General features: G+C 39.1%; 5 protein-coding genes across 8 annotated transcripts; 3 read left to right on the top strand and 2 right to left on the bottom strand.

Moving 5' to 3' along the window:
• Nucleotides 1–5,624: 5,624 nt before the first annotated feature.
• On the bottom strand, nt 5,625–10,982 carry LOC132086470 (survival of motor neuron protein-like). Of its 4 annotated transcripts, XM_059492170.1 has the most exons (9): nt 10,933–10,982; nt 10,781–10,852; nt 10,568–10,693; nt 10,096–10,296; nt 9,570–9,716; nt 8,447–8,518; nt 7,812–7,925; nt 6,807–6,892; nt 5,625–6,203 (listed from the first exon to the last, which is right to left on the bottom strand). In XM_059492170.1, the coding sequence occupies exons 1-8, from the start codon at nt 10,969–10,971 to the stop codon at nt 6,836–6,838; spliced, it is 828 nt and encodes a 275-aa protein (XP_059348153.1). In that variant the 5' UTR covers nt 10,972–10,982; the 3' UTR covers nt 5,625–6,203; nt 6,807–6,835. The 4 variants fall into 4 exon arrangements, with proteins under 4 accessions (XP_059348153.1, XP_059348152.1, XP_059348154.1 ...); XM_059492169.1 differs by having other exon boundaries at nt 5,625–6,892; XM_059492171.1 differs by having other exon boundaries at nt 5,625–6,892; nt 10,123–10,296.
• A 1,730-nt stretch (nt 10,983–12,712) lies between these two features.
• Nucleotides 12,713–17,191, bottom strand: LOC132086328 (small EDRK-rich factor 1-like). Its single transcript, XM_059491902.1, has 3 exons — nt 17,007–17,191; nt 13,742–13,850; nt 12,713–13,221 (listed from the first exon to the last, which is right to left on the bottom strand). Exons 1-3 carry the CDS (start codon nt 17,011–17,013, stop codon nt 13,149–13,151), a joined length of 189 nt encoding a protein of 62 aa, XP_059347885.1. The 5' UTR covers nt 17,014–17,191; the 3' UTR covers nt 12,713–13,148.
• Nucleotides 17,192–17,434: 243 nt separating this feature from the next.
• LOC132086327 (transcription factor TFIIIB component B'' homolog) lies at nt 17,435–70,127 on the top strand. Its single transcript, XM_059491900.1, has 42 exons — nt 17,435–17,785; nt 21,900–22,452; nt 23,111–23,217; nt 24,158–24,217; nt 24,573–24,713; nt 25,622–25,755; nt 26,735–26,829; nt 27,415–27,469; nt 28,139–28,282; nt 29,940–30,221; nt 30,547–30,721; nt 31,739–31,898; nt 34,743–34,819; nt 36,188–36,332; nt 36,486–36,568; nt 37,151–37,310; nt 37,718–37,800; nt 38,999–39,230; nt 40,307–40,488; nt 41,155–41,368; nt 41,883–42,070; nt 42,613–42,787; nt 44,168–44,283; nt 44,968–45,187; nt 45,730–45,917; nt 48,963–49,152; nt 50,152–50,369; nt 51,306–51,699; nt 53,755–53,868; nt 54,135–54,171; nt 54,600–54,683; nt 55,295–55,526; nt 56,540–56,697; nt 57,359–57,500; nt 58,069–58,255; nt 59,523–59,583; nt 61,136–61,325; nt 62,319–62,532; nt 63,447–63,489; nt 64,346–64,640; nt 65,900–66,134; nt 66,501–70,127. The coding sequence occupies exons 1-42, from the start codon at nt 17,610–17,612 to the stop codon at nt 66,627–66,629; spliced, it is 7,068 nt and encodes a 2,355-aa protein (XP_059347883.1). The 5' UTR covers nt 17,435–17,609; the 3' UTR covers nt 66,630–70,127.
• A 551-nt stretch (nt 70,128–70,678) lies between these two features.
• On the top strand, nt 70,679–107,892 carry MCCC2 (methylcrotonyl-CoA carboxylase subunit 2). The gene is made up of 17 exons (XM_059491926.1): nt 70,679–70,880; nt 74,207–74,273; nt 77,505–77,589; nt 77,852–77,953; nt 78,549–78,676; nt 80,948–81,060; nt 86,012–86,125; nt 91,808–91,872; nt 92,852–92,951; nt 93,865–93,960; nt 95,151–95,223; nt 95,422–95,498; nt 97,520–97,586; nt 97,857–98,013; nt 98,789–98,903; nt 100,133–100,218; nt 107,667–107,892. The coding sequence occupies exons 1-17, from the start codon at nt 70,749–70,751 to the stop codon at nt 107,782–107,784; spliced, it is 1,695 nt and encodes a 564-aa protein (XP_059347909.1). The 5' UTR covers nt 70,679–70,748; the 3' UTR covers nt 107,785–107,892.
• Nucleotides 107,893–114,751: 6,859 nt separating this feature from the next.
• Nucleotides 114,752–115,660, top strand: CARTPT (CART prepropeptide). Its single transcript, XM_059492948.1, has 3 exons — nt 114,752–114,895; nt 114,975–115,058; nt 115,468–115,660. Exons 1-3 carry the CDS (start codon nt 114,752–114,754, stop codon nt 115,573–115,575), a joined length of 336 nt encoding a protein of 111 aa, XP_059348931.1. The 3' UTR covers nt 115,576–115,660.
• The last annotated feature ends 2,126 nt before the right edge of the window (nt 115,661–117,786 follow it).

Here is a 117,786-nt window from a genome sequence, read left to right as displayed (position 1 = left end):
TTGTCTTACCACAATACTAATAATAACCTGACAGAATTGTATGTTTTGCCACCTGTTTTTCCCTTAGTCTAAGCAGAAATTCAAAATGTGCTATCAGCAGTCAGTAATGGCTTTGAGATGGAAGAATTAAGATTGAGAGGTGTATTGGTTCACTGAGGCCACCCTAGGTTTTTAAGCTACAGGCTCAAGTTCTTTGGATCTGCTAATTGCCTGTGTCATCTTGCTCAAATCTCATGTTTCTTCTTTCCCTCCATTTTGGTTGTAACACCTTGTTAGTAGTTGCTATTGTCATTGTAAAGGCACCAGTCAATTTGAGTTCACAGCAATTTCAATTTGGCTAATCAGATTTAATAATACACCTGTTGATACCGTCTCTGCAGTTACCTTATCTCTTCTTACTAAGCTAAAATCAACTTTTTATAACCTGTAGAAATCATGTTATTAAGGAAAGAGATGAATGTTTTCTAAAATATATACATAATATAATTTAGTAGTCTTGCTTTTTCAAAAAATGTCAAAAAAGGTCCTGTAGCAGAGACAAATAATAATTAAACACATGACCTGAATCTTTCTGATTCCCACACGTAGTCTTTGGTTTTCTCAAGTTATGCAAATACATGGAGACAGATTTCCAGGAAGTCCTTGAACAACTGCAGAAGAGTTAAAACCCTACCATAAGAAATGAGTATGATAAAGTCCTTTTTGTCCTATACATCTCATTCATCATGGTCTTTGATAGAAAAGGCAACTGTTGCTTTTTTCATATACCCCTGTTCAGTCAAATGTGCAGTGTTTTTGCTGTGAGTTAGTTTTATTACCATGATGGTTAGATGTACCCCATGTGAACAGCACAAGAAATTCTGTCCCCCTTGTGAATTTGTCCTGGGCAAAAGTTTGGGTAATACTTCCAAAGTATGATGTCCATGTTCAGAAGTTGAAGAACCCAGCAGAGACAATTACAGGTACAGTGTGCAGGACGCAGTCCTTTGAGAGATGGCTGTTGTATGCCAGAGGAGCAAACCCTGATTTCCTTGTCAGAGCTGAGCTTTCTTTACAGGTAATTAAAAGCAAAGCTGGGAGGGATTGTTGATTTATAGAATAGCACAAGTCTACTTAAAGCATTTTAGTGAGTACACATTTTATTTTCATGCATCATTTGTCAATGCACTGTATCCTCCATACATGCTCTCATCCTCATGAGGAAGAGTACATGCAACTCACTTGATCCTCAGGCAAAAACTGTTCTACTTTATCATTCCTGCTGTGTTCCCTGCACCTTTTCTTGTTCTAATGCAGTATTTTTTGAGTTGAGGGGACTTGTTTCAAATGCACTGTTTAAGATGTAGATAAATTGAGGGTTTTTACAGTGACATAATTATATTTTTTCTGCTTATTAGTCTGTAACAGATGCCAGCCTTACAGATACAATGTCTCTTCCTCTACCCCAGAAGTGCAGACTGCTCTTGAAAAATTGGCAATATATTTTCCCCACTGAGTGATAATCGCTTTGATTTTGGATCTACCTTCTGCTATATGCTCTCTCCTTTTCTGATTTAGACAATGGGAATCTCCCTGAATTTGTCTCCAGTAGACATTAATAAAATTATTCCAGAGAGTGTCACTTCAAATCCTCTGCAATTATGTTGTCCCTTTGGAAAGGTTCTTTTACAGCCTGGTTAGCAGATGGCTCTGTAAGCTGTCTTCATGGACTTTTTGTTCCTGCTGTCTGGAAGAAGGTTTAGATTAGTTTAGCGATTTTCATTTTATTTTTTTACCCAGCCTGTCTGACTTTATTTTACCCACTTCAATTGCCAGAGATTTTGAGCCTTTTGTTTTCTTTGTCAAAAAAGATTCAGTTTGTTGAATTATGCTTTATGTCATGGTCAGAATGGGAGCTTCAGAATACCTTTATCAGGGAGACCCTCCCATTGAGATATGAAGTGTAGAAAGGCCCTGCTTACCTTCTAAACTCCTGAGAAAGAAGTTCAGGTGGGGCTGGATCCACCCTCAGCCCCAGATTTTGTTGTTTTCCAGTAAGCCCAAGATGCCGGCAATCCAGTTCCGCTTTTGAGAATGTGATAGCAGGCCAATGCTTTCCTAGCTAATAAAGTATCTTTGATTGCAAAGGCAATCTCACCTTCACCATCTTTGAGGATGGAGGAGTCTGACCAGCCTTTTTTAAAACACTTGGCTTGCAGAAGCCCATGTGGAAGCCACTGCTCTTACTAATGCCAGGTGTTTTACATGAGCTTGACCTGAGCTGGTTAGCTGCATAAACATAGGACAAGTAAAAGATCCACTTTCCAGTGCAGGTGGGACAGAAGTTAGGTGGTACCTAACTAAAATCTTGTCTTGGCTTTCCATTAGGAGCGTAATACAGCTGAAAAATGAGAATGGCTTTTGCAAAAGCTGTGACAAGGAAATTGAAATGAAATTGCCCTAGCCCTTTCTGAGGTGAAAGCCAGAGCAAAGAGTGGCAAGGAGGGTATGTTTTTAGAAAGGAGAAAACATTTATCTGGACACTTACTTGTCTGGTGTCACTAGGAGAGTCACATTGAATCAGGTCTCACAAAGCAGATGTGAGGAAGGGCCTGTGTTCAGTCCTTCTGAGAGGAATGAGCTGAATGAGGTGAATGCCTGTCCTCATCTAGAATCAGAAGTGTTCAGCACCTCAGAAAGCCAAACAGTCCACCTGCAAAAAGCAGGTTAATAGGGAACAGGGGAAGGATGAAATGGATTGCATTTTGAGAAGGGAGGATTACCCTTGGTTTCTGTCCTGTCTCCCCTCCCCTTCCCTTCCTGTGGGTGCCTTGAGTTTGTCAACAGAAAATTCCTTGTATCTCTAAAGTACTCATGAGACCTCTTACATCTTCTCTGGAGATGTAGTTTGCCTTTTGTGTTGATGACCTTTATAAGCTATTGAGTTACAGAATGAACAACAACAGCAGGGGCAGACCTGAGAAAGGAAAGCAGATAGTAACCTATTGCCCAAAATGTAAATTTTAATGGTTTTTTTTGCTTGCATCTGCTGCTGTTACTCCTTGGTGCAATATTCAGGAAATAGATAGTTGTTTAATCTTTAACAGGAAAGGTCATCTTATCTCTGCAGCATAAAATTTTGTTGTTTTTCTTAATCTGAAGGAGCTCATCCTTCCTGCAGGGTAAAAGAATAAAGTCTGCAGCCAAACTGATGGTTTAGCAGTGTCTACATCTGCTGCACCTCAGATGCTTCTCATTTATCCTGTGACTGCAGGATGACAGCCTGTTAAAAGTAGATGAGTTTAAAGGAGAGAATTTCAAATGAAAAAAATGTGTCTGAGTAGAGAGGACATGGCTTCAGAATAAATTAATCTTCTGTTTGTACACAACAATTGCAAATCATCATTTTTAATAGGTATTCTTCCTCCTGTTTGTTCTGTACACAGCCTAAAATATGTCTTGCTTCTCAAAGTGTATTCAGCCTGCTTACATACTAGACTTTGTTGAGACCTCTACTGAAATGCCTTCTTAGTTGCCCTTCTACAAAGCAATGGAAATTACAAGAAAAATAATCAGTGGAAAAATAGTCTGACTTAAAATAGAGCTTCATAACTTTGTTGCTAGTTATATTAGCTTATATGCCCTAGCTATTTTCAAAATGTTTTTCGAATGTAATTCTTTTCTAGTGTGGTCTTAAAACTACCAGGTTATGCATAGACCAGGGAAAATGTTTGGGTTTCTTTTCTGTAAACAAATGCCAAGTCTGTCATATTATCTTCCTTTATTTTTGACATATATTTCAGTATATATAGTGACTTAAATACAGGAGTCACATCTTGTAAGTAGAGTGACCATAAGGGAAGGCTGGAAAGCTCATGTGATGGTACGCAGGCCTGAGAGAGACTATGTTTGGTATCTTGATCTCTGCCGAGTTGATCTGATGTCTGACCTCCAGTGGCTGCACAAAGGGGTGTTTTATTTGCTTTGTTCTCTAAAAGTGGTATCTGAACACTTGTAAACACACTGGTATCTCATTCTACTAGGCACTGATAGGCCTGCTAGATTATCCTTGACCAGATAGTCTCTTCAGTCTGAGTATCACAATGCTCAGTATCACAATGCAGAGTTCAAAGCTCTATTATTTTTTTCAACCTAGCAGCAACAATTTATTTTTAATGCATTATATCTCAGCTTCACTGTTTATTTGTTCATGTTTCATATGGCTTTAGAACATCTTTAAATCCTTATTGATGCTTGTTTGATTTTGCAGTGAAAGTAGCAAACTATGGAGGTTTCCAGAAGCTTGGAAAGCTGTTAGCAAATCACTATGTTACAGAAATTTCTTAAGAATACTTAGTAATGCATCTGCTTTAAAAGAAGTGGCCCTTACCTACATGATCACACATTGGAACACAGCCAGAGCAGCAGTTATGGTAGCTTTTCATCGCTGTTCCTTGATTGTCTGGTCCTGTGACAATAGCAATGGTGGGTTGGCTCCTTGATACATAGGCCCTTAAAATGTCTAGCATTGTGATGAAGGATCCCTAGTGTAGGAGTTTAAAATTACCTTGGCAATGGATTTTGCCCCTTTAACCAATTTTTCAAGCCTAGAAAAGTTTCAGAGTATTAGGGTTTGGGTCTGTCTGTCTTGTGTTATTAACTGTCGTCTTGTGTTATTAACTAAACATTTCCATAGCAAATAAGCACTGTCTTGGTTCCAGCCAGGATAGGGTTAATTTTTCCATCAGCCAGGAGAGGACATGACTAGGAGTCCCAGATCATTCTATACCACCTCACATCTTCGATGGGGATGGGAGAAGGAGCCTTTCCAGGTCACATATCCTGGGAGTGGCCAGCTGTTGTTGGGAGTTCTCAGTGTGGTGAGCACTCATGTGTGAACCATTTGCCTTTCTTGAACACACTTTTGTTAATATCCTATCCATTGTTTTGCTTACAGTTAAATCAGTTACATGAATAATTTGTTTAAAACATAAGCCTCTTCACTGAAGTCAGAACTGCAGTAAAATTGCTGTATGCTAGATTTTACTAGTGTTTAAAACTTATTAAGGCCACATTTTCTAATAATGCCAGACACCAAGACAACTGATTGAAGCAGAGGGCAGTTCTGCCTCTTCAGCAATCTGAAAAGATGATTTAGAACCTTTGCCTCACTGCAATCAGTCTTAATTTACATCACCTAGACAATTAAAAAAAAAAAAAAGCTTTCAAAGTAGCTTAGGTAAAATATGAGTAAGTCTCTTTTTGCTCAATTACTTGTGGGAAAACTGTATTTTTGACATATATGGAAAGACCACAGTAGGAAAAGGAAGTGAATGCAGTTAAGTTCACAGCTGTATTTCACTGAAAAGCAAAGCACTGGCATGAACTAAATTACTGCCTGGTTTTGTGGCTACAGCCTCTACTAGGAGTAGAGGAGAGTAAAATTCAGACCTACCTTGTAAGGGCTGAAACCTATGTCCATACTTACCTCTCCACAGGCTTTCCCTATTTTGCTTTCAGTAATGGTACTCAGAAAAAGGCAACACATCAAGTCTTTCTGCTGTATTTCAGCCACTCATCCCACCAAGAGACGCCTATGGAAGCTCAAAACAAAGAACACCCCAAAACAAAATACATCCCTAAACTCCAAGTTTAAAATGTAGAACTTTATTCACACATTTGAAACAAGACAATAGCCTTCCTGAAAAGAGCTGTCATATTTCATGATTCTAATCAGACCTGTAAGATGTCCCTCCTACTATGACAGTACATTGTTTTCCATGCCAGTGCCACCAGTGGCCATTGTAACACACATTGCCGCCATAGTTCTCTCCTAAGAGGATTCCATAATGAATTGTTCTGGTGCTGCCATTCTGACAGAAAGTCAAAGGAATGCAAAACATGTTGAGAGATATATGAAATCTATCACATGGGGTCAAAGGAGTTAAATCTATCATACAGTAAGACGACTTGAAATTGCCTCAGGGAAGTAAAAAGTATTTTGTTGCTGCAGTACTTTGAAATACATTTACTACAAGTCTTTAAGAAAGAGCTCATTTCAATGCACATTCAATTACTAGTCTGAAGTTATTTATTTGTTAACAGGGACAGCTCAGTGTTACAAAAATGTTATGACTAATTGTCTTGATAAAATTCAGTTCTTTACCATCAACCACCAATGCTTAAGTGATACACACCTCTCAGTGGAAAAGATTTGTACCTGGCTTTAAAAAGAAGCAAAAATTAGTATAAAAGAGTTTTGTTGTTTTAAACACACATAAGAACTACTAAATTACACAGGAATTACATGTGGTCAGAGAAAATCAGAAAACAATTCCCCAGGAGAATATACTTTTGTTTTATAAGTGAACAATACACTGGAGAATTCTGGACAAAGCATTTCAAATAAAAGCATAGGTACTGAAGTACTGAGAACAGAACTGCTCAACATTACCAAATTGAATTTGTCCTGAAAACAAATTTAGCTACAACCTTCCCATCTGTGTAAGGAAACACAGATGAAAAAACTGCATTTCACTTACAACCTTTTGTTCCAAGAACAGCCCACTATGAACCATTAATAATTCAAATAAGCCGCAATGTTAATCGTGATGCTGTAGTTAAAACTCTTATCAGAGCAATGAATACTTTCCTTCATTCTAGCTACAAAAATACAATTCCACAGCTGCAAAGAAGGGATTACTACTGGCAGAAGTAGTCTTTTCAGAGAGCCATAAAAATGGATGGAAGTCCCAAAGCCAAGAGGTTTCAGAAGGGAGTTCAAAACTTGACTGTATCTTCATTTACCACAAAGCTGCAATACTTACAATCCTTCAGAACAATGGTGGGTACGTGGTTACTTTCTATGTGTTTCTCTCTCCAGCGCTGCTTCCATTCGGCTTTGTTTTAAACCCTATAGGATACAATTTAGTAAAATCTTGGTTTGGCCAACATGCAAATAAAAGCTTTAGTTGCAGAACAAAAACATTTCTGGACAATCTTTTTCAGTCCTCAACAAATCACAGTTTTAAACTTTCTTTGGAAATCAAAATGGGCAGTTTAGAAACAGTTTTGAAAGCCCAACTACATGTCCTCTTTATAATCAGAGACTATACAAAATAATTTCAAACATGTTCAACTGAAAGTAAATTAAAGCAATCCACGGTTATATGTAACCTGAAGCACAAAATCTTTCTTTTCCAACTTCCTCAGTACAAACGGTAGTTAATCACATAATTTTCTTTCTTCATAAGTGCACAGATGAAAATATGAGTCAATAATACAAGTCACAGATTTTCACAACTATGTTGACAGTTTCTACTGGACCTCCACAATGCCATGAAACAATTACTGATGAACAATCTCTGCAAAAGTGACAAATCTGATCGTAAGTGTGATACCACCACTCATACTGAAAGAAAATACATAGAAGACTACTGAAAAATAATCGTATTTACTCCATCTGTCTACAAAGACAGAATTGGTTTTTTTTAAACAGCTGTAAAACAGTGGCTATAAAAGTACGTGACAGGACGCCTCCAGTCAAACAAAGTACAAAAACATCAACAAATGTATATATATAAATACATATATACATATATATGTATGTGTATATATATATATATATATATATATATATATATATATGCTGGCTCACATGAATTCTACTCAACTCAGTACTTACACAACACAAAACACCATTAAATGTAGCAACTGTAAATCAGAATAAGAGACCTAAAAAGCAGCCCTCCCTGTATGGCTTCTTGCTGCAAACAGAAGCACCAACAACAGTGCAAAATTACCAAGACACTTCAAACCACAGCAGCACATACCAGGTAATATCCAGTGTGGTAACCACTCATGTACCAGGCTATCAACATGCTCCCCAATGCTTCGTCGTCCTCAGCAGATTCTGGCCTCATGGGTGGTGGAGGAGGAGGAATCAACTAAGGAATCACAAAGGAAACGTCTGTGTTTCAATAGGGTGTTTCCCAGGTTAGAGAGCACCTAATTCTATAAGATTAAAACATAAAGCTGAAAAATAGGAACATATCCTCAGTATGAATAAGAGTCAGAGATTATGTTTCCTGAACACATGTAATTTCCAAAGCCTAGGAAAAACAAGACTCCTGTAGCTCCACAGGAGTACTGTAAACAAAAAGTGTTACTAGGGAAAAATACTATCTTCTTCAGTGAAATGCTGTTAACTTAAAGTGTAGTTTCTTCAAATAATCTACCCCATGGTATTCTGACCAACAGCTTCACTGTCACAGAAATGAGTGCAAATCAGACCTCTTATGTTAGATTATCATAATATTTGGAACTAAATGTGTTAACAAATATATGAAAAATACAGGCAAACAGAACAAATATGTTCTAAAACTAAAGGTAGTTTTAAAGTAAAGCACATTCAGTAAGAAAACCTGAGATCACCAATGCTCATCTTCCCCATCCTTCTGTCACTTACTGGTGGTCCTGGTGGGAAAGGTGGGGGCCAGCATGATAAAAATGAAGGAGGTGCCTTGAATTTTGATCCAGACTACATGGTAAAAACAAAAAAAAGTAGAAGAGTATAAATTAAAAGGGAATTTGGGGTATTAGCATTTTACTTAAGAGAATTATGTGAAACAATTCACGTACCTTGAACAACAGATAACACATTGCAGCAATTTAATGAAAATACAGACATGTATATAATAGTGAAAATAGCTATTTATGAGGCACATTCCACAACTTGAGAAGTGCAGCTTAAGATTACTCATGTCACTGAGGTAAACACAGCTGAAGCAGGGCTCTGTTTAGAAGCATTTTTAAAAGTATTTTCAAAAGGCTTTCCTAAGTGGAAGTCAATGGTCACACTCTCAACAGGAAGAAACAGATCAAATATTCACACAGGAAAACAGATAATTTCTCTGCTCCTGTGCAGAGGGGGCAAAAACTGACTAAATTCCATTGTGCTAGTGAATGTCCTTAAATAAAGATCTAGATACAAATCTACTGACACAGCAGAAAAAAGGAGAAAATAGAACTTTATAAAAAAATCTTGCACAAACAGTAACATTTAGAAAACATAATGCTGTGTTTCAGAAAATAACTGCACTATTATTTAGACTCATACACAATAGGAAAACTGAGGGGTGTATCAATATCCCATCACTCCTAATTCAAGAGAGCAGCTACAGCTGACATGTCTCTGTGACACGTGGGCATCACCTTTACTGCCTTAAATGTCCTGTGAAGTGAAGCATACCAATTGGCTAGAAAATGCAAAATCTTAAAACATCAACAGCACTGTCATTAATCACACCACCAGAATCCAGGGAACAATATCCCTTTTCTAAATTAAAAGGCAATTGGAAGGCAAATGTTAGAAGGTTCTTGTCACAGCAGCACTGCAGAAGGACTACATCGAGGCCAGATAGTTACAAAATGGCTGACCAAGAGATACTGACATGCATATCTGTACATCCATTCTCAAAATGCTGCTAAGTGAATTCTAGACAATGATAAATATCATATTGTCTCAGGATTCACAGTAATACCATACTTAGCAATGGTACATAAATTATTTCAATTAAGGTTGAGCTTACTCTTCCTAGGCCTGGGGCTGGTGGTGGTGGTGTGGGAAATCTCAAGTTTTGAGGGGAAAATCTTGCTTTTGTGCAGTTGCTTTTGTTTCGAGGTGACTGGGAAGATTTTTCACTTTCATCTGTTGAATATGGAGTCTCATTTGCATTCTAGAAGACAAAGACATTTTTATGACATGCACTAAACAGGAGTTTACAAAAGCAATTTTAGTGCAAAAAAGCTTGGAAAGTCTCATTCACATCCCTCCCTCTCCAGCCCTCCCAGTCCTACACAGGAGTAACTTTATCTGCTCATCATTTTAGCTATGCTGTCTTTCACTGGTGAATTTCTTGTTGTCCACTCCCTTTCTTCCATGCTGAGTTCAAGAAGTAAAGGGATGCTTTCATTCCCTCCATCAGCTTGTGTGTGTTTACAACAGAACTGTGCATCACTTCTCACTCTGAACACCAGCAGCATCACTGGACATATTAAAAGAAGTTGATTCTCCCCCTTCCCAACTCCTTACAGAAGAATGAAAAAGTCCCTCACCTCCCCAGGATGCCCCATCCCATTTACTGTTTCATCGCTGGTTGGGGGAAGCAAATCAGATAAGTTCTGCTCCTCCTGATTTCCATATCCTGTGTAGGTGACAACACACGTGCCTCTCTTCTGGTTGATGGAGGCAATAGTTGCTAGATACAAATTGCCATCCTCGGACCAAACAGCACTGCAGCTGTCACCAACTTTCCACTGCAAAAGAAGCAAGAGAAGCATGTAAATACCTACGTGGCTGGGCAGAACGTACCTTTTCCTAAGCTACTTTCTGTCCAGAGAGATGGATACCACCTACAGTGTCTGCTTTGCATTTACTGAAATTCCCCTATGTACCCTAAAGTTTATTACGTCATCACCCCACACCACCATCCTAAAATGTTACTCTCAAGGTGATGAAGCAGCCATTTCTGCGTATGGAAGTACAACATGCAGCACAAGCAACACCGGTATTTACAAATGAGACGACCTGTTTCAAAGCTGCTGTATTGCTCTTGTTCCTATTTCTGTTCTTTTTATGTTTTTTTCTCTTTATCACCAGGCGCTGCTCCTGCGTGTCTGAAGGCTCCGAGCACTCCCCATTTTTTAAGGCATTCTTAAGGAAGAGAAAGGAGAAAACCAATAAATGCCAATCCAGCGGCCTCATCCCCAGCATCCAGCCCCGGCCGCGCCGACCCCTTACCTTGAAGGAGGCCACCGCCTTGTCGTACGCCTTGATGAGGGCCGTGTCGTCCCAGATGTCCGAGTCGTCGCTCTGGGGAGGCCACACACGGTTTAGAGCCATGGCGAGGCCCCGCTCCCGGCCCCGCTCCCGGCCCGCCCCGCCGCTCCCACCTGCCCGGTGCCGCGCCGGAACAGCACCGCGTCCGCCATGGCCGCGCGCCCGCCGCCGCGCACGCGCACGCGCCGAGCGCCGCGCCCGCCCCGCCGCCGGAAGGGGCGCGGCCGAGCCCGGGCCGCCGGGGTCCGCCGGGATCCGCCGCCCTCCGCGTGCTTCCCTGGGCCTGCTCCGCCGGGAAACCCGCCCCGGCGAGCTGCGCTGCGGGAGCCGGGAGCGAGCCAACGACAGGCGAGCGAAGGAATTGGTGCAGCGCTCAGTGCTGGGCTCGTCAGTACAGGAAAGACAAGGAGCTACGGAAAAGGGTCCGGCAAGGGTTCCCAAAGATGATTTGGGGTCTGGAGCATCTCTGTTATGGTCAGAGACTGCAGGAGTCGAGCCTGTTCAGTCCAGACGAAAGACTGAGAGAGGATCTCATCAAAACACACAAATATCTCGAAGGCAGGTGCCCAGAGGAGGGTGCCAGATTCTTTTCGGTGGTGCTCTGCGACAGGACAAGCAGTAAAGACCGTAAAGTGAAACACAAGTTCCACCTCAATAGCCAGAATTTCTTTACATTGAGGGTGGCAGAGCACTGGAACAGGCTGCCCAGGAAGTCATGGAGTCTCCCTCTCTGGAGACATTCAGACCTCACCTGGGCACTTTCCTGTGGCATGTGCTCCAGCAGACCCTGGCTTGGGAGGAGGCTTGGACTGGATGATCTCCACAGGTCCCTTCCACCCCTAACAATTCTGTGAATTTGCTTAACTTCTCAACTACTGCAGGTGTTACATTGCCAGCACCAGCTACATGTTCCTTCCAGCTCTCCTCAAGCTGTGCCAGGGGCCTGTTACCAATGAATGAATACACTTAGATGGAACACAGTTTAAAAATCAAAGGCTTCAAAATCTTTCTCTGGAGACTGGATCAGTTGCTGAGGAACATTCAGTGCAGGCAGCTGGTGAGAGCAAGGCTAGAGGCCAGCCCGCTGCACAACAAAAGGCACAGGGACTTGTGGCACCAGCCCGGGCAACTGAGACACAGCAGGAGCCACACCCAGACCTAGACTGGGAGGGTATAAAAGCCCAGAGGTTCCTTTGTTTAGGGTCCCTCCCAGAGGCACTAAGTGGAGCTGTGACTTTGTTAGTTATTTCATCAAGACTAAATTTTATTGAACATCAGGATGTCTGAGACTGCCACAGGAAACATGGGGTTGTGCTGATAAGGAATCCTGGGCTTAATGTGAGTGTGAGGGGTGTAGCTGTGAAGGGGCTTCATTCCCAGCTCAGGTGGTGTGAATGTGACTGACTGCCAGAGTGGCTCCTGGATGATCGCCAGGGAATTTTCCCCAACAGTTTTCCCCTGGTCAGTACACAGTATACTCAAGCATCCCTGTGAAGCACGGGCTGAATTTTTCCACACTAGCTTACAGTCCTGAGGCAGGTTGAAGCAGTAATTTCAAATCATTTTAGTGGTGTGACAACTTCAAGATCTGCTTCCATTGCAACTCATTAACATCAAGCCTGCAGCTTATTTAAGTTGGTATCAGGACTCGATTGAGTCACTTTTGTACACCAACAAAGTCTGCAAGTCAAGAGGCATTTTTCCTATAGGGCAGATTTAAACTACATGTAAGGGTGCTTATAATATGCATTTCTTATAAACTTTATTTATACTTTATATTACACTTACATTGTTATACTGCATTTCTCCACAAGATGATCCATTCCTTATGTTCTTGGTAACTTCTTGGAAATCAACTGATTATGAAGCATAACCATTTCAGACTAGACAGTATTTCATGCAACATTTTATTGGAAAAATATTTTGAAATTTACAGTTCAGACCTCTGCAAAGTTAAGCACATTTTACAAGTATGTTCCATTCTGAATGTAGCTATACTTTCAAGAATTCAGACAACCAAATCTGGTCTAACTGTAGATTTAGAAATTCTGTTACTGGAACCATTAAGTAAAACTAACAAATGCAGCAAAAGCTAGAATAAAGCTATTGCTTAGTACTTTTATTCACAGACATGCAGAAGAGTGTAGTCAGTTTTGAAAGAGCACTGTAAACATCTAGGCCTATAGTAACCAGAAAATACTCTAACTAATGATAATTGAACAACTCTGCACAATAAATGTTTAATCATTTAATGGCTGGACACTTTTATGAATGATCTTCTAGGTCCTTCTGCTTCATCGGTGCACTCTATCTTCTCCATAGTGGCAGCTCATTTTGCTCCTGCCTGCAGAGACTTCCTTTCATTAGCTGCTTTTTGCTTTTGCTGCATGATTTCAGAGTCCCTGTGAAGAAAAAACAGCTGCATATCAGATACTGGCTCACAATTTTTCTAAGCAGAGTTCCCTCCCTTTAGTAACTCCCACTTGGAAAAAGGAAAAAATAATTTCTCAGTAAGCCACAAGCAGAGTGTTTTATTACCCCGTTTTTTTCAGTGCATGCATTACTCCATGAGGCAGACAATTCACTTGATTAGTACACCTCATATAATTCTTTTGGTTTTAGAAGTAAAAGACAAAATGGATCAAACATCCTAAAGAAAGCATTACACAATCTTTTCCTGTTTGCAGTAGGCAAAAATCTGGTCACAAAAATTAAAAAGCATTACAGGGCATAATAAAAATACATCTTTTTAACAGCAGAGACAGCAAAATTTAATCATCAGTTTATGCTCTGGCAAGTGATTAGCCAATGAATAAAACACAGTATATTTAAATGTTATGTTAACTAAGACACTGGATTCTTTCTGACCCATCTGCCTCTCTTTTTCAGCCTAAACATATACTCAACTTTACTAGATCTTACCTCTGTTTCCTCTGAGAAGCAGACAAGCTATCTTCTTTCCTTTTGCCTTTGTGGATCTCCTGAGTTTTCTTCAGGTTCTTTTGGCGAGCAAGTTCACGCTGGTTCCCACCTGCAAGATAATAAACAGTTAAACAAGTACTACCACTTGTTTTTTCCTCACACAGTGTACCTGTGTAAAAGTCTGTTATAAAGGCAGCACTGTTTGGCACAATGTGTAGAGCTGATATGGTCATACCTGCTATCTCAGTGTACAACAGGAGAAATTAAAGGCTCATAGTTACTTTTTTAATTCTATACGTCATGTTCAAGAGATTACCAAAATTCTAATATTCCTTACAGAAACAAAATGTAGTTTGCCACAAAAGGCTGAAGAAAAACCATCACACCAACAGGCTGGGCAAAATCATGTTAGTAACTCATCCAAAGACAAGCCATCCACTCTCAAACACATTCCAGCATTCGATATAGCTTACAAATTAATTTTAGACTGAAGTAACAGCACTGAAATTGACAGCACTCAAAGACTATTCAAGAGATGACCTGAAAAGGTTTTTTAAATTTGAAATATAGTGCAGAATGTAAGCCTGGGCCTTAGCAACTGGGTGGCATTACTTCAACAAAAGTGAGAAGAGTAACATTACTTCTGTATGTATATAAAGACACAAAAGCACATCACTGCCAGTAGAGAGGACACTTCAGGGAAAACACAGCTTTCCCCACGACTACCAACAAGATAGGAATGCAGTCTCTTTGATCACACAAAGTTCCTGAGGGCACAACATCAAAACTATCTATCTAAATACTCAGGGTCTTCCAGGCAATGGCCAAAGACTGAAAGATCTTCTGCATTAGCTGACAATCTCTCCTCAGTATTCTCTTCCTTAGTTCTATTTTGCTCCAACCTGCCAGACCTGGTTCACTGGCTTGGTACTTCTTGCTCTACTTCTTTTGCACTGACAGTGTTCCAGATATGCTACGCATAATCATTTGTCCTGTTGAACTAACACGATCTTTTATACTCAAAAATGACAATTCCACCTCTCCATAATTTCTGTTGTCTCCCTTTTCAGTCTCTCTCCATTACTAAGACTGTCTATGCCATCTTTCAGTCTCAAAGCCAGATATCTCAGTCTTGAGGTGCCTGTAATTTCTGGTCTACAAAAGCATCTTAGGACTAGGTCACTTTTAAACAACAACCTGCTGGTATGATCCACCACTTTGTACCCACACCATTTCTGAGCACACAAAGGTACCTGCCATGTCAACAAGTAGACAAGATCAACCCTGCAGAAGCAGGGGTTTGTGCATTCTTCACAGCAGCCGATGGACTGCCTGGTAAGAGATGCCAGAAGCTCAAGTGAAAACAGCCCTGTATGACTGCTGCTTCCCAAGAACCACTCTTGTCTTGGAAGATAACTTTTGTCTGTGACAGGACGTAAGTATTACCTTTTGGAAAAGCTAAGAGAACTCTACTCATCATCCTCACTAGCATCCTGTCCCCAGAGTCCATCTAGAAGAAGGGCAGCTGTTTGTTCAGAGACTGAAGCAAACCAGCCGTCTCTGGCAGTACTAGTGTTGATTAGAACTTGATGACTCATGAGCAGATGACACATTCCAGGCCATAAATGGTTCCTGAGTTTTCTGGTACTCAGGAGGCCAGAACGTTATATGAAGGACAGAGCAGCAATGAAAGAGCTCTTCTACTGTGCTTAAAAAAAACCAAAACAAAACAAAAAAACCCACCAAAAACCAGAAGTCTCTTCTTTTATCATGAAGAAAACAGAGAGGAAGTAAAAACGATCTGCTAAAGCCAGAATTACCCTCCACCCCAAACCTCACGTACTTCCTTATGAGCAGTTACTCTCCACCCTTAAATTCCGGTTCTTCCTTGTTTTCCCAGCAGACTCTGCAGACACGGGCTCTGCAGAGTTTTTCCATAGACACGGTAAGGTTTTAAAATTAGGAACAGAACTCAACTGTATCACTGAAAAGCAGCTGGCACAACAAAGCAGAGAAGATAGAAAAGCTGAGCAATACAGAATGCACACAAAGCATAGAATACCAAACAACTCTCTGAAGTAAAACTTACTTCTACCATCAGTGCTTCCACATAAACATTGCCAAGGACTATTTGGTCCCATTACATCCTCTAGGATGCTGAATAAGTGTCCCTACAATCAAGGGAATCACTGGTGTTTTCTTCATTCTGTAATATCAACCTAAATCTTCCATGAAATTGTTCCAACAGAAGACAATTCAGCTTCCTGAAATTCAAGCATGAACTACCACAAAAAGAGCAGTACACTCCTGCTTACACGTTCCTTTATACATTCCTCCTCAAGCATCCCCATCCTGGCCTGCTTATGCAAGACATACACCTCATTTCAACTTGTCTTTGCTCTTTCAACTCCAGGAGAAGAAAAACGCCAACAAAAATCCTAAATGCGCTTCTTTATTATGTTCTGTGCACAAACTGTTTACGTTCCAGGTCTTCAGCTGCACTTCAGCAGCTGTGGGCTCTCAGAACTGTATTTTCCAGATGAATGTAAAAGCACAGCCTCAAAGCTGTGTTTTTTCAAGTGAATGTGAAAGCACGAGCTCAGTGAAACACAAGGAGTTTCTGTACTGCCCGACATAGCAGGCAGAAGGCACAGGAGCCCTCCCAGCAGTCGGGAGCCGGAGCATCCTGGGTCCGGTTCACAGTTCTCCGCCATTTTAGAGCGGGTGTACGAACACTGCTGCTCGCCAGCACTGAACACGGTGACGATTTACAGAGCGCTCCTGCCCTTTCAACAACAGCTTCAACAACCTCAGCTTAAACAGCAGAGTATCCAATGTTCAGCACTGATATAAAAGTCCTTTATTTTCAGTCTTGGTGGCAGCCGGGACTGAAATGAAGGGTGGCTGTTGTTTCAGCCCATCATCACCTTAATTCCTGCCCCCGGTCCCGCCACCACTGATACGCCAGAAGGCGGAGGAGGATGTTTTCGCCTCCAGCTTCGGACGGCGGCAGAACATGGGTAAAAGCCTCCTCCCCATGCACTCATTATAGGCGAGATTTCGCTGGTGGGACGCTAAGTGCGCAAAGAGCCGGACGCGGCAGCGGCCTCACACAGCGGCCGACTCTCAGACCCCGGCCCAGGCATCACCTCCAGCCGGACTGCCCTCGGCGTCGCGCTCATACCTGGAGCCGACCAGGAGATCGGCCCAAGTCCCACCGCCCACTTCACGACCCGACAGGCCCCAAGCAGCCCCCAGTACTCACGGGTCATGGCGAGACGATCAGGCCGCGAAGCACCACTACGGCTCGCACCGCTACCGCTGACCACCTGCCTACAACCACTGGCCGCCGCTGGCACCGCCAGAACCGTCTGAGACGCTGCCTGCTGCCGTTGCCCCTTATGGCACCTCGCTGGTCGCTGACGTCACGGCGCCGCGCGGACTTGGCCCAATCAGCGGGACGCGCGCCGCTGCCTCCCACCCCGTGGGCGGGAGCCCTGCGAGATTGGTACCGTGCGTCTTCCTGGGCTCGGGGGTGAGGGAGAGGGTTGGGGTTTGGTGTAGTAACCTGGGCTCGGAGACGAAACGAGCGCCTGGAGAATTGCTGAGAGCCGGCTGAGGAGCTGCCGGGGCCTTACAGGCGGCTACGGCGCCGTTATTGGTTGCCCCGTAGAGGCTCCGCCTCCTGCCGCTCCTCTCCTGGTCGGCGCACGCTGATGACGTCGCGGGGCGCGCCGCCGGGGCGGCGTGCCGTGAGCCGGCCGGGCTCGCGGCATCAGCAGGCGCACGCCGCCGCGCGCTGCTGACGCCGCCGAGTTCGCGCCTGTCCCGGGAGCGCTCGGCGCGCGCCTCTCCCGGCGCCGCCGCCATGTTCCGGCGGGCCCGTCTCACCGTGCGACCCAATGTGCGGCCCCCGGGCAGGGCCGCCGCCACCGGCGCTGGCGGGGTGGACACGGAGCCGCCGGAACCCCCAGGTTCGGACACCCCGGTGGCGGACGGAGCAGGGACCGCGGCGGAATCGGCGGACGCGCGGCGGGCAGAGAGGTGAGTCCCGCCGAACTTCCCCTGGCGTGTGTCGGGCCGCCGGGGACACTGGGCCGTGGATCCCCGGGAGCGGGATGGGACTGTGCGGAGCAGGAACCCGGCGGATCCCGGGAGGTTGCGGTGGCTCTGCGTAGCGCTGCGTGCCGTGGCCCGTCACTGTCTGGTTGTCAGTGCTGTGAAAGGGCGCTGGCTCGTCCTGCAGACCTCGTGGAAGACGCGTGCGGTCGGTGCCCGGTGACTCCGTGTCCAGGGTTGTCAGAAAAGGACTTGGGGGTGTTCGCAGCCTAAGATGAACCCGCGTTTCTTCACTGCCGTTGTGCATCAGGTCCTGGAATAATATTGCAATTGGCTGCCCCGGGAGGTGGTGGAGTGGTGACTTCCTTGGAGGTGGTTAAGGAAAGTTTGGACGTAGCATTTGGTGCTGTGGTCTGGTTGACAAGGTGGTGTTAGGTCAACGGTTGGACTCGACGATCTCGAGGTGTTTTCCAGCCCAGTTGCTCCTGTGATTCTGTAAGTGAAGACTGCAAAGGAGGGGCCCAGTGTGGTCCGACACTCATTATTTCTGACTCCATGGCACCCAGTAGCTCTGGTTTGTTGTGTGCTGCAAAAATTGTTTGTGCTCTGTAACCAGATGAGTTTGATTTTGTATTCCTACAGCATTTGCTGATTTATGTTCATTTCTTTATGCATTGGCAAGGGAGGACTTTCTCCCTTTTTGCGGGCTTTATTGTCTATTTTTAAAGTTCTTAAAGGGCTTTTTATTGTGATGGAAGCACATGGTAAAGTTGGCCTTAGGACTGGCCCTCCCTGAGGACTTCCCTGTTGTAGGTTAAGCCTGGCTGGTTGCTAAACCCCACCCAGTTTCTTGCTTGCTTCCCCACACCCCTGCCCCTCCCAGCCTTGTGAGATGGGCAGAAAATCAAAACGGCAAAAGTGTGAGAAAAGTTGTGTCAAGATAAAGATAGTTCGGTAGATCCTGTGCACATAAGTGAAGCAGGATTGGGGATTCATTCAGCACTACCTGCAGGTGCTGTATTGTCTCCAGGAAGGAAGGGATCAATCACTCATAACAGGTACTTGGGAAGACAAACGCCATAACTCCAAATGTCCTTTCTTTCTTCTTCCCCTGGGTTTTATTGAGGAGCACAATGTCACATGGTGTGGGGTAGCCCTTCCATCTTCTGAGATCAGCTGTCCTGGCTTCTCCCCTCCCAGCTTCTTGCTGATCCCCAGTGGTCAGCCACGGTGCACTGTGAGCAATGACCCTGTTGCTGCACAATCATTGCTCAGCATTAGCTGAAAACAGGGTGTGCTGTCAGTGCTCTTGTGTTACAATTCTGAAACAGCACCGTGTGAGCTACTGTGAAGGAAGTTAACTCTGTCCCCACCAAAGGCGGTACAGATCACTGTTTCAGGACATCCTCAGTCTGATAATCATTCTTCAGAACAACATTCACACTTCTTTTGTACAGGTGGGTTTGAGTCTTTCATAAATACCTTTATTCTTTCAGTTGAAGCTTGCCCCTTATGACAGCATGATGAAACAGTGTTAGTGTCTTCTGTTTCAGTGGCTGGAAATTCAGGTATCAGACTAGTTGGCATGGCATATCTTTAGGAAACCCTTTTATTCAACTTGTGTCTTACATCTTTACTTGTTTTACATTGTGCTTCAGGATGTAATTTTTATATTACAGCAATCACCTTACTGGATCCTTGGCTATCTGTTGTTTTTTTTTTTTAAATGAAGAAATTTTTACCATTTTTCGCTTAGAGGCTATTATTGCTGTTTCAGGAGATTTGTAGAAGACTTTTGTGTTTGTAATTTAACAGGTGCATCAGTGTAATATAATTTTAAGTTTCAAAACTAGATATTGGTGTGACTCTGAAAAGCACTCCAATCTGTTCTCATGGCCTCAAAACAGGCCTTTGCCATATAGCCTTCTGACAGGGTAGCCCACCTAGCTGACCAGGAAGCCAGTTCATGAAAACTTCTTGGACCTCAGTAGAGCTTTCCATACTGGCTCTCACACTATCCTTCCTTCTGGACAAAACATCCAGCGCACACCTGGATGAACACATCATGTGATGGGTGAGCAACTGGCTCATGGGTTGGGTTACAGTGAATGGGGTGACATCAGACTGGTGACCTGTCACTGGTGGGGTTCCACAGGGCTCCATCTCAGCCCTGAGCTCCTCAACAGCTTCACAAATGACCTGGACACAGATTTCAAAGGTATATTAAGTAAGTTTGCCCGTGATACAAAATGCACATGATACCTGTTGACTCTCTTGAGGACAGGGAGGCCCTGCAAAGAGACCTCAGCAAATTGGAGGGCTGGGCAAACACCAGGCATATGAAGTTCAGAAAGGGAAAGTGCCAGATTCTGCACCTGCGGTGGGGCAGCTATGAGTGTATGGACAGATCGGGGAACAAGAGACTGGAGGAAAATGACCTGAGGGTCCTGGTCAGTGGCAAGTTGAACGTGAGTCAGCAGTGCCTGGCAGGCAGGAGGGTCACCCGTGTGCTGGGGTGCATCAGGCTCAGCATCGCAGCCAGGCAAGGGAGGGGATTGTCCTGCTCTGCTCTGGGGAAGCCTCACCTCCAGTGCTGGGGGCTGTTCTGGGTGCCGCAGTATAAGAAAGACATTGAGCTGTTAAAGAGCATCCAAGGCGGGGGCAACAAAGATGGTGAGGCCTTGAGGTGAAGCTGGATGAGGAGTGGTGAGGTCACTTGTTCTGTTCAGCCTGGAGGAGACTGAGGGGAGACCTCATTGCAATCTACAGCTTCTTCATGAGGGAAAGGCAGACACTTAACTCTTCATTCACAGGTGCTCAAGTCTGTGTCTGTAGCATCAGTCACTTTACATAGTTTTGTTTTCTATATACTGAATAAGTTTTGTTAAATATCAGGGAAATTAAAATTCTGTAAGAGAATTTTAATTTTTTTATACACTTTCTGTTAGATTTTATTTAACTGTTCAGAAATCCAGTGCTGCACTCCAATTAAAAACTCCACATAACATAGATGGTGTGGAGAAGGTGAATGAAGAATTACTCTCCAATGTCTTTGCTGTACAAAGAACAGTGGATGTTGGAACTTGCAAGATCTCATTCAAAACACCTAAATAGGCACCATGTAAGAAGCCCTCTAAACTCTTTGCCCAAGGATTTTCTGTACTAAAATGTGTATGAACTCAGAGTGTGGGACAAATTGATTCAGCCATTTAACAGAGGCTGCTAAATGCAAACACATAATCTGCAGCATATACCTGAATCATCGAAAGTAGCTGGAGAGAATTTTGAAAAGTTTGACTGTGTGTTTATACTTTTTTATATTTCTTGGAAAACATTTACTTCTGACCACCATTTTTAAAATGTGTAAGTGAACCATGGTTGTCCTTACTTACAGAACCAAGGCATAGTTCCAACATAAAATTAAAAAAACTCTCTTTATGACTCAGTTGAGAACACTGGTGGAGTCAGCAGATTTGGGATGATCATAATGGTTGGCAGTTTTACTTGCGCTTTGAAAATCATTTCTATATAAGTGATAGGAAAAGTACTTACATACCAAGTTTTCCAGGGAAGCTAAGAACTATTAATGTGCTAAGTGTGAGCAGCAGTTTGACTGCTGAAGTTTTTGTGGAAGTCACAGGTTATGTATCATCTACTTGCAAATGTGTGAGAGGAATGTTCACTTTTGTTGTAATAAAAGTCATCAAACCACTGTTACATACAGCTTTGTTTTTAATATATCACCTGTGTTATGTAAATATTTTTTTTTTAAGTTATGTAATTTTTAGAAAGCTTTATGGTACTGATATTTTCAGCTGAAAGGAGAGAGCCTCCCAGAAAAAGAGGTGGGGTGTGAGAATGTGTTACTATTGCAAGCTTGTACATCAGTGATTAGTATTAGCAAATAATGACAGCTCCTAGAGCTGATTATTTGATGAGGAAGTACCAGCTACATGTTGGTCCTAGCATGGCTTCTTGTGTATAGCTGCTTTCCTGTAGCCTAATGTTTATACTGGTTGGCCCATAAACACATCTTGAAAGTAAGAGCAACAAATCTATCACTGTAAAGAACTTCAGAATACTTTCTTAAATTTTCCAGTGATGACAAGGCGGACAATACAAGTGGCGCTGGGGAAGCTAGTAAACCTGCAGAGATGCTTACACAGAGAAGAAAACGTATCTCCACCATGCCAAATCTTGTCAAACCCAGAGCTGGACCATCATCTACTCAGCGTTCTGCACCAAAACCACAGAGGCGATCATCACAAACTTCTGATGGCAGTGCTTCACTTCAGAAGGATGCCTCCCCATCAGAAAAGAGTAATGTTGAAAGCTGTGTAAAATCTCCTATGCTTCCTGAGAAGAAAACACCTGTGCCACAAGTGCCACAGTTTTCACCGCTAAAAAAGTCTGCAAACAAAGAGCAAACTGTTGGTGTAGCTGCTCAGAAAAATGATGATAGCTTGCAGAAGAATGTACCATCTCCTCTCAAGGAGAGACCAACACAGGAAAGATCACGAGCACAGGAGGAAAAGCTACCTGTGAAACCTTCTCCTGAGAAAGTAAAACGAACATGTTCTGACCGCGAAAGGATCCTCAAAGCTCGGAAATTAAGAGAAATGCTTAAAGAAGAGCTGAAGAAAGAGCGGATGGTAAGGCCTGTGTTGAGTAATGCTTATCTGTGAAGGGCAAGACGTTTGATTCACCCTGCATACATTATCTCTTTGCAGTAGTGTTTTCTGATGATTGTCAGCTGCTCACTGCTAGTTGTCTGTCACACCTCATAACTCTCTATGTATTTATTCTGTTTATAAGCAGTAACAGCGCTTTGTTCCCTAATAATACAGATTTTACAAAGAATTGCCTAAGTTTTTCTTTGATTTGACCACAAGTCTTTTTGGCATGACACCTGTTATTTTGTAGTCAACATCCCAATTTTGAGAGTTTCACAATACAGCAGGGAAGTGTGCTGCAGGCAGGATGGATTTGGGATATTTTTTCAAACTGGTTATTGTCAGAGTTCTGTAATGTTGAATAACTTTTAACTTATTTGTGCCAGGTATTGAATGCTTCTGAAAGAATAAGTTGCTTAAGGGTCTGTAATGCCCTCACTGAGAAAGGGACACTTTTAAGATAATCTTGTTTTCGTTCTTGGGAGTGGTATGTGTGTGTGTGTGAACAACAAAATTCCATGAATGGGGTACTTCAAAAATAAACAAAAGTAATAATAATTTGTGAACTATAAAATATTTTCAGGGTGAATCTAAGTGCTTATTGTTTTTTTTTCTTTCATTTTGATTTGTATGGAAGAAGTTGAAACACAGGCCTCCAGTAATTGAAGGATGTTCTCCACCAGATCGTTCTAAAATGACCATGAGAGACTTAATATACTATCTGCCAGAAAACAATCCTATGAAGTAAGTATGACTTTTTGTCTCTCTCCTTAGGTTAAGTTACTTTTCAACCTCTATAATACTTAAATATGGAGTATTGGCACAGATACAGAGTTGTTGCAGTGGTAACAAAGGCTTCTAGACTAGCTTCTAGTTTTCACATCTGCTTAATTCTAGTGCAGAAGTGAGAATGGAGCTTAGTGTACTTGTTGAAACACACAAACATGTATCTGTCCCTAGTGTTGATTTATCTCTGCAGAAATACAGACTAGTAGAATTTTTTTTTTCCAACTCCCTGCTGTGAAATTTTTAGTTGTGGCTGTTAGGGATAATTGCCCACCAGACCCAGTGGACTTAGGAAGCTAAGTATTTCTCCTCCTAGGTGCTGAAGTGCAAAATGCACTGCAAGACCCTAGTGGTGTTTACCGTGGATGAATGTAGTTGCTGCTGCTTCACTGACATGTTTCACTAATGCAGCTGGCTGTACAGACTGCCACAAACAGAGCGGAGCAGGGCCTTTTTTCCTGCAACTGCCAAAAGCAATCACATGAATAGAAGTTCAGTTATCTAAGTCCTGTTCTTTCACTAGTAGATGAATTTTCTGGTATCACCTGTTATCACTCGCTTCTTAACATTTGTGTGTTTGTGTGTTTTATTTATCACTTCCCTTATTTTTTCTTTTACACTGAATAGTCCCCTAGGGGTAAAAGGCAAGATGCTTTCATGTTACCTGTATCCATACAATGGATTTCTGCTTGAAGTATATTTTTTGTCCTTGCTTGTACAAAAAAGGGCAAAATTTACTAAGCAGAGGTTGTTTGTAGTTCAATGTAGATGTGATACAAAGAGCTGAAAAAAAAGCTTTGTGTTTTTTTGTCTGTTGTGCACTAAAAGCCAGTTTCCTGGAAGAAAGCAGAAATACATCTGTACAAACAATAATCTCTAGCTTTTTATGACATTCTAGGTCTTCATTGGTAGAAGAAAAGAGAACAGAAAGAAGTTCTGCACCGAGTCAAATGAAAGAGTAAGTCTTGATGGTGAAGTATAGTTGGAAAGTTTTCTGTTGTAAAAAACCCTGCATTTCTGTGATAATGCTAAAAGTGGAGGTATATTTTTTACTGTTCAAATATCACCGTCTAATTTATCAAAATTGCAATTTTGGCTGGTATCATGGTTAAAGAACATTTTGCTTTCAACCTTAAGTTTTACATGTTTCCATTTACAGTAGAATAAAAAGCAGGTTTCAAAGTTCACATATTGACTGATTTCTTGATAATGTTGCATTGCTGGGTGGTTTATCAAATTGTTGAATGTCTGTTGAATGAGCAGCAATTCAAAACACTGAACAGTATTTTTGTGTGCTGTCTTAAAAATTGTAGACAGGAAGAGAAAAGTACTCCTCATCATGAAGAAGAGGAGGAGGAGGAAGAAGAGAATGGGGAAGAGAGTCAGGATGGCCCACTTCTCGTTCCTCGTGTGAAAGTAGCAGAAGATGGTTCCATCATTCTGGATGAAGAAAGGTGACAAATTCTGTGCCTGACTCATGGACAGTATTGCATTGCAGCTCAGTTTGCAAATAGAGGACTACTTTGGACGGGGATGAGATGAGTGCATTTATGTTTGAGAGTTGAGCTACACTGACCTAGGAAACAGTGCAAAGATGTGGCAAAATACGAACAGCAGTAGTCTGCATCTTTGTAGTGGCATACTTTATGAGAAATATTTTTGGGGAAAGAGGTAGAGAGGAAGATGACATATTTTATTACTGTGAATGAACACTGAAGATTTGTCAGACTTCCAGATGTCTTCTTCTGTTTTGCTGACTTTTTTGCTTCTCATAGTTAACATGTATCTGCTTACTGTTATTTGGTTATCAGTATGATTTGCTCCGGCTTTGCGTCTTGCCTGTTGCTGCTTTATTCTCCTGTCAGTGTTTTCAGTAACTTTGCTTATAATATGATGTTTAAAAAGTAGATTATCAAATTTCTGAGTTCCCCAAAGGTATTAACATGAAATTTATGCCAAGGTTTAAGGATAAAGGTGGCCTGGTAAAAGAATTTGAAAGTATTGAAGAAGGATATTGAGAGGTTGTCATGGTTTTACAAAATAGCTTTCTCAAATGTTAAAAAGTCCTTTTTTTTTTTTTTTGAAGCTACTTAATTATTTCTGTCTGTATTACATATATACATATTATTTATATTATATATAAAACAGAGAAAGCAAATTTACTTACAGAGGGTCAATAGGGTTGTGTTTTCTTACTGCATTCTCCCATTAAAGTATGTGTTAGTGTAATAATTAAAATTATTACACAATAGACATGCTCACTTGTGGAAAAAAAATTTGAATAGCTGTCGTATAAACATCTACTATATTTTTTCTTAGTAATATTTTGAGGTGAGTCTTTCTTGTGTGTTTTCTTTCCCAGCTTAACTGTAGAAGTTCTAAGAACAAAAGGTCCATGTGTTGTTGAAGAAAATGATCCCATCTTTGAGCGTGGCTCTACAACTACATATTCTAGCTTCAGGAAAAGTTTTTACACGAAGCCATGGTCAAATAAAGGTGAATTTATTTTTGGTTTCAAGCTTTGAGTCTGCAGAAAAGTTATTGTTTTCATGTATGCTTTATACTTGACAGTTTTCATTCCCAGTGGAGTAAATGGATCTATTTACATGTCATGTCATGTAATCTCAACCCTCCACATTCTTACAACAGGCAGAGCTGGGGTATTTACTGTGAAAACTGACATTTTTTAAAAATCCAGTGCCTTTTAATGTGCAGACTGCCTGTACTTTTTTTCTACCATGGAAGTTTAGATGCTGAGAAAATGCTAGTCTGCTTTACCAAGAGCATAATTTTGGATTCTGGTTTACAGATATTTGAGTTCTATATGGTACTTAAGTAGGTTCTTCCCTCATGGGCAGGAGTAGACTGTATAAGGTATTTCTGTGTGGACTGGTTTCAGTGCAAGTGGACAGCTGTGTTCTTTTGAGTGGGTAGGTTGGGTTCTTCATTACTCCTGTTGTGAATTGACTCTTATCTCTAGGTTTGCAACACTGTGCAAGACATTTTACAATTGGAAATTACTTTTTACTGCTATGGATGGAAAAATTGGCTTCAGAATTCATTGTGGTCTCTTTAGAATGCACTCTTTTCCTTTTGATAATGGAGAGGGTAAATTTACATTATGATTTTCTGATTTCTGTTTGTGTTTATGTTCATAATAAAAATGGATATGGACAATTTCAGGTTGGTTAGCTTTGGTTTACTAGCTTTAGAAAGCACACTTCACATTCTGCAGTTTTCTAATAGTTTAGACAATTCTTTCTGTTGATAGTTCATTCAGCAAATGTTATTAGAGGGACCTAGGTAAAATAACAAACATGTTCCATACACACTCACCTGGACTTGCAGCTACAGTAGACAACCTCAAAGTTACTGATCTTATGAAATTAAGTTTACAAGCTGTTTTTATTTCTGAAGAAGGATGGTTTAGTAAATATTTAAGTGTGTGTAATTTTGTCTTTCTTTTCCCTTACAGAAACAGACATGTTCTTTTTAGCTATCAGTATGGTAGGAACAGACTTCTCCCTGATTGGGCGGCTGTTTCCTCACAGAGCCAGAGCAGAAATTAAGGTAAAAGTTAAAGCACTCAATAAAGAAATTAAACATGTGATTTTACTTTTCTTTTTCTTATTTGCATTCCCATGCTTCCTCTACTAGCGTTCGTTGATAATTTTGGTGCGAATTTTCTTGACTGTAGCGCTTGTTTTCTGATACCTGTTGCAAGAGGTTGTATCTGAAACATTAGAATGCTAGTTGAATTTCAATGACTGTATGTAGTAAATGTAGCGTCCTTAAAAGTACTTTGTTTTAGTTAAAGAATGCTGATAGGCCATTTAGACTGTTTGGTGAGGGCCTTCTGTGTTATCTTTTTTGTTGTACACAGCTGGGAAAGTCTTTGGTATTTCAAACCTTGCTCAGATTAAATGGCAGGAAAAGGTGTAGAAAATAATAAAAAAAGTATTGCTGGTGATAAGCTGTGGTAACAGATTTTATATTTAAAAATTAGTTACAAACTTGTGTTCTGTGGATAGGCATGTGAATTTCAACAACTGTAGTTGGTATGTTGCACTGAAGGCATAGCTTGAGCTGCCATTTTGTGCAACATATTGTTGCATTTCTTGCTTAAGATAAACACAGCTGTGCATTTGCTTTTAGAACAAGTTCAAACGTGAGGAAAAAGCTAATGGATGGAGAATAGACAAAGCTTTCAGTAAGTAAATATTCCCTACCCTACAATGAATCATTAAATGGTAGCCCATCTATTTTGATGGTATTTTCTCTGCTTTGCCTTGTTTGAATTACTTAGAAGAAAGGTTTTGCTCATAGATGAATCCAGAGGCTGTGGCATCTTAGGTTTTCATTATAAGTATAGTTCACAACAATGATCTTTAGGTTTGTTTTCTATTTTTTCTGAATGTCTGGTAAATGAGATTATTATAAACTTTCTCTATATTCAGTTGAAGATAATTCTTTTTATTCATGGGAATTTCTAGCACATTTATTTATTGTGAACTGCTTTGAGACTCCTTAAAGACTTTCTTTGTTAGTTGAATGAGGTACGTATGTTCTACAGCAGTATGTTCATACATTATTTGATACTATGGTATATTTAATGTATTTGTCAGTCCTTACATTTTTTGAACTACTTAGTTTATAATTTGTTTTTTAAAGCCAAGGTACCATATTCCAGTCACCTTTATGTCACCTTCAGCTCCTGCTCAAGTGATACATAAAATACTTTCAAGAACTCTCTGTTTAAATGTATCTGACCTTTGCTTTTTAATATTATGTCATGTATCACTGATTATTTTATAAAGATGAAACTTGAAAAACTAATCAACTTTGAAATCTGTTCTGTTTCTTTGCTTTAATCTGATAGAAGAAAAACGACCCTTTGATTTTGAATTCTTTGCCCAGCTGCTTGAGAAGGTCTTAGCAGATGAGGGAAAGAGGAAGCAAAAGACTGTTAAAAGCCAAAAGCCAAAAGAAAAAAAGTCTCCAAGGCCACAAAAGAAGTCAAAAGGTATTTTAAAAGAGTGTTTGAGATGACATTACAGAGCAGTGATCAGTAATATGTTGCTAGCAGAGGAGAAATCATGTAGGGCATCACATATTCCTTCTCTGTTGTAGACAGGACAAGAAGATTTTAGCTTCATAGTGAAAAGTGAAAAAAAAGCTTCACTTTTTCAGATGTAGTTTACTGATGTACAGGATGGTAATAATTAGTAACAGAGCAGAAACATGATACCATGGTGAAAATGGTGCTGTTCCATCATCCGAAGTGCTGATATTCTAATTTACTGAGTGGTACATATCTCCATGAGTTGCTAATGAATTCACTTCTAGAATTTTTTGGGCCAAAATCGTATTTTTGACAAACTCATCTGTGTTGAAAGTTTTCTTGCATTTAAAAGCCTCTTTTTTTAAGGGTTCTGTTTCTCTTTTGATAGTAGTTGAACTTTGAGTCTGAGCAGTATGATTATTTTCAGAGAATGATGTGAAAGTTGTTTTATCTTTCTGGTTTGTTCAAAATAAAGATTACATTTAATTACTGTTGATCACCACTGTGTTTTACTACCTCAGTACCTGGGAAAGGACCTTTGACAGATGTGCTTTAATTAAAAGCAGGTATATTGATACAGTTTCATACATTTTTTGCTGATTTTGTGGCATTGTTCACTTGTTTCTTCCACAAGGACCTATCATTTTTTAAGTGGTATTGTGAAACAAACAAGTGAACATCTTTTTGAAGAGGATGCTAGCTAGGAATAAAGATCTCTTAAAATGGAAGAAGTTACTACTTTTCTGTACCCTTGGTTTTTGATGTGAGTAAGTAAAATATCTCATGTATTAGGACTTAAAACCATGTGGAGAAATCTTGTTTCTACACTTTAGACTTTAGTGGTAGATTAAAGGTATGTCATGCATAAAACAATGTGACCATGCTTTTCTTCTTCTCATTCATTTTGGAGTTCTTAATTACAGAGAAATTAGTTCATTTAAGATGAATAACAAGGAGAGGAAAGTTCTTGGTGGTTAAATAGAGGATCAACTCAAAATGTCCTTAAAATAGGGGTTTAATTCATTAAACCCAGAAAATAACTTGTTATTTATTAGCTAGATAAAATTTCAGCTTCCTTATGTAAGCTAGAATGATCAACTGTTACACATTGCTTTTTTGTATGTATGGCATATATTGGTATATGGCATATATATATATATATATATATATATATATATATATATATATATATATGGCTTTTGGTATATATGGCATATGAAGTATGGCATATATTTTGTAACCATCGTCACCTATTTCTGCAGACATACAATAACTCTTTGTAGGAGTAGCAATGTCTTTTTTTCACTGAACCCAAATGTGACTGTATAAACTGCAAAAAAGCACAGGCACAATAACATTTACTAAATTGGCTTTGCATCCCATATTGACTTTCCCCTGGTGAAGTGTTGCCCCATGTACAGAATATGTTTTGTACTACATGCTGACACTTTTCTGGCAAGTCAGTGACTGATGTTCCCCAGTCCTGCTCATACACCTGGCATTGTATTGGCAGTGATGCATGAGTACACAAATGTTTTTAGTAGAAATGCCTTTGCTCTTTGTGGCTCCTAGTACTCCACCAGACTGCTGACCAAGAGCCATATTGTTGTCTCAATAGGAAAAGCTGCCAGCACAGAAGCTGCTAATGATCAAGATGAACCTCAGGAAGATGAAATTTCTGATGCAGAAACAGAAGCAGATGGTGTGACAGCTGAGAAAGAAAATGAGGAATCTTTGAGCATTTCTGAACGAGCAGAAGAGGTTGCATTAGAGCCTGCATTAGCAAAAAAGAAGAAAAAGAGGAAGAGAAAAGATGATCTTGAACAAGAAGTGGAGAATATTCCAGAAGAAGTGCCTGTTCCTTCAAAAACTGCTGAAGAAGGGAAGTCCTCTAATAAAAGTAAGAGGCAAAAATGCTCACTTACAAATGTTCAAATAGAAATTTTATAGAAAGTCATGGCAAACTTTAAAGTCAAAATTTGCCTTTGATTTATGTTGCTGATCTGCCTTGTAGGAGATTGTCTTTTAAAATGAGCTTTCATTCTAAATCTAAACATACTTTGTTTTAAATGAGAATAGATCTCTTGAATCTTAATAGTTATATCTTTTCTAGTGGGATTTTAGTCTTACATTAACTCTTCTTCACTGTAGCTAGGATTTGATTACTGAAATTCCAAGACGTTTCCCAGAATGTCCAAACTGATTTAATTCCTATTAATTGTCAGGGAAAAAAGTGATACATGATACAAGCAGTGATGGTGATACTACCTGTGGAGAAGAAGTGGATTGTGCTACTGAAGGAAAGGAAAATGAGACTGCTGTTCTAGAGGAAGAGAGAACAGAGTCCTGTTCACCAGTGAATAAGCAAATGGAGAGCAAAGGTGGAGTCAATTTGTGCAGGTAATGTTTATAATGGAAAGTTTAGGCAAAACAAAAAAATAGCTTAAAGTTTATTATTGTTTTTATTTATTCATGATTGCCACCATTTAACTGGCACAGAATATGCAGGTTTCTGAGAACTGCCCTGGGCTCTAGTAAGCTGTTTATGATTTATATACTCAAAATATTCTCTGCCCTAATGGGCCGCCCTTGCAAAATGAATGTACGTAATTACTAAAGTAATTTCCAAAAGTTATTTCATTTTTAAGAGTGTTTAGGAAGACCATTGTTTATCCTAACTTCTAATATTTCTCTTGAAGCACAGGTTGATGATGTTGCTAAGTTGAGGTACTATATGCTTGGAATTTTTATCTGTAATAAAATTATTCTTGTGGGAAAGGAATGATGCTTAGATTTTATTTATGCAGAATTTGATTGAGATCCAAGCTTTTTGGTTCAGTTTTGGGCATACTTTTATGAAAAAGAAAGTGAATGCTTGATTATTAAACTCGTTATATGTGAAAGTGGTAAATTGAAAAATTCATTATAATACTGTGAGTATTATGCTGCTTCAGAATTTTGTGTGTTAATTTGTTGTATTTAGCTGCGTTGTAATTGTTTGTTATTTTATACATAGTCCCAGAAACTTCCATTTTCTTTAGTAGTTCATTAGAAGTATTTGAGGGGACAGTTATTTGCCTTTGGACTCAACCTAGATTGTTATGAAAGATCAGAGGAAAAAACCATTGGCATGCAGTTGTTTGTATTAAAGTTTATTTTCTTAAAAGCAATCAGTCTAGAATAATCAGATGAGATTTTTACATCATCTTATAATTGCAGTGCAAAAGTACAAAAGATGTTTTAAAGCTCATAGTCTGCAAATATTATTAAAATTTCATGAGATTCTCTGAAACATGGGTAGTTATTTAGTGTCAAAAACTGCATTGTTTTTCTGTGCAACTTCCTCTGTCTGTAAGCAGAAACAACTTTTTTTTCTACAAATACACTAATGTTCCTGTATGCTTTTATTTATTTCAGCCTTGAGGATAGCAATGATGTTATACTAGAATCAGAACCTGCTAAATTGAGAGCCAGAGATATTAGAGATGGAGCATCAGAGGAAAGCCAGATTCCAGAGCTACCAGTTTCAAATATTAGAAGCAAGGAAACAGAATGTGTAGAAACTACAGAATCAAAGGTATGACTATTTTTTTATTTAGTTCATCTCAAGATCTTGCCCTTGATCATTGAAAGTGGTTTGTAAATCAAAGCCATTTTTGGATTGTTTTTGTGATGTTTTCACCATCAAGTGAAAAACAATCAACAGACCTAAGAAAATCATCAAAATTGAAATACTGTCATATCTTGTGGGCTTAATGGGCTGTCCATTAACCTAAATGTATTCAGGGAGTATACTGTGCATGCCTGACTTACCTCATAGGCAGTTTAAACAGCTGAACAGTTTAAGTGTTCAAAAGTGAATGACTGCAATATGAATAGCTAGGCCTTGGAGCAGGATTTTGCTGGCGTGTGCTTACTGGCACAGTAAAACTGCACGGTAAAACACGGTAAAACTGGAAACTGATTTGAGTGGAATGCACATTGGGTTGTTTGTGCTGCTCCTTGAATGATCTAGATAATGGAGCAGAGTGTAACCTCAGCAAATTTACAGATTAAGCAAATCTAGAAGGAATTGCTTCCCAAGGACAGACACGCCCAAAGGTTATATTGGCCTCCAGAGGGACCTGGAGAGGCTGGAGAAGTGGGCTACGGGAACCTCAGGAAGTTCAGCATGGGGAGATGCAAAGTCCTGCACCAGGGCAAGAGCAACCCAAGGCACCACTGCATGCTGCAAGCCACCCGGGTGGAAAGCAGCTTTGCAGAAAAGAGCCCGGCTGTCCTGATGGTCTCTGAGTTAAACGTGAAGCAGGAAAGTGCTGTGGCTGCACAAGCAGGTAATGGTGACCTGGGCTGCAGCAGGAGAAGTGTTACCAGCAGGCCAAGGGAGATGATCCTTGCCCCTTGTCCAGCACTGATGAAGCCACACCTGGAGGACTGACCAGTTCTGGGCTCCCTGGTGGAAGAGACCTGGATGCACTGGAGACAGCCCCTCAAAGGGTCACACCGATGGTAAAGGGCTGGAAGCATCTCTCCTATGACAAAAAGCTGAAGGAGCAGGAACTGTTCAACCTGGAGAGAAGGCTCACGGAGAGCCTTCTCTGAAGGATCTGAAGAGATCCCTCTTCCAACAGTTCCACAAAGACTCAAGGGGAGGCCGCAAACAGGACAGAGCCGGGCTCTTTCTAGGGGTGCCCAGTGATGGGACAAGAGACAATGGGCAAACGCTGCAAGACAGGAGGTTCTTCTGAGCACCAGGAAATCCTGTTTCACTGTTAGGGTTACCAAGCACTGGCACAGGCTGCCCAGAGAGACTGTGGAGTCTCTATCCTTGGCAAGATTGAGAAGCTGTCTGGACACAGTATTGGGCAACCAGCTCCAATTGCTTTGTATTGGTTTTACATGTCCTGCTTTTGGTAGCAAGGCGCTAGAGGGATGGCTTCTGTGAGAAGCTGCTGGAAGCTTCTTCCATGCCCAGTAGAGCCAATCCCTGGTGGCTCTGAAGATGGACATGCCACTGGCCAAGGGACCAATTAGAAATGATGGTAGCACCTCTGTGATGGCATACTTAAGAAGAATTGAAAACAAAAAGTAGTTGCAGAGCTGTAATTGCAACCAGAGAAGAGCAGAGAGAGAACATGTGAGAAGAACAACTCTGCAGGCACCAAGGTCAGTGGAGAAGGAGGGGCAGGAGCTGCTCCAGGCACTGGAGCTGAGATTCCCCTGCAGGCCGTGGTGCAGCCCATGGTGAAGCAGCTGTGCCCCTGCAGCCCATGGGGATTCACAGGGATGCAGAGATCCACACACAGCCCATGGAGGTGCCCATGATGGAGCAGGTGGATGCCTGGAGGGGGCTGTGATCCTTTGGGAGACCTGTGGAGAGAGGGGCCCTTGGAGGACTACACCCCACAGAAGAGTGACCCACACTGCAGCAGTTTGAGAGGGGCTGGTGCCCATGGGATGAGCCACGTCAAAGAAGCTCATGGAGAGCTGTCTCCCATGGGAGGGACCCCAGGTGCAGCAGGAGAATGACTCCTGAGCAGTGGGAGCAGCCTCAGGTGATGAACTGACCATAACTCCCATTCCCTGTTTTCTTGCACTGCTGGAGTGGGAGGTAGAGCTGGAAGGAGGGAGAGGTGAAGGGAAGATATTCTTAAGGATTTCTTTTACTTCTCATTATCCTGCTCTGATTTTGTTAGTAATAAATTCATTTGGTATTTCTAAGTTGAGCCTGTTTTGCCTGTGATGGTATTTAGTGAGTGATCTCTCTCCTGGTCCTTACCTCCAGCTGTGAACCCTGCCTTAAATTTTCTCTTGTCTATCCAGCTGCAGAGAGGAGTGGGTGAACAGGTTTGGTGAGTGCCTGGCATCTGGCCCAGGTTAACCCGTTACACTTAATCAGGAGGGTTGGACCAGAGGATCTCTAGCAGACCCTTCCATTCTCAACTGTCACAGACATCTTTTTATGAAAAATCCTTTCCTTAGGATTTTTTCTCCTGAGAAGCTGAGAGGCCTCAGAAACAAAATGTAAGCAATGATTATCTGCTGCTGTTGAATGCAACAGGTGGATCTGTGATTGATCTCACACGGTTGTTTCTAATTAATGGCAATCACAGTCAGCTGGCTCAGACAGAGAGCCTGAGCCGCAAGCCCTTGTTATCATTCTTTCTTTTTCTATTCTTAACTAGCCTTCTGATGAAATATTTTCTTCTATTCTTTTAGTATAGTTTGGATATATATCATAAAATAATAAATCAAACCTTCTGAAACATGGAGTCAGATCGTCGTCTCTTCCCTCATCCTAAGATCCCTGTGAACACAGTCACACTCAACCACTGTGGAAATCTTGTTTCTGATTTTTGTTACATTACAGTAGAAGATCATCTAAGTTTATTGTTTCTTTCCTACAACATTTCTCCCTCAGAGTGAAGATATGCATCACTCACAAAAACCAGATGGAAAGCAGAGTGCATCAGAATGTGGTTCACAATCTGAAATCATGTACGTATAATTATTTTGCTTTGCGGTGGCACTTGAACTAAACCTGTATCTACTTGATTTGAATATAATTCCAATTGACCATAGCAGATTGAACCAGTCAGGAGATCGTGATGAGTTGTTTTCCATATTCAGTGAAGCTTTTTGGTAGAAATTTTGATTACTCCGTAGTAGTGCATTAGCTAAGATCTAAATAGTAGGTAGGAATAGGGAGAAAGACTTAGCTAAACTTTGAGAAAAAAGCCCTAGCCTTTCTACAGCCAGCAAGAGCAAGAGAATGATGAATTTCTGCCACATTGTGGGTAAAGGTTGTAAAATTTAATTTTTGGTTTTTTAATAGAAGGGCCTCACTGAATCCTTTGACATTCATAGTTGTCCATCAGAGCTTATTAGCTGTACACGTCATGTGTATGGTGTATTTCTTCTTTCCTATTTGGAAACTGTTCCTCTTTGGAAGTTGGTGCAAGCTTCTAAGATAAAAGATACTCCAAAATGTCTCTGTCTTATCTATACTCCTTTATGAAGTTAATTTTGGTGATACTGAGAAATCATATATGAAGTAGTCTGTGCCTAAGGTTTCCCTTTTTGCATGATCATCAACTTCTTATTTCATGATACAGTTTTTTAAAGGTAATTTAGAGATGAGGTACTAGTTAATGCTAATTTGTTTTTCATACTTCTGTCTTTCCCTTTTTGAAGGACAGGTCACTCCTATGATAAAGACTGTCAAAGCTTTATTTGTCCTGTTCTAGGGAGAATATAAGAAAAGGTAGTAGTTCCCAATCTGAAGATTATTGATAAGATGTAGGGCTGTGTCACTGTGTGAATCCCAGGACATGCCATTGCAGTGGTTAAGGACAAAGAGAGTGATGTACGTACCCCATTCTTCAGTAAGATGTGGATGCTGGCAGTAGGACAAGGTATTTGAAAAAAAGTTTGGTTTTCCATGACTGAGATAGCTTTGAAAGGGGATGGGGGGACAGAAGAGGTGGATGCAAAACATTGTATATAGGGCAGATTTATATTGTTTCTATATAAAGTTAATCACACTGACATGAATTGTGAATCCTGAGGAGAAAAAAATATTCTTATTTATTTAACAGCAGGAAATGATTCCTTAAAGTATTTTGAAGTAGATTCCACTGAAAGCCAGCAAAGTTAAGGTTTATTTTATGCTCTTTTCATAACTTCGTAGCATATCTTTTAATATCAGAAAGATGCAATGGGGTTTTTTTTCCTGTTTATTGTCTTGCTGCATGCAGTGTCTTGACCCATGCAGTCTGTGGCGGTCTTGAGGTACATCTTGAACCATATAAGAACTTTAGGTTTCTCTTTGGTAATAATGTATATCACCTTTCTTTATATCTTAAGGAAAACTGAAAAGTCAGCAGATAGAAGGCGCTTGCAAAGACCTAAACCAAATTTAATGAGATCATCTGGAAGGAGGGAGACAGCAACACAAGACAGAATGGAAGCCAAAACTTCTTCTCCAACCCTTGCAAATGCAGGGGAAAAGGTGAGAAAGAGGAATGTTGCTTAGTATGTTGTTCTTGATGCTGCATCTGTTTTGCTCAATGGAGATACTGTGGGCCAGCCACAGAAATAACATTTTGAGAACTGCTACTATGATACTTGCACACTTGTCAAAGAGTGATATTCCTTGCCTCAGTTCCAGTGCTCTGAAGAGGAGAGTAGAAGAAAACATAATGAAGCCACAGAAGTAGACAACAGGGATTTGGATACTGCATCTCAGTAAGTATTGAGATCACTTTTCCAGTCTCCTGGTATGAACTGACTGTAACTGTTAGTTTATTCCATATAATTCTCCTGGAAAAAGATAGCGATAACTGTGAAGCTTTAATGTAAATTTCAGAATTGACTTTAGCACTTTTTTGGATGATATCAGATGGTACTCAAGTAGAAGGTATATACTTCTTTTCTGGAAAGTTGATGAAAGCATTGAAGTACCAACAATACCTGTAATTTGAGAAGGGGAGCATGATAACTATGGCTTTGCTTCCCTGCCAGCCTCAGTTATCAGGTAATGGCTCTGCTTCTGGTGTTTGCAGAAGCAGCTGTGATATGCAGTTTAGTTAAATTCCTCACCTGTGTGACAAATTAATCTCTTTTTAATACGTAGATAAATCGAGTTTTCGTGCATTGTAAGACTAAACCAAGCTTGTTTCTTATGTGAAGCAACTTCCATAAGTTTATGCAAATCTTTCTGAAGACAACAAAATTCAAGTAAAATATGTGCAAGACTGCGTAGTATTTGTAGACTTGAATATTATGTATATCACCTTTATTAAATGTTATTGTGGATCCTTTGTGCAGAGAACCTGAAAAAACTGCAGTTGCAAAGACAATAGTTAGAGGATATCGACAGAGATTTAAACCTAATGTTACAAGAGCATCTGGAAGGAAAGAAGAGCCTGAAAAAGATGCAGGAAATGATAAAATATCCCATCTACAGCCTAGGGGAGAAACCGAGAAGGTATTTAATAAAGTAACATAACTGAAGATAATAAGCTGCTGGGTACAACAGTAATGTTATCTTTTTTTCTTTACTTTTTTGCTCCTGAGTATGAACAGGAATTAGCCACTTACTTAACCTGCTGTCAGTGGTAGTGTGGTATTGCTTAGTGACCTCAGCTGCGGTGAGAGGTTGTTACACAAACAGTAGATGCCAATAGTCTTTCATGTCCTGCAGCACATACAACTTCAGGTATTTGCTGTAGTTTTTACTGCACCTGTCTGACTGAGAAATTGATCCTGTAATTGTTTGTGTGTCATAAGCAATCTATGTTGTCTCCTCTTACAAGCAGTTATTTGGTCGGTTAGGTGATGCTGTACTTTATGAATGTAAGACAGTTCATGTCATAATACTCTGTTTTTGTTCAGAATAATGACCAAGGTAGTAGATCTGATGATACCAGTGAAGATACTGCAGAAAAAGATGACAAAGTCCTGGAGACTGTGTCTCAGTAAGTATGAGAAAAATAAGAAGATAACCACTGCTGTCCTGCAATTTACCATTCTTGTTGCTTCTGGTAGTATTTCGTAATGTGGTAATTATAGAAGTTTTTTAAGAAACTTCTGCAGTACAGAAATTGATGGCAAAATAGGAATCTTCATTAATTATGAAACATTTATTAAGCATTTTCATTTTTAAAGTTGTACTGTTAAATTATAAGTCAGTCGTGTACATGTAAAAAAGCTGAAAATTTAGTCCCTCAAATACTAAAACAAGCCTTAGCTACTTACTTTTAATACTAAAATGCATCCATTTCAGTGGTTAAGTATTTAAACAATAAGAGTAAGTGTTCTTAAAGTGTAGTTAAGTGTTGGATGTCAAATAAGAGGAAGAAAAAATTTCAATATGTGCAATGTAATGCACATATTTATTAAGTGTTGCATTTTTCTTCAGTGAAGTGGCAGCTGTAGTGTAAAAGCAATAATATGTTTTATAGAAGAGATTGTAAAAAATAAAAACTGGAAAAAGCCAACTTTCCCCCAAATACTGCCCCACAAAAAAATTCCCAAAACAACCTAAACCAAGAACAGAAATAAAAATCCAAAACCTCAAGCTTGTCTTTTAAAGGGAGATACTTGAGGAGGATCAGTGGAGATAGAGTGGGTGTGATAATCTGCCAGAAAAAATTTTCAGTTACTTCTTTCATTAACCTGCTCGGTGACTTGATACTCAGTGTAAAATTTGTAGAAGAATCTGACCATTCTAGTAATGCACTACTGATACTTTTACATTAGTAAGTTAAAAAAGTTATTTATATATTTTCTGAATTCACTGAAGAAAAACTCTGAATATTTACATATTTTTAAACTCTTTATTAAATCTGCCTCTAGACTAGATAGGGTCCATCTGCCTCTAGACTAGATAGGAATACAAAGAGGTCCGTTATGGATCAGAGAAAGGTCTCTCTAGTGTCATATCCTGTCACCAATGGGAAGAGGAAAATAGCAGGGCAAGCATAAGTTTAAACTCTCAGTCCTTAGTACATACATTTCCAGTTTTATTCTTTCAGGAAGATAGTAATATATTTTAGTAAGTGTATGTTAATAACTATTTAAAAGAACAGAGGGAAAAAAAGCATCTGTTCTCCAAGTCTTCTCCCACTTTCAGATGTGGTATGTACTTCAGGGATCATATATATGTTTTTCCAGGTCTAATGAAACAGCTGGTTTAAAAGAAGATAGCAAACGGATTGTGTTGAATCAAACACCTCTAAAAAGAGGTAGAATACAGAGACCAAAACCAAATCTAGGAAGAACTATTGCAAGGCAAAAAGAACTGATAGCTGAAAAAGATCCTGAAGAGGAGACAACAGAAGGTGGAGAAGCAGAAAAAGGTGTCATGCACCATCGAGATGAAAACAATGATCTCTGCCTGAAAAGTGTAAGTTTCTTGAGCAATTCCTTATGCATACTGTTTTGTTGGGTTCTTAATAGAAGCCTTGGTAACAAGACCTAGGTACACGCTCCATAATTTGTAGGGATAGGCTTTGCATCTTTATTTATTATTTCAGAATAAACTATATTTGTAGTCATAAAATTTCCTCATTTTTACACTTGATTTCTGTTTTCTATGGTGTGAAGTTAAAGTGCAGTCAGCAACCAAGTACCAGCTCACTTTCTCACTGCCCCACCAGCAGTACTGGAGACAGAATTGGAAGGGTAAAAGCTGGAAAACAGGGGCTGAGATAAACTCCTGAGTGCTGGATAACCCTGAGTAAGGTTTAGTAGGGAAAGCAGAAGCTACACTCATGTGCAGAGCATAACCAGAAACTCTTCTACTACTTCCCATGAACAGGCAGGTGTTTAGTCACCTCCAGGAGAGCTGGGCTTCATCACACATAATAGTTACTTGGGAAGACAAAATCCACTTCCCCCACTTTGTATGCTGAACTGCCTGTCCATGACTCAGAAGGACGTGGAATATCTCTTTGGTCAGTTTGGGTTACCTGTTCTGACTGTGTCCCCTCCCATCCTTCCATGCCCCCTCAGCTTCCTCTCCAGCTTGGCAATATGCAAAGCAGGAAAGGCCTTGGCTCTGTGTAAGCCCTGCTCAGCAATAATTAAAACATCTCTGTGTTATCAACCCTATGTGCAGCATAAACCCAAACCACAGCATGACACTTAACACTGTGAAGAAATCTAACTCTGCCCTAGTCAAAACCAGCATACATGGAAATGGAATGTATCTGACTTGGTTGTATTGTGATACCACATCTGGAAAGAGAAATGAAAAGAAAAAACTCCTCGGAAGATGAACCACTTAAAAGAGAAAATATAAAGAAAAAGAACTTTTTACTTTTATAGTAGACACTGATATTGGTTGGATGACAAGAAACAAGAAAAATTTTAGTGTTTCTGTAGAAAATATTTAAACTTTATCATTTTCTTCCTGCTCTCCTAGAAGAGAAATTGAGTAAATATTTCATCTTAACCAAGTGGAACTTTTATTCGTTTTAGGATTTAACAGTTCATGAAGGCACTCAGCTATCCAGTGTGACGTTAGAAGATGTTTCTGCAGATTCTGAGATGAACTCAAATACAAGACAGTGTTTCCAAGGAAAGTCCTCAGAAGCAGAAAGCAATGAAAATGAAAAGCGATTGTCAGATGTCTCCAAACCGGTTTCAGATTCTAGTACAGGGTAAGGTTATTTCACTTCATTTGAGAGAAGAAATGGTTCGAAGCTATCAGTATCTCTCGGTATTATACCATATTACATTCAACTTTGGCATTACAAACAAGTTGTGTATATATAAAGACATATATATCAAGACAATACTAGACTTTAACTAACAAAACCCCAAGAGCTTGAAAACATTAAATAGATATGCTCTTTGATGTTAATTTGATCTTTGGACTATTCGCCTAATTTTCAAAAATGTACAGTTTTCTAATGTTCACTCCTTGTGATTGTCTTCTCCATGTTGGTCTCCACAGTGCATTCTAGTGTGCTTTTATAGATCCTTGAGTACAGGCTCTGGTTTCGTATTAAAGTGCCTCCTGAAAAAATAGTCAACCACAGGTATTCTGTAAGTCTTCTGGGTATTTTTAAACATGATTAGAGGAAGGTATTTTTAAAATGTATGTATCGTAGTAAAATGTCTCAGTTTGCCTTCCAGGTCTCAAGTGGAAGGGGCGGTAAACTTCTTTCCTTATCTGTTTATAAGATACAGAGGCATTTATTGACAATCACTGTGTTTTTATTGGCTCTTTTTCATGTCACTAATGTTGTTACTGCTCTGAGAGCTCTATACAAGGATGCCATATTGTCCCATGTCTTTGATTGTTCTTTTGCTTGTTTTTGCAGGGAATCTCATCCTCAGAAGGAAGAGGAGAAAACTGTTGTATCATCTGCTAGGCTACTGAGGATGCGATTCCAGAGACCAAAGCCAAATTTAAGAGCAACTAGTAGAAAGGAAGTTCTGGATGTAAATAGTAAAAGTGCATCACAGAAAGATACCAACAAGGAAGAAAGTTTGACACAGTGTGATAGTGAATGTAGCATCCCTCCTGACACAGATGTAAGGCTTTTGGTTTTTTTCTTTAGTTATATGTGAGCTGTTGATTTTGTGAAATGAAGTACTGATGATTTTAAAAAATACAAAGTTAACTTTTTGAAACAATTTTTTCAAAAGCTTGAATTTTCCACCTTAAAACTTGTGTACTTTTCACTTGGTCATATGTGAGGAGAAGAAGATGACTCACATTTGATGATATGATGAATCTCTTGTTACATGTCCAGATGTCTTTCTGACCCAAAGTGGCATTATAGAGATGACAGGGAAGAAAAAAAAAAGTATTAATAGAAGATGGCACAGATTTCAGGCTTTGTTGTCTTAAATAAAAAATTGTGTATTTGTCCTGGAAAGACTGGGAAATCATCAGTGAGCAGTTACAGAGGAGTTTGTAGGAGAGCACAAAAAAACTCTCTGATTTTTTCAGAGTGTGGTGTATACCAAACTTCATAGACATCATAAACTCTCCTTTTGGTTTATTATTACAGCTTTTTCTGGTTCTTGTGTTTACATTTTTCAGAAAGCAGGAAAATGTGAAGCCTTAAATGCACTAGAATCCTTGGGAAAGCAGATGTCAGTTTGCTCTCAGGAGGTTTCTGAGAGGCCAAGTTGTAAGTCCCCAAAAACATTTTCAAGATCAGAGGATTGTGGACTGGAGATCTGCCTATCTGAAATTTGCCAAGATGACATTTCTACTACTATTGCAGGGTAAGGGCTTATCTGCTTTTATCCTTGACTGTAACAATGAAAGAATTTTACAAGGAAATTACTGCACCAATGGTTTGCCATCTGGCAAACATATTCTAATGAAAATACTGCACAAAATTTCCATTCTCATAGTTTAACACCAGTGATACTGCAATTTCAGTAGCTTCTGTGCTAAGCATGACATGAATGAGCATTCACTTTATAACTGTTTCATCATCTGAAAGACTGGATTAATTTCATGCAGGGAAATACTAGTTTGCTTATCAAAGAAAACATGTAAAAACTGCCTTGGTTTTATAGCAACAAGTAGTCAGTAAATTAGTTAATTCTTTTGTTGGAAATATGTAGAAGACTGGTGCTTCAAACTTTTCACTGGAATAAGTTGTTGTTTGTAATTTAAACTCAGCTGACCTTTTAGTTCACAAGATTTCTTCTCAATACTCAGTGGTTTTTGTGTGTAGTACTAATGGATCTGTGTTTGTGTTTGTACTAAGTTTTGGATTATTTTTTCTGTCTTAACTTTGCATTGATGATACAAACAGCACTCAAGAAGAACATCAATGTGCACCTCTCCCACCTATTCAGCTGGCACAGAACAAGACGTATAAGCCAAACTTGGTAAGAACTATTGGAAAGAAGGAGTTACAAATATCAGAAAGTGAGAGCAAGAAAAAGCCGGATGCAGAGCAAAAAGATGAGTTTGACAATACTATCATGGTAAGCCTTAATAAGAGTAAGGCTTTGCCTTCAAAGTTGGTTTGAAGTGCATGTTCACTTTTATAAAGTGCAATGGAAACATTGAAGTTGCATTGCCTGACACTGAGACAATATATTAAATTTAAAAAAATTCCCAAAACATGGTAAGCTGAGGTATTGTAGGTATGAAATCAGTGAGGTCTACAACTTGAAGTATTAATTATTCTTTTTACAAATGATCTGCTTTTGATTGAATTGCAGGATGGGGAAAACAAATGCACATTTATACAAACTCTAGAATAAAAATGCATAAGAATTACATTTCTTTTCTCATTTCATCTTTTCTGTTTAGATGAATCAAGTCTGTGTTGAGCAATCTAGTATAATGTCTCAAGTGAAGGTAGAGGATAGCTATTTTTATGAAAAAGGGGTTTTATTAATTTGATAATCTTTAACTGGCTTCATCACTACAATACCTGATACTCCTCTATTTCATACAAGTAAATGACACTGTGTATCCCCACAAACACTTACCAGGCACTTGTAGAAGATGTGGAAATTCTCGAAAGCCATTTACAGTGTGATGTGTCTGTGTAACTGTTTGTTGGATTGCACATGAATCATGTCACAAATGTAGGAATATCTGTGTAGACTTGCCTTAGATTTGGAATACAGCTAAATTTTGCAAGAGTGACCGTTTTGGAGTGATTATAGCTGGTTTTGTTATTGAGTCTATCAGAAGTACTTGTGTCCTGCAGGAATCTCTCATCTTCCATCAGTGCCACAGTCAGCTTGCTCCTAGCTGGGATAGTTCCTTGTGGTTCAGCTTTGGCTGCTTTGGGCCTGAGGCCTGTGAACCACGCACATGCATCTGCTCTGTACTGGGCAAATCTGTAGAACCAGAGCAGGTCTGATGCCCCTCTTTACTAGTCAAGCTGTCAGGCCTGAAGTGTTGAAGGATGTGTTTGAGGGGCTTCTTCGTGGAACCAGTGTGGTAAATACAGACATGAAGCTTATTAGGCCTTCTGGATCTTGAGGCTATGTTATTGTGGCTTGGGTGTGTCTGTGCTGCCCTCTGCTGTGTCCAGTTTTCAAAGGTTTTCCATTTGCTGAAGTATCTTGTTTCGACCGTGCTTCATGTATTAGGGAATTGATTGTAGACGGGTGTTTCCCATAATGCTTGGGTGCACATAGTGTTTAAGAACTTAACTCTAGGTATCCCAGGAGTATTAAGACTTCTGTTCCTTTTTGCATATAACTTGAATTATGATAACATGATTTTTACCTTTATTTCAGTTGGGAAAATAGCATCGTTTCTATTTTTGTATATTGAGCATATGTCTGTTTTAGAAGCTTACATACTTCTATTTTTCTTCATGCTTCCTTTACTGTAAATTGAAGGGTGAAAATGAAGCTGTATTGTGTCAAGCAGATGTATTGAGCAAAGAGGAACAGGAACAGCAAGAGGTGCCTCAGGTGCTCTCTATTTCTGAAACCTTATTGTCTGAACAAAGCAGGTGAGGTTTGAGTTTAGCAAAATAGCATTTGAAAAGCTTTTATCTGTGTATAATGAGATACCTTTGCAAGTGTCAATTCTTCTTTTGTCTTTTTACAGTATTTCATTTCCAGTGCCTACAAACAGCTTTTTCCAGTGTTTTCAGAGCACATTTTTTTTGCCTGCACTCTTCGTTATTATTTATCTGGTACATACTTCTGTACAAGCTCATAGGTGTTCCTGACCAAGATGTTTTATTACTTGGTCTGTATTTACTTAAGTAGCAATCATGTGTGTAAGGTTTGTTGTAAGATATGTAACATTCAAATTTTGCAAGATATCAGAGACTTGACTCTCATTTGTCCATCCATATGTTCTTCTATTTTACTGCCACTGTTGTTGAAATAAGATCTTAAATGTGTGTTAGACTGCTGATGCTTTCATGTTGGTATGGTTAGCAACACAGCTTGTTTTTTATGTTAAAAATGCCTTGACAAAATCATTTTGTTATTTCTGCTCCAAAGTTAACCATAAATGAGCAATGTATTTGAAAATATAATTTTATTCATCTTAAACAAAGCAGTCTGGTAGTCTCTTGTGTAAGTGTTAATTCAAAATGTAAGTGCAGAAGTGTTTTTTTTCTCTCTCAGCCAAAGTAAAATGTGTATTTTCATTTAATTTGTTTGTTTTGCTTTAAATTCATCAGTACTGAAAAACTTACCTCCCAAGAAGGCAGGCTAAGTGCTCTGAAACCAGGACAACTTGTAAGGATTGAGTCTCCAAGAGCTAGACCAAACCTAGAAAGAACATACAGCAAAAAAGTATCTCCAGTAGTACAAAAACTTACTGCCCCAGATGAAGAAGAAATGAATCATGGAGAGAATCTACCTGTGACAGAAGAATCTGAAAACCTTCTCTCCTCAAAAGTGAGATTCTATTTCTGACTACACTTACTGATTCTTGGTTCCACTCTAGCTTTTTTTAAGGCATCTAAATAAGCTGTTTGTAAATACATTAATTAATTTCAGCCTAGTAAGAATTCCTGCTCAGTATTTGCATGCTATTACAGGGTTTTCCAAAATCCTGCTAGTGACACATTGATAAGATATACAAAGACTTCACTTGGATTTTGACATTTCAGTCATATTCATGATACACAAGTAGTTACCTGCATGTTGTATTCTGTTGCTGGGTTTCTCCTGAGCTCCTTGGTTGCTTTTTATGAAGGACTATATTGGTTTTAGTATCTGTCTTTTATTAGCTAAATGCCTTCCTAGAGGAACAAGGAGCAGTGATGGTAGCATAAACTACTTGGCAGTTTTTAAATGAAGTTTCATCTCAGGTTAGCAACTTGATCATAATTTGCAACACTTTATTTTACAGGTGATATATTTTGTTATAATAATAAATAAAATATTTTTATATACTTTGCTAATATTGTTGGGCTTTTTTTTTTCTCAAATCAAAGGATGACATGGACATATTGTTGCTTGTGGGAAATTTGGCTGAGAATGACAATCTAGACATAAATTCAAGAAGCATGACATCAGAAACGCTTTATTCTTCTAAAAAATCACCAAATTATAACAGCAAAAGAGTGCAAGAAGAGTGTCTATCTACAGATGCTACAGGAGGCATTCAGGATACCACAGAAAGGTAAAGTTACCTCTTTTCAAAGTAAAAAATCTTTCATTTTCCACTGGGGTAGAGTTTATTTTCTTCTTATTAGCTGGTACAGTGCTGCAATTTGGATTCAATATGAGAATAACATCGATAGCACTCTGACATTTTAGTTTTTGTTGAGCAGTGCTTACCCTGAGTTGAGGACTTTTCAGTGTCTCATGGTCTGCCAGGGAGCAGGTGTGTAAGCAGCTGAGAGGGAGCACAGCCAGAACAGCTGGTGTGATCTGGCCAAAAGGATATTCTCCATACCATGGAACGTCATGCTCACTCCATAAACTGGAGGGACCTGGCTAGGAGATGCTGAACACTTATTGGGGACAGGCTGGGTGTCAGTCAGCAAGCAGCGAGCAGTTGTGCATCACTTGTTTCCTTGTGTTTTATTCCCCTCTGTCTGTGTGTCTGTCTCTCCTTTTCATTATTTTATATTTTACTTTGTTGTGATTATTAAACTGTTCATATTAACCCACAAGGCTTACCTTTTCTTTCCAATTCTCCTCCTCCCTGGGGTTTGGGGACTGACTGACTGCATGACACTTGTCAGCTGTGGTTAAGATGCGACAGTACTTTAAAAATTTTGTGCATTTTTCCAGTTGTTGTTATACAGCACTTGCTTCTGGAGCTTACTAGTTGTTATCTGCTATGTGCTGTGCAAGTCACTAGGTGGCGTTCTTAAGTAGTAGAACAGTTTTTAAGAGGATTAGGGTTTTTTTTCCAAGGCTGTTTTTCTTTTTAGAAGGTACTTCATGGGTGAGAGTAGAAGCAAGTAACCAGGGTTTAGTTGTCTGAATTTCTCACTAATAAATTCTTGGGGTACAGTGCACCATGAATGTGGACCAAAGACTGAGCAATGCCCTTTGCACTCCCTTGTAATTGAGAACTGACAAGAAGACAGCAAGCTCACTTTGTTTCTCTGTGTTATAAGCTACCTTTTGCTCAATCTTAACTTACACAGAGCAGTCCCAAATCTATTTTAAAATTTTGCAATTTTCTGGAATTAATTTCTGGTTTGTATCTGTCCCTAAAACTCTAAAATCTCTTCCAAAAATTATGTTGAAATCATGTCCCAGAGTCTTTTGGCTAGCAAGACAAGGGCCTTACTTGACAATGTTATCATCTTCTATGATGGGGGACTTTCACAGATTCACAGAATGGTTGAGGGTGGAAGGGTCTGCTAGAAGTCTTCTGGTCAAGGCACCTGGAGCTGGTTGCCCAATACTGTCTGGACAGCTTCTCAAATGTCTCAAAAATCTTGCCAAGGATAGAGACTCCACAGTCTCTCTGGGCAGCCTGTGCCAGTGCTTGGTAACCCTAACAGTGAAACAGGATTTCCTGGTGCTCAGAAGAACCTCCTGTCTTGCAGCGTTTGCCCATTGTCTCTTGTCCCATCACTGGGCACCCCTAGAAAGAGCCCGGCTCTGTCCTGTTTGCGGCCTCCCCTTGAGTCTTTGTGGAACTGTTGGAAGAGGGATCTCTTCAGATCCTTCAGAGAAGGCTCTCCGTGAGCCTTCTCTCCAGGTTGAACAGTTCCTGCTCCTTCAGCTTTTTGTCATAGGAGAGATGCTTCCAGCCCTTTACCATCGGTGTGACCCTTTGAGGGGCTGTCTCCAGTGCATCCAGGTCTCTCCCACCAGGGAGCCCAGAACTGGTCAGTCCTCCAGGTGTGGCTTCATCAGTGCTGGACAAGGGGCAAGGATCATCTCCCTTGGCCTGCTGGTAACACTTCTCCTGCTGCAGCCCAGGTCACCATTACCTGCTTGTGCAGCCACAGCACTTTCCTGCTTCACGTTTAACTCAGAGACCATCAGGACAGCCGGGCTCTTTTCTGCAAAGCTGCTTTCCACCCGGGTGGCTTGCAGCATGCAGTGGTGCCTTGGGTTGCTCTTGCCCTGGTGCAGGACTTTGCATCTCCCCGTGCTGAACTTCCTGAGGTTCCCGTAGCCCACTTCTCCAGCCTCTCCAGGTCCCTCTGGAGGCCAATATAACCTTTGGGCGTGTCTGTCCTTGGGAAGCAATTCCTTCTAGATTTGCTTAATCTGTAAACTTGCTGAGGTTACACTCTGCTCCATCATTCAGATTATTTTGTGGAGATACTGGACAGGAGTCGATACAGTATTAACCCATGGGGCACTGGTGTTGGTTGTTGGTCTCCAACTGGACTTTGCGTCACTGATCACAAACCTCAGAACTTGACAACTCAATCAGTTTTTAATGTACTTTCAGTCCATACTTCATGAGTTCAGTTATCAGCATGTTACAAGAGACAGTGTTCAACAGTGTTAACAAGCCTTGCTGGAGTCCAGGCAGATACTACTTACTTCTCTCCCTTTATTTATTGAGCCAGTCATTTCATTGAAAGATGTTATCAAGTTGATTAAGTATAACTTCCCCATTACTAATCCATGCTAACTACTCCAAGTTAGGTTGTTTTTCATGTGTCTGGATGTAGTTTCCAGATTCAGTTGTTCTATCGCCTTCCCAGGGACTCAGATGAGGCTGACTAAATTGTATTCTTCTGGATAACTCTAAGTCCCTTCTTCTCAAGCCATGAGTTTAGAAGGCCAAGATTTCTCTCTTACCAATCTGAACTTGTTTGAACAGATGAAGAATTCTATCCTTTTTGAAAGCAGTAGAACCTTGAGCACTGGAATTAGTGAATATAGTGTTCCTATGGCTGCTTAATTTTGGAGACCTGTGTTGGTCTGACACTTTCCAGTCTATCTGACCTTATGTTCTTTTGTTTCCTAAAATCTTTCCCAAAACTAATCAGGAAGGTCCACTGCTGCAGATGAATTATCTCCCTTATGCAGTGCTTTTTTTCTTCTTTTATGTTTGTTTTTTTTTTTTTTTTGTTTTTTTTTTTTTTTTTGTTTTTTTTTTACATTTAGCCAACTAAGCAAATAAAAATTCAGAACATAAGTTCATTTCTAGCTAGAAGTACTAAATATCTGATAGTAAGCCACACTTACAGAGTGTACTTTATAGTTCTTCAGAAGTAAAAGTTAAAACATATTTTTGTAGGTCCAGTGATAAATTAAGTTCTGGAGAAGAAAGTGAACAGAGAGGAAGGGAACCCCATTGGAACCTGACGCCAGACCTAATGAGACTTACTAGGAAAAGAGATTATCCTGGAGAGTGCGAAAACAGAGAAGAGGACAGTACTGAGAGAAATGAAGAGTTTTTGGTGTTATTAAAAACAGGTGTATCAGGGGTAAGTGCTTATCATGTATTTTGAGCCAGTTACACCTCAATCCTTTTGCCCAAATTCTTAGAAAGATAGGTGGCACAGAAATCCAGTATGTGGCTGGAAAATGTTAATGTGATTATTTGATTTTTTAAAAATTCACCATTGGAAACTATACTGAATAAATGGAATTAGAATTTAAAACCTATGGAAATACCTAATATACACTGTTGTCTTAAGTTTGATGGTTTATATGATCAGAAATTTGCATTATCATAAATACGGGCTAACACTGTTGAGAAATAATTTACTGTTTGTTATTCATTGAACAATGGAAATTAAGGCAGTTACCTAACTTCAGATACTGCCTAAAATCTGTGTTAGTATACTTAGAAATTAAAACGAGTGTGAACAAAGTTCAGACCTTCTTAAATTTGCTCAGCAGGCCTAACTTAGCCCAGACTAGTTCCATCTCTAATGCTGGATAACTGGATCAAGTTTATCTAGTGTTCCTTATTTTTCATATGTATGACTAAAACTTATAGTCAGCATATTCTTTTAGCCAAGTATCCATAGCTGATAGAACTGTGGTTGCTGATGTTTGTCTGTGTATATGTTGAATAATATTGAAATGCTTTTTTATAAAGTATGTTAGTTTTTTCTTCCTACCTTGTTACCAAGGCAGAAAAAAATAGTTCCTGCAAATTGTTCTTTAAATTAATAGGTAATTTTAGAAAGTTATTTATCTTTCCAGCTTCTAAAGGGTTGTTGCTCTTCATAAATTGAGTATGGTGTTGGTCTGTTAACTACCAGCTGCACTGCGAATTCAAGTATCATAGATAATATCAGTTAATGACACCTCTGCTATAGAACCCAAAATTAAAGACATCAAGGAAAAATATCCTAAGTTATCAGAGATGACAGCTGGGCACATTGTCGAGATCCTCAAACTAAGTTCTTTAAGTCACCAAAACCAGTTACAAATGTTTGGCACTTAATATGGTAATAATAATCTCCTCTGTTCAGGAAAACTCCAGTAGTACAGTGCAAGCTGGATCCTTCTCAGAGGCTACAAGGAAACACAGTTTTGCAGAGAATGTTGAAGAAACATCTCGTGAGAGAATCAGGCTTGACATTACACTCCAGTCTCCAGGGATATCATCAGAGAGTGAGAAACACGTAGAGCAAGATAATGATTCTCAGCTTTCTACCTCACAAGAAAAGTGTCCAGGCAGTCTCACAAGGTAAAACAGCTGTTTTGCTTTGTAAACCAAACTCAGTTGATTGACAATTATTGGCCATAGTTCTGCCATGTGTAATGTGAGTGCATGCAGCATGTCAGTTTTTGTGTCTTCCATCTGAACTTAGCAGATGTGTGCAAATGCTCCTTTGTCTCTTACTCTGCCTGTATTCTCATAAAATGAACACAGCCAGTACTTTCACCAATCTATCCCATGGTTTCAACAGAAATTCCTGATTTTATAGGGGAGGACACGAGAGTACCTATTTTTGGAGGCACAGGATTGTGGGATTAACCTAAAGAGAAACTTTGTGCCAGTAGTGTCCTCTGCTACCATTTGCTTCCACTCTTCACCAGTTTACCAAGGAGAATGTTTTGGGGGCAAAGTTTGTCATTGCTTTTGGTACTCAGAGTGATTGTGCTCATGATTTTAAAGGAGGAAACTGTAGGTAACTGATTATTGAAGAGAATGCTGTCTGAGAAACCAAAGCAGATAAGTAGTTATCACCTAACAGTTTCAGTTTGTAAACAATAGTCTGATCAATTAAAGTATCATAGTTGGGGGCTTCTAGTCTAGCTTTAGCAAAAGACAACTGGAACTGTTCCTATGACTTAAAAAGTATGTGACTTCCACATCCCTCAAAATTAAAATAATTTCATACTTTTCTAATCAAAGAATTGTGTTTCTTGCAAGTTTAATTGTGAATATTTCTAGCATTTTGAAACTGCTTAATACATATTTGCAATAAGTGCCTTATGTACACAGGAAGAAGTTAAATTTCTGATTAAATGCTTATGTGTCACTAAGAAGTTAAGAAGTAAATAATTTGCATTGTTGGTCATAATGAGAACTTATTTTTTAAAATAAAGTCTATTTTGATTTTTTGTATCCCTCCCTTTGGAAAGTCTTGGATTTCATTGTTTTTGTTCTGTACTTTAGAAGGCAGTTCAGGAGATCATCAAAACAGATGGCACTGCCAGAACATGTGTTGGAGGCAAAAACGGCTACTTCTTCTGCCTCTGAATGTGAGGCTGATTGCAGCGAGAAGGGGATTCAAAGGCAAGATGCTAAACTGAGTGTTACCAGAGACAAAAGTTTGAAAACTACACAGAGAAGAAAATCTGGGAAGGAACCCAGAAGTTCAAAGATAACCTTTGTTACCCTCCGGGCTTCTCAAGACGAGGAGGAGGATGAGGAGGCAGATGATTTTGAACTTGATGATGAAGATGAATGCTTTGCATCAGAGGAAGTGAACAAGGCTCCAGTGTTTGTTCCTATAGGGCTTCGATCTCCAAAACCAATTCCTATGCAGATACAGGAAACTGTGGAGGAGGTATTGTGTAGCTGGATTCTATATCTGCAATTTTGTTCTGATTGTTTAAAAAGATTTTATTCTAATTGTATTTCTGGGTATTTGGGTTTTATCCAAGTTCAAGTTAAGAATGGTGTTGAGAGTGGCAGGGATGTTACTCGGCACATACACTTGGTTTTGAACTTAATACAGCCTCATCCTAAAATCCAGTTATGTAATTATGTTTACAAACTATATATAGGTTTGCAGGGAACTCACCAGTTTGTTTATTGGGTTTGAATATAGTCCCAGACTCGATGCTTGTCCATGTGTTTTGAGGCCCAAAATGGATCAAATGGAACACTTCAATTTCATATTTGAATGTTAGGAAATGAGAGTATGAGGAAAATGTTTCTGTATGTCATGTCCCCCTTGCCAAGAAACTTTTAACTGTTCAGGTAGGCTGGCCTGACTAGCAACCAGACACACACATCTGCTTGTTTACTCCCCTTTCCTGTGTGACAAGGAGAAATTAGGAGGGCAAGAAGATTTCTCTGTTGATATAACGACAGTTACATACATGAAGGAAAAGCTGCGTGTAAATGAAAAACAAAATAAGGAATTTGTTTGCTGCTTTCCACTGTCAGATTACTTCCTGGGAATCAGGGCCTCAGTTTATGTAAGAGTAACTTTGGAAGACAAATGCCCTAACCACAAATGGCTTCATCTTCTCCCTCCTTTCCCTGGGCCTTTATTGTTGAGCGTGTCATGCTATGATACAGAATTTCCTTTTGATCAGCTTGGGTCAGCTGTACTAGCTGTGTGTTCTCCACCTGACCTCTTGCTTACCCCTGGCCTCCTTGCTGGATAAAAGAGAAAAAAAGCATTGACGTTGTGCTGGAATAGCAGAAACACTGGTGTGTTACCAACCATGTTGTAGTTAAAAATCCAGAAGACAACATTATGTGGGTTGGTATGAAAAATATTAACTTCATCCCAGTCATGGCCAGTACAATCTTCATCCTTTATTTCATACCATTTTATCATGCTTAGGTCTTACACCATCCAGTAGAAGACATTTTTCTGTTATTTTTCCTGTCATTGCTACTTTCCATTCACTTCGGTGCTTTTTGCTTTCTAGTGCTTTTTTTCATACCACTACTGCTGGTCCTCTTCTTCTCTTTGCCCATTGAAATCCTGCTTTTTATTATCTCCTGAATGAATCACACTGTTTCTTTCTCCAGATGAAACAGCAGAATAATTTAAAGCTCAGTCAAAACACAAAGGGATTTCTAGAATGATAATTGGTGGCCAAGTTGCTGTATGGAAACTTTTGCTGAATCTTTAATTTCAGAGATGTAGAGTATATCTAATGCTTGGGGATTACAACCAAGTTGCCTAGTTTAATGCTTAGGAGACATGAGTAATAGTGAGGAATGTGGTTAGATACCCAAGGACCCAGTTGTTGTAAAATTTAAATAGGTCAGTTGAAAGTCTGTAATGTGCAAGCCTTTGAGAGCAATTCAGATTGAGCAGTGTTTTCTGTAAGAGCTTTCCTGGAAGTATCATAAACTTTCTGTCAAATTTCAAGTCCTCATTTCTGAAAATGTCAAATGTCTGAAGTTCTCAGTGAAAATACATTGCTGAGGAAGAAAAAAAAAATAGGTGAAATGGTGAGTGGGTCTGTTTCTATGTGTCTGCATATTGATTCCCTATCTTGCTTTGGAAATAAGTCTGCACTGATTTTCCATCCTGAAGATTTAAAAAGCAGAAAAGGACTAAAAAATAAGAAAACCCATTTGAGGTAAAGAGTCGCTATAAAAGATCTCTGCTGCATAGCTAGTTCAGTGGAGAAGTGAGTGACTAGAAACAAGGCCTTAGGTTGTCTGATGCTTCCACTTAGCTAGAGGCAGCAGTACCTGTTCTGCCTTCTATTCATACCGCTGCTTCCTTCTCAAATGACAAGGTATGATTTTTGCAAAGGATTTCTTTAGATGTTGAACATCTGTTAAATATGTGAGGTTTATAAAAATTTGCATTTGTCAGATTTTCTTTTGCATCTGATGAACTCAAATACTTGTAAAATTACTTTTACAGCTGGAAATATCTGTGAATATCCCAGATGTGCAGGTGGCTACTGATGCTGAAAGTCTTACTTGTGCTTCTATCCAACCAGTAGTACAGAGGGAAGAAGAAAGCACCTCAACAACTGTAAGAATGTCTTTTGTTTGTTTCATTGGTCGTACAAAGCTATTTCAGCAGTTTCTTGTTGCCATGTCTGAATGTAGCTGTATAGCTTTTTCAGTTGGTACCTGTAACACACAGATGTGAGGCACACCTGTGGGAAAACTGTGTTAGTAAATATTGTTAGCCTTAAAACCAGGGTAACTTGTGGGCACAGAATTTACATGTAAGCATTAAATAAAAATGAGGTAATTTTATATAGAACTTTGATATTGTTTTTCTTTGTGTTTAAGGAAACAATGATACATGAAAATCCAGATGTGGACAAAGGTAGATATGAAACAATCTTGCTTATGTATTTCCTGTTAACTTGCTAGTGATATACACATTTCCCCCTTTCTTAAAATTTGTTTCCAAAGGTGCCATGATCTTGACTGAGAGGCTCAGCTGTGTCCTGCAGTGGGTCAGCTGGAACTGGCTGTGTCCAGCCTGGGCAGGCCCCTGCTGGCAACACCTTGCCACGTGTATCCAGTACACCCTTAAAGGCAGTTGTGTTGCTGCTCAGTGTTCTAATAGTAATTTAGATTTGCTGGATGAGAATGGCTGCTTGCCTACAAGCATTTTGATTCATAAATAAGGTCAATTTAAAAAATACGTACTTCACTGTATTGGTGGTAGTGTCAAATACTTTTTGAATATGTTAATGTGTTTCTAGTTAATGTGGTTGTGACTTTCAATGTGTGTGAACAACTTCACAGGAATTAATGATGGAAGCACTGAAGCTGCCATGACTTTACTTGCCATGGGTGATCCAAATTTCCAGTTAAAAACAAGCACTGAAGGTATGATCTGATTTATGGGACAAAGCCTTGCTCGCATGCTTTCCACCTAAGGAGGGATGGAGCAGTGGTTGCAAAGCTCTTCCACGTGCTGCCGCATAGCAGGAGGTCAAGAGCCTTTCATGCTTTTAGTCCTATGCATTGTAACACATAATGAGTCCAGCCAATGCAGGTTGGCTGAATACTGCCAGTGGTATCACTGCTAGAGAGTTGTTTTTGTTGCCTTTAGGATACACATGTTTAAATTGATCTGGGCACATAAACTGGATGAAAGAAAGGGATCAAGCTTAAATGACTGTAACTTTCAGTGATCTTTTCAGACCTTTAATGTTAAGCATAGCCTTTTTATCCTAACTAGCTACAGCCTGAAATTACCTGGGTTTGTTACAGATTTTGTCTACCATTTATTAATCTGCTTTCATTTGCTGAATGTTACTTTTTGTGTTCTTACTACAAAAAGTATTCTCTTAGGACTGTGTTTATCTGGGATTTCAATCCGTGTCTTTGGAGAATAGAAACTTGTTGAACAAGGCTTGAAGTTATATAGCTTTTTATACATGCCAAACCTGAGTGTTTTAAATGAAATTTTCCATTCTGTTTATTGTTATAACCAGAACAGACACATATGTTACCTGCTCAAGATGACTTGGACATGGCTCATAGTCTTGTAAATCATGCCTACTCCAAAGAATATAGAACTTCTAGTCAGTATTCGCTTTCTTCAGACACTTCAGTCAAGGAATTGCTGCCTTCTGAGGATGGAAACAACATCAATGTAGAGCATCAAATCACTGGCACAAGAACAGGGATAGAAGAATATTCAGAGATGGATGCTACTGATAACAGGTTGAATTACTATTTCATTTTCTTTAGTGAGAGAGATCCTCTGGCACTGCTTACTTTTGCTAGGTTCTTTCTGGCATTTTTATCAATTTGCAAGCAGTCTTGGTTAAGTAAAGGTTTCTCAGTTAATGTAATGTAGTATGTAATATGCAGAAACTCCTCTCATCTCTTTCTTACTACTTTTATGAAGTGTTTGTGTGTAATTTTGGGTATCTACAACTGTTTTTTCTCTCATGAAATTAGGTTTTCTCGGGGAAGAGGAGGAGAAAAAAATATGCAAACTAATTATGTACTGGATCACTCCTAATTATCAAACTCTTTCTTGCAAAGTTCTCTACAGCTAATCAGACCAAGGCAAATTGCTTAATTGTCACTGCTGCTGCAGGGGTGTAAATCAAAGATTTAGATCAAAGGGATGGCAAGAAACCAGTTGATCTTCCATCATTATGATTTGAATGAATGATCATTAATAATTTTGCATTTGTGAATTACTAGACAGCTTAGTGGGACACTTTCCCGGAGAAACATCTGCTGATTGTCATGATTTATTTGAGAAACTATTTAACTTGTTGACTGCTTGAACAAAGTATGAGATTATGCTGTTTGAAAAATGTTAATCCAAGATAATTTATTTTGCATCCAGTTTAATTATATTATTTTTCTTTGTATTACTTTTATTTATTATTTTCTTTGTATTACCAGAACTTACTACCGTGTCATATGTATTAGATTTCTGATCTTCTCCTGTTATTTAAACATATACATTTTTCTCTTTTTTTTTTTAAATTCCTTTACATTAGAAACATACTAGTTTGCAGCATACTAGTCTGTTTCAATCCGCAGAAGATTTTTTTTTTTTTTTTAATCTTGCCGGGTGGTTTTCTGTCTTCTCTGCCAGTTGTAGCCTGCATTTCAGGTCTTCATTGTTTGATCTACCCCATATCTCTTATATCTTCTCTTCACTAACTGTCAAAAATCAGGGACTCTGTTGATGACATCTTTCCTTTTACTTGTAGTGGTAGCTCTTTGCCTGTGGTGAGTAGTATGAGACAGACAGGAGGTGGACACCTGGAGCCTGAGCCAACCTCTGCAATATTGAGGTCCAGTGAAAACATAATGCAGGAGATATTTAATGCAAATATACTTGTGGAACAACTAGAGCAAATTCAATCTGGTAAGCCTGTTTCTTATCCTAGGGCTCTGAAAATGGTTATTCAATAGATTCACATCTGTTGATGAAATAAAACAAATCTGAAAGTTTTCACTTTCCATTCACATTTACAGGTGAAACATCGCCATTGTAAGATAGGGTACCCATTTGTGATATTGTTTTATACATGAGAATACCTTTCAGTATGAAATTAAATGAAATTTGAATGGCAGGTTTTTTCTGTAGGTATTAAATTACTTGTAAGGCACTTAAATTACTGGACTGCCAATTACAGATTGGCAGAATCTGTAACTATACAAATACAGAAATACAGTCAAATCCACTGTACTTTTTTCTGTTATCACTGTCTTTTCCTTCCATTTAAAGTGAAAGAAGAGATAGAAGGAACTGGCTTTCTATTCTTAAAGCAGTTGCAAAAAAGATAATCTTCAAACTCTTGTCTTCATGCCAATGGCAAAATAGGAAAGGCAAGATGAGTTATGTGTGTATATATACCTTATTTATGTAAGACACAATTATTCATGCACATATTCATGTATATGTGTCTGTATAAACATACTACAAAACTTTAATTCATACAAGATTATATATAAAAAGGAATACAGATATATATACCTGCAGACTGCGAAGACAATATTTTAGTTTTTGTTCTTGTAAAACTTAGATCCTACAACCTTGAGGGGTAATGCAGAAATGCAGAAGGTGGAACCAGAGCCAGTCAGACAAGCTGCAGGTGATTCTTCAGTTCTTCATGACTTTGCATCTGGAGGTATGGAACTTAACAAGCAAGTAGACAAAATTGAGAGGTAAGAAGACTCATCATTTAATGCTGACTTTATTCCTACTGTGTCTTAAAATATGCAGCTGAAGTTCAGGTGTAGTATGTGACTGTAATGGAAAAAGTGTGCTCACAGACACTGTGTTTACACAGATAGTGTACAGTTGAGACTTCAGGTTTTTCTCCCTTACGTGTTCTGCTACAGCTTTTGGAGATAGAACATTAACTTTTGTTTGCTATTTTAGAACTTAGAAATTACCTTGCTGCTTAACTGTCTTTCATGAAACTGCAAGGAAATGTTAATGAGTTGATTAATTTAGAAACGTTAATGAGCTTATAAGGCTTCCTGCTTGGTTGTGCTTTCAAGTAGGAGTGGTTCCATTAGTGAAGTTACAGAGGCCTTTCTGTGAAATTCTTTATGTAGATTTGTTCAAAGATTATGCATTCTGTTTAGTACAATGATGTAGTCTTTAAACAGGCGCTTTGTTTCCCTGTAATTACATATTATTCATATTAAATACATTGTAACACAGAATTTAGCATTTGCATAGGGTATCTTTATCTGGTTTCAAATTAACGAGATATATACCTTGCAGAACAGAAGAGCAGATAAGAGATGCATGTGGAAATTCAGGAGATTTAGGACATCTAACTGCATCACCAAAACCTGAAAAATCACACCTTGGACAAGAAGATTGTCCAAATCAAAGTTCTGTGGATGAACTGTCTGAGCAGAGTCCTTGTCCTCTTGAGCACCATATCTGTACAGTCAACTTTACTCAGGTAAAGAACAAGAACTTAATTACAGTCCAGAAGTGCCAAGATTTTGAAATTCTGTAAAGAAAGAGGTTTTCAGTGCAAATATACTCACCAGTTGTAAACACTTGATACTTCAGTGGTAAATGAAACTTGCTTTTACGCAGGGGCATATCCAAGCAATCTTTCAGACAAACTTAATCTTTGCAAACTCTCTTTAGAACGTTTCAGTAATAAGTAATACACATTAGCAAAACTGGGAGGAATTTTTAAGAAGTCCTGATGGAAGAAGTTACCTAAGATTCTTGTATCCATTCAGCGTGACTGACCTCTTACTGTTATGTTTATTTGCATTAAAATGAAGTTAAAGTGTTACTGCTTGGATGGAGCAAAGCAAACTGCATTCTTCGTTATGTTCTCTCTCATTTATTAAAAAAAACCGATTAAACAATTAAGAGCTTTACATGCATGACTATATGACATACACAAATTTTGCATATTTTTACATATATCTATATCATTTATATTACCATCATTTATGTTGTCACAGGTAAACAATATGTCTTGCACATCCATTTCTTTGCAGTGGCTTGTGGGTCCAGGTTCTAGTATAAATGAGAGTTACCTTATTTTTGTCATGAGAGACAGGTTCATTCACAGTTCCCCAGGGTTTTTAGTGTTGTGTGAGATCAGTGAGCATGTAGTTACATTGGAACAGCTGATGCATAGTAGCTTGTTTCCTGAGTGCAGCAGGTTGCTGTGTCAAGGCTGATTTCATATAAGGACAATGTGCAAAAATGATGTTGCTCTTACAGGCCTGGCAGAGAGAGTATGAGAAAAGGCAGCTTGTGGTAGAGCTGGTTCAATTAATTCCTGGTTTTAGTAAAGGGACAAGCTGTAGAAGGGAAGGGATAGATGAGCTGTAGAGGTTAATGTTTTTATTTGGCACTCAGTGGTTTGTTAAGGGTTGTAGGAATCTGCTTTCTTAGTGCCACTGAACAATTTATTGTGTGAGTCATCTCTGACAGAATTGTGCTGTAGGAAGTATAAATTTATTTTGACAAACTATTAATATAGACAACAAGCTGCATATAAATTTTATATTTCCCCAGTGTCTCTTGTCCTTGTTAGACTAATACTCTTCAGCCTAGAACAGCTAGAAGTGAAAACTAATAAATGAAATAATGATGATGTGATTGGAGTTTTTGGATCTTCAGCATTTGACATGCTTTGTTTCTTCCTGTTTCCTAGAGTAATTTTCCAGATTTATTAATTTCAACTGTGTTGTTTCTAGAATGAAGCTTGTACTCAGGATGCTCAACGACATTGCATAAGCAGCAGAGAAGAAACTTCAGGTATAATGTGCTAATATTCAAAGTTAGCAAAAGCCCGCATTTCTTTATCTTGTGCTTACTAAAAGATGAATACAACCCTGAAATTTTCATTTTAAAAAATTTTCATTTTTCATTGACTTATAATCAATCTATTCTATTAACACAAATAATGATCCACAGCATAATGATATTCCGCTCCCTAGCCTCTTGTCTTTACATTTCATTAATAGAAACTAGACTTAAGAACTATTTGAATAGCCCTTCATTAAGTTTAAGTATCAGTGGAAGGGAAACTTGCTGTCTTTGCCCTGTTGAGAGCTCCTGCTGCTTACCCTGTGGTAGGTATAGTATATAGTTTTTAGAGTCCTTTTTGCACCTCTGACTCACCCAACAAAAACCGAACATGACAGAGGGTGAGAAACTCTGTAGTTTTCCACTGGCTTAGTGGGCTGTAGTTGCTCATGAACTTACCAAGTGAATGCTGTTGTCAGAGTTCTGTGAGTAGGAGGGCTGTACTGTGCAAGTGTGGAGCAGAGGAAAGAAGAAGAGGGGACATGTAAAACAATCAAACTTCCTTCTTTAGCTGTACTGAGTCAACAGATTAATGCTTAACTGATCAAGTATGATGAAAGTTATGAAGGTGATGTCTGCTGTTCCCTAGAACAAATTGAAATGCTTGGTTTGGAACCACTACTTGTCTAACATAGGGGATAGTCACAGTGACGGAGGCCTAGAATACTTACTTTTAGTGGAAACTACAGTCCAAAGCTGTAACTCATGAGCTTCTGCAAAAGATAAGGCTAATACTACTTCTTAGACATTTGTTGCTGTGCCGTATTATTGCCAGAATCTTGGGGTGAAGCATCTTAAACTGTGTTTAATTAGATGAAGAATCCAAGCAAGCTGAGGTTGGAATAACAGCTTCACCTCATTGAGAGCTATCTTAAATAATGGAGTACCATTGTTGTTTTCCATCTTTTGAAAACTTTACAAATGTTTGTTCCTTAAATTCTAATGGATGGCAGCTGGCAACTCTCTCTTAGTATCTATTTGTTGATTAAATTATCTGTTTTTCCTCTTAAATTCAAGACTATGCTTCTCAGATCCTGTTCTGCCAATCTGCAGTGAGGGGAAAAATCCTGTGCTTACCTTAGTATAAATAGTAGACATCTGCCATTTAAAGAAGTAATTCTTAATACCTGAGAGTTGCAATTAAAGACAGAGGGGCACTTGACCACCATGACATACGTTTAATTAAACTGCAGATTGCTCTTTAATGCTAGAACACCCTTTTAAAATTTTCATCATTACCAGGCATTTTTAATATTCCTCATTCTAAATGGTAATCAGGATTCCTCTGCAGTGAATAAGCACCAGGAGATGATGATGTGTATCTTATCAGGGAAGTCAGGAAGCTTATTGTCTCAAGAATATGTCCAGTGTCTTTTTCCATGGATTTCCATGGAATGCCTAAAATTTCAGTACTCTGTGTAGGGATGATATGAAGAGAACAGCATATTTTCATATTTGATTAATAGTTTTTTTGTTACTTATTTCTTTGAAAAAATTATAGTAGTGAATGATGATCATAGATGTCCAGAGGAAGAACAGACATTCATTTTAACATTGGTGGAAATCCCAGCTGGCTCAAAAGAGTTTGATGCATCTGCTATGGTGGAACAAACTTCAGAACCAGTACTACCAGCCCCAATACTTATCAGCCCTGTAAATGCAAGTGAAACAACTGTGACTGAAGTGGAGAGGTAAATGCTTTCTTTTTAATCAAAGTGAAACAGTTTTTGTGTACCTTGATTGTTCTCTGACTGTCTAGTACAGATTAGAATTTTCAAAAGAAGAAATGCAAGAGGAAGTAATTTTGACAGATGGCTAGAGAATTAAGAAAGTAAAAAGGGCTCTAATTCAATTTGAGGAAGATTCTATAGGTGTTTTAAATTTAGTGTTTTAGTTAGCTGAGATTTTGGTGTCATCTTAATTCCGATCTACCCTTTAGAGTAATTCTTCCTTTTTAGTAGAAGTCATTTGCCCATCTTGAGCTTTACTTTGCAATATGGATACTTAAAATGCAAAGCAATTGAAATGAAAAAATCTAAGCATGTTTGCATTTTACATTACTTCAGCAGTTTCGTAGAGTATCTGTTTATTAATTGCTCAACCAGATTATTCATGTAGATGATTTTCTGGAAAACATGATAAACAGTAGATGTAAATTCTTATTGTCTTGAATTTACTATTTAAAAGGCAGACAAGGTGAAAACACAATTAATTACTCCAAAGAATAATAGCTGGTTTGTCTACTACAATCCAAAAGGAATTGAATTTCTTTTACTAAGAGTACCTCTGAATGCAGTGTAACAAAATTTTTAGTTCAGCATTACTGTTGAGCTAAATCTCTTAGTCCATTTGGGAGGGAAAAAAAAAAAACCAAAGGAAAAAGACATTATGAAAAATGGAACTGTTGCAAAGTAGTAAAAAACCCACAAACCCTAATGCTGTACTAAGGAAAGTCCTCAGATCATAACTAGAATGTGATGCAATTACAGCTTTATCATATTTTCTAGTCTCTGCTGCTTCTCTGTATGTCTTATATATGTCTGTATGTTTTTGAGACCATACAGCATGTGGGGGTTCAACTGTGCAGATAAATAATACTGTATTTTTCCATACAGAAACTTTATACAAAGTAAATTTTAGCTTCTAGTACTGTCACAATAATGACTTTATATATCTATAAACAGTATTGGATCCTTGACAACTGCAGCTGGTAAGGTTGCTGGACCTTTGAACAGCAGTATGGAAACCAAACAACTAGAGAGTGGAGTAGACCCTGTTCCAAAGTTGCAGACAGCTCAAAAACGGTTGGCTGCTGAGCTTGAAGGGAATGATTTTCCTCCTTCCAAGAAAACTCCATCTACTGTTACAGTGGAAAATAGCCTGGAAACCACTTACAAGGTGAGATCATAATTTGGTGAGTTTTCATCCATGGGGTAGATGCATAACACATAATAGAGCATTTTAATTATGTTTATTTTTTAATGGTGTTACTTGCTTAAATATGTACTATATATTGCTATACAATTTAAAAGGAAAATCAACACCTATAGATGGCTTTTAGTTTTTAAATCTACAACAAGTTTTGGGTATTTGTTTATTTATTATTAGGGTTTTTTGAGAATCTGTAGGCTCTCAGGTGTTTTTGAATTAAACTTCCTAGTAGACAGACTGGTAATGTGTCTTACTTGGTTCATTCTGCATCACCCTTATGACAATGGCATTGCAGGAGAGGAAACTCTGGAGGTATATTGGATGACTGGCAGGATGTCTAGGTGCACTGAATGATGTTTTGAATCTGAATTGTGTCTGTTACATGAAGAAGCTGTTAGATAGATATGTTCCTATTGATTCTTAACATAGCAGGTACTGATTTAAAAAGCAAGTTGCCTGTGAAAACAAGCCACCATCTTTCCAGTATCCTTTTGTGCTTTTTTACAATATGACCAAGCTTATGGCAGCAACTACCATTGATCTTTGTAAGTGGGCTAATATTGTATAGTGTACCTTGGTATAGGAATGGGTGGTAATTCCCCGGATTATTCAGAGAGCCTTTCTAGGAAGGGATGGATAACCATCTTCTTCCTTCTTTGATCTCTTATCTCAATATCCTTGTCTCGAGTAATTTGTCATAAGAACACCTTGAAAAACCTGCTTAGGAAGTGAGTTAAGTGATTAATGATGCTGCACTGTCCTACTGTATCAGTCCTGTGCTTAGAACTGTGCATGTGTGATATGAGTTTATCAACTTCATTGTCTTTTCTGTATTAAGAGCAATTTTAAAAACTCTTTTTTTTTTTCTCTTTTAAATACAGGGTTATTCAATTAAATCCCCAGATGGGCCAATGGTAACTTCTGGTATGTACATGTAAACTGGCAAACCGAAGTATAATGAATATAAACACATCACAAATTAGTACTGGTTGTCATGCTAAATAATTCTTTCTGAGGCCATCTAACACAATAGTAGAAACAAGTTTTCCTGGTACTACACTAATACCACCATTCCATGCTTTCTGTTATAAACTAGGTGTACCGAATTACATAAATGTTGGTTATTTAATAATGGTTTTAAAAGCATTGCTGTAGCTAGTTTATTAATGAAATTTGAGAGGTTTTTTTGACTAAACGTCTTATCGTCTCTTAAGCAAATATTTCCACCTGTTAAGGAGCACAAATAATCAAAAGTATTAACTGGAGTTTTAAGCATGCAATGCCAAAATAGTTTATTTTTATTTTGTTTTGCATTTTTACTGAAAAAGTACGGAATTGTTTAGGAGATGAATCAGCCTCTGAAGAAACAGAGGAAAAGCAAAACTGCTGACAATGCAATCTTCATTGATCTGAGCCAGTGAAGGGCTTGGTGAACTATAATTTTGGCTCTGAAAAAGACCTCTGAGGGAAGCTGTAGAAGGTTAAACAGCTAGGTGACTAGACTGAGTTCTGTGGCGTGTTAATAAAGGATGGGGGAAGGGGGAAGAGTGTGCTGTAACTTCTACCAGCTTCTTCCTATAACATCCATATGGTCTTAAAGGCTTTAAAAGTAGACCACGAACTTTTAATTCGTAGTGGTGACTCATAAAAATAAATGGACAAATAAAACTAAACAAAAATTCAGCCCTTCTGCTGTAATGGTTCAAACCATTTTAATATAATGCATTTTTTGGGCTCTTGTGTTATCATGGAAGTCTTTGACCCTCAACTTCTTTTACAGGGAATCTTTTTCAAAAAACAGAGGCCTCAGCAAAGGAAAAAGTACTTACTTCTGTATTGGTGTCTGAGTCTATCTCACAACTGGCTGAGAAAAGCCAGCTTGAGACTTTGGAGAGCTTAGGGAAAGCACCACTTGAGAATGCAGCATCTGAAATGGAAGAGGATGTTATGTCTAGATTAACCTCTAACAGAAGAGCAGAAATAAGTGGACAAGGAAAGCAAGAGAATGTGCATGAATCTGCACAGTTGGAGCAAACTAGAAGCCCAGCATCCTCTTCAAAAACTCCATTACTCAGGTATGGAGTAATTGCAATAATGTTTTGTCAGCTTGTTCTGTAAAAAAAGATCATGTTTCTATGTTGACATCTTTTCAGTACCATTGTTTGTGAGCAGCATGGCTAAGAGTTACAGTTTCTATTATCTCCTGCAAGTCAGAAAGCATCAAACTGTCTGCTTTGAAATTTGCATTATTTTACTCATTAAATGAGTAGATCAACTGAAGGGCACTACTGACATATTATGTGTCTATTTAGACATGATAGATGCCTTTTGTCAGGCAGGCATCCATTGGCTGTGATAGGAACTTAGGATAATTTGTTCTTTCCCATAGCTAAGTCTCATGTTGTGTCATGTATACCCATCCATTTGTTTGGATGTTCATCCTGCCAGTAAGATTTGTTACTGAATTTTTAGCACTGACATAAGTAATTTTCCCAAAGAAGTTTCAATCTTGGCAGCTCAGAGGATATTCCTCTTACCTATATGTTGACTTGATTTTTAAAATATACCTTTCTGTACTGTTTATTTAAATGTTTTGAGTTCATGTTCTCTGTTGCTCCTGTACTTAATTATTTTGATTGTGATGCTCCACTGGTTTCTTCTAATCTGGCGTTTACTTTTTCATTATGCTTGTGTGAATACCAATATTGTGTATTTATATTTGGGACATCCACAGCAATTGGATAGTAATGCATTAACATCAGAATCCTTGCCTTAAAGTTTACTTCTCTAATTTGTAAACTCTTAACAACATGAAAAGTTAATGCTTTGTGTGTGACTCACATAAGCTCAGTGCTGTGACTTCCATAAGCTCACTGGTCTGGGTTTACTGCTGTAGTTAGGCTAAAATCCTGCAACAGATAGTCTGCTGTAGCCCGATTCTTGGGGATCAGGTTTTCCATTGATTACATGAAGGATGCTCAGAATTTTCAGTTTGTTCTTCAGAAGTGTGCCTCCATCCTTCTTGGAGCCACTCTCCGAAAGTCTGGTAGCTTGTTACGAGCTGTGGAGTAACAGCAAATAATAGGTTCCTGTTCCCAGGCTTAAAAATTGTCAAGAATCTCTGTAACTAGACATAAAAACTCTTGTACCAGAATATTCAGTAATACAAAAGCCTTTCTCAGAATGACTTTTTGGTTTTTTTCCTTAGAATTTTCATATGTCCTGTAGGTGTGTGTTTATTTCCTGTGTATAGAATTGGACTCCTGCAATGCTATTTACATCTTCCTTTTATCGAGCAATCCTATGACATCCTGACCATATTTGTTTTGAACAGGAGTGGACGAAAACCATTGGGATTTTTATCTTTAATTTGCAAAAAAAGTAATTCTGCATCTGCAGAAGACACCAAAGGGAATAGAGGGAAGATCCAAAAGCCACGAATTGTGACTCCAAAACGAAATCTAAAGAAACCCACTCCGTCCACTAAGGATGAGAGGGAATCTTGTTCCTTTCCTTCTACTTCATCATCTGTAGAACATGAACATGTGGGTGCTGATGCTACAGTTACGGTATGAGTTTACTTTTGAACAACCATGCATTTCTGAGGTGTGAAGAACAGAGAATTAGTTGTTTCAGGAGTGAGTAGATGGGTGTGTAGCATTCATGTTTTGAGTCCAGTATCTGTTCCAGTTGACAAGATTCTGACGTGGGCATGTTTAGGAAACTTGCAAGGGAACTCAGGTGATTTTTGTCTGCATGGATATCTATTTATTTCTCATTTTCAGTAAACTCTGATTTTTTTTTCCCCCTTTGGTCAAAACTTCCTACATAAATAAAATACCCTTACAAATAGATCATGTGCATATATATGTAAATATATTTACACATACACACTGATGAAGACTCTTAAGAGCAACCTTTTCTTGTTTTATCAGGTTCCAAGTAACAACTCACCTGAGAAGCCCCCTCTCTGTGCTAAAGATCAAGAGAAGGAAGGAGAACCAACCAAAATCTCCGAGTACTTTTTCAGTGACATCTTTATGGAAGTGGATGATTCAGAATAGCAAAGGGTTTCATAAAAACCTAGGATCACAGAATATACTGCAGCAAGAAAAGAGTATTTTAAAAGTTACAATTCATTCTGATATTCATTATGCCACACTTAATGTCAGCTAGTAATAACAGTAGCAGATAAAATATCAGGAAAGTGATGTCTTTAACATTCAGGGGAAACTGAACATTCTCTGAAAGTGATGTAACAGATTCAAAGGAGAAGATGGAAAGAAAAGGCTGAAAAGCCTCATCTCCTGCTGCTCCTTTAACAAACTGGGTGCGATTACTAATAAACCCCAAAACATGCGACTGGAACTGGGATGCGGGGTCGGACAAAGAAACCATAAACCAAACGTCTTGAACAAGCTCCTCTACCTATGTAAACTCCCTATAAACCATTTTCACCGAGCCCAGCACAATAGCAACTCAAATCTGTGCCCCTCCACTGTAAAAGCTACTTGTTAGGCACAATACTGGATCTATCTCCAGATGAGAAAGTATGCCTAGGGACCAGAAAGGTATTAAACCCTCAAAACAGCCTAGGGACCAGAGACAGGTGAAGGCCTCCATCCAGAGAGACATGAATTCAATCAACATGGCTACTGACTGCTTTATCTCAGTGCAGAGTAAGTAGAACCAAAATGCAATCAGTACAGGATTTTTCCCTTTCTCAAACCACATGTTGGGCACTAAAAAAAATGTCTTTGTCCTGGTTTAGGGAAAATTTGAGAGGAAATTTTCAAAGGGGTCCCTCTAGAAAGCAGATTCAAGTGGCCCCTTCCCCAACTGGTTTGGAAAGATTTTCTTGGAGAAAAGGGGGAAAAACCCTATTTATTTAACAAGCAAAGTGTTCACAAGCATAAAAAAATGAACAATACTAAACAATAACACCTGTTGCTGTTCTGAAGAGATGGCAAATTAAGAAAGTCCTTTCCTTGGAGTGTAACTCAGCTCACTCAGTCTATTACCAGTTCCTCCTGTGCTGGAAAATGCTGTGTCCTGGGCTTCAGTGGGCCACAGGTGTGAGGTGCCCATGTTTTTCTGGGTTTTCAGTCCAGAAGAAGGCTGATCAGTTCCCAAAAAAAAGAAAAGCCACAGTCCAGGGAACTTCTCTGCCTCAGCTAGCTAAAACCTAACTAAAAACAAAGGAAAGCTCTCACCTGCCATCCGTCTGTTCTGGAGACAACACAGTCTGTGAGAGAGAATGCAGAGGAGCAAGTGCAGCTTCTGATAACAAGCTCTGCACTTCTCTTCCCCTTTGCTCTCGGAACCAGTCTTAAAGGTGCAAAACTTAATATCCAGCATTAACAGAACAGATGATTTGGGATACAAACATCATGAAGTCACCCTAGGACATGTTAATTAGTGCTGTGAAGATGAAGTGGATTCTTTCTGAAGCAACCCAGGAACTTTCAAAATGCTGACATAGTCTAAACCACTACAATGATGTCATAGCACCAGACTACTTACTGACTGCCAGCTTATGGTTTCACTTGTTTAGACACTGATAGTGAGTGCATGACTATACTACAGAAAAGTGCAATGAAATAATGTTTAATCTTGCAACAAGTATCCTTTTCCATTTTAATGCTAAAGCTTCTTAGTACTGACTATTCAAGTTCTTTACTTCTTTTTGTGAAGTATGTTACGTTAGAAGGAGGAATTAACCTTTTGGGTATAATGTAATATCTGAAGATCAGAAGGCAAATACTGGAAGTGATGTAGTAAATACATACATATGTCAAGCACTTCAGGTGTTTTTGTTTGAATCTCCAAATTACATATTTTTGTAAGAGTTTTTTAACCACATAGTTTAAAAGATTGTAGCATGAAAAGCCCAGTAGGATTGGTTCCTTAAAAATTTGTTGAAAACTTAAAAACGCAATTTACTAAAAGATAATAACAAAAGGTTAATGTTTGCATCCTTTTAAATCACTTGCAGGAGGAGATTGATGTTTCCTAGTATAAATGCTAATTTTCTTCTAAATTGGAAAACAAAGCTATAGATACAATTTCTTCTCCCTATTTTTATGTGTAGTTGTTTGTATATTTACTGACTTCCTCAGTTTCTGTTGTGCAAAGTAGCACAAAGAGATTGGATTAAACCATGATTATATAATGTCACTTTTGAGGATTTGCTGCTTTGAAGCACTTGAATTAAAAGGGTTTTCTTATGTGCATGTCTGCTTGTACTGTAACTTGTCATAAAATTCTGATTTAGCTTTAGATTTTAGTTTAAGTTTTTATTTACCTCATCAAGAAATTTGTCTGGGTGAGGTAATTAGGTTTATGCACTCTGGTTGCTGAAAGAGTCAATATTTAGTCTGAAACTCCTGCTTGCAGTAGTAGCTTGAGTAGTCTTAAAATTTTTCCCATTAATTAATACTTGCAGGTACTTTTTCAAAGCAATTTATTATGAAGGTTAAATGATGTTTAAATGGTATTGTTAATGCTCTCAAGAAACCTATCATCAGGTTTGGACTGGGTAATCCTTTACTGGCAGGTAAATAATACAAATATGTAGTTAATTTTGAAATAGTCGATGAAGTTTGAGAATGTTTTTCTTTTCAGAAGTTGTTGGCAAAGCTTCTGAAGGAACCTTTAAACTATTGTCAAAGAGAAGAAATATAGAAGAAAGCTAATGTTACTGCAAATTGGTATATTAGCTCTGCCAGTGAAATGTCACTAGCAGCAGTATTCCTTGAGGTGATGGAAAAGGGACTAGTGGTCTTAGTGTAAAGTAACTTACTTGAAAGCATCTGATCAACCCACTTCACCCCCCAAAAAACCCTCAAAAATACAACCACAGTTTCTGTTCAGATGGTATCTTGTGCTTTGCCTAATCCGTTTAACTTGAAATGTTTATCTAAGTTTTGTTCTACTGTAAACATTATGAAAGAGATTCATGTATACATGTAACTCTATGTATTGTATATCTTGTAGATATTAAGTATGCAAGTGTTTACTTCCTGATATGTCTGGCATGTTTATATCAATTGCACTCATAGAGCCTAAAAATAGATTCTTGGGGAGTGGCTATGAAATAATTGCTGTGAGTACCTTTTGAGTGAGTTCTGAGGGGATAATCATTCTATATTCAGTTGCATACATTTTAGCTTGCATTCATGTTATAAGGGGAAAAAAATCAACTACTTCATTACTAAGATTTATGGTGCCTTATCTGCATTGTTAATTGGGGCTCTGCTTTCTATTTTCTTGCAGCAAATAACATGCACTTTGATAGAGAAATTTTTTTTTAAGAACAAATTTAATTTGAATAGAAATAAGAGAATTTTGTGTTTTGTGTATGGAAGTTTTTTAATGATGAAGGATGTAAGAAGATACCATTGAAATCTCAATATGTATGTGTAGCATTTTTACAAAGATGTGGCATAAAACTGTTTTGCTTAGAGTTGTCTAACGCCTTGTATCATCACATACAAGCTTTCTGTGTCAAAGGAAGTAGTCCTATTCTTTATGTAAATTAGTGAATAAATTATTTTCTTTTACCTGTGTTGCTGTTTATCGAAGTTTCAAATGCAGTTTTTAAATACTTACAAGTCCACAAAGCTAATGTGAGCTAAAGGAAAAGCTGAAGTTTGGGCTGGACCATTGGGGTGCACACAGACCTGCTGGTAACAGGCTGAGCATGGTTCAGGAGGAGGATCGTCGTTGTTCCCTGGTTTTGTTTTAAGAGTAGAGCTTAATTTACTTGGTATCAGACTCCCTGCTGTTACCTTTCTCTAAAGATAAGGGCCTTGGCTTGAAGTAAAACTGGAATACTGAAGAATAGCAAAGTTTTCACAGAAGGGAGAAACTCGGACAAAGATGGTTTGGATTTTAAAAAGATTGTCCCTATTACTCTACGACAAGTTTCTAAGAAGGGCAAGGGCTTTCCTAGGCTGTGCGTGAAAACACAGTTTTCACGTGTGCGCGTCCCAACACAACTCTTCCAAAAGGTGTTCTACAGCATTAGTTTGTCCAGGGGCCTGGGCTGGGACTCCGCGGCCCGGCCGGCCCCGCTGTGCCCATTGGCTGCGCCGGGGGGAGTGGCGGCGGCGGCGGCGGCGGCCTGGGACGTCTGCCTCGGCTCGGCTTGCTCGTCCCGGCTTGCTCGGCCCAGCCCGGACATGCTGCTGGGTGCCCCGCGGCTCCCGGGCCGCTGCCTTGGGCTGCTCCACCCGCTGCTTGCCCGCGGGTACCGCGGCGACGCGGTGGCGGCCGTGGGGTCGCGCCCTGACGCAAGCTCCGCGCTCTACCAGGTAGGGCGGCGGGGGTTGCAGGGCCCGGGCGGGACGCAGGGCGGGGCGGGCCGCAGCAATGCCATGGAGGAGTCGGTGCGGCCGGGGCGTGAGGGACGTGGCGGGCACGTGTCCGCGCACGGTCCTGGTCCCGGCCCCGGTGCCGCCCTGCGGAGCGGCGGGGGCAGCGCCGTGCCCCGAGCGCCGAGGCCTGTCAGTTTCTGCGGGCCGAGCTCACGCATACCGTGTGAAAAAAGGCGGGTTAGTGCAGTCGTCTGGCTCATGAATATTTTTGCCCTTTTAAATCGGGATGCCAGCTCTTGCTGCGTTTCAGGCTGATCGATACTGTGCTAGTGAGGTGGAGGCAGGGTTTGTAGACAGTGGAAGATGGAGTCTGATGATTTCAAAGTTGCATGTTTTTGTGTTTACAAATTGATTCCCGAGTTGAAAACAGCTGAAATAGCTGTACAGAGCCATGGACTTGCATCCAAAAACATCATCTTTTGAGCAGGAGAGCTAGGTGTAATTCCAGTTGTCTTTACGAAGAGAGCAGTACTTCCCTCTGGTATAAATACATTTATTTTTAATGGGGCATTATTAACGCCATCATATTCAAAAATCGTGTTTACAGTTAGTCTGAGAAAAACATGGCTTTAGGTACGAATCGAGGCTGATAGAGGGCATGAGTTTGTTTTCGTATTTGTTCATGTAAAATACAAAACTGTGTATGAAGCAACGGCGTGTACTCTTCATGAGATAGGTCCATTGGTTCTGAGTTTCGTTCTGTGCTTTGTTTTGCAGAAACTAAATTTGGAACAGAAACTAGGTGGCTGAAGCTTCTCTGTAATGTCAGAATTTGTCCATATGCATATATATATATATATATGTATATACATACAAAGCTTGTGTATGTGAAGTGTGTCTATATATGTGCACATATTCATCTTTTGTGTACCAAAAAATGATAGTATTTTAATAAAGGTGTTCACTTATCTGAGCTGCCCCCAGATTTGCCCTTTTGTCTGGGTTCCTTTCAACCTCAAAAGAAAAGCAAGGCTTGGTGAAATAGCTAATAGTGTTAGTATTTGGTAGAAATAATTTATGGAACACGCTTAAGTGCAAGCACTGCTTTACAAACACAAAGAGGCACTTCACCATCTGACAAAAAAGTAATACAAGGAATAACAGCACAAACACAAGAAGACATTATGATAGGTGATGAGGGTCTTGCCTTCCTTGGCCGCTGTTTACCTTTCTGGCTGTGAATTCAACTAGACAGGCTGGCCTTGATGATGCAAACTGCCTCTTGAACCAGATAGGCAGAAATGTAATAATTTAAAGGTGAGTGAGTCTAAATTCTGGAAAATGAAACAAAGTCTCTTTGAAGATTCCAGGCACTAGCTCTTACATGCACTGTGGTGATGTAGCAATAATTCATGTAGTTTGTGCAGTAACTGTTGGATTCGTGTTTAGAGTTTGCCTCTTAATTTTGCATTGAAATTTGTAGAAGTCCCCATATTAACAGCAGAATTTCACTCAGTGTGCTGGTGCAAGGACCACTTTCCAGAAAGAACTTGATGCCAGTTCACTGACCTTTTTTTCATTATTTAATGACCATAATGAAAAGCCCACAAATACATGGTAAAACTAGCATGTTTATTTCTGAGAGTAGTCTTTTCTGTGTGTTTTCAGAATTATTTTAATACATCCTTATTTCTCTTTGGTAGAGTATAACAGTGTTCTATTCTGGTTTAAGGCATGAAAGATTGTGATAGAAGTTGAATGAGTTTAAGCAACTCAGATGGCTTTGTGCAGTATTTTTTACAGTTTATCTAAAAAGTCCTTTCACAGTTTTCAGGTAGAGTAGCTAAACTAGCTACAGTGAGTCAAAATCTAATGAGAAAGGTTATGACTGTGATTACTGTTCCTCTGTTAACATCCTCTGCCATTTTACCTGCTTTTTTGGTTTTTTTCCTATGTTAAAGGTGAGTTTCTAAGCACAGTATTGTGTGCAAAAGGAGAATGTGTTTAGAGGAAAAAGACTGACTGAACAAGTAGAAACAGGAAAAATTTTTGGTGTGTAAAGGTGCAAAATGACCCAGGTGGACAAGCTGAACACTGATGTAAAGTAATATTGGGTGTTGTGACAACTCCAGACTTCTAAAAGTATGGAATTACAAGATACATTTTTACCTTTCAAGAGAGTCTGTTTAATCTATTTGTGGCAATTACAAAGGCAGAAAAATAATGTTGTTTTGAAAGTCACTCTACAGTCAAAGCACTTCAAATGTGAGCTGAATCTGTTCATGTTTTTATTTTATTTCTGCTTTGTTTCTTTACCTTTCAATGCCTAAGTCAACAAACTCAACTGCAACATTTGCAGCATCTTCCTAAAGGAAACTGCAAGTCTGTGTGTTCGAGTATATATGAGAGTTATAGAGAGTTAACATGGATTTACCAGCTGGTTTTTTTCTGTGAAAGTAGGCTCAAACATCATATAAATGAGAATTAGACAAGGCAATCAGATCTTTTTGTGCAGCATGTTCTTTTATTGCAGTTGCATTTTTCAAAAAGGTAGTAAAGTTATTAATGTGTTGGCAAAAAAACCCCAACAAATTAAGTCTGACTAATACCTTCAAATTCCTAAGAAACTGTAAAAAAATCCCAACTTGCTGTAATGTGTACATGGAGTTTTGGATAATTTGAATGAAAATGGTGAGCTCAGTACTGATTCACTCATATTCAGATTTTGAATCTTTGTTTTTCTAGAAGTATGATAGCAAGAACAACAGCTTAAAAAAAAAAACAAAAAACCAAACACAACCAAACCAAGACAAAACAAAGCAAAACCAACGTTTGTTTTATCTTCTTTTTCAACCTAGAGAACAAGAATCTAAAAAGTGTTTACCAAAATCTATTTGACCTAGGTCATTCATCCTTTGGTACAAGTAATAAGGACACTTAATTCAAATCTGTGGTTTTTACAAAGTTAGATTCAAAGTGCAAACAAACCTATGCCAAAGATAAACAAAATCTAAGAAACAGCACTTCAACTCTATAGTAACTAGTTTATTTTAGTTTATTAATTTCAGAACTAGTCTTTTCCTATCCTAACACAATAAGATTTTATTGTATAACATTTTGATTAAATGCTTTGGAATGCTTGAGAGAGGCTTGTTCTAGGGTAGAAATGTTACTACTTTAAAGACAATACAGAGACAGTATTTAGTGAGGTAAAATTAGATTTAGAAGAGAAATTAGTCTTGTACTTCTTATGTTTGTTTATTAAAAAATTAAATATAGTCACCCTTGGTTGAATTTAAAATTCTGTTTTGCTCTCCACTTAGGAGAACTATGAACGAATGAAGGCACTGGTAACTGAGCTACAAGAACAAGCAGAAAAAATCAGGTTAGGTAAGTATGAAAGATTTTAGAATTCTAGATTTTAGAATAATAACCTGGTGCTTGGGCTTGTTGAACCTCAAAGAGTTGGCCTTGCCTATTGATCCAGCCTGCCCAGATCCCTCTGCAGAGCCTTCCTGCCCTGCAGCAGATCAACACTCCCATCCAACCTGGTGTCATCTGGGAAATTACTGAGGATTCACTCAATCCTCTGTCCACATTGTTGTTAAACTTATTAAACAGGACTGGATCCCAAACCAAGCCCTGGGGAACCCCACTAGTTACACGAGCTGGATGTAACTCCAGCCAGAGACAGGGCGCAGCTGTCCAGACAGGGCCTTTTTCCCAGGCAAGAGTGCACCAATCCAAGCCATGAACAGCCAGTTTCTCCAGGAGAAAGCTGTGGAAAATGGTGTCAAAGGCTTTGCCAAAGTTCACAGAGACAACATCCACCACCTCCCTCATCCACTAAGTGGGTCATCCTGTTATAGAAGGACATCAGGTTGGTCAGCCAGGGCCTGCCTTCCCTAAACCTCTGCTGGCTGGGCCTGATCCCCTGGTTGTCCTGTATGTGCTGCATAATGGCCCTCAATGTGATTTGTTCCATTTGTTCCCCTGGCACCAGTGTCAGACTGACAGGCCTGCAGTTCCCTGGATTGTCTCTCCAGCCCTTCCTGGCAGTGGGTGTCTAGACTAACTTCTGGTCACCTGGGACCTTCCTCTTTAGCCACACCTGCTGGCAAATAATTGAAAATTACTCAGTGACTCCACCAGCTCCCTCAGTACCCTTGGGTGGATCACATTTGTCCCCATAAACTTGTGTGTGTTTAAATAGTGTTTAAGTAGTGTTGTAGGTCACTGCCAGTTCCCCTTGGATTAAAGGAGCTTCAGTTTGCTGCCTTCCCTTTGCTCCCTGTCTTCCAACTCAGCGGGCTGATATCCTGTTAAAGACTGAATCAAAGCAGGTATTAAGTACCTCTGCCTTTTCCTCATCCTCTGTCACTATAACGCGCCGTGCATCCAATAAAGGATGGGAATTCTCTATTGTCCTCCTTTTATTGGTTGATCTTTTCCAAGTTTCTAGCTGTAGTTGAGCTGGCAAGGAGAAAGCAGGTTGGTAGTAGTTTAACAGATCAAAATCTGTGTTTCTTCTTTTTGACTTGTAAGGCTGCCTGAATGAATTGCAGTTGACTATAATTAATGGAAACAATAAAATGAAAACATTTAATAAATGCCTAATTATGCTGCTAGAGGCTGAGCATGTAGCTTTAATTGTGCCCTATCATTATACTGGTTTTGTCATTTCATACACTGTTTCTTATATAACGCAATTTCTTTTGCTACTTTGGAATGGAGCACAGTTAAGATTTTGTGCTCAATGCTTTTTCTTTCTTGCTGTGAAACAGGGATCCAGAGTTTCCTGAGGAGATGTTAAAACCCATGGGCTGCCTCTGTCTTCTATGGGTGTAAAGACTGTTCAGCAATTAATGAACTAATGATGTTTGCCTCATAAACTAATGGTTATGACCTTCTTCCTTGCTGCTTGTTTGCCTGTTACACAATGACAGGACAAGACCATAGTGTTCATCTTTCCTTCGTCTGAGCAACCTCTACCAGAATGTTAGAGTGACATTGATTGAAATTGCTTTACATATCATTTAAGTATATAAGAAAAATTAGGTACCTATGTTGAATGCTTCTGAAGTACATGTGCAGCATCTTTAGATTTCACTGTAAAAGCTGTCAGAGGATGAGTTCTTGTTTGAGGTCTTTGCAATGAATGCTTCATTTGTTAGCTGTTACTCAGTGTGTAGGGTTTTTCTGAACCCATATCCCACTCTACTGAGTAATCCCCAGCTGTGCAATAGGAAGTGGTCCCTGCCCCTTTACCACAGGTGGTTTTCTGACAGGAAGCACAAGAAGCAGGTGAGATATCTTTAATTTCCATGACTGATCATGGGATATCAGCAGTTACAGTGGCGAGGGATTGTTGTAAAGAAGAAATTAAGAAGAGGTTTCAACTTAAATGCTGCCAAGTGTGTTTCATTGTTAAGGACACTACTTCTCAGAATGGAGGTTAGTGCAGAGTAGAGTGTCTTGATGTTGGAAGAGGAATGTTCAATAGAATGGCTACTGGAAGCAAGCATGTGTGATGCGCCAAGATGACAAAAGTCTCAGGATGGAAATTATTTTTGCAGCGTCACACAGTGTAAATGAAAGACTTCAGAGGTCTGAGATAGTGTGGTTATGATGTAGTGAGATGTTGAGAACATGGATGAGAGTAGTATCTCTGTGGGTGGATATGAGAGGTTGTTTTTTAAGAAACTTGTACAGAAAGAATTTACAAGATTTAGACTTAGGCTGGATATATAGATCTAGTGAACTGGCTGAACTGAAAATAAATTGTGGGCTTTCTGGCATGCCTGACAGGTAGGAAATTATGTGTGTGGTGATCGAGGAAGGAGGTGGGGAAAAGGACTTCAAGGTAGGCTTAGAATCTCTGTTTCAGTTATGTGTAGCTGACAGAGAAATCCTGGAGTCTCAGGAGAAATGTTAGCGAAACATAACATCTTCATTTTGGACAGGGAGACAATTTTAGAGTGATGAGGCGGATCAGTGATCTGTCTACACTGAGAGACAATGTTTGTGTAAGTTGTTACAAAGAGACTGAGGTGTGTCAACAAATCTTGAAGTATTGAATGACACAAAGCTCTAGGGACCAAAAGATTTAGGATGACCTCTAGTGAAGAGTTGAAATGAAACAAATATAAACTTGATATTAAATGCTGTATGTCTGAATTCTGCCTACAGTTTTGGCATGGTCTAAGGAAATTAATCTAGATGGTCCTGGGTCATTCAAGAATGCATTCAGTGTAGCTATTATGAATGAGTTCTAGGGATTAGTATTTCCTGTAGTTCGACTGATGTGCTTTTTACATGTTTTTGTTTTCTGTGCTTGTGTTTATTGCCAAGCAGTGGGGGAAAGTTTCAGACAACTATGTTTATTAAAATCTTTGCCTCAAGACTAACTGTAAAAAATGAGGTGGAAATAAATAGGTTCTAAAAAACAAGCCTTTTTATCAATACCTTAAATCTGTTTGAAGTAGAAACTATTATTTATTATTAAGGTTCATACTTCAAAAACTGGAACTCATCAGCATTTCCATTCAAAGTTTTAATATAACTGACGATTTATCTTATCTGCGTCCATAAAAAATGTGACAATTTACTGTTGTATCACAGGAGGTGGAGAAAAAGCTCGTAAGCTTCATACATCAAGAGGAAAGTTGTTACCCAGAGAAAGAATTGACAAGCTCATTGATCCTGGGTAGGTGCTTCCTTTTTCTTTTCTTAAACATTTCAGGTTGTCTCTTGCAGGTAAATATTGCAACAGGCTTCTTTCCTCTTTAGCTTCCATAAACACTAACATGATGAACACTAAATAACATTATTGAAATTTTACAGAAATGCTCTTTGAAATACTGATCTCCTTTGAAAAAAATCTTTTAAAATTTAACCTTTAAAGTAAGATTCAATGGCAGATTGAACTAGTAGTATTTTAGCATTTTATTTCATTTGTCATTATTCAGGTCTCCATTTTTGGAGTTCTCCCAGTTTGCTGGTTACCAGTTGTATGGTAATGAAGAGGTACCTGCTGGAGGCATTATCACAGGCATTGGACGAGTATCTGGGTGAGAGATTCCAGTCATCTACATTACTTATGATATGAAAAGGAAGAAGGTATAATTTTATTCAATTTCCAGTATTAGGCTGTTAGTGTTTTTAATGTTTTGTTTCAGACACTCAAAAATCAACAAAATCAGTATCTCAATTTGTTTGGCCATAGCTAAAAGGAAGTGAGGTATTTTATTTTGTTTTTTGTTTGTTGGAGATTTTTAGTTAGTGTATCCCACTAACTAAACAAAACATACATGGAGTTTCAGACGTCCAATGAAGGAAAGAGATGAGTGCATTTGGAAAGCTTTAAAAAAATAGCATGGTATTTTAGCCTAAAAATTAGTTTTGCTTACTTAAAGTACCTCCAAGACTGTTCTTGAAGTTAATTATGGCGCTCTGCAGGATTATTTTACTCCCTGAAATAATGGAACAGGACATTATAGTGCTGAGGCTGCTGTTACAATGTGCCCTTGAGTGAAGGCAGGTGAGAAGAGCTCTCTTAGAGCATCAAGGCTTCAAGAGTCCTTGACATGTTGCATTTCTTAACTGACATACATATTTACTCATTAGAAATACTTTTCTCTCTCATAAACTTTTTTTTATTTTTAGGACAGAATGCTTGATTGTTGCTAATGATGCAACTGTCAAAGGTGGTACCTATTATCCCATCACTGTTAAAAAACATTTACGTGCTCAAGAAATTGCAATGCAAAATCATCTCCCTTGCCTTTATTTGGGTAAGTCCCATTGCAGAAATAGCCAAGGTCCAGTGTTAAGGGCAGCTGATGTGTCTGCAGATCTGACTAACCAGCAGTGTGTTTGAAGCACACCTATTCTAATGTATTTTCATCCATACTGTATTATCTTTACAGAGGGTTGGCACATCTTAACAGGGGGGTGTGTACACTCCTGCTATAGGGCTGGCTTCATAAAATACAGATGCAACTGTTAACACTGTATCACTTCTTTCTGTCATGGATAAGCAGCATTTCCTGTGGACTCATCCAATCAATTCAAATTACATCCTCCACCAGAACGTACTTTTTTTTTAACTGTATCTGTATGAGAAAACATCCCAAGGAAATAAAAATAATGAGTGATAAAATTGTCAAAAATATTTTGGATTAATAATTTTTTAGGATTTGGAATGAATTTTTTTGAAGCAGATATTTAATTGTATTTTATTTTACATTTTGAGTTTAGCCTATTAGATCAGTATTTAGCCAGATCTTCATGTAAGTTTTACTTACATATGCTTTTATTATAAAAGATGAACAGAGTGACAGATATCTGTAATGTATTACTGATAGTGTTTTCTTATACAGTTTTATACAAATACAAGAGGTTTCTGTCAATGTCTTCCTTTCAGCCTGAATTCCCAGTCTAATGACTTCTGAACCTATTAGCCAGTTTCAGTCAGCTTCGATAGAAAGTTGTAAGAAAGTGTGTATTCCTGTGGGTTTTGTGTATGTCAGCATCAGAGGAGAAAGACCTTCTACTCCATTTTAAAAAATAGGGCGGGTTATTCCTTGTCTGTTCAGCTTAGTTTAGCGACTTAAATATCAGCTGTTTGCCAGTCTGGATGCTTGCACTAGTTAAATAGTCAACATAAATACAGGTTCTGGCCAGCCCAAGTGTTTGAAGTTTCTTGCCCTGCTGATAAGTCAAACATGTGAATAACACCAATAGAAGGCTTAGGAGAAGTGGGAACTTGAAACTGTTGGTGAGATGGATACAGGGACAGTGTGGGTGTAGATTTTGTGGGATTGCTATAGAAAGAGTCCTGAAGGGAAGGAGAGGACTAAATTTGATTTTAGTTTTTAAAAAAACAGAAGAAACTTAGCTTTGCTGTTTGCGAAACAGCTCTTACCATTTTTTTCATCTGAGTTACGAGCAAATTCTGTCTGTTCAGAGAAGTCTTTTTTACTGAGTATCAGTGAGCAATTGTGGGTGATTCTACTCTTTTAAGGTCTTTTGGAATGAGGAACTGTGAGGCACAGCTATGCCTTTGAAAGAAAAATTTAGGGGTTTTATTCCGTCTTGAGAGGTATAATCCTTGAATGAACAATGTCATTCATATCTGGTGAGTTACTTTAGCCTTGCAGTTTCTGTACCTGGGCTTATTCCAGTTGATTTGAACAATGTGATAAAAGGGAGTGCTTTGTAGTCAGCACTGTGCTGCCTGTGTAATTTTCATGTTGTTTGAACTGCCTTTTCCACCAGTGATAACAGCTGCCTAGGTGCTAATTCTCATGTGGACATCTGGTGCCATTTGTCACTGAGTCAGTCACTGGTGTGGACATTTTGTTTTGGCTGCAGTCATGTAGGATGAGAGTATGCATACAGACTGGTGGTTGTACATAAAAATTAATTGCCAGGAGCCAGAATTCTCAGAGATGCTTTATCTCCATGTGCATTTCTTCATAGTCTTCTGTCCTTCCTTGGATACCTCTCGTGACAGGTTGTATTTTCATTAATTGGGAGCAGAGAGGTAGCTGCTATTGGAGACCTGTGAGCAGGAGGTTGTATCCTGAGGCAAGGGCACATAGTAAATGAATCATCTTAAAGTTAGTTTAATGTCTTTGTTGTGAAGTTTAATCAAGCTATGAAAGAACAGAGGCAGCATCTTTTGAACTCGGTGGTGATTAGCTCTGCCTTTTTCTGGAGCTTGTGACAGAATTGTAATAGAATAGTTGAGTTAAAATTGTACATTAATAGTGTTCTTAGTTTGCAGCAAGATGAGTTTGTTTAAGGAGGTATGGTTGCATCTTTAAGCATGTCTGAGTTTATTTTCCATGAAAATTATTGGGATGGATGTTATTTTGGAGAGAGCTGTTTACTGTTTTTCTTCTTTATTTTTCCAAAAAGAATGTGCTATTATACCTACATTCATGGAAATATATACACAGTGATAGTAACTGCTGTATAGTTTAGGTAACATGCAGATGCTGTACCAACAAGTATGTAACGGTGTTCAAAACATGCTAATATAATTCGATTCATTCTAGTTGATTCAGGAGGAGCAAATTTACCACGGCAAGCAGAAGTATTTCCAGATCGAGATCATTTTGGCCGTATTTTCTATAATCAAGCAGTCATGTCCTCACAAGGAATTCCACAGGTAATTTGCTTTTATCTAAGAATTAATGTACTAAATAGTTTTTATGCCTGCTGCCATTACCTCTTTCCAAGGCTTGTGCCCATGTTTTGTTTCTGATTTCATTGTGTTGTGCTAACCTGATGGCCCAGTCTGGGGCTTGGAAGCACTGTAAATACAGTAACTGTCCACAAAAATTCATTATAGTTTTGAAGAAACTGTCTACTTTCTTATTCTTAGTGTTAATGATTTGACCTACCTGCTCCTGTCTGGGAGCAGGAGAGAAATGGACTTGAGAATGGTTTGTGGGGCCATATGAGAAAGCCCTAGAAAATCTCTTGGGACAGTTCTGCATCAGCACTGCAAAGGTGAGGACCCCCTTGAGGATGGCTAATAAATGAGACATATTTTCCACTAACAGGGTTATGTGTATATATATAAACCCATTTTATACCCTGATGTGTTTTATGCTGAAGCGGCCCTAATAATAAGGTTATTTTCTAATGCGTTAATGATGCACAGAATTACTGTTAGTCACAGTTCCTGGATTTAGAAGTGCTTTTGTGTCATGGTTCACTCAGTAATACATAGGGATCGGTTTTTTGATGCAGGTGGTGTGCTAGGGAAGGAAAACTACATATTTTGCTGAATCTATTACTCATGAAGAATGTAAAACATTTGAGGATTGCTGATGGACAGCTATGGCTGCAGTGACAGTGAAGGGCAGGATGTACAGTCCCAATGGCATTGAGAAAGACAGGTAACAGAATAAAGACTCAAAGGGACTTGTTAGCAGGGACCTGTGAGAAGCTGCCAGGGAGAGTGGAAAAATCCATGATCTTTGAAGATAACCTACTGCAAATAAAGGAACACTACAGAAGAGCAAACAACTGGGTAATTGACAGCCTACAGAATTGCTGTCTACTCGGTCACTCCCTACCTCTTTGTATGGTTTTGTAGCCCTCTCTTATACTGGCCTTATACTCCCTTTTGCAGACCAAAAAATTCAAGCTTTCCTAGATGTTCTTCCTGCAGTGTTCCATACCTTTGATGGTCCTAGTTCATCTTCTTTTCCCGATCTTACTGTATCTTTTTAAGCATGAAGAAGACAGACTGCACCAAAAGTCCTTAGAACAAGTCAAAAAAGCAAATTGTATGGAACTTCTTAGAACTACTAGTTCTGAACACCAGTTCTCAGAACTAGTCTTTTTTTTTTCTTTGACCAGAAGGGAGAGCAGACAGCTTCCTCATTTAGCACTGAGGCACAGCAAAATTAATTTGAACTGAAGAACTCTTTCACTTTACCAGGGGAAAGTATATACAACCTTCCAACAAAACAATATATCAATAGAAGAAATAAAGACATTGTTTGAAACCTGAATTCTTTATGGGCATCTGCAAGTGGTCAGAGCAAAAAGAAGTTATGGTCATAAATCCAGGTTCTCTTTAAGACCTGTGATCTATACAATCCTGACAGATTAATCTATGGCTAATTACAGTAAGAGCTGAGGAATGCAGAACATTAAAAATTATTGAACCTCTGTTTTCTATACAGTGAGAAGAGCAAAATCTATTCTGAGTGAGAAACAGGTCACACATACTGTGGAACTTGTGATGACAGTATTTATTTTCAAGAAAAAATTCTCTACCCACTTTGAAACCCTGAAAAAGCTGGTCATTATCCTAGCAAAGGGCTGGGATACAGTTTAATTTATGGGTGCCTGCAGTGGGCCATGAGGTTCTTGCAAGTTATATGTCACAGCGGTTATATCACTCCGTGTTGTCTGAGACTGGGCTGTCACAGAACCAGAGCCCATGGCAGTGCTATGACACAAATGCCACCATAATACCATTATTCAGTGATTCAGTGTTCTTTTTCAGAAGGAATAAAACCTTTGAGAGATGATCGTTGCTGGATTCTGCTGCCCTGAGGCTCAGGGGGACACGATTCCAGCCCCTCACAAAAGAGACTCCACTGAGGCCTTGGGCAGGGTTTGTTTTTTTTTTTTTTCCTGGGGGAAGGAGTTAGTAGAAGCCAGTACTTGGAGGGTGAAGCAGATGCGCCAGTTAAGGATACTGTATTCAGTCTGACTCCTTACATGACAGATACTGGCTCCGCAGGATTTCTGAGGAAACTGCCTGTGTTACCTTGATACCTTTTTGGCACATTTTGGAAGCAAGTAAGAGTTCAAATCTTCAACCATCTTTTACTCTTCCAAAGAATCCCACAGTCCATTGTCTCTATAAAAATCCAAGGCTGAAGATTCCAACAATGCACTAAATCTCTTTAGGAAGTATGACATAATTTACCTTCTGCAGTTCTTTCCTACAGTAGAAGTAGACCACTTGTAGTGATTAGGTAGGTCTCTAGAGAAAAGCAGTGTTTAGTTAGAACAAAAATACTTTAGAGAAAAATACAGTTTGTAATCATATAAGACTCCCTGGTAGACCTAGATTGGTCCTAGTGTTTTTTTGGAACAGCAAATGCCAAAGGAGTGATGTTTTGCTGAATTATCTTTTTTGGAGAAATTTTGGAAAACCTTATTTTTCCTAGAGAGTTCAGTCATGATCTGCTTTGAGTAATGATTTTCAGATGTTATGTCAAAGATAGATGTGTATACCCAGCTTGCAAGGCTGAAATTACTGATCTTGGACAGGACCTTTCGAGAAATGCTTGACCCTACAGTCATACTCTTGTTTCCAGCATATCTTGAAATGTATTTTACATACTTGTAAAGTTGCATTAAAAGGTTGAATTTGTTTTTCTTTACCATATGGTGTTGTATTAGGAGTAATTGTATTCATATACAATAAGAATTAAATATAAGAAATATTTGTCTTTTATTAAAACACTTTTCTGTTTGTTATGACACTGATGAAAGTTAAATTTTCCACGTATGACACTGATGAATGTTTATTTGTCTTTAAATATTTATGGAAGACTGAGAAAAATGTTTTACTGAAGCAATTCCTTTATTTAAAAGGATGTGATAAGGGTGCATTTTGTTTGGGAGATGTATCTGCTTTGTTTTATTTCAAAGAGGCACTGTTAATGTTTGTAAATCTATTATTAGTCCTGTGCTAACAGATTGTGGTAGCTAGAACTATCTTCCCTGTCTGAGAACATGATTCTTTGGAAGATGGGATTAGGAAATTATGCTCTCTCTGATGTCCACTCTGGTCAATTCTTCTGAGATGGGAGTCTGGATATTATTAGTTTGCTACCTGATGATCTGTGCTGTGGCTTGCTTGAAGCTCTGTTCATCAGTTCTTCTCAGTTTGGCCCTCAAAGTGCTTGCTTTTTTCCCCCTCTTTTGTTTTCTAGTTGCTGATATGCTTTTAATTTCCCCCTCCAATTTTACCTGTGACTAATTTATTATTCACCCAGCACAGCTTAAATTACGTTGTTGTCTATATGGGTGTGAATCAGAAAGCTGTGATTAGCTCCTCATTAGCTGCTTCCCGAGCTCTCTGACACTCATATGCTGCATGCATGCGATGGGGGATGGATCACTGGATATAAAATAGCATAGTGTATGTGCACTCAGGACTGTTGACTGTTGAACACATCAATAATTTCTTTGCAGCAATTTAGAAAATTAAGTCAGGAGGTAGGACATTATTTGGAAATTTGACAGGTTTTAATAAGTAGGTTTTATTTTTTCCAGTAGATACATATTCCAGTTTTTATGTTGGAAAAAATTAACAACTGAGTTAAAGTTTAAATGCAGGCACATTTTCTCAGTGTGAGCATGGTAAAATTAAGAATTGGAAAAAACCACAAATCCTAGAGAAAAAAATGAAATAAACTTATTTACACCAAGTTTCTCCCATTTGTAGAGACTTAGGTTATTTTTGAATTTGCCCGGAGTTTTTTATTAAATGCACAAGAGAAGTACTGCAGATTAATCATGTGACTCTGAATATATATGGTTTTACGATCCTGAAAACTGTTTGCTGAAAAGGCTGATTGATTTGATGACAGCAGATTGACATATTTCATGTAGTCCTTTTTTAGATGTGCATAATGTGATTTAGAAGTTTTATTTTTCTATGCAGTGTTTTCTTTTTCTAAATTATCCTGTAACACTAATTGTTGTCACCTTGGAAATATCTTGAAACAAACTTAAAACAAAATAATGTTGTTTTCCAATTTTTTTTTTAGTGGTGATGTGTGTGTATATGTGCGGTTGTGAAAGAAAGTGTTTGCCTTTTTCATATGAGTATTCCTTTTCTTCTGCTCTGCAAGTGTCTTGAAAGGATCTTTGAAGATGCTCCTATGAAGGAGAAATTGAGAAACTTCCCTTCCATGATTGTCTACAGTTACAGTATTCATCATATCTGGGATGAAGTTAGTTTTGTAAATGTATCACCAAGGTATTACTGGTAGAAAATGTTCACTGGCTAGGTGTTCATCTCAAAATTAGGCAAAAGGATGAAGCAGGAATTATTCATGTTGAAGCCTATAATGAGATGCTCAACACATCTCTAAAGGGCAAAATTAATTAGTTGATCCATTGAAGACCTGAAGTAGCATAATAGGAGATGGGAGAAATTTCCCTCAAAGGATGTTAGCATTGGTGCAATTAGCCAATAAGCAGTAATGGAAGCCCTGACTTAAGTGTAAATACCAGGAGAAATCTATACGTTTTAGCCTTTAGTGTTCATGAGTAAAACCAAATTCCATGGTAGAATGTGTGTCTCTTGAAACATATCGCGTACCTAGATCATGGTACTTCATATTTTAGTTTTCCAGCAGGGTAGTCTGAAGATCATAGTTCAACAGACTGTTGAAAATGGAAGATTTCTTATTTTTAAAAGAAATGCTAAAACATAAGAAAAGTTTGCTCTCTTAGACAGATATAATCTTGCAGTGCTGTCCAATGACCTGTATTAAAATACATAATATAATCTGACTTTGCTATTTTTAAGGGTTGGACAGTTCATTAACTTGTCCTTTTTGTTTTTCTGGTAGATAGCAGTAGTCATGGGATCCTGTACAGCAGGAGGAGCATACGTACCTGCAATGGCTGATGAAAGTATTATTGTTGGGAAACAGGGAACAATATTCCTGGGAGGGCCACCACTGGTAAGGATACAGAAGTTTCTAGTGACTGGCCTCTTTCCTCCCCTCCCCCCCAAATCATGCTGCAATAATTGTACACCTGAAACAATTGAGTCATTTCTTGGTGAGATATTTCTAGATACTCTGTAGATTAGATTGTGTTTTTAAGTAAGTCTGAATGTTTCTATCCTAAATCAAATCTCTTCAGTTCCTTAGAGGTATATAGATATAAATCAGACTGTGCCCAGGTGTTTTTATAGTACTGTTTTTAGATTGCTGTGCACATTTTAAATAATAAAAATTGTTTCTATATTCAATTATGTACTCTCTAGGTTTGACACAAAATTTGAAAAATCCACAACCATGTGTATTGTATCTCAAAGTTAAAATCAATGATAAAAGAACTTCTGAAGCAGGACTGGTCTGCTGTATTTTTATGTCAGCTTACTGCCAAAGGAGGCATGCTTACAGTGGCGTTTGTCCTAGTTCTCTCTCTCTCCTTCCATTCCTTCTGTCCTTCCATCCTTCCTTCCTTTCTTCCTTCCTTCTTTCCTGCCGTCCTTTGTAAGGAAATTGTTTCTAAGGAAACTGACCTGACAATTTCCTGTGAATTAAACCTTGCATTTTTGTGGAACTCATAGTGAAACTTGTGACTGTGAAGTACTACAATGTAAGAGAGCTTTAAAATTACAGTAGCTTGGCAGAACAAAAGGAATGCTTGAATATGGCTTGTTATTTTAGACATAACTGTATGTCCTAGTCTAGGCTCAGTTCTATACCAATACAAATAATAATACTATAATGTCAGTCTTTTGCTGACAAAGATTATTCTATTTATCACAAGCTTTATGAGAATAAAAATGAATTTTTAGTATTAAATGTTAGTGCTAGAACTAACCGAGCATCATTCATCACAACTATTCAAGTCTCAATAAAATGTGGCTGGATACACTTGCTATTTTAAAATAGTCAAATATGTGCCAAATTTACTGTACAAGCTGGTCTGAGGCAGCACAATGGCTTTGTTTTGGTTACAGTCTTTTGGGAACTTTAAGGTGTGCTTCCTGTGACAAAGCCAAATGTAAATCTAATGTCTCTCAAGGGTCCTTCCATCTAAAGCATGCCGAAGTGGAGAAATTGCTTTGTAACAGCATTGCTAATGAAGATACTGCTTCATTGATTTCTCTTGTAACAGAGGAGGCAAAGTCTCTTGGAAGTCACTTCCTTCAACACTTAAAATACTAGGAAAATGTGGTGTGTCCCATTAAACTGTGGGAAAACAGCCGCTGACAGATTTATTTGTTGACTGGTTCCTAAGGCAGGATTGTGTTACTCTCAAAAGTATTAAGGACTCATCCTTTAACGTGATTTAGTGTTTACCTGTATAGCTTTTCTCTCATTTCCACAGCATATTTTTGCATTGCTTTCTTTTCCTTTAGAATGAATTTTTCCCCATTGCATCATCTTGTTTATAAAAGTAGATTTGGCATTTTATACTTCTTTCAAAGTTCAGTGTATAGATGGCTTTTAAATTCTTGTGCAGTTTAAAAAAAATAAAAGAAAAAAAGGAAGAAAAAATCTTAAATCCTTTCAGAATTTAACTGGCATATGGAAAACAGGGGCATGGGACTCACATCTAGAGTAGAAGGATACTTTGTTCCCCACCCTAGTAAAAAAGACATTTAGTTTGAAGTAATTTATTATTTTAGTGGAGGCTTTCCAAGTTGATAAGAAGAACAAAGTAATCAGGAAAAGCAGATTAAGTAATGAATAGCAACTGTGCAATATAATGGTAATTTATTTACTGCTCATTAGGATTTTGTTGTTAGACATTTGACAGTAATTGTTTCAAATGTCCTATCTAGGTTTCTGTTCTTTTTTATCTTGTTTGTACTAGTGTTTTTCCACTTGTTTGTAGGTAAACATAGACAAATCGTCCTCAAAATTAAGTAATTCTCTATAAATACATCACTGTAATTTAGATACTTGGAGTTTCTTGCTGAAAGTGGCATATGTATGAAAGAATATACTATTTGAGAATATTAGTTGAGTGAGTAACATGTAATTTGTACGTCTTTCCTTTGAGATAAGAAAACTAGTGTGATGAAAGACATGAACTTTGTTCATCAGAGTGTTAGTAGGTTTGTTACTATGACTAGGAGTAACTTCCCTGGTTGCAGGAACACCTGAGCTGTTCAAGTACAAACCTTTTCAGAAGGTTTTCAGTAAGACATCTAATACCCAGTGTGACCCAGAAAACTGGATTGGAAGATTAAAAAAAGAGAACCAGATGCTTGTTCTCTGGGAATGGTCATCATTTAACATCACAAGGCAATTTAGATCATATGTGTATGCCACTGAGATGTAGCTCATGAGACTTTTGCCAGGATAGACATCTGGAAAAGGATGACCTGAGTCAGGCCTCAAGGGGAGGACTTGACTAGGGAAGTCAGTGACTGCAGAAGTGTTGTGAAGTTAAAAAGTTTTTAAATCTTTCCCCATTTCCAGAGGAAGATTTCACAACTATCCTCCAATTTAATTTGTTTCTTAGCAACCTGCAGATGTAATGATCCTTATCTTTGTGCGTATATGTCAAACTTTATTATCTCCACCTGTCAGCCTTTCTGTTCTGTAGAGCTTTTCATATTCTCACTGAAAGTATTCTACTTGCCTACTTCTAAGCTTCAAAGCTACTTCAGACTCCCACAGAAACACCCATTCCATGCTGTAGCAGATATTGTAGCTGTTATTGAGTAAGCTCTGTTCCCCAAAACGTCTTTCCTATATGAAGGAAATTGGATTGGATTTTATTGCTTACCTGCCTAAAACAAAATATCCTGAGGAAGTGAAAAAAGAAATATCCCTGATGTTACTTATAATTAGTCTTGAGATGTGTACAATAAAAAAAAAAATCTGAATTGTAGGTACAGTCCACCATCTAAAATGGAAGTTTTCTTGGCCTCCTTTTTTGGAAAGGTGAGGAGTAATGACTTCATAAACAGACAGATCTCAATAGAAGAGGACAAGTGTCACAGTAGCAGTAATATTCAGGGCCATTCTTCTGCATTTTCTCAAGTGGAATATCTGTATCCTCATCTTTGGCAGCTCTGCTTGGTAGTTCAGGCTGTCATGAAAATCTATAGGCTCTTGTTGCAGAAACTTCTGATTCTTCCTTCCTGAGGTAAAATTTGCTACTTTCTGTGCTCAGAGGTGAAAAAGTCTGGTAAAAATAGGGAATAAGTTTTTCAAATTCATGTGCATTTATGTACTGGGGAGTTTACTGCATGTTGGCCTCATCTGTTATGAGGAAAATACATATTATAGCTAAAGTTTACATTTATAGCTTTCAATAATTTCTAGCTGAAGTAGCTTGAGCAGGTGTTTCTTAGGAAATGCCCAGATATATTTTTGAGACTCTTACTTGCAGTCTGTTAGAATTTAAAGACCTTTAAGGTAACTTCAACCACTAACTCTAAGTAATTTTAACTGTTACTTAAACTCTACAGTTTGTAGAATGCTCTGCTCCAGTACCGTATCTGGAAAGCATATATACTAGCTCTCACCTACTATGACAGGGTAAGACACATTTGGGCTGCAGGGTGCAGCTCTGAGCACTCCAGAATGAGCCTGAATGAGCCAGTGAAAATCCATGAAGATGATGGAGTGGAGCATCTGTAAAATTAAGAGGGTGTGAGAGAGATGAGACTCTTCAATCTGGTGAGTTGTAGGGCAAATCTATCCACAGCTTGCAAGGGGGAGTAAAGATAGCAGAGCCAAGCTATTTGTTGGTACCCTTTGGTAGGTCAAGAGGCTGCCAGGCAGAAACTGAAATACAGGAAGTTTTTTTTAGTTGTAAGAAAACATTTGCTGTAAGGCTGGTCATGCCAAACCAAGTTGTCCAGAGAGTTTGTGGAATCCTTTCTTGAGCTATTCAAAACTCATGGTCATTACATGGTCATTAGCAACCTTCTCTGGTTGACCCTGCTCTGCAATCTCACATGGTGGCAGACAGAGTCCTCAGCTCCAATATTGTGATTTGGAGAATGAAAACTTCACCTCTCCAGAAAAATAAAATAGATTTTTTTGTAAAATATCTTAAAATTAATCTCTGGACTTCTGTGCCAATGGAAATGATTGCACTATTCAGCTTTGTGCAAAGTTCTGCAGTAGTTAATAGTTTGTTATAACTGGTTGCATAGTGACAGATGTATGTAATTATTTCATAGAATCATAGAAAGAAATCATATATCAAATGATGGAATCACTTATCTTATAATACACCCTAAAGGTCATTGAGTCTGGCCATTAACCTCACACTGCCAAATGTACCACTAAACTGCATTAAACCCTTACATTCTACATCTGTAGGCATTTAAATACCTCCAGGGATGGTGACTCAGCGACTACTCTGGACAACCTGTTCCAATGCTGCATAACCTTTCCAGTGAAGAAATCTTTCTCACTTCTCTTAGAAGTATCTTATGTTCACTGTTTAAATAAGACTCACATTAATTGTCTCTGGCAGAAAATTTCCATTTATTAGTATGCCATACCTTCATATTCCATGGGTAATTCAAATTCCAAAACAAGAATCCACTGTTGAAGAACTATCTATACTTAAATTTGCAAATTTGACAGTTTGAAAGTGTGAAAATATATTTATGTATTTATATAATTGATGTGCTTCGTTGTTAGATATGAAACTTGGAAACTGAAATCTGTTTTGGAAATGATGATAGTTTTCCCTTCCCTTGCTTGTACTCTAACTCTGTAATCTCTGTGAATGGTTTCTCCAGCTTTCAAGGAATCCTTTTCAAAGCACTTACTGTAGCGTAGAAATGCCAAAAGAAGTATTCTAAGTTTTTTTTTTTTTTTTTAACCCCACTAGTAAATGATACTGTTTTGTTCTAAGAAGGAGACCATTCACTTTTAAATTACCCTTTCAGGTCTAAGATTACACAGATCTAGGCTTTGGATTGTGTGGTCCAGGTACTTTTATGGAGATGTTGTACTTGATCCAAGCAGTTACATGCCACTGATACATCTTTTAAGCACTAACTTACTGTGTATTTACTGGAAGGTTTAGAAAATAAAAACTTCTAATGGTTGTTTAAACTACTAATGTTAGTATTTAATGATAATAATAGTACTATAGTATTTAAATTTATAGTAATAATAGTACTAATATTGCTAATTAATAATTAATAGTAGTAATAGTAATAATAGTATTTAAATTATTATTTAAACTAGTAAGTTAAAATTCACAGAAGTGTTTACATAGAGAGAGCAAAATTGAAAAATACTGGGTTTCTGGTGTATTGTTTGCTTGAAACAATGCTTGGAAATATCCCATTTGAAATTTCATAGTAAGTGCTCAGAAAATTTTAGTGAAAAAGCATATTTATGAATCTGAAGGATGTGTAAGTGTATGCACACAAATTATGAACACAGCAGTAAGTATAACAGTGGGGAGTATCTTTGTAAGTAAAAACTACATATTAACACTAGAATAAGCACGCAAAGTCAAAGAACAAAAATTTACAAGATTCAGTGTTGTCATATTTTGATGCTCTGAGGGAGAGTAAAAATATGATTAATGAAGAAGTATTTTGCAAAGATCTCTATTATTACTGTACCTAAGATGGTATAAATATTAATGCAGGACAACTGTCAACTGTGGAGCTCATTTTCCTTTCCTTGTGTTAGGTTAAAGCAGCAACAGGTGAACAGGTATCAGCGGAGGATCTTGGAGGGGCAGATCTTCACTGCAGGTTTAAAGAAATATTTTCCCAGAGTTAATTTCTTCCATATGGTAGACTTCCCCTTCCCCTTCCCCTTCCCCTTCCCCTTCCCCTTCCCCTTCCCCTTCCCCTTCCCCTTCCCCTTCCCCTTCCCCTTCCCCTTCCCCTTCCCTTTCCCCTTCCCCTTCCCCTTCCCTTCTTTTATTTTATTTTGATTTTAGATCTTTCTTAAGATGTGTTTACCTTTTGAAAATTATCTCTGTATTATCTGATGCTGACTGATTGTTTTATAGTTAGAATATCACAGTTACATTGTGTTAGTCTGGTTAGCATTGTTTCCTTCATTTACTTTAAAATACATGTCTAGTGTACTTCAGCATCATGCATAACAGGGAGGACTTTAATACTGAGTGTTAACAGAATATGTATTGAGAAAGATAATGCATTTTGCAAATTGTATCTTTCTTACTGTCATGTAGAATTCACTACAAGCAAGACCAAAATAGCTTGTACTTTTTGTAAAAAATACTTCTTAGCAAACCCAAAAAACATGTGCACATTCAAGTTCTGCAATAAATAATAAACAAAATTAGGTATTATTGCACAGTAAGTTATGCGTTGCTGTATAATAAACATTTATTTCTTCAATTTGAAGTGAATAAAGAATTATTTTGAAGGGCAGTTCATGCCCTTTTTGTAAATATGTTTTTCTTAATAATTGAAATTAATTTTTGCGGCACATGAATAGTGTTTGTTATATTTTATATTGCCATTTAGATTTTTTGTTTCCTGCATTTTATTTCACATCTCATAACTTGAAGGAACTATTTTGAAGATAAGGTCAGGCACGGGTTTTATTTTTAAAGTAATTTCATAATAAAACAGAGCTGAATTGTTTCATCCATATTTTCAAGGTCTAAGAAGCTTTAAAATGTCAAGTTTTCATTGTCTGATTTATGTTGTTTTTTTTCCCTGAAGTATTCATCTTTCCATTGTTGTTTATGTACAGAAAATCTGGTGTAACAGATCATTATGCTTTGGATGACAATCATGCACTTCATCTGGCAAGGAAAGTTGTAAGAAGTTTGAATCTCCAGAAAAAAGTAGATGTAAGTGTATAGAGTCTGAAAACACTGCGTTGTTGAACTTTTGAATGCTTTTCTCTGCTTGATTGATATAACACTTGTTTTATAGAGCATATGTTTGTCTATGACTTTACACATCTAAAAACGAAAGTTACGGTTCTTGTCCTTAAATATTTCTCTGATGCTTTAGTTCTGCAATTGCATTTCTGCTGTATTATTCCCAATAAAACTACTGGGATTAAATGCAGGAATGAAACAACTAGAAGAGTGCTTCAGAGTCATAGAATTGCACTTTTAGATTAGTCCAGTCTTGCAAGACACTTAATTTTAAACCCACATGATTGTTTTCCATGGACTTAAAATTAGATACCTGCTAAAGCATCTCTTTGAGTAGACATTTTCTGAGATTATTAAGGTGTTGAAAACCAAGGGGATAGACCTAAATCTTGACAATGAATTGTATTGATTTAAGAATTCCTTGTAGTAAATGGGATGGATAGCATATGGGGGTGGAATTGCTGTATTTTATTTTAGTAGGAGATATGAGAGGGTGAATGGAAGTTCAAGGAAGGCAAGGTACTGCATTCATTTGTGTGATAAAATCTTCAGGTGTTTCTCAGAATGCTGCCTGCCTTAGAGGGCACAGAGGGAAAATAAGCAAACAGGAGGATATGCCTAATTTTTTATAACATGGAAGAAGGGGAGCACATATGGACATATATGCAGGAGTAGGAAAAAGGTAACAGTAAGTGAGAAACTGTTATCAACCTTCAGTTTAGGAAACTTGGTCTTTGTGCAAAATGACAAGCCAATACAGGCATTTTAATTTTGTTGGCAGAGAGAAGTCTGTGCTCAAGGAAATTGACAAATTGATAGTTTGGATGTTTAAGTCATAATGTGAACTTTGTTGTGTAAATTGTTTGTTAAATTGCTATAGGTGACTGTAGAACCGTCAGAAGAGCCTTTATTTCCAGCTGATGAAATATATGGAATAGTTGGTGATCAGCTAAAAAGAAATTTTGATGTCAAAGAGGTATGAGTATTAATGCAAGATCCGTGTGCCCATATATACATACATCTGTTTTCTTGCAGGAAATCACTCTTTGTATTGTCATAATTGATAATACCTGATTTGGATACTTATTTCTTTATATTTTTGTCCAGCAGATGCCTTGTAATAGCGGTGACTTGTTGAAAATATAATCAGTTTTGGTTATACTTTAGAAAAGGATGTACAAGGATGAGAGATTGGTAACATTCTGAAAAAGCTGACAGAAATGGGAACTCCTCTTTGGCAAAGTATTCTATGGACTTGCCCACGGATATGAAGGCTTGCTTTTTCTGTCAGTCCTGTGAAAGATTGTTTAAGGATTTACGGCGTATAGGCACACCAAACAATTGAGCCTTGTCCCAACTGTGTACAAAGACTATTGTACTGTACTGCAGGTTTAGTGTAATTATCTGCCTTGGAACCTTCATATGAGCCAACAGGCTTTCTCATATTTTTCACAAATCTCACATTCAGAGCCTTTTTCACTACTAGCCAAGTATGTATTTTAGGAAGAGTCTTAATATGTACCCATCTTAAAATATTTGGCAGAAATTACTAGGATTTGCTTTGCATTCAGGGGAAAGAGAGATGAACAGTTTAATTGAGTTTCTTCACTCTCAAAAGTTTGAAGAGTTTGGATTTATGTTCTTTTAAAGTGGAAATAAGTATAATCTGGAAAATCTTGCTAGCAGTGGATCTGTATTTATAAAAAATGGCTCCTTTGCATCACAGAGAAACCTCAAATCAGATCTTCATTATTTTTGTATGTCGCAAACTCAAGCAAGCCTAAAAATAATCATATCTCTAAGAAAGTGACTCATGGCTGTACATGTGTTTCCTTTACAAATGAGAGGCTATTGATTAACGTTTAATATAAGCAGTGGTTTTTCTTTGAAATTCAACTAATGAGGAAAACATTGTTCCTGTGTAATTTAGCTATTTGGTTAGAACATTCTTATCTTGAAAATCCATTTTTTACAAACATGTGAGTGAATCACACTTAAAAAACTAAATGGGCTTTGCCTGCCATCCAGACTGTTTGTATGGTGGACTGCTTGATGTTCTATAAATAGAAAGGTTTTAAGTTATATCTTGTCGTGGCCGTCCTTTCTAAGCAATTAAAAACCTTGAAGGATTAAGAGTTTAATGTTATTTTTCCATTTCTTCTTAAGGTCATCGCTAGAATTGTAGATGGAAGTAGATTTGATGAATTTAAAGCCTTGTATGGGGATACTTTAGTTACAGGTAAGTAGAAATGTAGTTATTCTGTGTACGTTCCCACTGATTTTATAGTTGGATTTATTCTGGCTCACCACTGATATTTTTAATATGTTTATTTTCAGAAGAATAGCATTTTTTGTTGCCAGGAGAAAGTCTTACCTTTATACGCTATGGAAAAATAAATACATGTGGAAATTTATGAATTAATCTCTTGTCCTTTAGGATTTGCAAGAATTTTTGGTTACCCAGTAGGAATAATTGGAAACAATGGAGTTCTTTTCTCGGAGTCAGCAAAAAAAGTAAGTAGATTATTATCTTCTTTGCCATTGAGAAACAAAACTTCTGGTGGACAACTTGCTCTTGAGAGGAGAAACTTTTTTGAATAATGAAAGAGAACTGGCTCTGTGTTTTTCATATAAATGCAGAACAGGTATAAGCTGTTAATAAGCTGAAAAAAAAACTGACCATAATTTAGAAAAGGTGTCTGGTAGATTTTTCTGATGTGAAGAAGATCGCCAACATCAGAGCAGCACTTGGATTTGTGTGAATACAGCATAGTTGAACTAGTATATCCTGAAACTTACATCTGTTGCAAGACAAGTCCATCCTGATTACATCAGATACCCTATTGGGTATTTCTAAACTCTGAACCATGAAGGATATGGAAAACCACATCTTTGTTTTTGTAATAACTGGAAAATCTTAAACCTGAATTCCAGTACTCAGTTCATTGGTTTACCAGTTTTAGTTTTCATATTTTGCTGTGGCATCTCCTGGCTTAGAGTAATGAGTTAATACCTGTGCAGTCTTTCAAAATCTGTGAGCTAAAACACCTGTTTTGTGAATAAAAGGCTGTGTGTGAAGGAATATTGTGATTTTATCACAATTAACAGTGCTTTACAGTTTGAACTTCAGGGAATGATGGTGATAAAGAGTATCTGGGTATTGCAAAGTGTTTACCTTGGTCTGTGTTGCTTGCATTAGTTCTTTATTTTTTTTCAAGAAACAACTGTCAGTTGAATTTTTTGTAATAGCAATTATAGATGCTAGTTTTATTCTAACAAGCTTCTTGAGCTAACAGTGAGGAAATTGCTATTGAGAATATACAGAAAAAGGAAATATTGATGAAAGGTGGAGAAAGGAAGTAATTTTACTGGATTTATTGCTGTTATAAAATAATACGCAAAATTGAGTTTCATGTGCTGAAGGAATACTTCCAACTTGAAGCACTGTAGTACATGACATTTTTTTTAATCTGAAACTTGTTTTAACAGTTAGAAAATAACTCTTGCAATATTTCTAATAGTTTCATTATTTTTCTAACATTTTAGTGCTACAGCTTTTTTTCCTAACAATGAAAAAAAAGTAAGAAATCTTAATTTTCTGACTTCTACTGGCGTATCACTTCTGTAAAAGGAAATTCACCTCTAGAGAAACGTTTGTCCATGATATTGGTTCTATAAGCAACATCCTTAGCAGTACACCTTTCTTTTCTTGCATTTTTGTAATGAATTGTTGCACATTTTCCCCGTGATCATCACTATGCTATTCACATGTTTCTCTGAAGATTATACTTAATTATTTTTCTCACTTTTTTCTTTTTATAACCTTTGCAGGTTTTTTATAGTGAAGATGTTAGATATTTTTTTCACTTGTTGTGCTACATAGCCTTGTTTTGTTTTGTTTACCAGCAAGTGTATGAATAAGCTGAGGAACTTTATTGATTTAGATTGGTTGAAACAGAGGCTTGGAATCTACTATTTGTAACTTTGGTTGGAAATTGGTCTTTTGCTAGTAAATAGGGAGAGGGCATCTGCCCTCAGGAAAGAGAGAAAATGTTACAGCAATTGGCAAGGTCATGGATAAATAATGTATATGGGCCTTTCTCAGTTTTAGAGAATACTTTTATTTTGTACAGAAAATGGAGAGATAGGTTTTTCTGACTGACTGACTTGATTTCTCTGACACAGTCTTACCAAGTCAATGTCAGAAGCCACACTGGCGCTGTCCATGGTTTAACTGCATATTGGCTGAGTCACAGCAGTGGAGCTTTTCAGTATTAGTAGTAATGCTTTTTAAGGATATTATTTGTTTTACCCATGGTCTCACACAGTTTTGGAGACCTCTTACTTCTGCTACAGTGAATGCATGTTTTGCAGTTAACTTTGGGTGAAGGAGAAGTAGTATAGCACTTCCTGATGGAGATACTGTGATGGACTTCTGTGGAAGGATTTAGCACAGGCTTCAGGATGCTGATAGAGATGGCTTCGTTTTTCCAACTTTTAATGGCTTACTCTTTTATTTTTTTTCCTCTCCACAGGGTACACATTTTATCCAGTTGTGTTGCCAGAGAAATATTCCCATTGTGTTTTTGCAGAATATTACAGGTGAGTAAGATCAAGTTTTTGAGGTTTCACTTCATTGTAGACTTTGCTGATAATTGTTGAGTCTGTGTTCTAGACAACCTCTTGTGTGCTGTGTAGTACTTACATCATCAGCCTGTTTGGAAATCAGCCTGTCAGCAGCTGGTGAAAGCCTTGCCTTATGACTTGCTCCTCAGTTCTTTCTGCAGTGTGCTGTGAAGCACACAGTATGACATAGGGCACAGTATTATAATATAAACTGGTGAGCCTTTTGTTCTTGTTGTATTTCTTCAGGTTTCATGGTTGGCAGAGAATATGAGGCTGGAGGGATAGCAAAAGATGGTGCCAAGATGGTAACTGCTGTAGCTTGTGCTAATGTACCTAAAATAACCGTCATTATCGGTGGCTCTTATGGAGCTGGAAACTATGGGATGTGTGGAAGAGCATATAGGTAAGTGTTGCTTCAAATCGTTACAGCAGACAGAAATAATTTAAGAAAACATAACTTTAAAGTACCATTCCAAAAAGCCATCTGAACTCTTGAAGAAGTTGTGCTATTTGGAAAAGAAAAGAGTTCTTAATGAATATGCTCATAAGTAAATAACAGCCTGAAATTTGTAGAGACTGATAAGGGTCATGATTCACCTTGAATTAGGTGACAGAGGAGACCTTCTAAAAGTAAACCTGTTCACATCTTTTTCTGCCGTATCAGTTCTTGGCAGAAAAATTGTAGTCTTAAACAATCATTGGGCAGTATAGGCTGGTCCTTTATTCTGCATTCATAGGAAAAGTGTATCAGCTTGTGTAAAAATCCCTTATTCACTTCAATCAGCCTGTTTTTATGAATAAGGTTTGTATAACACCTAAAGATTTTTTTGTTGCCCTTTGGACATGGCTTATTTGATTTTTTAAATTTAGTTTTTCAAGGCTTCCTATACTATTGAAGTTAGTTGGGATGTTTAGGACAAAATTTCCTGTGGGTTGGGAATAGGAGCTGAAGAGATCCAACAAAGAGAAATTTTTTAAAAAAGGTGAATAATAGAAATGAACAGAATTTTTACATTTTTAAATGTAATGCTGCAAGCATTGAAGTATGTTAATGTACCTTTTAAAAATGTTATTTTGTAGAATTGTCATACATAAAAATGTATTCTTAGTTGAGTGAAAATTCTTCACCAGGAAATGTGACAATGTCTTACTTTGATGTTTAATATGTATTTTTTCAGTCCAAGATTTTTATATATGTGGCCAAATGCTCGCATATCGGTGATGGGAGGGGAACAAGCTGCTACTGTTCTAGCTACAATAGCTAAGGACCAAAAAGCAAGGGAAGGAAAACAGGTATATCTTTCTTCTTTCATTTCTGGTAAAGTCATTATCACTTACTCTTTTACTGGAGTTGGTCACTTTGTGAGCTAGGAAGGGGTGGAAGAGAGTGAGATGCCAGTGAATTATCCCAGTGCCAGCTAGTGCACTGAAAAACATGAAGAATTTGTGAAAGGTTATTGCTTACTTCTTTGAAAAGTGAAGATCATTCATATACCATTGTATTTTTGTACTTTGTGCAACAAGTTATTAGTTCTACCTGAGATAAGCAAACGGGAATCCTCCTTGCCTTGGGAGTATGAAGAGGAATGTTGGGAATAGTGTCTTTCCAATTATGAAGGTGGCAGTTTTAGAGAAAGTTGATCTTTAAATGATTCACTGATTGAGAATTATGAAACTAGTAACAGCAGAAGTCTGGAGAGGTTTGGAAAAGTTTTTGCTCATTTCAACATTTTAATTGAAAATTAGAGGTATATTGTTTATGTAATAAACATATCTTACTAAATCTTATAGTAATATTTTATAGTTTCAGTGCACACTCTTTTCTGCTGAGTTGGTTTTTTTTTTAATTGCAAGGTTTATGGTTATACTACTGCTTTGATCCCATAAGAAGTGGTTTTATTTATGTCTAAAATTGTTCATATTTATCATGAGTAGTTAATCAGAATAGTGAAGCAATATGAACATATTATCTCAATGTTACTACTTTTCAACACTTGACTTGTTCTTTCTGTGAGTAGAATATACTCACCCTTATCTCTCTCTGTCTTAATTTCCCAAATTCATGATACCCAGAAAGAAGGTCAAGAAAAATAATTAGTAGTAGTTAAATCCCAGTCAAATGTGTTAGAAACCTGAAAGTTTTCTGAATTGCTATTACCAGTCTGGATCACACTGGATCTAACCCAGTGTTAGAATAGTGCAGACTTACTTTATTAAAAAATCTTGCCAAAGGCAACCCAAATTTTTTTTTCCAATACACTAGCTTCAGAAATTTTTAAGTTCTAGTCACCAATTACTCTTGCATTCAATTAAGTATATGTTTATTCTCTTTTTTGCACCCACTTGGAAAGTGCTATTTGGATTTTGTTATCAAACATGCAAAATTGTCAATTGTGTGCTAAAAGAGTAAAAAAAAACTTTGGGCAGAAAATTTAGGCATTTTCTTCGGGTTGATGCTGCATATAAAGGTCTGCTATCATTGGAGAAGAAAATATTAAAGAATATTTTATGTGGTTTTTTAGTTGTCTGAGGCAGATGAAGCGGCTTTGAAGGAGCCAATCATTAGGAGGTTCGAGGAGGAAGGAAACCCTTATTATTCCAGTGCAAGGTAATATACAGATAACTATTCTAACACTTAATTGTAATCATGGGACCTGACTTCTAATTCATGGTACTAAATAATAGCAGAACAGAGCAATTGGAAGCAAAAGTTGTGTTTGATGTGCATTCAAATCAATGCCTTGTCTTAGCTCTGGGACCTGATATCATGAACTGTTTCAGAAGACAGTCTGTGCTTGCAGGAAGTACTTCACTGGTTCTGTAAGAAATTATATGGTAGAATGGAATTATATTGTTACATATTTCATTCTGAATGAGTTTTATATCATTCTTCCCAGTGTAGTATCTGGTCACCTTTCTAAAGCTTATTGAACAATATAATGAGCAGCTGCATGTGTATTAGGAGGAATTCATTTCATTGGGGTTCTGCAAGTAGAAGAGGCCAGTGGAAAAGGAGGTAGCAGTTTAAAGATGACCTGAAGCCATTGGCAAATTTGGTCATAGTAGGTAATAGTATTGGATGATAGCAGTGATGGTTAGGGCTCTAGCTGATGGATGCTGCATACTCACTCATGTTTGCTGAGAAGTCCTTTGCAGCATTTCATGCTCAGGCTGATGCAATATTAGTAAATGACTAGGAACTAGTTAGGCTAATGAAACAAGGTGGCATCCTGAAGTGATCCAGATATATCTGGAAAGTAGCTTGGGGGGCTTTTTTGGCCTTTGATGGTTATTCTCCATTAGTTTCATCCTGTCAGTACTAATCTTCCTGCATATATTTCTGCTTGTGGCATCCAAAAGCTAATTTTCTACAGGCTCTCAGCTGCTAATGATGGTAGAGGGTAGAAAATTTCAGTGACCTGTATGTCAGCTGTGAAAGCAGCAGAGCTGGCAGTGAACAACCCAGGAGACTCCTGGAGTATGTAGAGAACAACTTCTGGTGCAGGTATCAGGCAAGCCAGCCCGAGGCGCGACGTTCCTGGGCCAGGCACTCACCAGTGCAGCGGGCTCACTGCAGAGGTTACAGCTGGAAGCAGCAGGCACAGCCTGGTTGAGTTCAGCATCTCAAGGAATATGAGGCAGCAAAGAGAAACTCCAGACCCTAAAATTTGGAAGAGTGAGTTTCCAGATGTTTAAAGGGTTAGTGGATGAGATCGCCTGGGAAACTCCTTAAAGACAGAGGGGCTGATTAGAGCTGGCAGTTCTTAAAAGACACTTTTCTTAGAGCACAAGAGCTCTTTATTCTTGTATGTAGGAAATTGTATGGCAGGGTGGAAACTGGCGTAGCTGAGCAAGGATTTTGTCCTCAAACTGAGGTGTAAGAAGGAAGTATACACGCTGTGGAAGCAGGGGCAGGTAACCTGGGAAGAGCTTCTTCATGATCAAAAGTAAGATATGAAATGACTGTTAACTTTTACTCTTTTGTGTAGGGATAGTAGAATATACTTAACTGAGATATTTATACCTGGGAAATCAACATTAATTTTAATGTTTCATCAAATGAATGCCTTCATCAAGCCTGATCTTCTGTGGGTAGTAAGAGAAATAGCACAGAAGTTTTTAACAGCTGACCTTTAACAGCTGACTTTATGTTCTAAGGCAAGAAGGAAAAATGAAAAAATATGTATAATTTTTTATAACTGGGAGGAGTTTTTGAGGAGAAGAATATTCCACTTATATAATAACATTTAAAAATTAGTCAAACTGTCCGTATTTAAATTTAATCCCTACCCCAGAGAAGATTAATAATAGGATTTTTTTTTACATTTATTTTTTATATGTTCACTGGAAACATATTCTTTTACTCATGATTTATTTAACATTCAATATATTAGATATATTAGCGATATAAAAACTTACCCGCTCCCAAAAACCTACAGATGATTGACAGTATTTACAACAGTAAGTTACTAATCTGTAAGAAAGCAGTTTTGCATGTAAAGGTAAGACTAAAGTTAAAAAAATAACATTTTGAGTTTTTAATGATGTCTAATTTTTAGACATGAAACTTGAGTGTTTCATGTCAACTTTGTGCTCTCTGATGAACAATGCTTACCAGTTTATGTTTTCAGAACATCTGGCCGTTTTGTGAATTGGTAAGTTGTTAATCTAGTAGTCACCCCAGCAAATAGCTTAAATTTGCCCAGCGCAAGTGTTAGAAAGTGCTTTTAGTGCTAAGTGACATGTCATTTTTTTGAAAAAGCAGGGTAGTTATGTGCTTCTTACTGTTTCCTTTTGGAAGGGAAATGGACAGATGTAAGTTGGCTGAGAGAAGCGTGGGTCTGGATTGCATGTGGTTGGGTTTGTGTGATGCTGCATTCAAGATAATAAGCCCAGCTGAGACATGAAGTCAAATGTCAGATCTGAAATCCTGCGGAGGCTTACCTGGCTATAAGCAATGAAGGTAAAATGCCTCTTTTCACAAAGGAGTGCTTTTGACAACAGTGTCTGAGTGGCTCAGGTCAAGGCAGTTCTGGCTAGTTTCTCTCGCTTTTCAGTTCAAGTAGGTGCACTCTGCATTGTCTAGGAGCTTTTAATTGCTCTCTTGTAGAGTTAATTGGGTATTTCAGTGGATATACTCATGTTTCCTGCCATTTCATGCTTTGCATTAACTAATTTCTAAGCAAGATCTCAGATCAATAGTTCAGAAGTTTTCATTACTATGGAGTAGTCTGTCCAAGCAGAAACAATGAGATGAAGTGGATTACAGTCTTCACAGCAAGTGTGCTCAGGGGGAAGGATGTACCACTTACCTTGCACCTTGGAGACAGCCCTTTCCAATCAGCCAACATCAGCTGCTTATTAGCAAGCATTTGCTGTAATTCGGGGAGGAGTAACCCTGTCCCTTTTGCAGCCCGTTCCTGTTGGGCTCCAAGCATGGTAAAAACCCAGATGATTGTCTACCAAATGTCAGGGTAGTATAATTGAAACAAAATCCAGACAGCCTTCGTTTTGTAAGAGCCTTCTACCAAAGAGGTCAACGAGGAAACTCTAACAAACAGCTTTGCATTTCTGAGAGAACAAAAAATGATAGGTGGGCACAAAGATTGTTGTCTGTATTGCTGCTTGTGTGCAGCTGGTTTGGAGGCTTCCTCATGCTGTCCTCCTGCCTAATGTCTGCCTCACCCTTAATAGCCATTGAGATTGATGTGACCCTTCCACTTGACTTCATTAGGCTTTGAATCAAGCTTTTAGCAGTAATAAGGAGAGAAAAGGAAAATGCCCTGACAATCTTAAAAGATAAGAAAATATCTCTGTTTATTCTGTTTATATTGTTTTGCTTATAAGTGATAACTTGCTATATGTACAGGATGTCAATACTGTTCCCTGCAGTTGTATTTTCTAATCAGACTTTAACCAATTTTTTGATTGGAACCTTTGACAATGAGCAGTCTTAATTAATGGCAGTCATTAGGCAGCACCGTTTTTAATGAGTTATATTAATCTGCTCACAGGTCTCCTAAAGGATTTCACTGGTTTGCATCTTAACAAATTGTGCAAGCACTTTACTTCAGGCAACTTCATTTCTTTTACTCACACTATCTCAGCTACAGATATTTTATGAGCATAGTGTGACTCATGTTCCTGCAATGGGGTTTTAATAGATAGTTTAATTATTAATGTTACATCTCCAGTAGAGAATACAATTTTCTTTAAACAAAGAGAAGCAGAAGCCAGGGGTGACCATATGAAAGCAGCTTGACTTCCATGCAACATAAAATTTCTGCAGTTGTCAATATAAGTCAATTGTGTTGTTACAAAAAAAGGAAAAATAAAAAACAACCCAAATCTGCTAATGAAATGTGCTTCATGTTTGGATATTTATTACAGCAGTAATCACTGAGAAGTTGTGTCTTCCAAGGTACTGCACTAAATTGGTGATTCTTTTGGAGTCAGTTCATCCCTGCCCTTTCCAGGCCCTGAGCATATGTGTTGAACATTTTAAGTGTTATGAGTTCCCTCATTCTGTTTCAATAAAAAAGAGAGTTAATTGCAGGTATTTATTGGGGGGAAAAATTATATAGAGAGCAAAGAAAGCTGTAGCAGTCAAAAAAACAAAATTTGCTTAAAAATATAAATTCATGTATTTGAGATTGTTCATAAATTTGGGGGTTTTTTTCACAGTCTTAAGAAAACAGAAGGTTGGGATTGATTTGACCTCACAGAACTGCTTTATTTTCACTATTAAGGACGATCTTCTCCATTCCTTTGTCAGATTAATCTGATTATGTTCATCGTAACTAAATCAAAATATAAATACAAGGTGAAGGAAAAAAACCCACATGCATTAAACTTTGGTAATGCACACTCTATGGAGTTGAAAGTATAGAAAATACTGTCTTGGCCATTCTGTCATGCTAGATTGTATCAAGAGCTACAGCCATTGTCTTGAGAAAAATCAAGAAAATTGAAAGATCTCTAAAGTAATTTTCTGTATAACCAAGTTACACTTTTCTTTGGGTATTTTAAACAAAAAAATACCTTCCAATTGCTTTTACTTTTGTATGGTAAGAAGCACTTCCTCTTGAGTTTTTTCAATTGAATATTGCCCAAATAAGCCAGGTAAGCTCAAATAAGCCCAAATACTTTAACAAAATTAGTTACTAATTAAAATTTAGTTACTACTCAAAATTTAAAAGTACAGTTAGGAAAGAAGTTATTCACAGGAGTCAGACAGCAGGAGCTTAGACCATTTATCTGAGTTATGATACAGACAGCTCTTGTGTCATCTGAAACATAATTTGCTGTTAGTGTCACTTCCATGCAGGTACAAGTGTGGCTGTTAGAATATTCCAGTGCTTGGGTTACTAGCCCTATTGAAGGGAGGTACTAACTGAGAATCCTGAAATGAGAAGTTAGATAGAGATACAATTTTCTTATATTTGTATTTTGGATTTATAGCAGCGTTTTGGTTCTTTTTTGCTGTGCCATAAGTTTTTCTCCTTTTTACATTTGAGGAAATTCTTTACTGTGGTGGTGAGGCACTGAACAGGCTGCACAAAGGAGCAATCCTCTGCCCCTCTGCCTGGAAGTGTTCAGTGCCAGGTTGGATGGAGCTCTGAGCAACCTGGTCTAGTGGAAGGTATCCTTGCCCATGGTGGGAGTATTAGAACTAGATGATCTTTAGGGTCCCTTCCAACGCAAACTGTTCTGTGATTCTATCATTTTTCCAGAATTTGTTCTCTTATTATTGGGACCTGGTAGACCAGGTCAGTGAGTGCCACAACTACTTGTAGTACTAGACTTCTTAAATAAAAATTTGGTTTTCTCCCCCCAAAAAGAAAGAGCCTGATTTTGCCCAATTAGCAGCAAAGCCTTCCCTTCTCCAAAACCTTTCTTCTTCTATACTTCAGTTTTACTCTTGTGCCCCATTTAGTTTAACAGTCTGCTGCTTGGGAAGCTGCACTGTGATAAGATCTATAGTAGAGTATTCTTTCTGAGCTGAGTATCCTTTTTCTTGTCTAACTTTTAAAACATGCTCCTAGAGCTGAGCCTGAACACTTGTGCTTGGTGTTGTTAAAGGTGTCTTCTACTGCGATTCCATTTTGTGCATCCTAGGATAGATACAACTTGTAAAATGAAAAGCATATATTGTCAGTCTCTTAGTATATTTATCTCATTTGATCAATATTACTTTCACAGCAAATAACAAAATAAAGCAAATATGGAAAACACTCAAGTGTCTGCTGCTGCCTTGAGTTTATGAGTATGTATTTATGTACAGTTTGCAGTCCTCCTGGGAGTGAGGTTGGCACATTTAGGATTGAAAGAAGAGTGCAAAATATCTTGTTTCCTGTCTAATAGGTTTTTCCAAAAATTATCTTCAAACAAAATAAAATTTGCAGATGTAACTTCAGTTAGAAGGGAAAGGCTGTGTGTCTTCTCTTGGTAGAGTCACTCTTGAATAGTCACCCTGTTCATGGCTGCTTTTTGTATTTTTAAATTTTCCACAAAGAATTAAGCATTAGCCAACACTGAAGTAAGTTCACAAAGAATGCAAAATAAGTCTCTCTAGGAAAAGATGGGATGGAGGAGGAGCATCCTTCTCTTAACCAAAGATGCACGTGTTCTGCAAATGCTGATTAAAGTATGTGTGTGTTTAAGTGAGACTGTGTTTCAATGAGCAGTGTGGTATCTTGTTTAAATATCTTGCTGAGGAAATAACAATATTTATGGTTTCATTTCAACGTGGATTTTAATTTAGGTAGGATGGAGTTGTCATTGAGAATCGATACCACTCATACCTTAATTTTTGGATAATATCAAAGAGACTCTTTACAAATATTGGTGATTTTGGGGACCTGCTAATTTGACAACTGCTCATTTATAATTTAATTGCCTTCAGGCTTTGGTTAAGGAAGGTAGTGTCTTCCCATTGTTTAGAAATGAACTTAATGGTAAAATAAATTGTGTTGGGTCTTGCTGAGGTGGAGTTCATTTTGCCACAGCAACCCTCATAGTGCTGTGCTTTGCATTAGTAGCTGGAAGGGTATTGACAGCACAGCAGTGGCTTCGCTGAGCAGTGCTGGCACAGCACCAGCCTCTCTCTCCAACATTTTTCCCCCCATCAGTATTCTGGGGTGACAAGATCCTGGGAGGGGACACAACTAGACCTGCTGACACAAACCAAAGGGATATTCCATAGCATATGACTTCAGCTCAGTTCCAAAAGCTAAGGAAAGGAGGAGGAAGATGGAACTTTGGTTATTTACAGTGTTTGCTTTCCCAAGCAAATGCCATACTGAAGCCCTGCTTCCTGGGAAGTGACTAGACATCACTTGCTGATGGGAAGTAGAGACTAAAGTTGTTAACGGGTTTTTTTCACATGGTGCACATGCAAACTTTCATTGTGCTTTAGTAAACTGTCTTATCTCAACCTATTGTTTTCCATCTTATTTTCTCTCCTCTGTCCAGCTGGGAAGGGGGAGAGATAGAGCCAGCCCCATGGGCACCTGGAATCCAACAAAAGTCAACCCACCACAGAAATTCTGAAAATACTTGAAATTTTTTCTGGCTCTTTAATGATGAAAGAATAATGATTTGTGTCATCCTCATCTGGCAGTTGAATTAACCTAAATAGTGTAAATAATGATGTGACATAATCTTTGAAGTGCAGGAATTCTTAATAGAATTAGGTCATTGACAGATGGTCATTCTCCACATGAACATTAAAAAGCACAGAGGGCTTTTTTTGCTGAAGGAGATGATTAAGTATGAAGAATCTATTTAAAATATGTAGGTCTGACATTCTTCACTTACCTAAAATGGAAACATTGTTCTAGAAGACAAATTCCATGGAGTAATGCACACCAGTCTATTGCATTGATGAACAGTGAGAATTGACTCCATTGCTTTTAGTATAATTTAGCTCTTTACTCCTCTTTCTTTTTCTGAAGCATTTCAGATTTCATGGGTTTGAAAGTATACCAGTTGTATATGTTGATTTCCTTTAATTATTAAAAGTTTTGGTTTGTTATATTTTTGGCTTTTCTCTAGATTGTGGGATGATGGGATTATTGATCCAGCTGACACAAGACTGGTTTTGGGCCTCAGTCTCAGCGCAGCACTAAACGCACCCACAAAGAAGACAGAATTTGGAGTTTTCAGAATGTAAACTTAAATATGTGATCAACAGAATTACCTCTGTGCATTTTGTTTGGGGCTGGACAGCATACTAGCTACAATATTATGGTGATTAAAAATAAAGATTTTTAAGATGCTATTTTTTAATGAAACTTTTATCATTATTTTCACTGACTGTAATTGTCACACAGTGCTTCAATTTTTTGATAGTGATTTGAGATTAATCATTTAAGTGCTGATATAACTGCATTGCATTAATAATTTTCAAGTTCTTGCATTGTACTTTATGTTACAAGAAACTATTGATACTATCTCTTATATAAATAAATGTACAAAATAAGCTACATATTTGGTGCTTATCAGCTCTTGTCGTTCTTTTAATTCTCTTTTGTATGTCTCCTAAAAATGCAAAGTACTTTTGCAGTCCAACAAAGAAAAATCCACATTTTCTAATAAATAATTTTTGTGAAAGGGAAGTGCTGTAAGGGTAGCCAGGGATTTCAACACAGCATGAAATTTTAGATTTCATGCATTTGTTGTCATCATGTTCTGTCTCTGGCTTTCATCCAAAAACATTGCTTTTCTGTGTGGTTCCCTGAAGTCAAAACAACTATTGAACCTGATGGATGCATAATGTTTTCTGGAAGAGATGGGAGGTGTGTGCTGGTATCTATGAAATCAGCAGGTTGCTGAGAGCATGTGTGAAGACAGAGACTGGCTGCAGAAATGTTTAAACATCTTGGCATGTGGTCCTTCTGGTAATTTTGGTTTCACAAAGACAGAGTGTTCTCTGCACAAGGGTCAATGCTTTGCTCAGAGCAGAAGGCTGAAATCCACTGACTTAAGGAGTTCTGCAATGCTTGAGGGCTTTCTGGTTATTCTGATTTATTAAGGGTAGCTTGTTGGAGTGTAAAGTTTTCAATATCTCGCTGTCTGTCATTTAATTTGTTTTCTTCAGAAACATTGTGTGCCTTGAAGAAACTACATTCTGTTCTAGCTGGGAGGTGATTTCAGTTTATCTAGCTTTGCCCTACAGGTGCCCAGATAGCCATTGCCAGAAATATCCTTGACTGAGAGTCAAGTGCAAGAAGAGCCAGTGTACATGAATAGAGGTCCTCTCCTTGCTGGCCTGTGGGGAGAGGAAAGACTGCTAAGAAGAGTGATCACCCAGGGTAAGGTACTAGCTGTAATCCTCCTAAGCTTGTGTGGAAAGGAGTTCTCCTTGGATCCAGGAGGAGGATGGTAGGTCTGCTGTCTACCAGCCTTTTGAGTTAGGTCTCAGACAGATGCAAAAAAGAAAATGAAATAATTCCTTGGAATCAGGATCTTCAATGTAGGATACAGATAATGTAGACAGCCTAACGTATGTTTAGCTCTGTGGTCTCTGGCACACTTGCCAAAAATTGCACTAAAAGAGCAATTTTCCCTCTCTTTTTACCAAGATGAAATGTATCCAAAGCCTTTCTGCACCCGCTAGAAAGATTACTTCCGTGGGTCTGCATTCTCATGCTTGCTCTTAGTATATTAAATAAATATTTAATAGAGAATAATAGTTTAAAGTACTGCCAGCTAGGCACAGAGCTGTGCTTTTTTGCCGCTTGTCTCACTACACACATTTGTGAACATGTCTGGCATAGATCCAAGATTTCTTGATCCAGAAAGCAAAGTGTAATTATTTATGGTTAATAGGCTTCTGAAATGCATTTAAAAATGCCCTACTTTTAAATACTGATTTATAAAATATATAAATATATTAAATATTAGCAATGAGAAAAATAGTTCCGTACCCTGAAATGCTGTTAGTGGCTTTCAATAAGAAGAAATGCACTGTATTTTCTCCTACTCCAGTGGAATAATCAGTTCTGGCACTTGACTTTGTGTTCTTAATTATGGGGGTCACTTTTGCCTGTCACTTCCAAAGCTATGAGGAATACTGCCTGTTTCTGCTAATAAATCTGATCTCTTCTGAATAATATTTTTATTTTGAATGCTTACACTGGTAATTAAATCATGCCAAGTTGGAGACAGTAACAGATAATCCTGGAATACAGGAGACAGATATGTTTGGAAAGATGCTTCTGAGAATGGTAATTCCCTGTTGATTGTTACATCAATTTCTTTTCACAGTTCTTTACACTTCTGAAAATTTCTTCCTCTGAATATGTATGCAAGTAAAGTCAAAACACGTCTGATTAAATAAGAGTGTTCTGCCTTAATAATACTTAGCTTTGGAAACATGATAAGTAAATGAAATTAATTATCACAGGCTTAGCATCCTATCAGCATGATCTGGTTAGCAATCACTACCAAGCAGGATCTTCAGTGCAGAACAGCAGTTCAGAGAGCCACTAGTGGTTATCACTCCTCCATTACACAGCTGTTTTGGAAAAGCTTTTCCATGTTACCATGCTGCATTCTGTATGGGGCACTGCATGCAGTGCCCATCATGTGTGATGGTGTTCTGATTGCTGAGATGGTCTCTTGCTGCCCAGAGAATTGCTGAAAAACATTGTTTTCTGTGGAGTCAGCAGGAGCAAGGAGTTGGACCCCATGCTTGTACTACATTTGATGATGTTGGTCGATCTATTCATGCTGTCTCAAAATAATCACTCAGAGCTCTCACATTTTGTCTGCCACCAGGACTCACAGCTTTTGCAGTAGCAGCTCCTTTTTAGGTTTAACATGGATGCCATTACAACTGTAATTTTCAGTTTTCATTGGCACTGTGCTACCAGTAGGATCCCTTTTTTAGTGAAAGGAAATTTTAAAACTTAGATTAAAGGTAGCTGCCACTGTAAGGGCATAATATTCGTGATGACAGAGGCAATGTAAAAGCTGTGAGTGACTATTTCAAGACTTCTTCTTGTCTCTGGTACATGTAACCTCTTCACTATGGTATTGAAGCAGCTCACAGCCACTAATCTGTTTCCTTACTGGAAAGGCTGGTACTTGGGATGACACTGATTTTTCAAATGGAGGTTGAGGAACAAGGGAAATAGCTGTGCTATATCAAGCTGTGCTAAATCAAGCACACAAACTGTGGTGGACCAGAACATCACACCAGGTGCTCTAGACTTCTGGGAACCTTTGCTTCTATCTAGTCTTGCCTTGGGCATAGCTGTTCTGAGCTATGTGCCTCCCTCCAGCCCTTGAGAAGAGGGAAGGCCAAGAGGTTTCCATTTCTCCATGATAGTTAGGCATGGTCTCTTTAACAGGTTAACACTTAACTGCAAGGAGTTTAAAAGAGTCGATGCTGTGACATTGAGGGTGTTTTCAAACACCTCTAGAGAAGGAAATGGGAAACCATGAAGGAGGTGGGCTAAGCTTCTTTTCATGTCCCTAGAGACTGTTGCAGTAACCAAGGGTTTGCTTTTCAAATTACCTGGGCTGAGGTGGTGAATTCAGGATGGATATAAAAATGTACCCATTGCCATTTTCCTTTTTATTTTCATGGCAGCTAGGAAGGTGCTGGGAACCTGGGAGCTACAATTTGGGCTTCAATCAAAATTGGTGACAGTTTGTTCAACAAACATCAAGGTAGAGCCTCTGGAACACAATCATTACAAGCCTGCTTCTGCTAGGGCTGAAATGAGATGTGGATAGTGCACAGCCTCTGTGATAGCTCTGCCTGCAGAAATGGAGAAGCCACTGGGAACCTGTTCCCCCTACTCTTCCACCCGTGTGGGGTTTGTTTGTTGGAGAATTTGTAGCTTCACTATTTGTGTGGGCATTGGTATATGTACTGTTGTTCTGAGAACCCATCTTTTATTTAAGTGGCTTTTTTCCAATCTATTACTCATCAAGATGAATTGCTATCTCCTGCTGAAATAGATATAGTGTTTCAAGTATGCCTCTGGACTCTTATTACTTCAACAGTAACTCTGATCTATCTTAGATTTTCCTCACTTTTCAAGGGTTCAGTAAAAAAAGTCTTGATTCAGAAAACCAGTGATGGTATATTATTTTTTTAACTGTGGTTTATAAATTAAGGCAATTTAACAATGCAGTTATAAAAGCCTGCTGCTTTCCTGCAAAGCCTTAAAGCATCCACTTAAAGCCAGATGTCCATTTTTGTGTCACTAATTCAGTAGAGCACTTGTTCAAATGCTTGACACTAATCTCTACAGTCTAGTAGTCCTAAAATCCGTCCAACTTTATGTCTGTGCCAAGCCAAAACTAGAACACACATAAATGCCTTAGAACTGCTCCCCAGCATCAACATAAACCTCCATTATTTTCCCACTTTTAGAAGTACACTTAATTAATTGATCATGATGGAAGAGTGTGATTATGAAAAGCATATGTGACTTTCAAAATTATCCATCTGATGTACAGATGCTAATGCACATTGGTAGTGTTCTGTTTGTACCTTATGTGCAATAACATTTGCATGGAGAAGGTAAACTTTGAGAAACTTGGATTAAACTTTGGTACAACAGAGCTGTTTGTCTCCAAGGTCTGATTGCATTTCACGTGGATTACCCAGAGCTAAGCACTGAGGTGCCACAGGCTCCCCTCCTTCCATAGCCAGCTGTCTTATGACTGGTTACTGAAGCTGTTGGAAAGTACCTGCCTTTTTGTGATTGTAAACAGTGATTTTCTGGTTCTGTACCTTGACCCCTTCCTCTGACACTCCGGTAGCCTCTGACGCTCTTATTTAATATTCAGCTGTCCTGCTGATGTTAATCCTTCTGATTTTATCCCCTAGTGCTGGAGACAAAGTGTACAAAAATGGCTGAATGGGGAACAAGGGACAGTGATGTCTGCAGAGACAGTGTGATACAGACACTAACAGGTACAGAAACTTGTATAGTTCTGTGGGTGTCTGTAGCCAGACAGACAAAACGACTTTTGGAAACAGAAATTTGTAATTGCCTCCACATTCAACAATAATTTCACTAGAGTAGCTAACATTAAATTCAGCTTTTTACTGGAAGTGTAAGTTGGAAAGAAAACAGTGATGTTTTCTGAGCATCTCTGGTGTGTTCAACACTGCATGAGTAATCCTCATACTATAAAATATGGTTTGAAATGTTGGTCAGGCTTCACAGATGCTGCTTTTAAAGTTGAATAGGCCATATATCTGCCTCTCTGTATGAAGTGTTGCATTTTTCATAGCCTGTGTTATTTCTCTGTTCTAAGGAACTTTGTTTTCACATACCCATAATTTTCAGTATTGCATGTAGTTGTGGTTTTGCTCCAGCCTGGGAACAAAGCCTGGACTTTGCTATGAGTGGTTTACCACCAGCCCGACATCAGAAATCTTAACTTTCCCTGTGGCTAAATGAAGCTGGAGGATCCATGCAAACAGACAGAGGACCTCTACTCTGACCAGCAATTACAAATGAGACCTTTGCTGGATGTGATGATCAATAGGAGTGTGTGGGAGGAGGTAACAGCAAGAGGTGAACACACAGTACTGGAGGCAAGCAACGTGATAGAGAGATCAGAACCTCAAACAAAATGCTGCTGTTGAAAATTACTTTTTGAACCACACTCATTTTGTACCCTTGAAAAAATGCCGATCTGCTTGGAAAAATACATGCCTGGGCCCATTTAATTTTTCTCTAAACAAACTTGTGTGGGTGCTCACATTGCATTGCCTTTTCAAGCAGTTCCTAGCTCCACTTCCTAGCTTCCCTACAAACTACCAGCTGTTAAGAGTTTGTTAACAAGCTAGGAGAGTTTTGTTAACAAGGTTTTCCAGTTTTCTCCTTCTCCAAATGACCCTCCCTTCACCTAAGGAGACACAGCCCAGTTCCTGCTGCTGTTGACTTGCAGGCAGGAACATCCCCATAGCCACTTCAGAACCATGAGCTTGAAGTGAAACCTCTGCACAGGCAGACCCAACTTGTTGCCTCCTTGTCCCAGCAACCAGATGGCCAAATGTCTCATGCCAGCAAACTGCTGGTCAGCAACCCTGTTTTACCCCAGCCTTGGCCCAGAGGAGGCTGGAGAAAGGCTGAGCACTGACTGTCCTTCATCTTGCATGCTCTTCCTGGCATACCACTGCTTTTCTAAATGGGAAGAGCTACCCCTGCCACTGCCATGGCCGTGAAGCCTGGGCAGGCATGATTTGCTAAGGATTTTTTAGTGAGAATATTCATGGACACGAGGCCACTGGGCTGGTAGAACCAAAAGTCAGTGGAAAGGTCTGAATGGTATGTCTGATACTAGGTCTCCTTCTGGCAACAGCACTTTTTCTTTCCCAAAATGGAGGTGGCCTCATTCCACACACAGGGTGTATAATGCTCCCCAAGAACTTGCTCAGTGGTGTGATATTTGACCTCAAGCACCATTTACAGTTCTACTTGATATATTAGCAGTTACTTTTATCCTGGGCCTTTTGATGCTGCTTCTTACCTTGCCCTCGGTGGCCCTGAGCCTCCCCACACTCTTGGTTCTCACCTGTCCTTATTCAAGTACTCACATCCTCATCAGCTTATTGCTCATCACCACAATCTACCACCCCCCCCACACACTTCTTTAGGCTAATTATCCCACATGGCTCTTCCTTCCTTCTAGCACATCATGTTTTTCCTTAGCCCACGGATACTTACCCTCCCTCCCGTCAGATCCCTGTGTTGACTTCCAAGTCTAGTCTCCCTAGTCTGTAAGCCCAACTTCCACTTTCATCTCTGTGTGTCCAACGTCCACCCTCTCCCTCAACCATCCCAGCCCCCAGGGACGAGGCAATAGTTTCCCACTCTGCCCACAGCTTTCGACTGTGGACGAGCGCAGGGAGCGCGGGCAGGGTGCGGCTGGCCCGGCCGCCTTCCCCTCGGCCGCCCTCAGAGACGGATCCGCTGTTTGGCCCAAGGGCCAGGGACGGCCGGCGCTTTGGGGCGCCGACCGGGGCGCTCGGGCGGTGGGGGCGCGGAGCCGTGCCGTGCCGTGCCGTGGCGGCACTCGGAGCGCGGCGGCGGTGGGCGCTGACGCACGGCGGGGCGGGCGCGGCGCTATAAAGGCGGCGGCGGCGGCGGCGGGGCGGCAGCACCATGGAGAGCTGCCGGGCGCTGGCGCTGTGCGCCGTGGCGGCCGCGCTGCTGCTGAGCGCCCGCGGGCACGGATCGACCCCGCCGCGCCGCGTCCGCGACCTGGGACCGCCCGGCGGCGGCGGCGCCTCCCGGGAGAAGGAGCTGGTGCGGCGGGTCCGGGAACGGGCGGGGGGCGGCGGCGGGGCGGGCGCGGTCTGACGGCGGCTCTCTGGTCTCTCGGCAGATCGAGGCGCTGCAGGAGGTGCTGGAGAAGCTCAAGAGCAAGAGGGGACCGCACTACGAGAAGAAGTTCGGGCAGGTGCCCATGGTGGGTGTCCCGGCGGGACGGGTCGGGACGGGACCGGGAAGGGAATAAAAAGGAAGGGGAAGGGAGTAGAACAGAACGAGGCGAGACGGGACGGAATGGTACAGGAACGGGAAGGGACGGAATGCGGACGGGAAGGGAAGGGAAGGGAAGGGAAGGGAAGGGAAGGGAAGGGAAGGGAAGGGAAGGGAAGGGAAGGGAAGGGAAGGGAAGGGAAGGGAAGGGAAGGGAAGGGAAGGGAAGGGAAGGGAAGGGAAGGGAAGGGAAGGGATAGAATAGGACTTGGTCTAGACGGGACGAGACGACACGGAAGAGAATGGGACGAGGCTAGACGGCACGGGACGTGACGGGACGGGACAGAACTGGGCGGCCGCTGGTGGCGGTCCCACTCACCGCCGGCCGCTGCCCGCAGTGCGACGCCGGGGAGCAGTGCGCCGTGAGGAAGGGGGCTCGCATCGGGAAGCTCTGCGACTGCCCCCGGGGGACGTCGTGCAATTCCTTCCTCCTCAAGTGCCTGTAAGCAGAGGCGTCCCGGGACAAGCCGCCGGGAGTGCAGGCACCGACGTCTGGCCGCCCCGACCTCCGGCGACTTCCCGCAGCTCCTCCGCCCGAGAAATGCGGCGATAAGTCCCCGCGTCGCCCGTGTAACGCTGTCCGTGACATCCGACATCCGTGGAGCTGTTTTCTTTCTCTCCCCCGCCCCACCCCGTCCTCTCCCTCGCCTCCTCCCCTGCTTTTTTTTGTCCGTCCAGGAAAATCCCGGGCCGTGCCTTGGGAGTAGAGGTGCCGGTCCCGGGAGCTGCAGTGCCGTCCCAGTGCAGACCCGAGTAGTGCCAAGCCGTGCCGGGAAGCCGTACTGACCCCGTGCCGTGCCCCGGGGTGTTCGGCTCCCTCCTCGGGCGGAAAACATCCACCCGCTGCCGGCCGGAGAAGCCGGGGCCAGGGGACTCCCCTGAGGTGGCTGGGGGTAGCGGGGACAGGCGGGATGCGGGTGTGTCCAAAGCACCCTGTCCCCTCTCTCTTGCCGCCCCGCGCAGAGGACCCAGTTGGGCACCCGCCAGAGCCAGCAACCTGTAGCCCTCGGTGGGGCTCACCCGCACCGCTGGCCTCAGGCCAAATCCAGCTGTGCTCACCCTGGGCTGTAGACAGTCCGGCATGAGAGAGACACTGATGGTGTGCGGGGGGTCCGGCACTAGCATGGCTGGGGTGGGGCTAGGGGGATATTGGCTGCTTTACCAGGGCCACCATGGAAAGAAAGCTGTCTGGATTCGTCGCAAACTACCTGGGGATATCCTACTCATGTTTCTACAATGAACTGATGTTTATAAATATGTCTGTCCTCCACAGGTACACTTGCGTATTTCAGCAAACTCATAACGTGTTTTAATCCTTTGTTCGTCTCTATTAATAAAGTCAGTGTTCTGATGACAGTATTTTGGGTGTTCTAATTCACACATAGGAATTAAATCACATCCCTAGCACTCAGAGGAAGAGGCTGAGGGTATCTCCAAAACTACTGCAAGTGTTACTGCATGCTTTAGCCAGGCTATCAGCCAGGTCAGGACAGGACTAGAAACCAAGGTTTATGTGTTCTGGCACTGCTCAGCTGATTTCTGCTCCCTCACCACAGGCACCCAGGGGCACTGTGACAAATACAGAGGCCTCAGGTTTTTCTTTGGGAGAGGACAGGGTGTATCCCAGCTGCAGGGACTTGTATGGGAGGCAACTACCATGAGCTGGATCGTCTATGTTACTTTGTGTTAGATTCCAACAAATGATGGATGCCTGAAGGAAATTCTTGCCTCTCATTTGTCACAATTCATCTGTGGGTGTCTTTGCTCGAACCAGCTCTTAATTCTATCAGCATGGAGATGAGGGGCTGCATGGGCCAAGGCAGACACCGCGGAAAGACATCACAAGGGAATCTCATATTCCATGCTGAAGAGAGCACAAATATAGGTGAGAAATCCAGAGCTTTGTAAGAAAAAGGCTTCTGTAAGGCGTTCGCTTTACTTCTAAACAGTAAGAGCACATAAGGAATTCTGACTGAAACAGGAACAGAGGAGCTGACTTCAAAAAGAAACCCACCACTGCTCATTTTGCTACGGGTATTGCTACTATTATTATTGCAGGTATTGTAGTTGCTGGGGTTTATTGTTATTAGTTACTATTTTTCAGGACTGGAATGAGCTCTTCTTAGCCTGGAGAAGAATAAAATAAAGGGTAGCTGAAAACACCCAGACTGTGAAGGCTGTTTTAACTGGTGGGGCCTCAAGACTGAGATATGCCATTCATGGCCTGGGGGAATGTGTCTGTGGAGCATCAGGAGGGGAGGGTGAAATTAAAGCAGGAGCCGTGGCGCACTTGGTGGGAACACTGTGAGGGAGGACTTGACAAAGAAAATGGATATATTGTGACCAGGGCAAGAACAGTCAGGAGCGGCAGCCAGCTCTGCCTGCAACTTCTGTGACCGTGGGTGAGTAAGGCCTCTGGGGGAGGGTGTGATAGTGCATTTGCAGGGCTGGAGCCAAGCGCCAGGTTTTGTAAATTTGTAACTGCTTGCGGATGTTTTTTATGATATTTCCCAGATATATTGTAGAAATCCTTAACTTCTCAATGAAGAATGAAACAATTTTTGTAGCATCCCTCTTTGGTTCCATACAAACAAAAACAAGGACTTATATTTCAGTGGTTTTTATTCTCTGGCTGTTTGACAGTCCTGTCAGTATTT

The sequence above is a fragment of the Ammospiza nelsoni genome, chromosome Z (assembly GCF_027579445.1).
Source record: "Ammospiza nelsoni isolate bAmmNel1 chromosome Z, bAmmNel1.pri, whole genome shotgun sequence".
NCBI lineage: Eukaryota > Metazoa > Chordata > Aves > Passeriformes > Passerellidae > Ammospiza > Ammospiza nelsoni.
This window is presented reverse-complemented; position numbering and strand designations above follow the sequence as displayed.

Excerpts from the sequence above, each read along its gene's own strand:
- LOC132086470 (XM_059492169.1), bottom strand. The coding sequence starts at position 10,971 with ATGGCGGACGCGGTGCTGTTCCGGCGCGGCACCGGGCAG. Across the intron at positions 9,717-10,095 it reads GGATGGGGCATCCTGGGGAG|AATGCAAATGAGACTCCATA; the intron begins GTGAGGGACTTT and ends TTTGTCTTCTAG. Across the intron at positions 8,519-9,569 it reads CAGCCCCAGGCCTAGGAAGA|TCTGGATCAAAATTCAAGGC; the intron begins GTAAGCTCAACC and ends TTTACCATGTAG.
- LOC132086328 (XM_059491902.1), bottom strand. Across the intron at positions 13,222-13,741 it reads GCTTCTCAGAGGAAACAGAG|GGACTCTGAAATCATGCAGC; the intron begins GTAAGATCTAGT and ends TTTTCTTCACAG.
- LOC132086327 (XM_059491900.1), top strand. The coding sequence starts at position 17,610 with ATGTTCCGGCGGGCCCGTCTCACCGTGCGACCCAATGTGCGGCCCCCG. Across the intron at positions 50,370-51,305 it reads TGTCCAGGCAGTCTCACAAG|AAGGCAGTTCAGGAGATCAT; the intron begins GTAAAACAGCTG and ends TCTGTACTTTAG. Across the intron at positions 66,135-66,500 it reads GTGCTGATGCTACAGTTACG|GTTCCAAGTAACAACTCACC; the intron begins GTATGAGTTTAC and ends TTGTTTTATCAG.
- MCCC2 (XM_059491926.1), top strand. The coding sequence starts at position 70,749 with ATGCTGCTGGGTGCCCCGCGGCTCCCGGGCCGCTGCCTTGGGCTGCTC. Across the intron at positions 86,126-91,807 it reads TCCTGGGAGGGCCACCACTG|GTTAAAGCAGCAACAGGTGA; the intron begins GTAAGGATACAG and ends TCCTTGTGTTAG. Across the intron at positions 93,961-95,150 it reads GAAATTTTGATGTCAAAGAG|GTCATCGCTAGAATTGTAGA; the intron begins GTATGAGTATTA and ends TTTCTTCTTAAG.
- CARTPT (XM_059492948.1), top strand. The coding sequence starts at position 114,752 with ATGGAGAGCTGCCGGGCGCTGGCGCTGTGCGCCGTGGCGGCCGCGCTG. Across the intron at positions 114,896-114,974 it reads CCTCCCGGGAGAAGGAGCTG|ATCGAGGCGCTGCAGGAGGT; the intron begins GTGCGGCGGGTC and ends GTCTCTCGGCAG. Across the intron at positions 115,059-115,467 it reads AGTTCGGGCAGGTGCCCATG|TGCGACGCCGGGGAGCAGTG; the intron begins GTGGGTGTCCCG and ends CGCTGCCCGCAG.